The sequence below is a fragment of the Rhinolophus sinicus genome, linkage group LG01 (assembly GCF_036562045.2).
Source record: "Rhinolophus sinicus isolate RSC01 linkage group LG01, ASM3656204v1, whole genome shotgun sequence".
NCBI classification, from domain to species: domain Eukaryota; kingdom Metazoa; phylum Chordata; class Mammalia; order Chiroptera; family Rhinolophidae; genus Rhinolophus; species Rhinolophus sinicus.
Window position 1 is genome coordinate 61,843,902 of NC_133751.1, and position 105,453 is coordinate 61,949,354.

The window sequence follows — 105,453 nt, forward strand, 5'->3', positions numbered from 1 at the left end:
TCACACACACACACACACACACACACACACACAGTCACACACACACACAGCAATATTATTCAGGTTAAAAAAAAAGGAAATTTTTCTACAACATGGATGAACCTTGAAGAAGTTATGGGAAGTAAAATACACTAGTTTAAAAAGGACACGTATGATTCCTCCTGTATGAGGATCCTAGTATAGTCAAATTCATTGAGACATAAAGTAGAATGGTGGTTGCCAGGGGCTGGTGGAAGAGGGTAATAAGGATTTAGTGTTTAATGGGTATAGTTTTCAGAAAGGAAAGATGAAAAAGTTCTAGAGATACACGATGGTGATGGTTGCACAACAATGTGAATGTACTTAATAAAACAGAATTGTATACTTAAAATGGTTAAAAACATAAATTTTATATTATATATTTTGCTGCCTTGACAAAATGCCACAAACTGGGTGGCTTAAACAACAGAAATTTATTTTCTCATGGTCCTGGAGGCTGGAAGTCCAAGATCAAGGTGTTGGCAGGTTTGGTCTCCCCTGAGGCCTCTTGGGCTTTCAAATGACCACCATCTTTCTGTGTTCTCACAAAGCCCTTCCTCTGTGTATGTTTATCCCTGATGTCTCTTCCTCTTTTTAAAAAGACAATAGTCCTATTGGATTAGGGCCACACCCTTATGGCACAATTTAACCTTAATTACCTCTTGAAATGCCCTATCTCTAGTGACTTCACTGGAGATAGAGGAGCTGCCTCAAGATGGCTCACTCAGATAGCTGTTTGCTGAAGACCTCTGTTCTTTGCTGGCTGTTGTCAGGATTCCTCAGTTCCTCATCCTGTGTACTTCTACTCACAGCATGTACCTAGCTTCTCCCAGAAGAAATTATCCAAGAGAGACTCAAGTACTGTGCCTTTTGTGATCTAATCTCCAATCACACACTGACCATTCTACTTTTCATTAGAAGCAAGTCACAAAGTCCATACCATACTCCATGGATGGGGAATTAGATGCCATCTTTTTAAGGGAGGAGTATAAAAAAAAAAAAGTGTGAAAATATTTTGATACCACTGCAGGAGGAGATATATTTCCAGAACTAGAATTACAGGGAAATATAGACATGAATATATTAAGGTCCTTCACATATTTTGCAAAACTAATATTCAAAAAGATTGTATCAAGTTATGCTTTCATGAACAGAATGAGAATTAATCAATTTCATTCGTCAGGACGAATGATTTTCTCTTTTGTGAATTGTGTTTTTATGAATTTTTCATCTCCTGAAGTACTCTGTTCCTTCTGGATTCCAATTACATGTATATTATACCATTTGATGTTTTCCTTTAGCTTTTGGTTGCTCTGTTCTGTTTTTTACCCATTTTATTTTTTCTCTTCCGTATCAGTTTATGTAACTTCTATTGACTCATTTTCAAGTTCCATGACTTTTTTTTCTGCTGTGTAGAGTCTACTAATAAGCCTCTTTAAGGTATTTTTCATCTCTTACTGAATTTTTTATTTCTAGCATTTCCATTTGATTCTTTCTTATATCGTGTTTCCCCGAAAATAAGACCTAGTGGGACAATCAGCTCTAATGTGTTTTTTGGAGCAAAAATTAACATAAGACCCAGTCTTATATTATGTTAGATAAGACCCAGTCTTATATTATAGTAAAATAAAACCAGGTCTTATATTAATTTTTGCTCCAAAAGTTGCATTAGAGCTGACTGTTCGGCTAGGTCTTATTTTCGGGGAAACATAGTAGTTGACATTTCTCTGCTGAGATTATCTGATCATGAATGTTGCCTATTTTTTCCATTAGATCCTTTGACATCTTAATAATTGTTATTTTAAATTCCCTGTAAGATAGTTCCAACGTCTGTGTCATATTTTTGTCTGGTTTTGATTATTGCTTTGTGTTTTCAGATTTTGATTTTTCTTGCCATCTTGTATATGTTCCCCCCTGTTATATGTTGAGGCCTTAACCCCCAATGTGATGATATTTAGAGATGGGGCCTTTGGGAGGTAATTAGGCTTAGATGAATTCACGAGGGTGGGGCATTCATGATGGGATCAGTGCTCATCTAAGAAGAGACACCAGAGAGTTTTGTTTCTCTCTCTCTCTCTCTCTCTCTCTCTCTCTCTCTCTCTCTCTTTCTCTTCACCATATGAAGACTCTGGAAGAAGATAGCCATCTGAAAGCTAGGTAGACAGCTCTCATCAGAACCCAACTATTCTGGCATTCTGATCTTGGACTTCCCAGCCTTCAGAAATGTGAGAAATAAATGCCTGCTGTTTAAGCCTCACAGTTTATGGCATTTTGTTATGGCAGCCTGAGCAGACTAAAACAACCTCATAATCTTTCATTTAAAGTCAGATATGTAATATAATAGATACTGAGGAAATATATTTTATCTGTAAAGATAAGCATGACTTTCCTTCTGCTAGGCCCTTAGTAATATTGGGTATTTGTGTTAGTTTTGTCTGGAGTTGAGTTGGGTTTGAAGTTTATTGTTACTATGGTTAACTTTAGTGCACCACAGGCTTCAAATTTCTCTAGTGACACCTTGTGTGGACTATTTGCCAGAATGTTTCTCTCAGTGTCTGCTCTACACTTCGCTTCATGTTTCTCTGCTTTGTTTTTAGTCTTCCTTTTGAACTGCTCCCCAGAAAGAAACTGTCTTTTGCAGCTTTCCTCGCTGTATTCCATTCTTATTTTTACTTGATGCTTATTACAGTGGTTATGGGGGTGGGGGTAAGGAAGTCATAGTTCTCTGACGTTTTAATTGATTCAGTTTTACTCAGACATTGTCAACCTGCTTCTTGTGGGCCTTCACTAGTGTTTCCTGCCCCTCCTCTAGATCTAGTGCTGAGCCAGAACCTATTCCTGACTTTTTCTCAGGGTAAATACTTTTTTTCCTGTTTTCCTCCCCCAGTGGACATGGGCTCACACCAGTACCTTAAGGATATAGTTTTTGTTTCAATTATCCGTGTAGATTAAGCTTCTAGTTCCATAGGGAAGATAGATGGGTTTGGGCAGCATTTTGGCAGTAATTTTTATTCTCCTTCATCCAGCCATCCCTGTGAGGAAAATTTTCACAGGATTTTCTCTAATTTTTCTCATGAGCTTCTGGTGAGATTCTCATAGGAAAACCCTGCAAAAAGGTGCAAACTCCCTGGGACTTCACTGTATAACACCAACCCATACTCAGCCTTTAGCAATTTATTATAATTTTACTGTTGATTCTTATTACTGGCTTATATGGCACCTGGAAGCACCTGCCTCGGTTAACCAAATGCTCTGATTCTGTTTTTTCCATATAGAATCTTGTCTCTCCCTAAATTTTGGGTTACATTTTTGCCCTGGGAGCAGTTATTTTAAGGGTTCAAGAATCATTATGAGTTTGCAGTTTGTCCAGCATGATTTTATTGTAAGGGTGGGAATAGCTCTCCTCATAGCTCTCTACATCTCTGACATGAAACCAGAATTCACCTCTATAATTTTTCATATGCAATTTCTGGTACTCAACAAAAGTGACCAAATACACAAGTTTGCTGAATACAAGGTCAACATACAAAATCAACTGAATGTCTATATACCAGCCACAAACAATAAAAAATATTTAAATGATAAAATTTATCATCAAATTATATCAATACCTAAAAAGAAACCTCATGAAGGTGTGATATTTCTACCCAAAAATCTGATAAAAAATATTGAGAGACAGTGAAGAATATAAAAATACATGGAAGTATATACTAAGTTCATAAATTGGAAGGCTCAATAATATAAAAATGACAATTTCCCCCAAATTGATCTATCAATGTAAGGCAATCCCAGTTGAGGCCCTACCAGACTCTTGTGGAGATTAGCAAGCTCATTATAAAATGTGTATGGAAATGTAAAAGGCTAAGCATAGTCAAGTCATTCTTGAAGAAAATGATGTGGAAGGACTTGCTCTAGTAGATATCAAGACTTGTCATAAAGCTATAATAATTAAAAGAGTGTGGCATTGACCCAAGGGTTGGCAAACGAAAGACAAATGGAGGAGAATAGAGAACCAGAATCATATATACACATGTGTGCACACTTGGTTTTTGGAACACCTGACACTGCTGAGTAGGGAAAGGAATTAATTTTCAATAACTGGGTTTAGTCAATTGGATATTTATATGAGAAAAAGTGAAACTTAACTCCCTACTTCACACCTCAGTTTTATGTGGGTTGTAAATCTAAATGTAAAAAGCAAAATCTAATGCTCCTAGGAGATGATAGGGGATAATATATTCATGACCCTAGGGAAGGCAAGCATTTCTTAAATGAAACATTAAAACCTTAAGGATATTAAAGGAACATATTATTAAATTAACTTTTAAAAATTAAAGGAAAATTATTAAATATATAAAATATTGAAGAAAAATTAATAAATTATTTTAAAAATAAAAGTATCTGTTTCTCAAACATTATCATTAAGAGAGCAAAAAGACAAGTCACAAATTGGGAGAGGATATGTTTAACCTGCCTAACCATAAAAAAGGATCATGTCTAGGATACATAAGAAACTCCTACAAATAAATAAGAAAAGAATAGAAAACTGAATAGAAAAATAGGCAAACAATTCCATCAAAGCATAAAAGAATATCCAAAAGCCTAATTAACATATTAAAAAGTGCTCAACTTTATTAGTTATCAGAGAAATGCAAATTAAACCACAATGCAATACCATCACATGCTCATCAGTACAGTTATAATTGAAAAGACTGTAGATTTCAAATATTGCCAAGGATGCAGAACACTGCTGATGTGTAGGTAAATTTGGAAAAATCTTTGGCATTTTCTAGTAAGGCTGAACATATGCTTACTATACTAATAATCTGTTGCTGCATGATAGCAATATTGTTTTAGTGGCTTAAAGCAGTAAACATGTTCTCTCATTCTTTTTGTGGGTCAGGAATTTGACAGTAGCTTAACTATATGGTTTTGGGCTCAGGGTCTCTCATGCGTTTACAGTCACAATATTAGCTCCTCTGAAGACTTGACTACAGTTAGAAAATTTCCTCTCAAGATGGCTCACTCACATGACTAGAGTCATAGATTTAGGTTCCCCCCTTTTGAAGGGAAGAGAGTCGAAGAAATTATGGAAATACATTAAAATTACCACACATACCCTATGACTAAACAATCTGACTCTGAGTTATAAAAGCAAAAATGGGTGGGTGTGTGGTCCTCCAAACATTTAAAAGAATGTTTATAGCATCATTATTCATAATAGCCAAAGAATAGAAACAAATCAAATGTCTATCAATAATAAAATGGATAAATTGTGGTATATTCTAAGAATGGAATACTACAGAAATGAAAATTAATAAACTAAACATACATGCAAAACCATAGATGAATCTCACTAATATTGAGCAAAAGGACAAACTCCAAAAATGTGTACTGCATTGTTTCCTTTGTATAAATGTTAAATGAGACAAAACCAATCTACAATGTAAGAAGTCAAGATGATGGTTACCTTTGGAGAGGAGAAAGGAGGGAATGATTAAGAAGATTAAGAGGAGTTATGAGGGGGAACTTCTGAAATGGCGATACTGTTCTATAAATTGCCCAGAATGGTGGTTGCAAAGGTGTGTTTACATCATAATAATTCATTAAGCCATACACCTCTGATTTGTGCACATTTCTGAATTGTCTTATACTTCAAATTTGGAAAGTTTAAAAAAGACACGAAGGAAAGAAAAAGTACTCTTCATGCAAAAACAAAACAGTCTGTCTGTGTGTGAAATTTGGCTTGCAAGTAGCCAGTTTGTAATATCTGCAATAGAAGATGGTAAATATGATCTTTGGCAGGCCTCAAGGCATATGGGTTATTGTAGACTTTGGTGATAGCATAAATCTATTCCTGTAGCATTTAGAATTGTCTAATGTTGGTTCTGGAAAAGACCTTCTGAATTGTTTTACCCAGTGATTTTTCAAATTGACCTGTCTGGCAGAGGCAACACCTTAGGTACTTCAAAGAATGTCAGAGCTTCTCAAAGCACAGTATGAAAACCACTGAATACCACTAGTCTAATTTATTTGCACTACAAATAAAGAAACTGAGGCTTAGGGAGACTATGTTACTTGTTTAGAGTTAAACAGTCATGCAGTGGCAATGTCCTGAGATTCACTCCCATCTGATGGTACCATGAGTATGCTATGATGTCCTGCTCTGGAAGCCAGAAAAGGGAAATTACACATCTCAGGACCATGGTCTTTGGAGTACAAACTCTCCTACTCTGTCACTTGAGGTGGTGGCAAACCAAAGTTACCAAAGAGAAGCTGAGATAGGAAATGTGTTGGAGAATGTCCCACTTAGGGACTACCCTGGAGAATGCCCTACTTGGTAACAAAGATGTGGGGCACTCTCTCACGCAGCTCACCCTTCAACTATTTTCTCAACTTTGGCTGCACATTAGAACCAACTGGGAACTTAAAAAAAAAAAAAAAAAATACTGCTTCTGGAGAGAGATCCAAGATTGCAGAGTAGATAAACACTGTGCTTGCATCCTCCCATGACCACATTAAAATTACAACTAAGTTATAGAACAATCAACCTGGAGAACCATCTGAAGTCTAGCTGAACAGAAATTTTATAACTAAGGATATAAAGAAGAAGCCACAATGAGACTGATAGGAGGGGTGGAGATGCAGAATGGACCAGCCCTACACCTATGTGTGATGGTTGAGAATCAGTAGGGCTATCTTGGCCACAGAGGTGTCCCCCAGAGGAGAGAACAACCCCAGTTCCACACTGGGCTCCCCAGCCTGGAGTACCTGTCTTGGAAAGAGGAGGACCAACGATATCTGGCTGTGAAAAACAGTGATGATTCTAACCGTCCTGGTGGGACAGAAGGCTGCAGGAAACCCAGATGTTTCCTTAAAGGGCCTGTGCACAAACTCACTTGCTTGCAGGCACTTAATTTGGCTCCAGCAGAAGGACAGTGACTTGGAAGGCATCACAGACATATAAGGAGAGACTGAATTGTGTGGGTTCAGGGCGAGGACCAGAAGGACAGTAGCCATTATTCCTGTGTAGAATCATCCTCCAGTGCAGCTGGCAGGCAGGCACCATCTTTCCTGTGTTGAGCCCTCCCCTACATGGCCAAATCTGAATCTGCATTGGTCTCATGAATTCCACTTGCTCCACCCTGGTGACTTCCTGAGACCCCCAACTCACCTAACTCATCTACCACAGGAAGCTCTATCAGCTGCTGAGCCTTACAGGACCTAGAAGGCAGCAGCAGGTCTCGGGGTGCCATGGGCTTTTTTCAGAGATACCCCAGGTCCAGTACTGGTGAAAGCCATCCTCAGTTTACAGCATGGCCTCTCCCTTGCACCTCCAGGTCCAGCCCAGGCAGCAACCAACAATGGATCACTTTGTAGCTCCTACCAGGTAGTCTCTGGCTGGTCATAGGCAGTGGCTGACCTGGATCTGAACTGGAGCCCCTCCCATGAGGCCCCAGAACCAACATACCTGGAGGTCAGCTTCAGATTACAGCAGAGCATTATCCAATTAGTCCCACAAGTGGCACAGTCAAAGGTTAGGCTCAACAGGCACCAGAGCCAGCTGGGGCAAATCCCACTCTGTGGGGCAAGCCCCCCGCAAAGCAGTTCATAAGCTGAGGATGTGGCCAAACCCCACAGCCAGTCAGCCCGAGGGTCAATCCCACTCACTGATGTGCCAATAGCAACCAAAGATCAACTATAACAGGAGGGAGGGCACACACAACTCACACAAGGGATACTCCTGGAGCACCTGGTGCAGGTTACAAGGGAGACTGTGCCACTGGGCCCCACAGGACACCTACTACATAAGGCCACCCAGCCAAGACTGGGAGACATAGCAGATTTACCTAATATATAGAAACAATCACAGAGAGGCAGCAAAAATGATTAAACAAAGAAATATGTCCCAAATGAAAGAATAGGAGCGAACTCCAGAAAAGGAACTAAACAAAATGGAGGCAAGCAACCTACCACATAGAGTTCAAAACAATGGCTATAAAGACACTCAAGAAACTTAGTGAAAACTTCAACAAAGAGATAGCAAGCATAAAAAAAGGACAGAAACCATAAAAAGAACCAGTGAGAAGTGAAGAATAATTGAAATTAAGAATGAACCAGAAGGAATCAACAGCAGTCTAGATGAAACAGAGGATCAAATCAGTGATTTAGAAGACAAGGTAGCAGAAAACACCCAATTGGAACAGCAAAAAGAAAAAGAGAATTTAAAAAAATGAGGATAATGTTAAGAGACCTCTGAGACAACATCAAGTGTGTAATGACATTCACATCATAGGGTACCAGAAGGAGAAGAAAGAAAACAAGGGATTGAGAACATATTTGAAGAAATAATGACTGAAAACTTCCCTAACTTGGCAAAGGAAATAGGCATTACAAGCCCAGGAAGCTTAGAGAGCCCCAAACAAGATGAACACAAACAGGCCCACACCAACACACATTACAATTAAAATGGCAAAGGTTAAAGATAAAGACAGAATCCTAAAAGCAGTAAGAGAAAAGCAACTAGTTATTTACTAGGGCACTCCCATAAGTTGTCAGCTTATTTTGCAACAGAAACTTTGGCATGAAATATTCAAAGTGATGAAAAGCAAGGACCTACAAGCAAGACTACTCTACACAGCGAGGCCATCATTTAAAATTGAAGGAGAAATAAAGAGCTTCCCAGACAAGAAAAAGCTAAAAGGACTTCATCACCACCAAACCAGTATTATAAGAAATGTTAAAGGACTTCTTTAAGAAGTGTGTGTGTGTGTGTGTGGGGGGGGGGGTGGAGTAGAAGAAAAAACACAATGATGAATAATAAAATGGCAATAACTATGTATCTACCAATAATCACTTTAAATATAAATGGATTAAATGCTCCAATCAAAAGACACAGGGTAGCTGAATGGATAAAACAGGACCCATACATATGCGGTCTACAAGAGATCCACTTGAGATCGAAAGACACACAGTGACTGAACGTAAAGAGATGGAAAAAGATATTTCATGTGAATAAAAATAAAAAACAAGCTGGGTAGTAATACTTATATCAGACAAAATAGACTTTAAAACAAAGGCTATTATAAGAGACAAAGAGGGACGTTACATAACGATGAAGGGATAAATCTAACAAGAGGATACAATCCTTGTAAACATTTATGCACTTAAATATATAAAGCAAATATTGACCAACTTAAAGGGAGAGACTGACAGTAATACAATCATACTAGTGGACTTTAACACCCCATTGACAACCATGGAGATATCTTCCAGACAGAAAATCAACAATGAAACAGTGGCCTTAAATGACACACTAGACCAGATGGATTTAATCGATATTTTTAGAGCATTTCACTGCAAAGCAGTAGAATATACATTATTTTCAAGTGCACATGGAACATTTTGCAAGATAGACCACATGTTAGGCCACAAAACAAGTCTCAACAAATTTAAGAAGACTGAAATCATATCAAGTATCTTCTCTGACCACCATGATGTGAATCTAGAAATCAATTACAAGAAAAAAACTGAAAAACACACAAACACATGGAGGTAAAATAACATTCTACTAAACAATGAATGGGTTAACAATGAGATCAAGAAAAAAATCAGAAGATACTTTGAGACAAAAGAAAATAAAAACACACCAACCCAAAATATATGGACACAGCAAAAGCAGTTCTAAGAGGGAAGTTCATAGCAATACAGGCCTACCTCAAGAAACAAGAACAATCTCAAATAAACAATCTGACCCTACACCTAAGGAAACTGGAAAAAGAATAGCAAACAAAGCTCAAAGTGAGTAGAAGGAAGGAAATAATAAAGATCAGAGTGGAAATAAATGAAATAGAGTCTAAAATAACACCAATGAAACCAACAGCTGGTTTCTGGAAAAGATGAACAAAACTGATAAACCTTAACCAGACTCATCAAGACAAAAAGAGAAAGGACCCAAATAGATAAAATCATAAATGAAAGAGAAGTGACAACTGACACTACAGAAAAGCAAAGGATCGTGAGGAAACATTATGAACAGTAACATGCAACAAATTGGACAACCTGGAAGAAACAGATAAATTCCTATAAACATACAATCTTCCAAGGCTGAATCAAAAAGAAACAGAAAATCTGAACTGACCAATTACAACTACTAACGAAATTGAATCAGCAATCAAAAAACTCCCAATAAACAAAAATCCTGGACTGGAAAGCTTCACAAGTGAATTTTACCAAACATTCAAAGAAGAATTAACACCTATTCTTCTCAAACTATTCCAAAAAATTCAAGAAGAGGAATAACTTCTAAGTCACTTTACGAGGTCACCATTACCTTGACTCCAAAACTCAATGAAGATGTTACAAAGAAAATTAGAGGCTGATATGCCTCGTAAACATACACGCAAAAATCCTCAACAAAATATTCGCAAACCAAATTCAGCAATACAGTATAAGGATCGTATACTACGATGAAGTGGGATTTATTCCTGGTATAAACTGTTGGTTCAATATCTGCACATCAATTAACTTCATACACCACATAATCAAAATAAAAAAATAAAAATTATATGGTCATATCAATAGATGCAGAAAAAGCATTTGACAAAATCCAGCATCAATGTATGATAAAAACTCTTAGTATAGTGGGAATAGAGGGAACATATTTGAACATAATAAAGGTCATATATGACAAATCCACAGCTAATATCATACTCAATGGGGAAAAGCTAAAAGCCTTCTCTTTAAATTTAAGAAAAAGAGAAAAATGCCAACTCCCACCACTTTTATTCAACATAATATTGGAAGTCCTAGCCACAGCAATCAGACAGAAAAAAGAAATAAAAAGCATCCAATTGGAAAGGAAGAAGTAAAATGTAATTATTTGTAGATGACACGATAATATATAGACAGAACCCCAGAGAGTCCACAAAAAACCTAGTAGAACTGATAAATGAATTCAGTGAAGTAGCAGGATAAAAAAATGAATATTCAGAAATCAGTTGCATTTTTATATACCAATAATGAACTGCCAGAAAGAAAAAATTTGAAAACAATCTCATTTACAATTACATACATAAAAAAAATTCCTAGGAATAAATTTAACCAAGGAGGTAAGAGACCTGTACTGAAAACTATAAGACACTGAAGGAAGATATTGAAGAAGATACAAATAAATGGAAGCATACACCATGCGCATGGATAGGAAGAATTAACAAGGTTAAAATGTTCATACTATCCAAAGCAATCTGTAGATTCAATGCAATCCCTATCAAAATACCAACGACATTTTTCACAGAACTAGAATAAACAATCTTAAAATTTATATGGAACTACAAAAGACCCTGAATAGCCACAGCAATCTTGAGAAAGAACAAAACTGGAGGTATTATGCTACCTGATGTCAAACTGTACTACAAGGCTATAGTAATCAAAACAGCATGGTACTGGCATAAAAACAGAAACATAGATTGAGGAACAGAATACAGAGCCCAGAAGTAAATCATTGCCTATATGGTCATTTAATCTATGACAAAAGAAGCAAGAATATACATTGGAGTAAAGACAGTCTATTCAATAAATGGTGCTGGGAAAACTGGACAGATACATGCAAAAAAAAAAAAAAAAGAAAGAAAGAAAGAAAGAAAGAAACTGGACCACCTTCTTATACCATATACAAGAATAAACTCTAAATGGATTAAAGACTTAAATGTAAGATCCGAAACCATAAAAACTCCTAGAAGAAAACACTGGCAGTAAAATCTCTGACATTGCTCTTAGTGATATTTGTTCTGATCTATCTTCTTGGGCAAGGGAAACAAAACAAATGGGACAACATCAAACTAAAAAGTTTTCATACAGCAAGGGAACCATCAGCAAAATGAAAGATAGCCTACTGAATGGGGGAAGATATTTGCCATTGATACATCTGATAAAGGGTTAATATCCAAAATTTATAAAGAACTCATAGAAAAAGCAGAGAAGCATGTGATTTCACTGATATGTGGTATATAAACCAAAAATAACAAAAGAACAAGACAAACAAATGAGAAACAGAAACTCATAGACACAGACAATGGTTTGGTGGTTGCCAGAGGGTAAGGGGGGTGGGGGATGGGGGGTGGGAGATGAGGGTAAGGGGGATCGAATATATGGTGATGGAAGGAGAACTGACTCTGGGTGATGAACACACAATGGGATTTATAGATGATGTAATACAGAATTGTTCACCTGAAATCTATGTAATTTTACTAACAATTGTCACCCCAATAAATTTAATAAAATAAAATTAAAAAAAAAAAAAAGAACTCATAGAACTCATAGAATTCAACACCTCCCCAAAAAAATCCAATTAAAAAATGGGCAGGAGACCTGAATAGACATTTTTCCAAAGAGAGCATACACATGGCCAATACACATATGAAAAGATGCTCAATGTCACTTATCAGATAAAATTCAGATAAAGCCACAATGAGATATCACCTCACACATGTCAAAATGGCTATCATCAATAAATCAACAAACAAGTGTTGGCGAGGATGTGGAGAAAAGGGAACCCTTGTGCACTGTTGGTGGGATTGCAATTGATGTAGCTGTATGGAAAACAGTATGGAGCTTCCTCAAAAAAATAAAAAATAGAACTACTATATGACCCAGCAATCCCACTTCTGGGTATTTACCCGAAGAAGTCCAAAACACTAATTTGAAAAGATATATGCATCCCTATGTTCACTGCAGCACTATTTACAATAGCCCAGATATGGAAACAACCGAAATGCCCACCAACAGACAACTGGATAAAGAAATTGTGGTACATATATACAATAGAATATTACTCAGCCATAGAAACAATGAAATCTTACCATTTGCAACAACATGGGTGAACCTAGAGGGCATTATGTTAAGTGAATTAAGTCAGACTGAGAAAGACAAATACCATACAATCTCATTTAAATGTGGAATCTAGAGAACAAAATAAACAAACAAAACAGAAACAGACTCATAGATACAGAGAACAAACAGATGGTTGCCAGAAGGGACGGAGATTGGGGAGCTGGGTGAAAAAGGTGAAGGGATTAAGAAATACAAATAGGTAGTTACAAAATAGTCACAGGGGTGTAAAGTACAGCATAGAGAATATAGTCAATAATGTTGCAACAACTATGTATAGTGCCAGGTGGGTACTAGCCTAATCGGGGGGATCACTGAATAAATTATATAAATGCCTAACCATTATGCTGTATAACTGAAACTAATATAAAATAATACTGAATGTCAACTATAACTGAAAATAAACAAATAAATACATTTTTAAAAAGGAAGAAAATTACAATGAGATGCCTGTTGGAATGGCTAAAATTAAAAAGACTGACATCATGTATTGATAAGGATATAGAAGAACTAGGGAGCTGATACTGCTTGTGGACATGTAAAATGGTACAACCACTTTGGAAAATAGTTTGTTGGTTTCTTCTAAAGATAAAAATACACTTACGTATGAATAGAATAGTCATTCTCTTCCTAGATTTTCACCAGAGAGAAATGAAACCATATGTTCACACAATGTCTGGTACAGGAACATTCACACAGTTTTATTCATAATAGCCCCAAACTTGAACAACTCAAATGTCTACCAACAGATGAATGGATAAGAAAATTGTGGTATCCAGGCCTTGAAATCCTACTCAGAAAAAAAATAATGAACTATTGATACACTCAATTGTATGGATGAACATCAAAATAATTATGGAAAGAAGCCATACAGAAAAGAAAACAATCTATATGATTCCATTTATATAAGACGCTAGAAAATGCAAACTAAGCAAATCAGTGATTGCCTAGGGAGACGGGCAGCGAGGATTTATAACAGGGTTCCAGGAAACTTTGTGGGACAAATGGGTGTTTCAGATCTTGATGTTGGTATCAGTTTCATGGGCGTAGACATATGACAAGGCTTATTAAATTGTACATTTTAAATATATGCAATTTATTTTATATCAATTGTACCTTAATAAAGTACTTTAAAATATAAAAAAATATATATATACTACTTCCTGGGCTTCCCCATAGACTAATTGAATCAGGCTCTCTGGAGTGGCCTGGGAAGAACTGGATATTCTGACCCTTACTGAGCTTTACTGAGATGTGCATGGATTGAGCTCATCATCTCAGGGGAATCTGAACAGTAAATTGGGCCTTGCCATAAGAGGAAGAAACACCAGAGAGAAAAGTAAATATCTCTGATGGTAGCCAAATTTCAGGGTCTCTACCTTTATTTCTATGACCTCATCTCTATGGTTCCAGCCTCAAGATTGAAGCCCCCCATTTGTCCCTGGTTTCTCTCTTTATAATAAAATACTGAGAAAAACAGATTCTTAGGCGTTGGGTGACAAGTGCAATTAAAATACCTTGGTCTCATGTCTGATTTTGGCAGAATATGGAGTCCACACCTCTGCTTAGAATGAGTAGATCCCAGCAAGACGCTTCTCTGAGTGAGGTCACCTTAGAGATGCATTAGTTCTGTATTTCTCTGTCCAGTTAGGAGAACTTCACTTCTTCCTAATGTGGGTCCTTTTCACCTTTGAACTGTAGAATGCCAGAGGTGGGAAGTACCAAAGAGGTTAGCTCATCCAGTTTCCCTTTTGGTAGATAAAACATTCTCGGCCAAAAGTGACTTACATAACATCACACCAGCCGTCAGCAGAAATGTCTTGGCATAAACACACTAGCTTGTTTCTACACCCAATTCTCACTCTTTTGTCTCAAAAGTATATACTGAAGATACAGAAAAGCACATAAAATAGTATAATCAGCACCACTTATCTTATATCACCTAAATTTAACTGATTTCACATTTTTAGTGTATTTGTTTCATACATAAAATGAAATAAAATATCACTGAGTCAGCTAAAATCTCTCCCAATCCATTCCTCTCCTCCCTTCCTCAGGAGTAATGACACTCTAAGATTGGTGAATCCCGTTCCCCTGAATGTTTTCTGTTCTCTCTCTCTCTCTCTCTCTCTCTCTCTCTCTCTCTCTCTCTATATATATATATATATATATATATACAGATAGATAGATATATCTTTCATATATATATATATATCTTCCATAATATGACAAAATTCTATAAACGGTATCTTTTAATTTCTTTATTCATATAACATTATATTTTTCATATTCATCCACGGTATAGATCTAGTTAATTCATTTTAACAGTGGCATATTATCTTTTTTTTTATTAGTTCCAGGTGCACAAAACAATGTAATAGTTAGACATTTATCATTTGTATCCCTCACACTGTGTCAACCTCACTCCCCCCACTGATAAACCCCATCTTACTTATTTATTTCCCTCAGTGGAAAGCTGTTTCTAAGTTTTGCACAAATTGCTTTGCAATAAATATCCTTACACATGTGTGCACAAGAGTGAGAATTTCTATAGTGTGGGAGACCTAGAAGGGAAATCACAAGGTCCTAGGATATGTGTACCTTCAATTTTATGAGGTTTTGCCAAATTGTTCTCCAAAGTAGTTGAACTAATTTATACTTCTCACATTTTTATCAACACTTGGTTGACTTAGATTTTTACATTTTAACCAATTTGCCAGACATGAAATAGCATTGTTTTAAATTTATGATTTCTGGTGACTAGTCAAGTTGAGTGTCTTTTAATATGCTTAATAGTGAAACAGATTTGCTCTTATGTGAATTCCCTGTTCATCTCCCTTACTATTTGGGTTGTCTCCTACTTACTTTTTAGGAGATTTTTTAATGTATGCTGGTTATAATTTTTTACCTTTTAAATGCATGGTAAATATCTTTTTCCAGTCTGTGGCCTGTTTTTTCATTTTGTATATGTTGTCGTTTGTTTACAGAACTTTTCAATTTAATATAGTCTTATGTGTCAGTCTTTCTTAATGAATTATTCTTTTTTTGTTTAAGAATTCATTCAAGTTTATATAGGTATTCCACCATATATTCCTTTAAAAGCTTGAAATTTTTAGTTTAGCATTTAGATTTTACTTAGTTTGGAATTTTGTGTGTGGTATGAAGAAAAGATACAGGCACCTCTTTTATTGTGTTTCACAGATGTTGTGATTTTTTACAAATTAAGGGCAAGACCCACCACAAGCAAAAAGACTGACCCCCTGTATTACAATACTTGCTTTATTGTGGTGGCCTGGAACCGAACCTGCAATATCTCTGAGGTATGTCTGTACATCTTATCTTTTTAACATAACAAACACTAATTGTCCCAGCATCACTTATTGAATAGTTTATGGTTGTCCCATTGAATTATAATCCTGTTATATATCAAGTTCCCATTTATATGGGTGTCTACTTCCATAATTTCTTTTATGTTCTGCTTGTCAGTTTGACTATCTATATGCAAATGCCACATTGTTTTAATGGCTTTAGCTCTTTATCACTTGAAGAAGCAAATTCCCCCTTACTCCGTATTTTCTTCAATATTATCTTGACTATTTACCACTCTGTAATTTCCATTTAACTTTAGGAAAGGCTTGCTAAATTCTGAGGAGGGTTTTCAGATTTTTGTTAAAAATATATGGAATTTATTCATTAATTTGAGGAAAATTATCCATAGTGATACTGTGTTCTTATCCATAAACATCATAATCTTTGCATTTATTCAAATATGTAAAAAATGTTTTCACTAACTTTTAACAATTTTTTCCATAAAGCTGTTCCACATATATTGTTAGGTTTATTTGTAGTTACTTTATAGATTTATAGCTATTGAAATGTATATTTTAGAGTCATATTTTCCAAATGGATGTTGCTGGTATATATAAATGCCAGTGACATGAATATACTGACCTTGTTTCCAGCAACCTCTTGTTAGTCCTTATGTATAATTACTGGATTCTCGTCAGTATTCTGTGTAATCATGATACTTTAATAACAACACCTTTATTTTTTATTTTCAGTCTTTTTATTTTCTTATTGTGCTGGTTAGAATATCCAGTCTAATGTTGAACAGGAGTGGTAATAATGAACATATTTGCTCCCAAACTCCTATCACTAGATTCCACCACCTCTTGCTTTTAGCCCTACTCCGAGATGAATTCTCTTGTTATATCCTACTAACCAAGAAGTAGGTCTCCCAGTTCCTACTGACCCAGACTTCTCTATATAGGTATGCAGCTCTTACCACCCTCATTCAGTCAATTGCACTTAACAAAGTTGTCCAACAATCCGTAGGCATTTCATTTAGATGGTCCACTATTCTTGCAGGTACAATGTGTCTGAAGTGATTCAAAACCTTTCTATATATGTTCTTTAAAGGCATCACCATCCACCCAGGCTCAATAGTCAGAAATTTATATTCTTCTCAATTCCCACACCTAATGTATCACTGATCTTGTCGGTTCTAGATTTTAAATATCTGCCAAAGTATTCTCTCCTCTCCATTCCCAACACCAATGACTGGCTTGAGGCCTCAGTACCTCCCACCTATAGTTAACAGTTTCCTGTCTTCCCTGCCTTTCATCTCAATTCTCGCCTACCTTTCTCACTGCTGCTAAGTTTATCTTTCTAAAATGCATGTCTGATCGTGTTTGCCTGGCTTAAAACCCTTTGCTAGCTCCCCATTGTCTACTGTTCTCTAAAGTCTGTTGTCTACAGTGTTAGTTCTCCAGGTGGTCATTCAAGCCCTTTATTTACCCTGGCTAGCTCTATAACACACTGTCCTACCATTCCCCACCTTGTGCTACAGTCTAGCAAATCTGAAGTGCTTATGTTCAGCTATGCTATTTCCTGGTGCTATGATTTTTTGTACTATCTGGTCTCTCTGCTTAGATTGCTCTGGCAGTAGTATTCATTATCAAAGCCAGCTCATATGTCACTTCCTCCAGGAATTATGGATACAGAACTCAAGAAATATTTATTGAGCACTACCTATATGCCAGGTACTATGCGAGGTGCTAGGCATACAAAAATGAATAACATATACAATCATACCTCAGTATCCCAAAGGGGATTGGTTCCAGACACCCCACAGTTACCAAAATCCATGGATGCTCAAGTTCCTTAGCGGCCCTCCATATCTGCAGGATTTGGTCGGTTGTATTCACGGATGTGGGACCTGTAGATATAGACGGTGGTCTGTATTCCAAATGTTGCATCATCAATTAGCTACTTTCATTTCTTGCCTCCCTTTAGCTTTACTGCCTGGAGCATGATTTTTACTTACACATTTTTCTTTTCTCCATTTTCGATAAATACACATGTGGGTAAACAAACATCACATTTTTCTCAAATAATAATGTTTCTAAAAAATATTTACAAACATTCATGGACACAGTTTCAACTAGGAAGTGTGATTATAAATGATGAGATCCTAAGCTCAGTACTTTGTGGTTAGTCCCTGAACCAGTCTACATAAAGAAGCACAATATGGCTAGGATTGTGATTAAGGATGTATGCTCTTAAGGCCTGAGTTTGCATCTCAGCTCTGCTACTTACAAGCTGGATGACTCAGAGTAATTGAACCTTTGTGCCTCAAGTTCTTGAGCTGTAAAATGAGGACAATGACAGTCTCTGCCTTATAATGCTGTTGAGAGAATTATTGAAGTTAATACAAAAAGTGCTTGGAATAGTACCTAGCACAATGTGTTTAATAAACGGTAGACATTACTATTACTTTGTACATGAGTACACTTTTATCTCAGTCACTATTAGCAGGTCAAGTGACTTTTATGTCGATATCTAGCAATGAAAGAACTGTTTGTTGCTCTGAGCCAAATGTGTACTCTTATCTAATTTTTAATGAACCACTGGCACATGTTGGCAGAATGACTGGCCCAGGAGAGCTCATGGCAGTGTAATGGAATTTCCTTTATGTAAAACTAAATGACACATGTGGAAAGAAACTGCATTGGCACACACTGATAGAGTCAGCTAGCTATAAATACATATCGAGACACAGCTAGGCGAGAGTGTATAGCGTAATAGCTAACAGCACAAGGTCTGGAAACAGACTGCCTCACTTAGACTCATAACTCCACTACTTACTAGCTTTGTTACCTCAGGCAAGTTACTTCTTTGTATCTCAGCTTTCACATCTGTAAAATGGGATTGTGTGAATTTTACACAGATATTGTGTGAATTTAATGAGATAATGCATCTAAAGCCCTTGAACATTGCATGGTACATACTGTATATAATAAGTGGTAAAGAAAGAAGATACATGTAGTAAACAGAGAAACATATAAATAAAGTTAATCTTAAGCAGTCACTCCATGAAAAGCAATGGAGGTATATGTTCAATTGAATAAGTGATTCTTAAGAGAAAAATAGGAAAATTCTAGTTCTTCTGCACTTAGGATAATCTTTGTTAAAGGCATTTTTTTTTGTTCCTATAGAAGTCTCCAACATATTCCCCAATTATGTTTAGTTTCGACCACCAGGGTTCACCAAAATATGTTCCATGGAACATTTGCCCTGAGATATGTGTGAGAAAAAGGGGCTTTATGGTAGAATAATGCTGAGAAATGCTTATGATGTAGTCCTTGGAAATTCAAATGTACACTAGCACCCTAAGGGTTCTATAAGTCCTGAAAAAATGTTTTGTTTAATTTAATCCAGCATTTCTTGAATTTATTTGATCACAGATCATTCCCACACCCCCATATACGACTTATTAACATTCCATGGAACCACTGTCCCATGGAATAAACATGGGGAAATGCTGGCTTCAATGAATATTAAAACGACCTTTATACCAAAACAAGGGCTGAGGGGCATGGGATGCAGGTGTGGGAAGGAGAGGGCTCATACTTTTTTAGACTGGAATTGAAAATTTGCCTAGAACAATTCACAAAGCCAGGAACCACACAAATTCCTTAGGGTCACAAACAGTCAAACAGGACAATGTTCCTGGCAGCATGGGCAGGGTCTCTGGAGTGGGGAAGGGGAGCACCCCTCACTCACACTGTATCCTGCTGCTGTGCTGGGATCCCACTGTGGAAGATCTAGGCTCCTAAAAGTATTGTAGCACCTGACTTTGGTCATGACTTCCTGCATTTACTTCTTACTTTCTGGAAAAGAAGCTACAAGAAAAACATTTAAAGCGAAGAGGTCCAATTGGGGAACCAGAAGACAGACCCAGGAACAGAAGGGGAAGAGGGAAGATAGGCAGAAGGAAGTGGGTTGAGACCTCCAATCAGATTCAGGACAAGGATGATTCTCTGGGCGGAGGCAGGATGAGGTATCTAATGACTTCAGTGAAGAGAACCCTTCACAGCAGAGCAGAGCAGGGATACATTTAAGAGAAATAATACTAACTTATAATGTCAGTGACCAGAATGGAAACTTCCTGAGGGGCCGAAACCATGTTTAATGCATCTTCATAATTCTTTTCTTGGGAAAAACAGATGGTGGCTGGGAGGGAGGAGAATTGTGCTGTTACAGAAGGGGATGCACAGTGAAGACTCCTCGATAAGGGATAGGTGTGTAAAATGGCTTGCTATCTATTTACATAGATTTTCCAAGTTAATGTTGTTGGTTGGTTGGTTCCTGAAGGCAAGTGTGCCTTCCTCCTCTATTTTTCTTTACCTTTCTCTGTGGGTTCCTGCAAACAAGGGAGACTGAATTATGTCCCAGGTGGCCTGGTGTAAAGAGACCTAGAATCTTTGACTTTGGGAGGGCTGAGGTCTGTGAGAGGCTGCTGAGCTGCATGCAGGCTGGGAAATCATAAAAAGGAATATGCTGACAGTAACAATGCCTACTACGGGTAGTGGGAACAGGATTTTTTCTTATTTCCATTAATTTGTATTTTTTCTAACTTTTCTATAATAAGCACCTGTTACTTTTGTAATTGTGGAAAATTAAGTTTATTTCTCTAGTTCATACCCTACATCTTTAGTTTCTGGAAAACATGACACTATGTGCAAACTTCATTATTACTGTGTTTTTAGTGGGGGAAAAAGAAACAAAAAAAAAACCCGAATGTTTTTCCAAGCACGTATGAGTGAATGAAAATAAAACGCAGGAAATACTCCCTAGAGAGTTTATTTACAAAATTCTACTACAAAGAGAGGGAGTGACATCAGGGGTAAGCTTTTCCGAGAACTTCTGGAGGAAAATAGTTAACGTTTTCCAGGAGATGGCGTTTCGGTGGGGAGAAATACCTGGCAGCCTGCAGAGGGGCGGGGGCAGGTAGCGGGGGCAGGTAGGAAAGGTGGCCGCGGCTCGGAGGCCGAGGGCGGAGCAGGAAACGGCGGCGCCGGTGCGGGAGGCGGAGCCGCGGGAGCGCCTCAGGTGGGGATGAGCCCGCCGGTACCCGCCCTCGGACCAGGGCCGGCCTTCCCTCCTTGCTGCGCACAGTGAGGGGGAAGCGGAGGGATTGCTGGAGAAGTGCGGTGTCCACGGGCGGCAGCTGATTAGAGAGACACAGTGCGCCAGAGCCCCTGAGCTTAAGGGGCCAGAGAGGGGCCATCATGGGCCCCGAGCTACCTGCGCCTTGGCTGCTGCTCTTCACCTGGCTCCCAACAGGTGAGCCGTGGGGAAATGGGTCCCACCCTGGCGCCCAAGGAGATGGGAAGCCATTGTTGCCTGGCCTTGCTGAACTGGCCACAGGCTGGGCAGTGGAGGCCTGGGCTGTGGTCTGGCTGCGCCAGGAGGTGCAGGGACTGGATCGAGTTTCTGCCTGTGGGAATCTGTTGTTTTTCTCTTTTATTAATTAGCCCAGGCCCTTCAGAAACAGGTGCAACTCAGAAATCCGGAGCCTCTAGGCTTCCCCTGCTGCAGTCATTAGGCCTGTAAAGCTGAATTGATAGGTGCGGTAACACCACTTTTACAATTCCTAATTACTTTTTCCTTTCATCCGATACTTGCTTTTAGGTTTTAGGTATGGCACAACCTAAATGTTAGCCAGAAATACATTTATTTCACAACTGCGACATTATAATGTGCCCTCAAGTATATATAATGGGTGTTCGATATGATTCAGAATCTATTTTACGGTACCACAACACGTAGCTCTTTGCTAGCTAGCTTCAGGGTCACTTTCCTACTTTCTTGATATCCACCCACTTCCCTAACTTCTCCCTCGCTCAATGTCTCCCCATCAGGTGTCCACCCACCCACCCACTCCTTCATTTGCAGTCTCCAAGCCCATCCCCTGTCTGCTTTGGAAAGCATAGTTTTGTGTGTCTCAGTTTTTATCTCTTGGGAATATGACAGGAGTGTGTATCTGCATGAGTGAAACCAAGTAGGAAAGGAGAGCTGAATAATAGAATGTGCAGGCTCTTCCAGCCGTTTTCAGTTAGGATGTAGGTATGATCTTTTGCAGGATCATTTCTCTTCAAATTTCTGTCCTGTTTCATTTTCCCTGTCCCTCCTCCCCACAACTTACCTCTTTGTCAGTGGGAGGTCAGCTCAATTGGCCCACAGACCAATCTGAGTCTTGTATTTCTTTGAGAGAAAAGATACAATTCCATTTTTACAAGCTTCATAGGACATGGAAATCACTCAAATGTAACGAAATCTCATTCTACAGTAACTTAAGCTAAATGTTGAGGGAGCGTGGGAGGGAGGATCGCAAAAGGGTGGAAAAACTAGAAAACTGGTATCCCTAAGGTCTTCTAGCTTACCGCATTTTCTGCAGGATATAAGGCCTACAAATTATCTGAAGCTGACAAGACTAGATGTTGGATACCCGTGATACACAAGGCAATGGACTAAATAAACCTCACCTAAACTGAAGTGCCTGAAATTCCACTAGAGCAGTCATCAGTTTGGACTATGAAAGCAAAATCATAAAAATCCCCCAGTTTTGCAGTTTTCTCTCCTGTGCTTTGTATGTTCAGCTCCAAGTCCACAGCAGGTAGGGATTTCTGAAGCTACTTGAGCTGCCTTTTTAGGAAAATAGAGGTCTACTCACAACTCTGCCGCTGGGTACAATATCCCCAGAGTGCTCCTGAGCTGAAGGGCCCAGAGAGGAGCCAGCATAAACTTTGTAAACAGCAGTCATCCAGGTCAATAGGGTAAGAAAAGAAGCCTTACATACAAAAATCCCATTGGGGTATAAACCCCAATCCTTAAATCACCAGCATAATGTTTTAAAAGCTATTCAATTTTTATGAAGAATATTGAACACTGAACATTTTTCAAATACAGTGATGATAACCAAAGGGTATATTCTTCTAGTAAGCAAGTTGCTCAACGGACAGGGACTTCAGAAAGCTGAGCTCTAGGTGTTCTTGCGCCAGCCGTGCAGTGGGCGCAGCCAGGATACTGAAATAATACAGACTGCTGTGTTTGCCTGGCATTCTTTAAATGGAAGCCTGCCTGCATGACACATTTTAGAACCAGAGAATGCTAGATGTGGATAAAGTCCTAAGTGAGCATCTCTCATTTTTATTTCAGAGGTGAGAAATTGAGATTTCAACTCAATTTCTGTTTTGACTCGAACACTTTGAGGGGGAAATAGCTCTTTGAGCAGAAATTTTCCCTGAGTATGTATAGGAAATGTAAATAAATTGCATTCAGCTGTTTAATGTGCATTTGGATTTTGCATCTGTGATGTTCGTTTGTCAACTTACTGAAGTGCTGAAAGCCTCTGGTAAAGTGGGATGATTATAGTATATATCTCATAAGCTTTTTGTGAAGATTAAATGAAATGAAGGGTTTAAAACACTTCATACATTGCCTGGAACAAAGTGAAGGCTTAATAAATGTACGCCACGGTGGTAACGGTAATCGTGATTTAGACCCGAGTAGGATTATTGAAAGCTATCTTTAAAGAAGCAGTTTAGGTTCCCTATTCTCCCTTCCCCTACAGCTAAGAAACTGTAATTAGTAGTCAGAAGACTATCAGGTTGGATTTCAGAATCTGCCTCTTACTAGTTGTAATTTTGGAGGAATCACTTAATCTCCCTTAATCTAGAAAACGGGCAGAATCCCTGACAAGCCTCTTCCCTCCCCACTCCGCTCTCCCCGCCCAACAAGACCAACTCTCATTGGGGTGGGGATTAAGGTCGAGCACTGTGTCTGCAACGTGGTCATCACTCAGGAAATATTGGGTCCCTCCCCACTGGACTCACTTCTTTATTTTTAAACCAATCTTACTAAAATGTCTCTAAGATCAGACTGGTGAAGATCCGCTTCCTCTCTCACTCCCACCCAGTATGTACCAAAGCAATGTTTTTCAAACTTTTTTTCACAGCTCCCAGTAAGAAATACCATTTATATGTGACATGTGCACACATATATATAAGATTTATAAAGTAGAAACAGGGTATACACACACACACACACACACACACACACACACACACCCTTCCTATGTTGGATAAAAGAATAACAAATTGACATTAAATATTTTAATAACATTTAAATTGATAGAAAATATTCCCCAAATTAACAATATTAAAGAGAAAAATCCAGTCAGGTTAGTTTCCCAAAATCCACCGCAAACTGCGCTAAGAATCTCGGAAAACCCTAATACTAGAGCATGTTCTTTCTGGTCTTTCACTCTTCTGTTTCTAAAGAAGAATCAACCCAATCTGATTAGCATCCAAGTTTCTGCAATTGAAAGTACGGGCCACTCGTGAATTATGTCAGATGTGGGTACTTGCTCTTTCGTGTGGCGTGGGGCGCCTGATGAAGCCTCTGAGGTCAGGGAGTCCTGGAAAGTCACCACAGTCCCTGTGCTCTGAGCTGTGAAGAAATCAGTTGTCAGAGATTTTTGTTTTTGTTCTTTTTTTCTCTAAAAAGAAGTCAATTTTTATCACACCAGTGATACTTGCTCCTTAAAACAAACATTAAGGTAAGGCTAAAGTAAGTACCTGCAGCCCTTTTTGTGTTATTGGCTAACAGCTCTGGTTACCTTCATCCAATCTCAAAGTTTATTCCTGAAAGTTCAGTTTCTACCCCATTCCCACGCCCACCTCCCACCCCCAAATTTTAAAAGGTTATGTGTCATTTGTGCTTTTGTGAAAAAATTTTAAGATCGTAAGAGTGGTGTTAACTTATAGATCCACACAGCTGTCAACGTGTAATATCATTCTTTGGGAAATCAGCTGACTCCTAAGGGACAAGATTCTTAGAAAGCATCTAAAGCTAGTAATTTTCACTCAGTGGTAAGGATGAAGGTTGGGATCATACTGAAGACTTAATGGCATCTTGATCCCTGACATAGTAGATAGTAAAGTGGAGTTTCTCAGGCTGAGGTGGGTATAGGTAGTGGATGGGAGGCTGCACTCAGCTCCTCCCTTGTTCCCACGGGGGCCCCCTGAAGTACCTCCCTAGAATCCCAGTGCTCTGCTGAACACAAGCAGAAATCACTCTCAGTCCCTGTTTTCCCCTCCCGGCCAGTTTTACAGATAAGGAAATCTGTGTCCAGGGAAGTCACACATCTCAGTTGGACACAATGAAATTAGTTTGAGAGCTGGGACCAGAACGCTGGCACCCTCACTCTTAGTCCATTGCTCTTTCACCTGTTTCATGCTGTGGAGCTGGTTCGTTTTGTGCAACTGGATCCTGGTATGCAGAAATAGAAATAGTTTGCCTCTTGGATGTCTAACTAAATGCTACTTATTAAACATCTTGCCCCAACAACAATGCAGTAGAATAACACGGTGGGTAATTAATGTATTGTCTGCCTAGGTTTCTTTCAACCTAAGACTTTATTTCTTTGTTTGAAGGCCTTGAGGGAGAAATAAAATTGAGTGTTTTTAAGAATCAGGAAGACTGGGATCATGTCATCTTTCTCCAGTCCTTATTTCTGTATCTTCTGATGTATAAATTTTAGGGTAAGATGGGGTCAGAGGAAAGCAGTTTGGACACTTTCTTCATTTCACAAACCTGGTTAATCAAGTTTTGATTCTAGGATCTGCCCACTCTTTTCTATTCCCAGCAACAAATGTCACACTGGCCCACTTTAAGCATTTTAACAATCTCCTTGCCTCTACACCTGCTAACTCTCTGTCTAGTTCCAGCCATCTTCTAGCCAGATGATAGGCTAATTTACCTGCATTAATCTTTCCTGCCTTTACGTTAATCCTCCAAGAACCTTCACTAGATCCCCATAGTTTCTAAGAGTGTGTTAAAGTTCTCTGTTTGGAATTTGAGGCTCACTCATTCTGACCTCACTAACTTGGGCAGCCTTGTCCACAATGGGATTGCATGCTGTCATGCCCCCTACCCCCAGCATGTACCCTTCTTTCTTGCTTTTTGTCTGTCCATACTACAAGTGGTTAACTTTATTTATTTTTCTGTACTTTTAGAGCACTTAGAATTTGTTCCAAGCAGTTTAGCCTGTCTCCTAGGAATTTATTCATTCTTTTATTCAGCAAATGTTTAGTGCAAATACAGTGGAATGAAATGCTGGATAATGAACCAGCAGGTGTGCGAACAAAAGCAAACCTGGACTGGCCCCATGATGCTTAAAGGAAAATACAAGCAAGGATGATGCTTAAAGGAAATACAAGCAAATGTAGAAATACAGCTCTGACAAGAACCGTGAGAAAGATCTATAAGGTACCACAGGAGCATATACTAGATGGATGTTGCTCATCTGGGAGACCCTCCCTAGAAAGTTGAGGACTCGTCCTTTCAAACTAAAGGTGGAGCCTGTGCAAGACGGCTGGAGAGGAGCTCAGTGAGTATGAGGGGAGTGAAGAATGTCAGCCTGACTGAGTGGAGGAAGTCACAGCGCCTGTGGTGGAGATGAGGCCAGAGGGGTGGGTAGGACCAGATGTGCATGGCTTCATATGGGTCATGGTTGGAGGCTTTGGGTTCAGCCTAAGAACAGTGAACAGCGTTTGGAGATTTTTAAAGAGAAGGAGTTGGGAGACTGACCTCAGTGTGGAGGAGAACCAGAGTGTGTGCAGGTGCCAGTTAGGCTGAGGCTTATCTAGGCTGGAAGTGCGGTAGCTTGTACGAGGGTGGGAGTGAAGTTGGACAGAGAGCTAGAGATTCCAGAAATGCTTAGGAACTAAATAAACCCAATTTGATAATACATAGTATATGGAGAGTGAGGGAGAAAGAGATGTCAAGGAAGATTCCTGCTTTTTAGTCTTGTCCATTAACTGAGATGCAAAATGTGGGAGAGGCCCAATTTTGTATGGAAGGGTGGTGATTTAGATTGGGGGCTTGATTTAGAATTTGCAACAACCAAGAAGAGCTATCAGGAGCACTTGGATCCATGTGTCTGTTTTGTCCCTTATTGTACAGTAGTAGAATTTGGTATTCAAAGCCCTAGCAGTTTCTAAGCAATCCTATAAAGCTGAGCCATGAAGTACCTTGTCTGTGTGTTTACTTGTTTATTGTTGACTCTCCCACCAAGAGTATACGTTTCAATAATGTAGGGACATTGTCTCTCGTATTTGCTATTGTACCCTCATTATCTGGAATAGTGCCTGGCTCATAGTAGGTACTCAATGAATGGGTGAAAGACTGACATCTGAAGGCCCAAGGCACATAGAAATTTGTCTCTGGTGAGACCCAAATTTGCATATGCTCTGATATTAGCATGTGGGGACACGGATGAGTCACTGACCTGAGTGACTGATGTTGGGAAACTCCGAGCATCTGCCTCTCAACCAGGTCTTGTCCTCTACCCCTAATAACCAAGGGAATATCAATTTCAAACCACCTGAGTGGCTATTTTTTCACCTGGTAAGTTTATCAAAAATTTTTTTTGAAGATTGATGTTTTCCCCTGTTGGAAAGATTGTGGTGAAACCAAAGGACTATCACACTGTTGATGGGAATATAAAGTTTTTTCCTGAACTTTCTATTCAGATATAAAAGCCTTATTCTTTTTGACCCAGCAATCTCACTTTGAGAAACATGTCTTACTGGAAGGCATGCATGTGAAGAAATGCTTTATGTAAAGATATTTATTTCAACAGCTCGGGTCAGCATTGCTTGTGAAAAATCAGAAACAATCCAAATGTCTATCATTAGGAAAATGGATAAATAAATTATGGTTCATCCATGTAGTGAATTTTCAGGTAGCCACTAAAATAATAAGGTCTATATGTACTGATATAGAATATAATGGTATATCTTTAGTTTGGAGAAAAAAAATCAAAGTTGCCAATCAATGTACATGATTAATTTTTTTTTTTTTAAAGAACCACATAGGAAAAGATGTGGAGAGATATACACTAAATTATCAACAGTGGTACCTCTGGAGAGTGGAATTCATGGCAAGCAAGGAGGAACTTTTTACTTTATTGTTTGAAGTTTCTTACTTATTTTATATTTATAAACAAAAAAGCAGAAAGGAATTTTTGTACAAAATGGCTAAAATAATAAATCCGTGAATATGCCTTAAATTTGTGAATATCCCTTAAAGGGTTAAACTTGCACATTAGAAAACTTATCCAGAAGGCAGTTAGGTGGTGCACTGGAAACAGTGAAGGCTTTGGAATTTTAGAGGTGTAAATTTAAATCTAGTTTTGCTACTTACTAGCTGTGTGACCTTAAACCAGTTACTTCAGCTCCCTGAGGATTTTCCTCACCTATGAAATTGAGATAAAAATACAGCTTATCTCATGGGTCTTTTTGCAGAAGTTGAACCAGATACCATATAATAAAGCACCTACTGCCGTGTCTAACACCATGTAAGTGCTCAGCATATGTCAGTTTGCTCCCCAGGGTAGCCACATGGTTAGCAACTCCCCCCGCCCCCCCCCCCAGCACTGTTGAGTAGCACATGCCAGACCTTTGTTAAACATGTCATGCATAGACATAATTTCTCCCCCACCATGTCCTGCTTCTCTTTGTCCCCTTTTCTCTTCTAACGCTCTGGAGCTCGTGCTTATTGTCTGGACTCATTGCCAGTTCCTCTTCCCTTCATTTCTCTCGTATTTGCACTGTTATCTAAGGAAATGTAACAAGTACTGATAGCAAATATACTTGGGGAGATAGCTTGCTCAGAGATAAACTCTGATAGGATTAAACCTGTGTACTTTTCATTAATCTGCTTAGTGGAGCAGAGGTGCCTGGGTACCTGAAAAATACTTAGGAATTGAGACCTTCCATCAGAGTCAGCACTACCGTGTTTCCCCGAAAATAAGACCTAGCCGGACAGTCAGCTGTAACGTGTCTTTTGGAGCAAAAATTAATATAAAACCTGGTCTTATTTTACTGTAACATAAGACCGGGTCTTATATACTATAATATGATATGATATGTTATATACCGGGTCTTATATTAATTTTTGCTCCAAAATGACGCTTAAGAGCTGATTGTCCGGCTGCGTCTTATTTTTGGGGAAACGTGGTAGGCCCCTGTCTCTTTCCAGAAAACACCTTGCTCTCCCTCCCTGCCTACCACCCACTTCTAAACAGGACCCTTTACATGGAAAGGAGGGGAAATGCCATCTGGTCCTCTGAAAATAGTTCTTAGTTAAAAAAAAAGTTTTGCACCTATATCCCTGTACTGTGTGGATCATATGTTCTAGAAACTGTAAAACATCTTGCCCAATCTGATTCTAGACAGAGACGACTGAATAAATAAATGTACAAAGGTATCATGTATTCGGGAACACATGGCTTTTAGTTGTAAAGACAGTCTTTTTTGGTATGTTTTCCTTCCACTTTAATGTCAGATGGTAGTCCCCAGTCTGCACATCAGCAGTCTTGGAAAGTACCTCATGGCGGGAAACAGAGAATCCCCTTCCCCTTCTCTCCTTCCCATGAGCTCTGGTATCTCATCTGAAGTTATCTTTCTACCCTTAAATGACAGGTCTCCCTCCCTTCCTCTTTCACAGAGGAGGCAAATTGCGGATGGGTTTGGGAGGGTACAAAACAACACAATTTTAAAAGCTTTTAATGCACTAACTCATTTTGCAAAGAAAAGACAGTAGTGAAAGTGTTCATTTGTATCATTTTAGTTCTTTCAAAGTACTTTTACATACTGTTCTCAGTCTATCTCAAGCTTTTAAGGTAGGCAAGATATGCACAAATGATACAAATGACAGCTACTGTTTATTGAGTGTCTAGTATGTGCCTGGCTCTTTGCTAAATGCTGGACATTTGTTATCTCATTTAATCCTCACCACAACCTTATCAGGCAAGTATTAGCATTATCCCAATTTCGTGTAAAGAAACAACTGGAGTTTGGAAATAACTTGCTGGGTCTTTTAGATGATGGGGGAATGGGCAGAATCTGAACTCAGGAAGTCAGTCTTCAGAATTGATAGAGACAGCTAGGAAATTAGAGGGAAATGAACTGAGGAGAAGAATATGCCATAGGAGGAAGGAAATTTAATAATAGAAAGAAAATTTATGACTTTGGAAACTCATAGTACTAAGTTTAAAAGAGCAAACATGTAGTCTATAAAGCAGAACATTTATCTTTTTGAATCTGTTCCTACTTTCAGCCCAGATTTTGCGGCCTTTGGCCTCTTCTTGAAAACGTTCTCTGCTAGTAGTGTGCCTGCCCAGTGTGGTTCGTTTTACAGAGAAGTTACAGGCTAAAGGAAAGAAAGATGGGAGGTATTGGCCTTTGAGATGAACGTGCTACTTCCTTTCTCTTCCTCCCAATCTGAAAAATCCTCCTGCTTTTAGAGTCCAGTGCCTGACTTCCACTTGGAAGGTCAAACTTGCCTGCTTGGGAAAGATTGGGTTTTGGTGTCAGCAAGACCCAAGTTCAAATCCTGAGGCTGAGAAAGCTTGACTTATTGTCTGAATTTTTGCCCACGTAGATGATCCCACCAGTAGGGGGATTGTGAGGGTTAGAAACAATGTATGTACACCGCCCAGAGCACAGTAGATACTGAGATCCAGAGCAACAACTGAGAAAAAGAGAAGGGTTTGCTGTTTGCTCAGTACCTTTTGTCCTGGGACTCTTCCCCACTTTCCTTGTGAAGGTGGGAATGGCAGGGGATGAAGGTCTGAGAGCTGTGCAGGATACTGTGGGGCTGGCAAACCCCTGGAGGGAGGGTGAGTGAGCTCAATATGGTCAGAACATCTAGGAGAGTGGCATATTTTAAGGCTTGAAATTCACATAAGGGATGAAATTGAAGAGAGCATAAAAGAGTAGTGCCCAGGTACCAAAGCCAGTGCTGACATTGGTAAAGGTGAGTTGTGTGACCCTAGGTGTGGTTTGCCCATAATAAGGGCATTCATGGAAAGGGAGCTGAACAAGGATTCGGTAATGAGGGTGATCACCCCAGTCCCATTGTCCTCCCACAGTGTCAGGTTCAGCAATCTTCAAAGCTACCCTAGAGCAACTTCTGGCTCCAACCAAATTCCCTCCTCTGACTCCCAGCAAACCTACCCTACCCCCCTCCACATGTTCAACCTCTATGAAAATGTTGACTAGCGCCCTTTGGATAAACTACTGTTTATGTTGAATTACCATTCAGGAAAATAAAGAACATGTAGGTTATTAATCACGGTATCAATTGTATACTAATTATTGCTGGTGTAGCCTGGCTCCATACTCCAATTATTTGCAAGCTAATGAATACAAACACATCTTCCTTTATTTAATGAATAGCCAAGTAGAGTGACAAGAGCACTGCTCAGGGGAAGAATCTTTACTCATATCCTCTCAGAAACTGAATGACCGCAGACAAGTTACTTACCTTTTCCAGTCTCAGATCTGCTGTGTATGAAATGACAGCTTCTCTCCTCCCAGGGATCATATTTAGTGTGTAAGAGAACATATTGGAAAGTGCTATGTGAACCTAGGATTTTGTTTAGACCATAAATCAGTATTATTTTCTCTATTCTAATCCATCTGTGTTACTATACAAAATAAGCTACTGTTGACAAATTCATTTTCAAAACTCTTACCTGTAGCTCCTTCTACTGTTCATTTAAAGCTGTGTTGGGCAAAAATCTCCAAAGTCTATTTCAGGTCAGTTCTGGAAAAAAACAAATGGGGTGGTGAGGACAGAGAAGCAAAAATGAAAAAGCAGACTATGATATAATCCATGATAGGCTTGAGATACTGGTCACTGGCTCTTCCGTTCAGATTGGATTGATTTCCAGGAATCCTACAGCTGGTAGAGACAGCAGCTATTTTTACCCCAAACTACTGATGGCTTGTTTTCAAAATGATGTTCTTTTCCATTCACAGCTGACTAAGGAGATCATCTATCTTCCTAAAAACACCACTCTTATCCTATTCTTCTTCTTCAGAAAAGCCTTCAGTGATTATCCATTAACTAGAAATAGACATTAGAGTGTGATATAGACTCCACTCCATCTCTCCACCTCCCAGTCACCACCACCAGCACCACCTTATTTACCCCCTGTGTCTTCCATAAAGCCAGAGATGGCAGCTTGGTTTCTTCCCCCCAGGTTCCCCAAGTAACTGCCCCTTCCTGCTAAGGGCCTTTGCTCACTTATTTCTTCTGTCCTGTAATGAAGAGTTTCTCTGCCCAATCCCTATTTTTCATATATAATCTTAATCCTACCTGAGTCTTAGGGTCTAGCATAAATCTCTTCCTTCGTAAAGTCTTCCCCACCCACAGGTCTCCCCCGCATTTCTGCAGACCCTCTCCAGCGTGGTTGTCACAGGCACCTCCTCATCACAGCCCAGCCCTGGAGATGGCTCAGGTCACTTCTGGGGGCCAGAGACTGTCCTGAGCAGCATCCTGCTCTCTCTCTACGGATGAGAGAGAAGCGGGTACAGATGCCCATTATAGCCTCCATGGGCTATATGAGTGCTGTGTCCAGAAGGTGAGGCAGGACTCCGAACCATGTGGCCCTGGCCATTGAGACAGGCCCACTCAGCTGCTGTGTAAAAGGGGTGACAATATTTGTTTTGTTTGTGGAGTAACTCAGTCCAAATGAAGGCAGCTCCTCCTGAGAACCCCAACTTGAACCCTTTTCTCCTTGGCCCTCATTAAGGGGAAAGAGGTTTATAATTTTTAAATCTACTCTATACCAGTGTTTCTCAAAATATGGTACCCAGAGCAGCAGCAGCAGCATCTCATGGAAATTTGTTAGAAATGTAAGTTTTGGGGCCCCATCCAAGTCCTACTGAATCAGAAACTCGTGCTGACCTCGATCTGGTCTGTTACAAGTCTTTTCTGGTGGTGCATGCTCAAGTTTAAGTACTACTCTTCCCTAACCCTGCCATGAGAACATTCCCTATAATCTGGCCTATAAACATATTGACATAGGAACATTACAGGATGCCGATTATGTATGAACTTCTGACTGTGCCAAAGTCCCACCTGACATTTCTGTGCCACCAGGTTCCTATTCCAGGCCGACCTGGAGTATGTCTGTAGATTTGGAGGGCAAGGAAGAGACTTTTTAAAAAGAAAAACTCTTAATTCCTTCAAGTCTTTCCTGATAAATTTTGTCACAATCTGATCATTTTTGTTTTATTTGCTTTATGCTTATGTCGACCTGTGCTGCCAACATCCACTGGTTAATGTATTCTTGGTCATTCATTCCATCATTTATTCAACAAACTCTTGTTGAGAACCAAGGAGGTGACAGACACAGTATGAGCAGCTTGTGTTCATGAGGTGCTTATGTTTGAACAGTGCGTTAGGGACAAACCCGATCGGCATTCTCAGAGCCTGCAGTAAATAGGCCTTCACCAAGAAGTATGAAAAGTGCTTCCTTAGGGTAAGATGGTCATTTGGGGAAAACAGAGGGAGGCCCCTCTCCCAGACTTTCAGTCAGGGAAGGCTTCTTGAGGAGCTGAAGGGGTAGCTGAAGACCTACAGAATAAACAGTAATTAGCTTAGTGAAGGGCGTGGAATGGTGGCCAGTGATATAGGGCAGAGTGCTCCAGCCAAGAGATCTGCATGTAGGAAGACCCAGTGAAGACGGCGCTCCTAGCATGGAAAGGACTGAAACAAGTTCAGAGTGGCTGAAGCTCTGAGTGCAAGGTGAGGCATGAAGGGGAATGAAGTAGCAGAGAAAGGCTGATCGCAGACTGGACCAGCCTCATGGAGCTGGTTGTGGAGGTTGATCTTTATTCTTAGGGAAATGGGAAAACATTTTAAAAAGAAAGTGATGTGAAAAAATGTATATATTATCAAGGTCCCTCTAGTACTGATATGGCCTTATGTTAGCATACTTTCTTTATGTTCTTTCATGCATTATCACTATTGATGGACTGTGATCTTCCTGAGAGTCATGGGTCTTTCTCTTCATTGCTTTCCCCACTGTCTGTGCAGTCTCCATACCGCACCCTGCACAGGCCACGTAAGAACTCAGGCTCTGCCTGTGAGCTCCCAACCAGTCAGGCAGTGTGTTTGCTCATTTGCATCGCTTTTATTACCCCATGAGGAGAAGTGGGTCACCTCTCAGAGACCTGGTCTGCCTTCAACATTGTTTCCTGCTCTTGGCTGCAGGGTGCCTGTCCTTGCTGGTGACGGTCCAGCACACAGAGCGCTATGTCACCCTGTTTGCCTCTGTCATCCTCAAATGTGACTACACCACCTCTGCCCAGCTTCAGGACGTGGTAGTGACATGGCGCTTCAAGTCCTTCTGCAAGGACCCCATCTTTGACTACTACTCTGCGTGTGAGTGCCCTCCCCATACTGGCTCCGCTCGGGTCCCTTTTTGAAGTATTGCCATTAGGGTATAGGCATGAGTTAGGATCCCAAATCCTTTTAAATAAGGAGACACAAAGATCACTTAATTCAGTCCTTTCATTTTGTAGATAAATAAACTGAGCCCGTGAAGAGGAAGCAACTTGTTGAAGGCCACGTACTGTTGTATTTATTTTAAAACTTATGTCCCACCTTGTTCTGGAAAGGTTTAAGGTGGCTCAGACATTAAGTAACAGGCAGAGTAAGTCCTGCCCCCCAAGTCCGTTTCTGGTTGCGCGCCAGCGCAGTGAGATGAGGACGCAGATCTGCCTCCCATCACCCCCACCCCTTAGAATGTACACAAGAAGACTACACCCCACAGAATACACGAAGAATGGCCATTTCTTGCCTGCCACCCACTGCCATGTTCCCTTCTATGGCCAGCCTTCCTGGTGGACTAAACACTCAGTGATGGACAGTCACTGCCCCCAGGAAACACAATTGTTGGACATCCCTTACAACATCTGTACAACTGCCCCCTACATTTAGCCACGTCCCACCTCTCAGTAACGAGTGCCTCATTCATGTCAGTTCTGCTGTCTGGAACCAAAGCTCTTCCGAACAGCCCACCTCTGCCTCTCTCAAGGAACCAAGGAACCCCAATCCCCACCATCAACCCAGACAATTGACCTTGTGGAAATTTTGGAAATAGAATTAGACACTCTGTTTGTAGGAAGGAAGTGAGATTCCTAAGACGAGGAAAAGGAGGGGAAGGCATCAGCTTTACCTCTTTTGGTCCTGACTAATGTCTGACAGTATGAACCCCCAAACTTCACTGAGCCACCCACAGAGCCTGATGTTGTTCCTAGAAGATGCCTCTGTAAATCAAGGCATTGTTACCTGGGGGTTACTCTTCAAATGCCTGGGTTTCGTGGGAAGGTAGGAGAACCTAGGGTGGTAGGCATTTGCCCCAGCAGATTTAACAGCTCTCAAACTTCCTATTATAAGGGCAGGTGGATGAACCCCTATGGGAACAGAATCTAGGGTGACTGAAAATGAGACAAGGGAATTTGGGATGGGAGATGGGATGCAGCCAGGATTTGGAAATGATGGCCTGTTGGGGGATGTATGGGGGGTGTCTAGAGCCTTGCTGCTCGTAGTGTGGTTCATTGGTGTCACCTGGGAGCTCGTTAGAAATACAGAATCTACTCACTCCACGCCTACAGAATCAGATTCCCAGGGGACACATAGGCTCAGAAGAAAGTGAGAAGCTTCACTGCTCCAGGGAACAAACAGTAAGGGCACCTTTCTTCGTGGGACTTCCCCCGTTGCTGTGTGAACTGGGTGTGTCCTCTTTCCTCAGCATACCAGGCAGCTTTGTCCCTGGGCCAGGACCCATCCAATGACTGCAATGACAGCCAGCGGGAGGTTCGCATCGTGGCCCAGAGGCGGGGGCAGAATGAGCCCGTTCTGGGGGCAGATTACCGGCAGCGCAAGATCACCATCCAGAACCGTGAGTATTGGGGAGGCAGCAGGGAACTGAGGGTGGCAAGAGGTGCCGACCTCAGGCGTGGCGGGCTGAGTCAGTGTGGGGATTTCCCTTTTTTTCTGCTGCCTGATGGTCTGCTTGGTGCCTGCAGTTGTTTGAGGAAAGTGCCTGATCCGTGGAATGTGCTGCATCATCTGCAGTCACTTCGCTGGAAGTTCGTTTCTGGATGAGAGGATATCCTACAGCTTTGGCTAAAGATCTGGGAGTGGGTGGTTTCCTTTGCGTCCCTACAATTCAGGTGTGGATCAGGCTCCTTTGATCCCTTCCCTGAATTGCTCTTAGGGCCTGCTATAACCCCAGGCTCCTGAGTTTCCCTCTGGCCATGGCTGTTGTACATAGCTAAGGAAATAGAGGCTTCCAAATAATGGCCACCTTGAGACCATCACCCTTCATTGGAACAGAAAAGAGCACTGGGCTTAGAATGAAAAGACCTGGCTGAGTGTGCCATTGTTTCCACCTGCTGGCTCGGTGACCAGTGGCAGATTGTTTTCTCTGGCCTCTGTTGCCTCATCTGAAAGATGGGCATCATGGTCTGTGTCTCCCCACACTGAAGTGAATATCAAATGTGACTTCTGAGAGCTCTGTCTAAAGCATATCTCTTCTTTGTGCTCAGTACAGGGGGTGGTGGTTAGAGCCCTCACTCAGCAGTCAGACTCAGGTGTGGGTCCCAGTTCTGCACTTACAGAGTGGGTGAATTTGGGCAAGTCCCTTTGATATTTTAGCCTCAATTTCTGTAAAATGGAACTTGCCATAGTACCTGTCTCTTGGAGAATTGTCAGAATTGATGACATGTATAAAGTGTGTAGTGAACTTTAGTTATGATCTCTCAGCATACTTTTGGATGGATGGACAAGCACCCTACATTCCTGTCTTGTAATCCAGGATTAGTGTGATGGGTTATTGGCACAGAACTCAGAGCCTATTTCAATGAGCTTTGTGTGCTGTCTTAAATAAACATTTGCTGTTTAAAAAGAAAAAAAGGGTGCGGGGTGGAGAATATTACCTAGCAGGCCACTCAGGGGACGCATAACAACAATGTGAAGAAATTAGTGACTATTCTATGACCATTGAAAGGTAGATCATTTAAAGGGAGCCAGTTTAACTGCTGCTTCCAACTTTGTGTCTAATACTTTGGCTGTAATACTTAAATCACATCGTTTTACGTTCAACCTCTGATTTCCCCGACGCAGCCCTTAATTAAACTCCTGGACTTAGGAAACATCTGTTTTTCTTTTCCAGTCTCCAAGGGCATCCTCAGAGATTCAAGGTGGCTCTACTTTTTCCAAAGCCTACAGAATAAGCTCTGATCTGACCCCGAACTTTAACATGTCTTTAATTAGCAAGTCTCCATTACAGTTTTTGAAGGATGAAAGTACCCATGGGTGATAGTCTTGGCTTTTCTGTCTTTTCTCCTAATTCTGAGCAGTGCTATATGCCAGCTCTACTCCTAACCACTTTGGGTCAGACGCTGCCTCTTTCTTACTCCCATGGGAAAGTGGTATTTCCCCTTGGTTTTTATTTCTCCCTCTAGATTTGTGACTTCCTGGAGCCCTGGTTTTCTGACACTTTTATGCCCATTTTGCATCATTTGAGATGACCCTGTCAAATCAGTTATTGGATCACTTAAAATGTTAACATATTTAAATGTCCATATTACTCTGAATCCTTAAAACAATCTTTATGTCTCCAATAAAAATTGGGGCAGATTTATAATAAGCATTAACCTTTGAGGGGGAATTTCTCCCAAACCATGCTCCCAAGTCTGTGGTAAGCCTGTTTCTGGGAAAGGTAGTGGGCTTAGAAAATCATGAGTAGGAAAAAATTGTAGAGATTGACGTAGAAAGAGAAGGAAACAGAAGTTAAAGTTAGCTCCAGTGTTGTGTGAACTCACATTTTTGTTTCATTTCCTCAATAAATATTTCTTGACAAACAATAAAGAATTGCAGATATACAGATGGGTACTTAGACTTATTATGGTGATACTCTGTAAGGTATATCAATGTTGAATCACTATATTCTGCCGCTGAAACTAATACATATTGTATACCATCTACACTTTAATTTTTTTTTTTTAATTTTTAAAGAATTGTAGATCTGATTGTCAACAAGCAGGAGGAAGTCTATAACGCTAAGGTCTTTAAGAATTTGAATATGTTCCCTGGCACTTACTGGGGCTAAAATAGCGGGGACGTGGAGGCTGCCCTGATGCCTCTGACTGGACTTCATGCTCCTTCAGGACAGAGGCGGGTCTGCTCCTCTTCAGACCTCCAGTATTTCCTTTTCAGATCTCCCACAGTGTCTGATCTAGTGCTGTACCCACAAAAGGTCTTCAGGCAGCATTTGTTGCATTTACTAAACTTGAACATACCATTTCTCTATCTTGATGGTGTAGTGCAGCCCTAGGTCCTCACAAGAACTGAAATTATTTTCTTGAGTAACATTTACTCTTTAAATATTGGCATTTCCTTCCTACTCATTCAAGTTCATCGCATAACCAATCCCTTCAAGGTCCAGAGTTGTCTGTTGACAGCTGGTGAGGGATCCTGGCTTTAGCCTTTCCCAGCCAGTTTGGAGCTTAGCGTTGAGGCAGAAAGATATGTGTTGGAACCTACTTTTGCTAAGCATTCTCTCTCTGTTGTTAGGCCAGTTTCTTAGCATCCTGGAAAAGGCCTGCTTAGTTTCTTGGTTTCTTTAACTGAAATGCAGCTAATAATGGTACCCACTGTATCGGGATTAAGATTGATTGCAAGTAAGCAAAAGCCCAAAAGATTAGTGACTTAAACAATAAAGAAGTTTATTTCTTCTGAGGAATAAATTTGAAGGTAGACAGTCCAGAACTAGTGTGGTGGCTCTGTTCCATTAGTCCTCGGGACCCAAGCTCCTTCCAATCACTACCAATCACTAAGAATGTCATCTTCTTCCTCATGGTCCAAGATGGCAGTCATCACATTTTCTTTCCAGATAAAAAAGTAGAAGAAGAGATGAAGAACAAAAGGGCAAAGATATTACTAAACCATTTTTAAAAAGTTCCTGAGGGACCGGCCCGGTGGCTCAGGTGGTTAGAGCTCCATGCTCCTAACTCCGAAGGCTGCCGGTTCGATTCCCACATGGGCCAGTGGGCTCTCAACCACAAGGTTGCCAGTTCAATTCCTCGAGTCCCGCAAGGGATTGTGGGCAGTGACCCCTGCAACTAAAATTGAACACGGCACCTTGAGCTGAGCGGCCGCTGAGCTCCTGGATGGCTCAGTTGGTTGGAGCGCGTCCTCTCAACCACAAGGTTGCCGGTTTGACTCCCGCAAGGGATGGTGGGCTGCGCCCCCTGCAACTAGAAAACGGCAACTGGACCTGGAGCTGACCTGTGCCCTCCACAACTAAGACTGAAAGGACAACAACTTGAAGCTGAACGGCACCCTCCACAACTAAGATTGAAAGGACAGCAACTTGACTTGGAAAAAAGGCCTGGAAGTACACACTGTTCCCCAATAAAAAAATTTAAAAAAAGTTCCTGAGAGTCATCATGTGACCCTTTTGCTTACATTCTATCTGCCAGAACTGAGTCAGGTGTCTATGTCCATCTGTAAGAGAGAATGGGAAATACTGACTTTATTCTGGATGGCCACGTACATGACCAAAAATTCTATGACTATCAAAGGGAGACTAGATACTGGAAGATAACTAGTAGTCTCTACCTCATCCACTGAGAGAATTGTGGTGGAAATTAAATGAGGTGATATATCCAAAATCCTTTAAAGATCCTAAAAGGGCTCAGTGAATGATCAGTTCTACCCCCATTGTGCTGTCTGGAGAAAGAGGAGGTTCTCAAAAGAAGGGATTAAGCCTTTCTCTGAATTATGAGCGGCTCTCTCAGAAGGTGGAAGTGAAACCAGAGCCTTTAATCAGTGGCACTTTCTCCCGCCTTTCTTACAGGTGCAGATCTCGTGATTAATGAAGTGATGTGGTGGGACCATGGAGTGTATTACTGCGCCATTGAGGCTCCAGGGGACACATCAGGAGACCCGGATAAGGAGGTGAAGCTCATTGTCCTGCGTAAGTGCGCCTTGAGCTTTCTATTTGTCCACTCCACCATGACACTTTTTTCATACAGAAAAAAAGCAAAAACAGAAACAAGCAAGCCAACCTCTGAAGTTCCCTTACCAAAGCTAAACTTGTTTTTTGTTTTTTTTTGCCAGTATTATTGCTCAACCTTAACCCGTAGGTCAAGAGCAGTGTTTCAACCTCTAGAATGTTATACCTGGAAGCATGTCCCTGCACATTTATTTCAGCCCCTGCTCGGCTTCTCCCCCGCAGACTGGCTGACGGTGATCTTCATCATTCTGGGAGCCCTGCTCCTGATCCTGCTGATTGGCGTGTGCTGGTGCCAGTGCTGTCCTCAGTATTGCTGCTGCTACGTCCGCTGCCCCTGCTGTCCTGACCGCTGCTGCTGCCCCGAGGAAGGTGAGGAGATGCATACACAGTGGGATGGGGTGGTGCTGGAGCCTGGTGCCCCAAACGGGTCAGCTTCCAATGTCCAGGTCAAAACCTTGGGTTCTTCCAGATTCTCCTCCATTACCTTCTCCCATCACAGGATTGGACATCTTTGGCTTCAGCACAGACGGTGATGCTTGGGCAAGCTATATAGGCAAGTGGGAGGACTTTAGCCAGTCCTCATTCCAGCCTGACTAAGGCTGCCTTCAGGTGGCTCTGTGCACGGCTGGCAGTTCCTCAGTGGCCCTGATACGAAGCTGTGCTCCAGTGTTGGCTCCTAGCACCAGCCTTGCTTGAACATGAGATGGCTGGAGACAACGGCTTAACTGTAGCAGCGGAGGCCACTCCTTAGAGATGACTTGAAAAAAGCAGATCAGAGGAGAGAGGTGTTAGAGCAGTGGTTCTCACTCTTAAGAGTCCCCTAAAGGGCTTGTGAAAGCTTTATTGCTGGCCCCACCTCCAGAGACTCTGATTTCATTGGTCTTGGGTGGGCCGAGAATTGGTATTTCTCAAAAGTTCCCAGTGATGTGAGATGCTGCTATTGGGGGGGGGGGGGTCACACTTGGAGAATCTCCGTTAGAGGAAGGGAAGAGGGAGCAGAAGATCTTGCTCTGCATGTCATCTTTTCTTTAGGCTGAAATTTGACCTTTTACAACAGAATTATGGCATGCCCTAAATAATTTGGCTGTAGAATGCATGGTGAAGGTCAAAGAATAATACATTATTCTACGAAGATCTTTTCGTAGTAAATAGATGGAGTGGAATAAACTTCTTTCAATGGAAGGAGTTTTTGTGTGTTTAAAATAACGTTTCCTTTTCCAGATACGAATACGGTATTACATTGTAGAACATTTGAGAAATTCTGGAAAATGTAAAGACTAATCTTAGCACCCAGAGATAAACCACTCTTATCATTTTGATCCATTTGAAAAGAAAATTTTTACAGGAAAAATAAGGAATTGCCTCATAAGATAGAAACAAGATCTAGTCTGGGATGTCCAGAAGGTCTGAGTCTGGTTTGAGGCCTGTTCCGAGGTTTCTGTCTTACAGCAAAGGAGAACTAACTTTTGTTGGATGTCTGCTGTGTGTAGGCCCTTTGCATATATTTCCCTACTGAATCTTCACAACCCTAGAAGTTAGGTATCGTAACTATTTAACAGATGAGACTGAAGGTCAGAGAAGTCACACAGCTAGTCAGTAGCAGTGGGACTACAGTGTTGAATCCATGTTCATCTGACTTATGAGAGCCTGAATTTCCCACAGAATGGGATCAGCTGAAATACCAATGAACTCCTTAAAGAGGAAAACTAGCAGAGAACTCAATACTGGGCTATAGAGCTCCCTACCTTTAAGGGGCCTCTGGGAGAAACGCCGTGGAGAAGTCACAAGCACTGGAGTAGTAATATGCAGGAAGAGGTGAGAAAAACCCTCCCAAGGTGCCTTCTGAGACTCCCTAGGTCAGTGGGATACTTTGTGACTATTTGTTTTCCTAGACTACGATAACCTTAAGTATATTCGTTGGCAAAGGACTAAAGCCAATGGGAAATGAGGAAAGTGAAGCATTATGAAGTGAGTTAATCACTGAGGAGAGACAAAGCCAGTGGGAGTGACACCAGGCTTACAGTGAAAAGACTACCTTTAGAAAGGAAAGGAAAGACAGCCTGACCTCTGAAGAGAGAGGAAATCATAATGTGGAAGATGATTCAAGGATCAAGGAGGAAGCTGAGGGAGCTCACATCAGCCTGTCTTGTTTTCAGCAAATCAAAATTCTAGATGCAGAAGGGAGCTTCAAGAATGATGTCAGTGGTTCTTGAACTTTTCTGACCACAGCCCACCTCCCTAACCTGCTCCCACTTACTAGTAAGATTTAATAGAGGACCAGGAGAAAAATGAAAGTGACACCAAATTTTAGTAGTTCTTGATAATTCACTTAGTACTAGTAAACAACCCACTGTAGAACTTAAACATGAAAGTGGTTGAAACTAAACCTTATTTATTCTGAGAACTGGAGAAACAGCTTTCATCCCTAGATCGGTTACTGGCCCTCCTCCCCGCAGAACCTCAAGGCATACCCTGTAGTAAGCCGCAGGCTACATTGAGAATCTCTGATCGAGGCCACCGTCCTCACCCTCCTCCCACATGAGGAATGTGAGGCCTAGTGAGACTCTCCAAAAGTACACGTAGCTTGTTTGTGGCAGGGCCTGGCCTCGACCTACGTCTCTTGATTCCATGCCCAGAGCTGGTTCTTCCTCAACAAAGATGACATCATCATCGGCTGAAAATTCATGAGGGGAAGACATGAGAAGTGGGGAATGTTTGAACTGCTGCTCTAGAGGAGGGAAGCAGGGTTGTGAGATCAGTCAGGGAAAGTCAGGCTGGGAGGAGGGCTATCTGAGGTCAGTTACCCGACAGTATAGTCAGCTCTGACAATGTGGGGCCCTGAAGCATTGGCTGGTGGTTCCCTGAAGCTGAGATGGTAAGAGTTCAAAGGGTGTGGGATTCTAGAAAGCTCCTGAGAATGTTGCTGAAATGACTGGCCAGTTAAGTCATAGGGGACTGGTAGTTTGGGAAAAAGTAAAAGCACTCCGTGACCATGGGTCAAAAGAGGCAAAGAATGAGTTCTTTAAGAGTGGAGGCAGGTGGTAAGGAGTGGTGAGCAGTTACAGGCAAGTGCAAATGGAAATCTCCAGGGGCACCAGGGGTCTTGCTCAGAGACGATGCTGGCTGCAGGGCACAAGAGGCACAGGTCTCTGGAGGAAGAGAGGTATTAAGTGTCATTTGTGTCACAAAGGGGGCATCTTAAAAAATATGCCCCAGGTTTTCCTTAGAAATGAAGGTAAATATACCTTTGGTGGTTTAGTCTCCAAATGTGTGCTTTGGTCTCCTGTGGGCTCTAAGGCAAAAGAAGCGACTTACAACAATTTGTTATAACAATGAACCACTATCTACCGACTATCATATATTAGGCATTTCATGTGTATTACTTCATTTAATCTCAACAACCTTGCAAAATAGTTGTTATTATCCCCAGCTCACACATGAGGAGATTCGGCCCACACCATCTGGAAACTCACTCAAAATCACACAGCAAGTACATGCTGGTATTCAAGTTGAAGTCCATCTTTTTAAGGGACCCTTAAAGCTCCTTTTTAACGAAACCTATCCCTGAGGACCATATTATCCCAAAGGTTGTTGAGAATCCTTAATAGTCAGCTCCAGTTTGACTCCCCAGTAGAGTCAGGGACCTTGTTGAAAACAAGGATTTTCTTGCCTTGCATTAGACTGAAGGAAAGTCTCTGGGGAGTGGGGCCCAGGAGTTTGTATTTTTAACCAGCTCATTAACAGTGACCAAGGCAGGCTTTACTCATTTGAGGTTCAGAAATAACTTATTAGGAGTCTTTTGAAGCTTTGTTACTTTCCCTGTGTTTCTTGTTTTATTATCTGTTTGATTCCCCATTGGGTGAACAGCAGAAAACCCTGATAGTCTAGACGTCCCCGTGGGGATATTTCCAGGGACAGGAAGGCAAGGGAGAAGCTCAGAGGCTGTGTTTTCCACTCACATTTCATCAGTTCCAGGAGGGGAGAGACCCTGGGGAAAAGGTTGTGTCAGCTAAGAAGGGAGCAGGTGACTGAATCTCTGCAGTATGTGAAAAATTGACAGGAAACTCATGGAGGATTTGAAAGGGTCTGTTGGGAGTTATCTGTGCAGGGGTTCCCATTAATTTACAAAGTCATATGGGGAGCAAAGAGTAAGCCCAACTCACCCTTTCCCTCCTATTAAATTGAGGGAGTAGGAGAAGGAAGTGGCCAAACGAAGGAATGGTACCATCTGGAAGAAGCCAGGATTCAATTAGTTGGGTGGGGGATGGGTAGAGTTGTTCCCAGTGGAATCAAATGGGCCAAGGAATCCTGGGCCTTGGAAGCAGAGACTGGTCCAGAGTGGGAGTGGGTTTTGAAAGGTGTTGAGCTGAGTTGAAGAGAAATAAAGTGAGGAGGTACCTCGAGGTAAGGACTTTTTTTTTTTGCTTCACAGAAATAAAGGCATCTGAGGACTTGGTGGTTGAACAGAAAGAGCACAGGCTTGGGTGTCAGACAGACACAGGGTCACACCCTGCCTCTGCCAGTCACCTGCTGTGGAACCTTGGTCTGGGAAGGCCACCTCTCGGAGTCCAACGTCCTCATCTGATTCCCACATTGAGAGATTTCTCTGAGGACTAGCAAGCTTGTGTAAAGTGACTGGCACATACTAAGGAGGGCATTATGTTTGCTAATGGTGGCGTGTATAGGGAGCTGGGGAAGGCATCTGTTAACAAGAGGAAGAGGAAAGTGCTGAGCAGTGGACTTATTTTTGGAGGGTCTGGAGTACTGTTTTTGGCATGAAGGTGTGGCAGCTGGGGGAGCTGCTGTAAGTTTGCATCTGATTTCCTCCAGGCTGGGCTGTGACTCACCATTAGGGCTGGATCTCGCCGACATTTCTAGGGGGAGGCTCTGCTGTAACCACTTCCTGTTGTGCTGGAAGTTTGTTTCACATTGCAGCCATTGGGTAGCTGTCCAGATGGCTCGTTCACTGCTAGCCTCACCAAATGCTCCACCTTGTACAGCTAGGGCCAGAATGCCTGCCTTCTATCCCCCTACTGGTGGCAGAAGGGAGCCTCAGGTGGAGCCTGCTACATTAGGGGTGGCCACAGGGCTTGGGGAACCCAGGCTAGGGGCCTGAGGCAGGCACTTCCTGCACTTAAACACACAGGTACATTTCTTCCGTGCACGAGTAGACAGGGACTTTGGGAGACCCGGGGTACTCAATCATAATGACCTCAAAATAGAAATTTATGAACAAAAACAACTAAATGCTTTTGCCTTTAACTTGCATTTACTCTGGGTTATGAGCTTCAGACCAGTCGCACCTAGGGGACTGGAGTGACGTGTCCTTGAATCCGTGGTGTTGCCTTTTAAATATTATTTTCTTTGCCCTGAAAGGAAATGGTATTTCCCATCTCCCTTCTCTGCCTCCACCTTACTCCTGAGAGATTCCCCCTTCTTAGGGAAAACCCCAACATTTAATGTGGTGAAGGGAAGAGTGCAACGGGTCCATTGGATCCACTTCAGCTCTTCGTATTCTCTTGTTTTCCTCCCCCTGGTGTTCTCCCACTTGCTGGTGTACCAGCTAGAAACGTTCATTGCCAGTAATTCTGCCCATTGACCTCAACGTCGACGTCCTTCTCTTTTTCTTTTTCCATTCTGAGCAGGCAGCCCTGAGCTTACCTGGCAGCCCCTGACTCACAGCCTCCTCTATGCTCTTTTCATCTGTTCCTTCTATATTTGGTCTGTGGCTAAAGGCCATGTTGGTTTGTGGCCTGAGATTTCATTGCTGGCTAATTACCCACGTATCTACTGATTTGTTTTAGGTGACCTTGGGAATGGGCAGGGTGATGAAATGTTTTTGAGATTAGGAAGTCACATTTTAAGAGTATCCTTTCCTGGGGTGCAGGAGTTGCAGTCTTGCCTACGGAATTTATTCCCAGTCCTTTCCCAGAGGAACCATTGATTCACTACTCCCTTAATTCTTACTCCCATGCAAGGCAAGAAAGGTCATAATGAACTTTGAGGAGAGGAACTGGCCTCTTGGCCAGGCCCCTGGGTGAGGACAAGTGAAGTGGGAGTTGTGGGCCTTGCCCTGGCTGAGGGTCTGCATTTCTCCTTTTCCCCCCTGCAGCCCTGGCCCGCCACCGCTACATGAAGCAGGCTCGGGCCCTAGGCCCTCAGACGATGGAAAAACCCCTGTACTGGGGGGCGGACAGGAGCTCCCAGTTTTCATCTTATCCAATGAACCAACTGCTGCAGCAAGGTAATCCTTGCCACCAGAGATTTAGGGTGGGAGAGGGCAGAGGGCCAGGGTAGGAGCATGGGCTGCCTTGGGGCCTTCAGGACCAGTGTAGTGGGTATCTTTATGATTGATGGTGGGAGGGGATGGATGCAAGCTAAATAGTGTGGCATTTTGGTGCCTCGATTCTGAGGAGCATGTTTTGGGCCAGCAGTTCTGCATGTTCTTACCCTTGTTTCCATTCAGATTTGTCCCTGCGATCCAGCCTCCCACAGATGCCAATGACGCAGACCACTGCTCACCCTCCCATCAGCAACGGGGTCCTAGAGTATTTGGAGAAAGAGCTACGGAACTTCAACCCTGCCCAGCCTCTGCCTCCTGACCTCAAAGCCATGTCTGGCCAACCCTGCAGCATGCTGTCCTCTCTCGGCTCTGAGGTGGTGGAACGCAGAATTATCCACCTGCCCCCGCTGATCAGAGACCTGCCATCTTCGAGGAGGGCCAGCAACTCCTCCCGCCAGCAATGGCTCAACCCAACTCCCCCTGGACCCTGGGATCTGAGGGAGGAAAGAAGGCAGCACCACCATTCTGATTTCCACCAGGAGATCCAGGACCGGGAGCTTAAGCGCTGGGCATTGGAGCAAAGGGAGCTGGACCAGCTGCGGAATGGAAGGCACCACAACTCCAGGCTGAACAGGTCACCCATGCCCTGGTCAGACAGGGACAGCCTCAGCGATGGCCTTTCATCCAGCGAGGAGCGCTGGCGGCCCAACCGCCCCCCTTTCCGGAACCACTACCCAGACAGACCCCACAGGCCCAGTCCCCGAGAGAGTGCCCAGAGGCACCAGAGGCGCAGGCACCGAAGTTACTCCCCGCCCCTCCCCTCAGGTCTCAGTTCTTGGAGCTCCGAGGAGGAGAAGGAGAGGCAACCCCGGAGCTGGGGGACTCGCCACCGCCGCCGGCGCTCCCACTCCCCAAACTGGCCTGAGGAGAAGCCACCCAGCTACCGCTCACTGGATGTCATCCCAGGCAAGAATGGCAGGAAAAAAGGGAGTGTGGAGAGGCGCTCGGTGAGCCTGGGGCATCCTGCTGAGGGTAGGGCATGGGCAGAAAGGACCCTTCCGCCAGGCTTGGTCACAGCTGACAGAGGCCACCTCACCTGCCACCGCTGAGGGTACCTCTTCCCTTGTTTGCACAGTTGCCCCCTGTGCCCCGTGGGCTTGGTGAGACGCCTCTTGTAGAGCTAGAAGGGACCTAGTGAGTGCAGAGGGCAGTGAGGTGCTGGATGCTTACAGAGGGCCTTCTCGTCCTCGGGTCCCCCATTTTACAGATGAAGAAGTGAGACTCAGAATAATTAAGCACCATGTGTGAGTAGTGGAGCTAGGACTGGAACGCGGGTCTTGACGGCTAGGGCTTTACTTCCTCTGATTGCTGCCTTGCTTTACTTAGCAACCATATTTCCATACCCCAAATTAGAAGACATGGCCAGATGTATGTGCCACTTCTGGGTGCTACAAATCAGTGTGCAAAGCCCTGTTACTTTCAAGGATGACGTCCTCTGAGGCACCCCCTGGGAAGGATCATTGAACTGATAAAAAAAAAAAAAAATAGACCACCATGAGTCAAAACTTTAGGATTCTGTGAACAAGCAAGGTGCCAATGGGTGCAGGTCAGCTTACCGGCCTAAAAGGGATGCAAAGAGGGATGCAGGCCTTTTGGGCCTTTGAATATAGGCCATTTTAAAAAATGATGTGACTTAAAAAAAACATTTTATAATTAATATATCCAAATGATGGCATTCTTTTAATGTCCCTTTGCAAAGTTATGACATCGTTGCTCAAAAAATACTTATGAACTTCTTCCAGAGCCAACTTAAAAGCTATCCACAAAAATCTATTTCTCTCTTTGACCTATATCCTTTCTATTTCAATTCTGTTGCGATAAAGGGATATGTGGTCAGCTCTGAGAGATGTTCCCAAAGTAGAGGGATATTATAGAAACAAGACTTTTAGTCTCTCACACACTTCGAAAGCTACAACTCCCATTTGGAAATGCGGGTTCTGCTGTAATGTGTTTAAAAAGCAATCACATGCATGGTGTGTGCAAAGCCACGAGCACCTCATGAGAGCCTCAGCGCTGGTCTTCTAGGGAAGAACCTTTGTGAGAGGGCGCAGTGAAGAAGGTAGCAAAGGCCTGCAGGCATTTCTGAAATAATCAATGGCAATTACATTGTATTCTCACAGATGTCCCAGGAGAGAGGCAAAGACTAGTAGTAATGAAAATTAGTAGTATCCTAACTAAGTGTTATTGAGCTCTGGATATTTATGCTACACCTCATTTAATCCTTACAACATTCTGTGAGGTTTGTACTGTTCGTTTTACAGGGGATATAACTCTTTCTTCCCTGTTAACCGCTAAGAAAATTATATCCTGAAAGAAAAAACAAACAGAATCAATTAGAGGTGGGCCAACTGCTGTTACTTGAATTATGTAGTGAATAAACTGTCTCTTTATTTTAACAAAAAAACATAATCTAAAAGCCAGTTTTTGGCCCCCAAATCCAAACCGTATTTTCTTCTAAGTTTCTTCTTTATTTTCCTTTAGTTAAATTATGTAGTTTCTTGTGAGAGAGGGGTAAGAGGAACACCAAGGCACTGGGATAAGCCTTTTCTAAGTCTTATTTCATCTAATCCTTGTAAGAGCTCTGTGAGGCTCAGTGAGAGTAAGCAACGTGCCCAAAGGGAGTGAAGGCAGAATTTGAACACAACCTCGTGATTTTCAAACCTGTGCCCTTTTCAGTATGAGTGATTGCCTTTTAGAAAGAGAGAAGAGAATCATGTGCGGCAATGATGTTTTCTGTGACTTTATTCTTCATTTTCTGAAAGTATCAGCTTCCTGTACCATCAAGATGTATACACCAATACTTCTATCACAAGCAAACCATAGTTTTGATAGTAAACTTGTTAGCGTGAGCAAAGATTTCATTCAAGATCATTTTAAAAGCCTTCATTGTTTTGGATCTCTTTGAGCTTATCTTCCAAAGAGCTATCAGTTTACGTTATCACATTCAACTGTCCACTCATATTCTGAGTGACCAGAGGCCCAGGACCAAAACTTGATTTGGAAGATTAAGTGGTTTGAAGGGCACAGTGTTTTGTGTGGTACTTGAATTTTGAATGCCGTTAGTGGGGCCCCAGTCTCCAGGGCCAGCCTCATTCTTTGCTTCTCTCCTTGGTGGGGGCTCGATGCTTCCCTGTCCTCTGAAGTCTTTGGAGCTTGTAGGTAACTTCAGAAGTTGTAATATAATTGGGCCACTAGATGGTGATCTTTGATCGTATGTAACTTGAAATTTCCATTTACTCTTTGAGTTGGCAAAAGGTGTTACTATTTTCTTAAATCAGGTTTTTAGCAGTTATAGCTTTACCATAGTTTTTTACAAAACACTTATTAAAAATACTTTATTAAGTATTCAAAGCAATATGACTTAATCAAAAAAAAGCTTTTGGCTCACACAGAACCTCCTCCCTCAAAAAGAATGTTTAAGTAAATACCAACAGACAAGGGCTTCCAGGTAAATGATCTTGTGGAAATGCAAAATAGGTAAGAACTACTCTCTCAACAGTGGCCCTGAGAAAATGGGAGTTATGTTGAGGAATCTCCCATTTGACTTCAGAACCAGGACTCCAGCCGAGATCTCATTTCAGGTCTGCTGGTCATTTCATTCTATTAAAGGCTGCAACCTCAGAAATATAAGAAGCAGTAACAGCAAGCTTTAAACCTCAGTGGTTTTAGACTGAGTGGCCCATGTGTTCCTGGCCTCCTTCAAATCAATTATCTTTCTTTCTAATCATGCCCTATCAGAAAGGGCTCCGCACGGAATTTCTGGTTTGTTCTGAACTTGGCCTGTACACACCTGTTCTAGTAATAGAAAACTACTGCAGTCTTTCCTCTCCAAGCTAAACTTAAACTCTCTGTAGAGAATCCAAGATTTTTTTTTTCTTAACTCTTTGACTTAATAAAAAAAATTTTTTAGGTCAGGATACTTCATCTTCTACTTTCAGTAAAATATCTATTCCTTGATAATGTCTAGGTTTTACTTCAGAAAGCTCTGGACAAGTCCCTTTTGCTTCATTTTGTTGCTTTTGTGTCAGAAAGCATTGATCTCACAGCATTTTAATTAGAAACCATGTGCACTAAAACTCACTTTCCTGATAAAATAGAAACACAATTTTTTTAAAAAAAGTAGCAACATGAATATACATACTTCTACGATGCATTTTGATCAGTATGTTTTGGGACAGATACCTTATCTTGCCATTTCAAATAAGGTAACATTCATGGACTACAGCTGTAGGTCAAAACTTAAATAAAATAATCCCCTACAATACAAAGTTAGAGAAATATGAGAAATGTAAAGCATAGTCCTTGCCCTCATAGAGCAAGTTGAAAAAGCCAAAAGATCAAGTGGAACAATGTCTGAAGAAGAGCCACTAAGTTTGGTCAGGGAGAGATAATTAGGGTCTTCGAAAAAGAACTTCAGAGAAATACTGAAGTGTGAAGCTAAACTTTTTAGATGAGGGCTGAGAAGGAATAGCTTGGGAGAGTATAAATAGGAAAAGGAGAACTTATTCGGAGCAATATGAATACATGAATGAATGATAGAGAGCTAGAGTGATGAATGGAACAGGGTATCTTTTTTTTCCCAGTCTAAGGGAGGCTTGAAGATGATAAAAATCAGTAAAAGGCAGAGTAAGACTAATAAATTTTCAGAAATTAAAGGTGTCTGAGGGAGGCTCCAGAGAGGTAGGAATGAAAAGAAACTTAACCCTGGGGAAGAGACTGGCTTCATTAAGAATTAGAAATATTTTTTAGATTCACATCTGCTGTCCCAGTAGCTACCACTCACCTAGGATTTGCACCAGAATCAAGCACACCTTTGTGTATTGTATGCACAGACAATAGAGCCCAGCTGACTGGATTTTTTTTGTGTTCTTCTATTCCTCAGGAGAGAGAGAGCTCCCATAGTGGAAGGAGTGTGGTCATTTAGTCACCGGGCACAGCGCTACTTCTGTGTCTACTCCTCAGCTCCTGCATGTCATCAGCATCACCTAGATTTCCAAGTGACTTGGGAAGGACATCGCAAGTCTGTATCTAACAGTTTTGGCCTTAGATTCTGAGAATCAAATGGAAGAATTTTAAAAACAAGAGTTTGAGGAATTAATGACTTAGTTTTGGCCTTGGTTCACACTCTGCATATTTAGTCTCTGACTTGTAATGGACCCACATGGGATGTGATCCCTCAAGAACTTAGTAGCCTGAGTCTTCAACTAGGCTACACTGCTCAGAACCACGACCATTCTCAAAGTGAGAACTCAGGAATCTTTAAGAAAAAGAAAAAGTCAAACATGTTTCAAGAGCACGAAATCTATAGAGTATTTACTACAGGGCAACTTTCATGGGAACTTGTCTCCCTCTATAGCATGTCTGGAGGGTCCCTCCATGTTAGGAGTCCACCTTGCTGCCCCCATGTGCCATCCTGAGTGCTACTGAAGGTCCAGTCAGCGATGGCACAGGAGACACTCCAGCAATGTGTCCTCTCACAGGCTATTGCAAGTGTAGAAAATGACAGAGAAGCAGTGTTACATCAGCCTTACTCCTGTCCCTTGTTTTCCTCTTGCTCTTCTTCTTTTTTTCCCCTATATCTAGTTTATATTTTCTTATATAGTATGTATCCATTAAAATCACTTTAAATGCTTCTAGGGAACAACAGAGTATATAAAGAGGAAAGAAATAACATGTACTGGCCTAAGGATTCTGTCCCAAATAAATATCTACTTTGGTGCACTTGACTGGATTAAGCCTTCTACCAGGCTAAAGCTCAGAAGACCTAGGCCAACCTGGGTAGTTCTGGAGCTGCCTTGCTCCTGGCACTGCTCAGCCTTCTCAAGCAGAAGCTTCCAGGCAGGTTTTGCCTCTCAGAGCCCCAGTAGGAGGGAACTGTGCCTTTCCTATATTAAGCTCTACTACTCTCATTTTTCCCAGCTCCCCTGATGGCTTCATGAATCCATTTGTGCTTGATGTAGAGACCCTCCTTGAGAAGATTGGAAGGAGATGGCCTGAAAGGAGGGGTGTGTGTGTGTTTCTCAACAGTATTTTTGTGTGTATGGCCTCAAGCTCAATTTAGATCCTGTTGACATACTCATTTTCCCCCCAGTCTCATTAATTACATGTTGGAAAAAAATAGGTTAAATGCCTGTATTGGGCAAAGATTTCTTTGGGGTTTTTTAATACCCATAATGTAACTGAGTCTAAATTAGCAAAACAGAAAAAAAATTGAAATTTTAATGGATAATGAATATGTGTAATTCAGTAGGTGAGGGACTTCTAGTCTGGATAAGATGGCATAAATATTTTTCCCTGCTCCTTCCTGCTAAGCACAACTTTATGAACCCTGGAAATGGCACAGGAAAAGGAAAACTAAAGGATACTAAGAAGAAAGCAAGCTGGTTTGGGAACCCAGGACCAGAGGAACAACGCAGGTAGATCATCTTGCATCCCCCAGTCAACATAAGGTGGCCATCCAGACCTGGCATTTTCTGACTTCCCGCCTAGCAACAGAAGGTAGCCCAGTAGCTCATTCTTCCCCTTGGATCTAGAGGGAGTCCCTCTGACAACCTCATGCAAGGGGGACCAACTAGCAGCCCTGCCAAAAATAGGGAAACCATTCTTCTCTGCTGGGCCAGAGAATCCTCTTTTCCATGGAAAGATACTAAGGTGGGTAGGAGGAACCAGGACGAGAAACCCAGGGAAAGCAGGTGGCCCAGCTGGTGAAGTCTCTTTGTTCCTCAGGCCTGGAGACTTTTCTTCCCCTGCCGAGACACTACAGCTGACTGGTGGAATCAGGAAAAGGCCTGTCACAGTTAATAGCCCTGTACCTAGCAGCCTGGTCCCAGAAGCCACTTTGTCCCCATGGAACTGAGACTCTCCTCCCTGGCTCAAAGAAACCTGAGTAGCTGGGGGATACCAATAGAAGGGTTTCTGTATACCCCTCCTTCACCAAGAGATATCTGGCAACCCAGCCAGAGAAAATTCCACCCACTCAGGCAGCATCAACAGACCAATGCAAGCCCCAGCAGCACTGGATATATCAAACAGACCAAAATAACACCACAAACGCTCTGAAATTCAAACTTCCATTGGAATCATAGCCCACAAAAGTAGGCTAGTAATCGTATGTTAAACATAAGTAACTCCCTTTAAAATAAAATATTTAAGTAAGACTTAGAGTGTCCTAACATGATAGACAAAATGTCCAGGATACAAACCAAGAAAATCACAACTTGAATGAAAAATGAAATCAACTGTTGCCAACCGAGATAAATCAAATGTTGGAGTTATAAGAATTCTAAGGTAGACATTGTAAAAATGCTACAATAATCAATTAGAAATTCTCCTAAATGAAAAAAATAGAAAATCTCAGAAAAGAAACTGAAGTTATGAAAAAAGAAACAAATAGAAATTATGGAACGAAAAAATACAATAGAAATTAAAAACTCACTGTATGGGCTAATGTGGAGATAATGGAGGCTAGAATTAGTGAACTTGAGAACAGTACAATTACAATAGACTTTACCCAATCTAAACAACAGAGAGAAAATAGACTGGAAAAAAAATGAACAGAGGCTCGAGGACCTGTGGGACAGTAATAAAATATCAATATTCTTATCATTGGAGTCCCAGAAAGTAGAAGAGAAAGATTGGGGAAGAATGAGAATTTGAAGAAATAATGGCTGAAAACTTCCCAAATTTGATGAATGGCATTAACCTAGAGATCCCCGAAAATGAAATGAGTCCTAAGCAGGATAAACCTGAAGAATCCATGCCAAGACACATTGTAATTAAACTTTTGAAAAGTAAAGACAAAAAATCCTGAAGGTAGCCGAAGAGAAAAAAATGCATTCTCTGTAGGGAAACACCAATTTGAATGGATTTCTCATGTGCGACCATGAAGAAGGAAATGACAAAATGTTTTTAAGTGCTAAGTGAAAAGAATTGTTGACCCGTAATTCTATATCTGACAAAACTAACTTTCAGGAAAGAAAGGAAAATAAAAACATTCACAAATGAATGCAAACAAAAAGATTTTGTGACTAGGAACTACCTTTGAAAGACTGGCTAAAGGAAGTTCTTTAAACAGAAAGGAAATGGTAAAAGAAGGAAACTTGGAGAATCAGGAAGAAGAAGGAACAACAGAGCAGAAATATGAGTCCAAACAATTAACAATTATTTTCCTTACAAGTTATATAAATCATATTTGATTATTGAAATAAAATTATAATAACATCGAATATTCTAAACAATGATATTTAAAGGTAGGGAATATAAAGGGACCTAATTGGAAGTGAGGTTTCTATACTTCATTTGAAGTGGTAAATGTAGATACCAGTACATAGTTGTAAGTAGCACCCAGAGCAATTACTATGAAAACTATACAAAGACAAACTCAAAAGTGCTATAAATAAATCAAGATGGAATCCTAAAAACCTTCAAGTAACCTGCAGCAAGGCAAGAAAGAGAAAACAGAGCAACAAGAACCAGAAGAAACAAATAGAAAACATAATAAAATAGCATCCTAAAGTGCAAACATATCAATAATTAAATGTAAATGATCTAAATACACCAATCAAAAGATAGAAATTGGCAGAGTGGATTAAAATATAAAAAGCTCCAAACCCAACTATATGCTGCATATAAGAAATTCTCTTCAAATTCAAACAAAGGTAGGTTAAAAGTAAAGGGGTGGGGAAAGATATACCATGTACACATTAATAATTTAATAAAAAGCAGTAATGGCAACATTAATATTTTATAAAGTGGACTCCAAAGAAAATTACCAGAGTCCAAAAGGGATACTATATCATGAATCAAAAACGATCAATTTGCCAGGAAGACACAATATACTAATTGTACAAATTAAACCACAGAGCCTCAAATACATGAAGCAAAAACTGATAACGCTAAAATGAGAAAGAGGAATCTATGATTATAGTTGGGAATTTCAATATCCCTCCTATCCAGCAGCTGATGGAACTATTAGGCAAAAAATCACAAGGATATAGACAAGCTGAACAACACAATCCACAGGATCTAATTAACATATATGAAACAGGTTATCCTACAATAGCAAAATACATTTTTCTCAATTGCCTGTGGAACATTTACCACACAGAAAAAATGAAAAAGACAAACATGACAAATGTAAGAGAATTGAAATCATGCATAATGTGAGCTCTGACTATAATGGAATCAAAGTGGCAATCTGTAACAAAGACAACAGGAAACTCTCAAAACACTTGGAAACTAAGCAACACACTTATAAATAATTATGGGTCAAAGAAGAAGTCACAAAGGAAATAAAAAAAGTGCATAGATCTAAATACAAATGAAAACACAACATACCAGTTTGTAGGATGCAGCAAAAGCAGTACTGAGAAAAATTTATAGCACTAAATGCTTTAATAATGAGGAGAGGTGTCTTATCAATAATTTCAATTCTTACCTTGAGAAATTAGAAAAAGGAGTAAAATAATCCAAAGCAAGCAGGATTGATGTAATAAGAGCAGAAAATAAAATTGGAAATAGAAAAACTATAAAACACCAAGGAAACAAGAAACTAGTTCTTTAAAAATATCAATAAAATTGATAAACCTAGCAAGACTGACAAAAATAGAACACAAATCATCAATATCAGGAATGAAACAGGAGATACCATTCCAGATACTGCAGCCATTAAAACAAAATAAGGGAGGGAGTACTTCATAAAACTTTATGCTCATAAATGTGACAATTTAGAAGAAGGGGAACAATTCCTTAAGAACCACAAACTGCCAAAATTTAACTAAGTTGAAACAGACAATCTAAATCAGGGGTGTCCAAACTGCGGCCCATGATCCATTGTTAATTGGCCCGCAGCAAATTCCAAAAATATATTTAGTTTACTTAAATAAACCAGGTGAGGCAATACGTACTTCACCTCGAGTGAGTGGCCCGGCTGTTTGTGTATTTTATCGCATATGCCCTTGGTGAAAAACGTTGAAAAAAGTTTGAACACCCCTGATCTAAATAGTCCTCTAATGATTAAGGAAATTGAATTTTTATTTAAAAGCTCTCCAAAATGAAATCTCAAGGCCCAGATAGTCTCACTAGAGAATTCTAGGTGATTAACACTAACTTTACACAATCTCTTCTGGAAAATAGAATAGGAAACATTTCCCAACTCATTCAGGAGGCTAGTGCAAGGCCAGACAAAGACATTACAAAAAAAAGAAAACTACAAACATCCCTCCTGAACTTAGACGCAAAAACCCTTTTAGAATACCAATGTTTAAATACATAAAAATAATTACACACTATGAATAAGTGGGATCTATTCCAGGTATGCAAAGCTGGTTCTCAGAATAGTCAAAACAATCTTGAAAAATAAAATTGGAGGACTTATACCTTCAATTTAAAAATTTACAATAAAGCTACTGTAATTAAGACAGTGTGGTAATGACATAAGGATAGACCTATTGATCAATGGAATAGAATCGAGAGTCCAGAAATACATCTCTATATTTATGGTAAACTGATTTTTGACAAAGCTGTTTAGGCAGTTCCGTGGGGGAAAGATAATCTTTTCAACGAATGGTGCTGGGTCAATGGATAGCCACATACAAAAAGATGGATTTAAACACTTCATACCACTCACAAACAATTAAAATGGATAATAGACCTAAATGTCACAGCTAAAACTAAAACATTTACAGAAAAGGGTAGAAGAAAATCTTTGTGTCCTTGGATTAGGTAGAGTTCTTAGATATGACACCAATATCATAATCCTTGAACTAATTTACACTTGGACTTCATCAAAATTGAACACTTTTGCACTTCAGAAGACACCATTAAGGAAATGAAAACACAAGCCACACACTTAGAGAATATATTCACAATCATATTTCTGATAAAATACTTCTAATCAGAATATGTAAAGAAATCTTACAACTCAATTAGAAGACAATTCAATTTTTAAAAACAGGCAAAATTTAAATAGGGATCTCACCAAAGAAAACATAAGATGGTTAATCAGCATATGAAAAGATGCTTTTTAAAATTTTTGTCATTTTTTAAATTAATTTTTATTAAATTTATTGGGGTAACATTGGTTAGTAAAATTATATAGGTTTCAAGTGTACAATTCTATAATACATCAACTATATATTGCATTGTGTGTTCACCACCCAGAGTCAGTTCTCCTTCCATCACCATGTATTTGACCCCCTTTTCCTCTTCTACCATCCCCTTTCCCCTCTTACCATCTGGTAACCACTAAACTGTTGTCTGTGTCTAAGAGTTTTTGTTTGTTGCTTTCAGTTTTATATCCCACATATATGTGAAATCATATGGTTCTTAACTTTTTCTGTCTAACTTATTTTGCTTAGCATGATAATCTCAACATCCATCCATGTTGTTGCAAATGGCAGTATTTCATCTTTTCTTATGGCTGAATAATATTCCATTGTATATATGTACCACATCTTTAGCCAATCATCTATCAAGGGACACTTCAGTTGTGTCCATGTCTTGGCAACCGTAAATAATGCTGCAGTGAACATCAGAGTGTATATATCTTTACGGATGTTTTCAGATTTTCTGGGTAGACACCTAGAAGAGGGATTTCTGGGTCATGAAATTCTATCAAGTTTTTGAGAAACCTCCACATTGTATCCATAGTGGCTGTACCAATTTACATTCCCACCAGCAATGTAGAAGGGTTCCATTTTCTCCACAGCCTCTACAACATTTACTTTGTCTTGTTGGTAATAGCCATGTTAACAAGTGTGAGGTTATATCTCATTGTGGTTTTGATTTGCATTTCCTTAATAGCTAGTGAAGTTGGACATTTTTTCATATGTCTGCTGGCTGTTTGTCTTCTTGGGAGAAGTGTCTGTTCACGTCGTCTGCTCATTTTTAAATTAGATTGTTTATTGTTTTGTTATTGAGTTGTATGAGTTCTTCATATATTTTGGATATTAGCCCCTTATCAGAGGTGTTGTTTGCAAATACCTTCTCCTGTTCAGTTGGTTGCCTCTTTGTTTTCTTGATGGTTTCTTTTGCTGTGCAGAAGCTTTTCAGTTTTATGTAGTCCCAATTTATTTTTGCTTTTACTTTATATATCAGTCATTTGGAAAATACTAATTAAAATCACAATAAGATATCACTTTACACCCACTATAAATTATAATAAAAGATAGAATAATAAGTTGTGGCATAGATGTGGAGAAATGGGAATCCTCACAATAGCTGATGAAAATGTAAAATGATGAAGCCACTTTGAAAAGCCTCTTGTCAATTAAAAAAATAATTAAACATAAATTTACTATATGACCCAGCAATTTCACTCTCTTGTATCTACCCAAGAGGAATTATATATCCACAGAATTGTACAAGAATGTTCGTAGGAGGCTTATACTTAATACCTGAAAAAAGTAGGAAAAAATCCAAATTTCCATCAACTGGTGAATGGATGAATGTGGTATATCCATACACTGAAATTCTGTTCAGTAATAAAAAGGAACAAATAACTGCTACATGCTACAACATGGGTGAACTTCAAAAACATTATGCTAAGTGAAAGAAGACAGATACAGAAGACCACATATCGTATAATCCCATTTGTATGAAATGTCCAGAAAAATGTGTAGAGACAGAAAGTAGATTAGTGGTTGCCTGGGACTGGGGTGGAAACAGGAATACTGCAAATGGGTAACAGGTTTGAGGTGATGGAAATGTCCTAAAATTGGATTATGGTGACGCACAACTTTGAAAATTTGAAAATCATTATATTGTACACTTTTAATGAGTGAATTCTATGATGCATGTACTGTACTGTAATAAAAAAAAGTATACTAGATGAACATCATTTCCAAATGTTTTCTCGGCATACATATACAATGAGTGATAGAAATCCTTTTAAAATGTGTTCATATGAATTGTAGTATAAATTAAATTATTTTTCTACTTTAACAGAAGAAAAGGAAAGTGAAGTGAAACTAAAGGTTTTATTACATTTCAAATCTTTCATTTCAAAAGATTTTGTTTTTGAAAAGAGCCCCCCCCTCCCGCACTCCGATTATGAAAAAAGACAAAGGAAAATATTGAGCAGTTGGAGTTATTGTGCTTTAAAACAAAAACAAAAACCCAGGTTTCAAATAGACTTCTTGGTATAAAAATGAGAAGGCTAGAAACTCTCGTATTTCCTCTAATCTCTCTGCTTCTCACCTTCCGACCTAGTCTTGTTGTCAAAGTAAACAAAGTTCACAGTATACTTATTTTAGAAAACCTGAAAAAGATTTAAGTTTTATTCAAGATTATTTCCCAACGTCTACAGAAGGGATACAAAGAATTCTGATGGCCATCTTAAAAATCAAAAGCTTTTCTGGTCTTTCACAATTCTGTAGAGTAAAATGCTGCACTTTTCTTAGGGTAGAGTTCTTGTAAGATAGAGTTTCAAGGAGGATAGGCTTCATAGAGTTCATTTTAAGTTCAGATACATCAAGACACGAACTAGCCAGGCCTTGGCCTTTCACTATTTCAAACATATTTCACAATTTTTGACAAACATAAAGATTTACATTTCAGATGAGTCATTTGACAGTTTGACAGCACAAGAGCCTCAATGTCTTTACCTTGAAGAGCAGGAAACTCCAGCAGAGAAATTGTGGGTAAGATAGAGCATAGTCAAGTTTTATATTACTGGAGACCTCATCTGAACCTGAATTAGTCAGGAAATACAATCTTTCTTTAGATACTCATACTGAACCCTCTAGATTTTCTTATCAGAAAAAAAGTGATTTACAATGTAGTGTGTAAATTTTTTAAAAAGTACTTTCAGGACCTGTTATTAATTTTGTTCAGTTTCTTTTTAAGTTAAAGTTGATGTCCTTCTTCTTTTCTCTTTTTCTTTTTTTACTCTATGAGGAATTTAATTTTGTTTTATTTGATATTATCTTGGCAATTTTGACAACATAGTTATTTATTAATTTTATATTGTTAATAAACCAAAATCACCTTTGACAACCATTTTACCCATTAATAAAATATTTAAATATTTGTGTAAAAGTAAAGGACATTTTTGTTTTCTACATTCTTAACAGCCCCTAATCTGGTAAAGTTCCAGTTTTAGGGCATCAAATATTTTAAACTATACTTCTCCTGGGGGGGAAAATTCTGATTAATTTTTAAAAACTAAATGTTTAAAACAAGATTTTATGCTTGCCTGTGTTTTTTTTAAAGTATGTCTTGTTTAATGTTTTAAATTTTGATCTTTACTGAAAGCCTAAAACAGCAATAAAAATTGTTCCCAAAGGTACAATTAGCAGTACAAACTTATAAAACCTATTCATAAAGATAATATTTTAACACTAAAGAGCTCATTGACATGAAGTCACCAAAACAGCACCAAAAGTTTATGGTATCACTGTGAATTTAAGAAAGAGGAGCACAGAGAATGAGTTTTGGTTTATTTTTTTTTTAAGTCTTTCTCCCAGGAAAAGATTAAAAATGACCATGACTTAACTTTTTAAATATCATAAAACACCTACATTAGTTAAGGAATCATTTATCAGGTTATAACACACAAATTAGCCCTTGAAATACATCAGAATTGATGAGGAAAAACCCAATTTTAATTGATGTTAAGGACAAAATTTGATGTAGATGAACGAATAAATACACAAACTAATAATGGCACTTTATCAGAACCTTAAACCAAATCCTTGGGTTAAGACTTTTATTCTCATACCAATATGCAAAAATTCTTACCTTGGATGTGAAAATACTTTTTTAAAAATACTTTTTATTAAAAATATAGCTAACATACAATATGATATTAGTTTCAGGTGTACATCATAGTTATTCAACATTTTTACACCTAAAGAAGTGATCACCATAAGTCCAGCAGCCATCTGACACTGTACCACATTATCACAATAATACTGACTATATTCCCTATGCTGCACATTACATCCCCATGACTTATTTATTTTATACTCAGAAATTTGGACCTTTTATTTTCCTTCACCTTCCCTCCCCCTTTTTAATTTTTCAATTCCAGTTGACATTCAGTATTTTTTATATTAATTTCAGGTGTACAGCATAGTGGTTAGACATTTATATAATTTTTTAAGTGATCCCTGACTAGTCTAGCACCCACCTAACACCATACAGTTATTACCATATCATTGACTATATTCCTTGTGCTTTACTTTACATCCTCATGACTATTTTGTAACTACAGATTTGTGCTTCTCATTGCCCCCATCCCCTTCATCCTGCTCCCTAACCCCCTTCCCATCTATCACCCTGATAAATCTAGTACCCATCTGATACCATACACAGTTATTACAATATTATTACTACATTCCTTATGCTAAACCCTACATTCCCATGACTACTTTGGAACAACCAATTTGCACTTCTTAATCCTCCCCCCCCCCTTCGTCCACCTTCTCCACCTCTGCATCCCCCCATCTGGCAACCAAGGTTAAAGGCCTTCTTAAAGAAAGGCTCAAATTTTGGTTTACATATTTTATTCCTTATAGATGAGCTATATTCTTCCATTTCCATATACATAAGTATTATTTTATCAAAGTTTATAATCTCTACAATCATCATTTCATAATTAGTCAGTATTGGTTTTATATTTAACGCAGCTTCTCCATTTCTGAGTTCTTAATTTTTATTCATTTCTTATCTGGATTTCATCATCCCATAGCTTTCTGCAAGAGATTCTCATAAAGGCAGTTTTCCTTGAGTTTGTTCATGTTTATGAAGGCTGTCAGTGGCCCTAAAATTTCAACCACATTTTGGTATAATTTTTTCTTGAGAATATTGTATCAATTGTTCCATTATCCTTTGGTATTAAACGTTGCTATGGAAAAGACTGAGGACCATCCGTGGGGATGTTTTTTCTCTCCTCTGTAGATTGGTGGTTCTTCAAGTACGGTCCCTGCATCAGCAGCCTCAACGTCACCTGGGAATTTGTTAATATGCAAATTTTCAGGCCGCATTTTATCGCTACTGAACTAGGAACTTTGGGTACAGAATCCAGTATGTTTTAACAAATCTTCCAGGTGCTTGTCATGCACACTGAAGTCTGAGAATTGGTGAAATATTTACTTTTTCTGCCTGAATAGTCAAAGAATTCTTACTTTGAAATTCAGTGACCTAATCCAGAATGTCTTAGAATTGAAAGCTCTGTATCAAAATTTGCTGTATTCATCTTTCAATATGCACTCTGGCTAGTGTAAAATGGCAAGCAAACAAATGAATCACTTGGCTATCATGGTACATCTCAGGATAGTTTTAATGTACATCTGTAGTCCCAGCGTATCTATTACCAATGCCTCCTTTCACTCTTAAGGCTGTCCTAGTTTGGATGATAGATTATATAGTCACCCTATTTATGCTCAGCGAGTCCAAATGTTTTGCAAAATATCTCTGACTGATCAAGATACGGTGTGGACTCTGTGAAAGCCCTGACAGGAGATTCAGAGTAGAGGCCAATTGGCTTTGGGAACAGAATCATGCCCGTTTTGAAAAGTATCCTCATTTTGAGAGATAGCTCTTGGCTTGCTATTCGGCTATGGTAGAGAATGAACACTCACTTGACCGTGGAATACCAGCTGTCCCACGTGAATTGGCTGTCTGCTCTACCAAGCCACAGAGTCATGCATGTCCAGCAACACTCCTCCATCGTGTAGTATGTTTGGGACTGGGCTTGAGCAAGTGTAAATTGGATGGGCAGGTGGATCTCACTCCTGATGTGTCTACTTCTATTGCACTGCCAACCTGTCCTCATTCTATGCTTGAAACATATGGAGTGTTTTCTATGGCCAGTGGTGTGAAAAAGATCTGAGCCTAGCTTATGGATGGCTGTGAAGGACAGCTGGAGACGACTTCTGCAATGCAGCAGCTCCCTGAAGGAGTGGCCCTGCAGTAAAAGAATAGGGAATTCCCTCCAGGGGGCAGAATTTTAAACAGGACATCTCATTGCCCATTTTGCCCATAGGAAAGCTGGGCTATGGAGCAGCTCTATAGTAATGTACAGATAAGGGCGAATGATTTGGCAGGACAGTCAGGGACAGGAAAGGAATAAAATATGAGGATTGGTAATAAGTTGGTCTGGAAAAAGAGCTATGTGACGGGATCTCTCAGAATGAACTCAGAGTGTCAGAATATTTGTGTCCTATGTAAACGCTCACCAAAGGGCCTTAATGTCACAGAAAGTTTTCTTTACCCAGGTAAAGAGGATGACTCTCCTGTGTCAGCACTAGGGACCCAATGATCAATGATTCAATGCCAAATATTCCTAGGTGTCACACCACTATGATTACCCCACCAGCCCTCTGCCTATTAAAATTAACAGCCCAGTTGTGTCTGGTAATTTGGTACTACTTATTAGTAGTCTCTGCCACCTTGAGATGTCATCATTTTATTGAAATCATAGAACCTCATTCAATATCAATATTCTCCACCTTCATCTCTGACCTACAGAAGACAGCTACTCTGGTCCTTTTTGAAATTTTGCTTAGATTTATTAGGGCGACATTGGTTAGTAAAATTATATAGGTTTCAAGTGTACATTTCTATAATACACTATCTATATATTGCATGTGTGTTCACCACCCAGAGTCAGTTCTTCCATCACCATATAGTTGACTCCCTTTACCTTCTTCTACTACCCTTATCCCTCATCCTCTGGTAACCACTAAACTGTTGTCTGTGTCTACGAGTTTTTGTTCGTTTTCCTTGTGTGTTTGCTGCTTTCAGTTTTATATCCCACACAAGTGAAGTCTTATGGGTCTCGACTTTTTCTGTCTGATTTATTTCACTTAGTATAATAATCTTATAAATATGTTGGTATGACCTTCATTAATGTATTTCTCAATGTTCTTATGACAGGCATGTTCTCAGGGCTAGGATGGCTGGGTGGGGAACATTCTCATCTCCCGAAATCTTTCTGTTCTTTCCTCTACAAGGGATTTTTGGCATCTCAACTCAGCATAGGCCAGAAGTGAATCCAATTTTCAGTGTACAAACAACAAAAAAAGAAATAATTAGAACTGCCAACTACGAGTAATGATAGCACACTGAACTCCGAATCTCTGGTACGTGCACCTAAATAATAATTACAGCCTAATAGAAGTTTATTTTCCTCCACCTCTCGTTAGTACCCTCATAACTGAGTCCCATGTATATCCCCCAGGTTCTTCCTGACAGGCATTAGTGCAGTTTTGAACTCTTGCCACACAGGTCTCTTGCTCCCCAATTAGACTTGGTAATTGGCCCCATGGGCATTTTATGGTCCGCCTATAGTTGTGCATGTGCAGGCAATGAAGGAGAGTTGAGTAGGGATGAGGAGAATTGACACTCACTTACCAGGTAATCCCCTCACGGGGGCTCATGACAGAGTTTTTAAGCAAGGCGGGGTCATCAGTCAGGGAGGGGTACAGGGCTGCTTCTGCTGGCGACAGAGGCTCTCTGGTGTTTGCAGTTAACAGACTTGAAGTCATCTGAATATTTTTAGAGTGACCATTCCAATTCTTGAGTCCCAGTCTTTCCCATTTGATATCCTGTCCCCTTATCTTTCTCACTTTTCCCGGAATGTTTGTCCTCTTCTCTGTTCTTGTCTCTTTCTGTTGCTCTTTCTATCTCTCTTTCAAACTGTGTGTCCTCACACTTTGGCGTTTCTCTTTGTATTTGCTCATCTGTCCTCTTTGCTAACCACCTTCTTTTACAGGATTCTAATTTCACCCCTGTGTAACTTTTGTTTACACAAAATTACCATGGTGCCAACACCCCTGACCCCCAACAACCTACACACCCTTTAGCTTAAATGTCTTACAGCATCTGACTGACTCCCTAAAGCTTTGTCTCAATTCTAAATTCTTGAGAATTGTGGGTCTGATGGACCCACTTAGGTCAATGTCTACACTTGGTCCAATCTACAAGTTTGGCAGAGTCACTTAGGATGTAGGGTGTCCCCTTTTCTGGATTGTGGCTAGAGATGTTATCCAAGAGAGGGGTTTGGGTAGGGAGGATCCTATGGAGAATGTGAAAGAAATATGGTCCTTGTCTATAGGGAATTTAATTCCACTGGCTTAGGGCCTGCTGTGTTTCATTATTAGAATTCTGGCTCCTTTTGAGTTTCTATAATTGAATATTTCAGAGTTTGTAGATGGAGTTAGACCAAATTAGGTTTACAACAATAAAGTTCAAACTTACTGAAGATCTGAACTTTCTTCCCCACTTATTACACTTAACATAGTAGACTGGAGTATTTATGGAGTGTCTAGTGTACCTCAATGTGTTTTGCACATATTATTTTACTCTCTCAGAAGCCATATTAATAGTTATCATCCTTTATTTAAGGTTTAGAGAAATTAATAACATTTGCAAAAGGACTCACAGTAGTAAACAGAGATTCAAACTAGAGTTTGCTACTCAAGAGTCCATGTTCTTTCTAGTAACAATACAAAGCTATCTTCCTAACTAGGGAAATAGAGAAATTTCCTTTAGTTAGGACTAAATCCACCTCTTCTAGCGAAAGAGTTCCAAAATTGCTTTGAAGGATGGACTACGTGCTGGCGTTGTTGCATAACTTCCCAAGGGGAGTACTTTGAAGGTGATCATAGTGATATTCAGCAATGAGGTATGTAGCACTTTTTCTAGGACGAGTTTGTGTACTTAATTGTCCGACCTCATAGATTACTACTGAATTTGAGAGATTGGAGCAATCGTGTGTATCCCAGTGATGGGTCAGAAAAGGTCTCATAAAAGTGGTAATATTTGGGAGGAGATCCAAGATGGCAGAGAAGATAAACACTGTGCCTGCTTCCTTCCATGAACAAATTAAAATTATAACTAAATTATAGAATAATCAACATGGAAAACTATCTGAACTCTGGCTGAACAGAAATTTTATAATTAAGGATATAAAGAAGAAGCCATATCCAGACTGGTAGAAGGGGTGGAGATGTGGAACTAGCTAACCCCAAACCTCCGTGTGTCGGTTGAGAACTGGGAGGGATATCTCAGCCATGGACATTCCCCCCAGAGGAGCAAGAACCCCAGCCCCATACCAGCCTCCCCAGCCCAGAGTACAAGTGCTGGGAAGAGGAGCCCCCACAACATCTGGCTGTGAAAAACAGTGGGGATTCTGCGGTGGGAAACCCAGGCAGTTTCTTAAAGGGTGTGTGCACAGACTCTCACTCCCAGGTACTCACCTTGGGCTCCAGCGGAGAGACAGTAACTTGGAGGGTGTCAGAGACATATAGGGCGTAGACTGAGTTGTGCTGCTTTGGGTTGAGGGCTGGAGGACAATTACCATTTTCCTGTGAGGAGGACTTCCTTCTGGGCAGCCAGCAGGCAGGCACCATCTTTCCTGTGTTGAGCCTGCCCCACATGGATAAATCTGAATCTAACTGGTCAGGTGAGCTCCGCAGCTCCACCCTGCTGACTCACTGGGACCCAGCCCCATCTAACTCCCCCAACACCTGAGGCACTTTCTCCAAGAGTAGCCAGCCTTGCTTGCCTTGCACTCTTTCTTAAATAATTATCAGAGTTTGACAGACCCCAGGTGTGTGGCACCTAGCCTCTGTATGCTGTGAGACTTGCTGAGTAACTTCAGCACTGGCACCAAACCACAATTTACATTAAACTTGTGATCACAATTCTTCCCACTCTAGAAACTCCCTGGGAACCTACGTTACCCAACTTGTGTACCACATGAGACTTTATCAAGGCTGAACTTTAAGGGAGCCAGCAGGCTTTAGGGTGTCTTGGCATTTTGCAGAGCTACTCAGGCCTGGTACTTGTGGTAGACGTCCTTGGTTCGCAGCATGGCTTCTTCCATGCAACTCCAGGGTTAGCATGGGGAGCGAAAAACCACAGATCGCTTTGTAGCTCTTACCAGGTAGTCCCCGGCAGGCCACAGGCAGTGGGCCATAGCTCCTGACATAATGCCTTGCAGGCTTAAAATTAAACAAAACAAAACAAAAAAGTACATTAAGTTGAATTAAATTGTGGAGGCAAAAGGATTCAGGGAAACTTACATAGAAATTACCAGTACCCAGGTTTCCTAACAGGAACATGTACTTCCTTTAGGTCAAAGATTATTTTTTTTCATTTTAGTTTTATCTAATTGTAATAAAGCATGTATCACCTATATTAAATCACATTCTTCTGGTTTTCCGTGTACTTCATAGGTCACTCATCCTCACCACCTTTGCTGGATCCTCTTCCTCTTCTAGACCATTAATGTTGGAAAACCACAGGACAGTCCTTGAACCTCTTCTCTACATACATTCACTTCCTAGGATATCTCAGCCAGTGTCATGGCTTTAAGTACCCTCTATATGCCGATGACTCTCCAGTTTATATCTCTAGCCCCAGCCTCTTAACTGAACTTCAGATTCATGAAATTGTCAACTGAACATCTCCAATTTGATAACTAATTCGCATTGGAAGTTCAACATGCACAAAACAAAACTGTCAGTTACTTTATAGTCCAAACCTACTCTTACCCTAGTCTTTCCTACTCTCAGAAACTGGCAACATCATTCATCCTCATTACAAAAGACCCAAATCTTAGAGTCAGCATCAATTTCTTTCTTTCAAATCATATATATAAACCATACTTAAATCATGACAGTCCTATCTTAGAGTTAAATTCGAAGTCAAACGATTTCTCCCCACCTCCACTGCTGCCACCTTGTCCAAGTAACAATCACCTTTTGCCTGGACTATTACAAAAATCAACTAATTGGCTAATTGGACACCCTTCCTTCCTGCCTACAGACAATTCTCCACTCAGCAGCCAGAGTAATCTTAAATAGAGAATCAAATTATGTCACTCTCATGTTCTAAGCCTCCAGCCTATGCACATCTCATTTAGAATAACATCAAAAGGTCTTACTGTGGTCACAAGGCCCCACACAATATGGTCCCTATCTTCCTCTGACCATTCTCTACCTCTTTATACCTTGACTCTGGTCCTGTCACATGGTCCTTCTTGCTGTTCCTCAATATACCATGACTTTCTCAAGGCCTTTGTACTCTCTAGGATCTTGACAGCCTGTCAAGATAAGTGAGGTAATGTTGCACACAGGTATAGTAGATTATTCACCTTTGCTTTTCCAACACTTAGTGAATGGCATATAAGGGAACTCAAGGATGTATTTGGATAAACAATAGCTCTCTTTAAAAAATGGAAATTTTAGCCAACCATATGGTTAGAATATGAGCCTACGTTGTGATGTAGTTGCCCAAAACATCTAATGTTACCTAAGGCTGTATAATAACAGATATGTATTGTTTAGAGAAAGGCAGATCCTAATTCTTCTAGACCAAACACTTCTGGTATGTTGTATTTGGCTCTAGGTATCACATATTAAGAGGGATTCTGGGGGCCGGCCCTGTGGCTCAGGTGGTAAGAGCTCCATGCTCCTAACTCTGAAGGCTGCCGGTTCGATTCCCACATGGGCCAGTGGGTTCTCAACCACAAGGTTGCCGGTTCAACTCCTCGAGTCCTGCAAGGGATGGTGGGCTCCGCCCCTGCAAGTAAGATTGAACACGGCACCTTGAGCTGAGCTGTTGCTGAGCTCCCGGATGGCTCAGTTGGTTGGAGCGCGTCCTCTCAACCACAAAGTTGCCGGTTTCGACTCCCACAAGGGATAGTGGGCTGTGCCCCCTGCAACTAGAAAATGGCAACTGGACTAAGACTGAAAGGACAACAATTTGAAGCTGAACAGCACCCTCCACAACTAAGATTGAAAGGACATCAACTTGACTTGGAAAAAAGTCCTGGAAGTACACACTGTTCCCCAATAAAGTCCTGTTCCCCTTCCCCAATAAAATCTGAAAAAAAAAAAAAGGGATTCTGATTCACTGCTGCATTTCAGACAAAGGATATTTTTCAGAAGAGGAAACACAGAGTGGTAAAAGGACTACATTATGCCTTGTGAGGAACCACTGAAGGAACTGAGAATCTGACTTGATGAATATTTACTTGGTGATTGGGAAGAAGATGTAAAAGCTCTCTACAAATAGCAAAGCGTCTGCCACATGAAAGAGAGAATTATGCTTATTATTGTTAGCTAGAAAGGAAAGAACCAATGGTAGGAGGTTTCAGAGAAGAAACTTTAGTTCAGCATAAGGAAGAACTGCCTACCAGTTTTTCCCAAAATAGTTTTCTACAGAATACTATGCCATGCTAGGCTATACAAATTGTCTTGTGTTTTTACTGCAGGATTTCTCAGAATCTTTAATATGTAAAAGGTAAGAAGAAGATATAACATGCCTCATTCCAAAAATTTGTTTATCTGTGGAAACTTTTATTCATAGAGCACTGTTAACATTTCTTGAAACAATGTATATAGAAAAGATTGAGTTAAAGCTGCTCAAACAATGAACAGAATGTCTTCTGAAGGTGTAGGGTCAGGTTCACATCAAGATATCTGGGGAAACTGGATGGTGCTGCTATCACTTCAGTAGTTCTGAGACCTTGGTCACTAAAACTAAAGTATATAATGTTTGGGAAACTGGAGCAACTTCTCTTACTTGTTATGTTTACAATGTGAGACTCAACACAGTTCTAGATGAAAATAATAGAGCAAAACCAATGAAAATGAGGCTCTCTAGTATAGTGGTTCTGAACTTATTTCCCTAGCAAACACCATAGGGTAATGATGTTCCCATGTCTGTTCACAAATTCATTTATTGTGTGTGATGTAATGATTCTAACCTTATCATTAACAAACAAACAAATGAAAAAAACCTCATATTCTACAACCCTCTCCTCACCAACGGATTTTGATAGGATCCGCATATGGAACCATGCCCCTCCATTGAGCATCGCCATTTTAGAAGCTAGAGTATTAATATAACGTTTCTAATATACAAGAAATTCCAGGGTCTAAATGAAGAAATGACATTTAAAAAATTGGGGGAAAGTAAGACAAGAATAATAATAAAAATGGAGCCACTTCCTTGAGGCTGAAGGGAGTAATAATAAAAAAAGTAGATGGATTCATTAAAATATTGCTGTTATTAAATATTTTTTGCAATAATCAAGACATGATGCAATGATGAGAAAAAGCTGACCAAACAACATTGAAAAGACAGGATTTCAAAATTATGATTAGTGTCTATACAACTGTCCACAGGAGGGCATAAGCCAGGGCTGAAATATTGCAGTCGCTAAGAAGAATGTGCACTGTAGAAGAATGGCTCATCAGGATTTCTACAATTTATACCTCTTCCTGTTTTCCAGAACCATGTTTACCAATGTTGACTATCTTTAATTTGATTTCCAGAGATCTATCAGTACCGATAAAGGGGTGTTTGGGTTAGTAAATAAAATACTGTAATTATCAGAAAGTTATATCCTCTCCTGTGTGTTAATAAAATATAATTCTGGCTCCTACCATCTGTACTGACAATTTTACTAAGGTTTTATCAAACTTGGATAGCTGATAAGCCAGCCGCTGGACCAGATCACACCAGACGTACTGATTCTTGAGGGCCTTGTGAATAATACAATCACATTGCTTTTGAAGAAAGTTAAAATACCATTTCTCCGTTATTATGCAATTTTGCCTCTAAATCAGCATCTCAAAAAGCGGGGCCATCAGTTCTAAATAGCAGGTAAAGGAATGCCCATATAATTTTGCATACCCACAGAAACTAACCTCAGTTAAACACTTGTGTTTTTTTCATGGCCATTTGGAGATACCAGGCCAGTTTCTGCAACACTACACAAGGTTTACTGAGTTCACTGATAGATGGGAAGACATAGAGTCTTAAAGGACCTTGCTCTTCAATATACTGGAAAGCCCAGAACTACCTCTATCATGGGAGAAAAATGGAGGATATCAGCTCAGATATGATGCTACCTCTCCCCTAACCAAATAGGACAAAAAATGCTTGAAGTTCAGTGATGGCCAAACCCAGAGACAGGAATTTGGGTCTGGGGGGAGTCCTGGTAGCCATTAGAGCTTTGTGTTCTTGGTCTTCAGGTTGATCATATTCTTTTGCATATAGGGAATCTGCTTATCTGCCAGCTCCTGAATATTCTCTGGCTTTACAGGAACATAGTAGTAGGCCATGATGGAGAAGACCAGGCAGACCACCAGCAGGAGGCAGGAAAACAAAATGAATTCGGCCCACTGCAGGAGGAAACAAAGAAAAGAAAAGAATACGGAGAAACCTGAAACTAAAAGGATCTTCACAGGATGAGGACTGGGGAGCAGATTGATCCAGGCTGACCATTCAGGCCGAGGTTTGCTAGCAGACTGGGTTCACTGACCTCTCCTCACGGTGGGCCTGTGGTGGCCATTACCAACACTTACATATGTCTATTTTCCTGGCAAAGTCTTTTGTATCTAACCATCTCATGGGGAATGTGGGAGGAGGAGCGATGGGAGAGGAGTGAGAAGAGGAATTTGGAGGGGAAAGCTTAAATAGACACAAGCTCCTGTTTTTCTCAGATCCATACCTGTACAAGGCCACTGAACTGTGCCACAGCAAGCACAATAAAATTCCCAACTCCAATTGTCAACAACCAGGCTGCCTGGAGTACCGATTTCATGCTAGAGGGAGCCTAGAGAGGACACAAGTTTGTGAGTAAACAAACTCCCCACACCACCCTTACGCCCCATGCATCTCTCCAGAAAACTTCTTCCGCAAAAGCTTCCAGATTAGAACTTCCCCCACTAAGTTCAGCTATCACGTTGATGCAGGGGGTGGTAATAATGTTAACAGTAATAAGACAATGGAGCTCTTAATCGAATACTTTGATTCATTATATCATATAATCTTTATCACAAGCCTAAGAAATAGGTTCTATTAGTGTCTTATTTTATACATAATGAAAAATGGCACTGGAGGAATGATAACTCACTTGCTCAAGGTTATACAATATGTTGTGCAGCCCAAATTTGAACATAGGCAGTTTGACTCCACAACCCTTACTCTTAATTTTTAAGTATCCTTTCCTAGATCCCAAATCGCGTAGGCTACTATACTGCACTTCCATGACTCTGGAATTTGAGGTGACTCTGTTCAGGGTCATATATAAAGAATCTAAGGCCAAAAAATATGAAACTCTTGGCCAGGGTCACATGCCTATCTTAGTCAGTGCCAGGATTAAAATTCACCATCCTCTAAGCAATATCTCCACCTCCACTGTCCAGTTGCAAAAACCTACCTGAGAATAAGAAAACTCAAGTCCTGTGACAGAGAACATGACCTCCGCAGCTGTAACCAGGACATATTGTGGTAGCTGCCATGCGATGGATATTTTGGTGGCTGGAATGTCTTCTGTCTTCCAGGCCTGAGGACCTTGATTGGTGCTCTTGATGAGAGAAAGAAGAAATGGGATTTTCATTAATCTCAAGTAAATATTCTTGACCTTCTGCATTCCATGATCTTATATCCATCCTCTCTTTATATTTTCATCCTTTTGCTACCTTCAAGAGCTTGAGCAATTTCTACACAATTTCAGTTTTTTTGAAATTCTTTTTCGTTAATACTGCTCTCACTTGTCTGGCTTCAGATACCATTATTGAGAGTCCTTAAAGTGGCAGAATATTTTTATATTGTAGTTTATATTCCCACCATTTTGACCTATTGGGTATTTTGATCCTAGTCAATATTTTAAATATACAGGACATCTAAATAAATTATACAAATATAATGAATTTTCAGAAAGCACATTCTTGAGAAAAGTTTAATTCCTTGTCTAATTTTATATGTAAGTATAATTAAATAAATTGTTTTAACATTTTTCATTAAATGTTTTCTTATACTAAAATTACTTTATCAGAATGAATTATTTTCTTGGTAACCCTTACATTGAAAATTTTGTGGATCAGTTATTAAAAATCCATATCTTGAATTCTATCTGCTATTTTGAATTCTATGTACTGGCCATTATTTTTTAACTTAAATCTCACACACATAATTTTTTCAAAAAGTTGCAAATTTTTTTCAAAAAGTTGCAAAAGGAATTTTTTAGGGTTACTTTTTTGTTATTAGTGTCACCAATATACATCATTATAATCTTTTTCTTTTTTTTGTCTAAAACTACTTTTACTATATGCAAATTTTTAGTTATGGTTGGTTTTATAAAGATTATGTCTACTAATGCATGTTATCATAAATGGAATGAAATTTCAAAAATTATATATGTATTTCTTGGAGTAAAACTATTCTTAGGTAGTAGGTGCAGTATCTGGATATACAATGAGATAAAAACGGCAGAGTTAAAACATCAAGGTCAAAAGTCCTTGGAATAAAAAGTCTTTGATGTCCAAATTCAGTTGATTCTCTGAGTCAAGGGCCATTGGGTTCAAATTAGTAAGGTGAATTTTGCTTTAGTTAATATTGTGAACAATACCTGAGCATAGATTTGGATTTTCTCAGCCTGAGAGAAATGACCTGAGTTTGTAAATCCAGGTCACATAATCAAATACCAACAGGCACATAATTAAGTAAATGAAGCCAGCTGAATGGGAATGAGGTAACTTTGGCAAACTGGACACCACAAGCCCCATCTAAAGGGTATAACCATTAGCACCAGCAAACTAACATGGTAATTCCTATTACAAAATCTTGTTATTGTTTTTAAGAAATGTTATGAATCCAGCTTCTTAAGTGAAATCTCTTGAATTTTAAGTATTGTCAATTAATAATTATTATATTGTTATTAATACTGTGAAGATCAAAAAACAAAACAAACATAGGACTATGGAAGGAACAGGGCCCCCAGGTCTCCAATGTATGATCTCCATTTTTTGGTATTTTTTTAAAATTAAATTTACGGTAGTGACATTTGTTAATAAAATTATATAGGTTTCAAGTGTACAATTCTATAATACATCATCTATATACTGCATTGAGTATTCATCACCCAGAATCAGGTCTCCTTCCATCCCCATATATTTGACCCCCTTTACCCTCTTCTATCTTCCCCTCACCCCCTTACCCTCTGGTAACCACTAAACTGTTGTCTGTGTCTATGAGTTTTTGCTTGTTTGTTTATTGCTCTCAGTTTTATATCCCACATATGTGTGAAATCATGTGGTTCTCAACTTTTTCTCTCTGACTTATTTTGTTTAGTGTAATAGTCTCAAGATCCATCCATGTTGATGCAAATGGCATCTATTTCATTTTTTTCTTATGTATGAGTAATATTCCATTGTATATGTGTACCACATCTTCTTTATCCAAACATGTATTGAAGGACACTTTGATTGTTTCTATGTCTTGGGCACAGTGAATAATGAATTACCATATGACCCACCAATCCCTCTTCTGGGTATCTACCCCAAAAGTCTGAAAACATTTATTCATAGAGATATATGTACCCCTATGATCTCTACTTTAGATGCTTATTAGAACCTGCATTCACAAACAACATATACAGCGTGTATCTTGAGCAGAATATGAGAGAACAAACCAAAAATGGAGTAATATCAGGTATGTGAGTGTGAAAGGTTGAATTGTGTCCTCCTAAAACTCATATGTTGAAGTCCTAATCCCCAGTGTTTGAGAATGTGAACTTATTTGGAAATATGGTTACTGGAGAATAATTAGTCAAGTCAAAATTAGGTCGTTAGGGTGTGCCTTAATCCAATATGATTGGTGTCCTCATAAAAATAGAGAAATGCAGACAGGGGTTTCTCCATGTGTAGACAAGCATATGGGGAGAACTTCATGTGACCATGAAGACAGAGATTGGGGTGATTTTTCTACATACCTAAAAGAATATTGCCAGAAAAACCACTAGAAGCTAGAGGAAAGGCATATTCACTTACAAAAGAATGAAGTTAACCCCTTAGCTCATGCCATATACAAAAATTAACTCAAAAGGTATTAAAGACATAAATGTAAGAGCTAAAATTATAAACCACTTAGAAGAAATCATAGGCATAAATCCTCATGATGTTAGATTAGGCAATGGCTTCTTAGATAGGAGACCTAAAACACATTCAACCAAGGAAAAAAAATAGATAAATTGAACATCATAAAAATTATAAATGTTTGTACTTCAATGGATATGATTAAGGGAGTTAAAAGGATAACCTATTGAATGGGAGAAAATACTTGCAAATTATATACCTGATAATGAATTTATATCTAAAACATATAAAGAATGTCTACAACTCAATAATAAAAAGACAACCCCAATTAGAATGGGCAAAGGATCTAAATAGAAATTTCTCCAAAACAGATATGTAAATGGCTAATAAATACATGAAAAGATGTTCAACATCATTTGCCATCAGGAAAATAGAAATCAAAACCACAGTGAGATATCATTTCACACCTTCTAGGGTGGGTATAATTAAAAAGACAGAAAAACAAGTATTGGTGAGGATGTGGAGAAATTGCAACCTTCATACACTATTGGTGGGAATATAAAATGGTGAATTCACTTTAGAAAAGTCTAGAAGTTCCTCAAATAGTTAAATAGAGTTACCATATAGAGTTACCATATAATTCCACTCCTAGATATATACCCAAGAAAAGTAAAAACATATATCCATATAAAACCTGTACATGAATGTTCATAACCACATTACTTATAATAGTTGAAAGGAAGGAAAAACCCAAATGTCCATCAATTGATGAATAGATAAATATACAATAGAACATTATTTGCCAATAAAAAGAAATGAAGTCTAATATACGCTACAACATGGGTGAACCTTGAAAAGTATGTTAATTGAAAGAATTCAGACACAATAGGCCACATATTGTATCATTCCATTTACATGAAACGTACAGAATAGGCAAATTTATAGACAGGGAGAAGACAAGTGGTTGACCAACAGTAGGGGTTTAATAGGAAACAGGAAGTGATTGCTAATGGGTATGGGGTTTCCTTATGGAATGATGAAAATGTTCTAAATTTGAACAACTCTGTGAATATATTAAAAAAACATTGAATATATTCAGAAGGTGCCAAAAATATATACAAATTTTAAGAAAGGAAAACTGTATTAAAATTGTAATACTGAGTCAGTTCTGAACACACAGCGATATGTAAATGATGTATTACAGAATTGTACACCTGACACCTATGTAACTTTACTAACCATAGTCACACCAATAAACTTTAATTAAAAACAAAGAAGAAGGGAATGGGTGGACAATATGTGGAGGTAGTAGGTTTAGAATACTAAATTCTAGGAGATTATGAGCTTCTAAAATATCAAATAGTTGATCTGGGGAGTATGACTGCTAAGTGACAAAGAGAAGAGTTAAATCAGTTGGAACTGAATTGTGACAAAGTAAAGCTGTTGGACACAAAGCAGCTGGGGTGTGGTGATCCTGGCAAGTAGCAGATGTGAAATTACGATAGAATTGGTGCCCTTTTTTCTCTTTAATTTGGAAGCCCCTTATAATAAATAAAAATGTCCCCAAATAAAAAAAATTGTAATATTCAATATACAAGTTCTGACAATTAAGTTAGCGAACTTGTTGCCATGATGTTGCTAACTTTTTTTGATATCAGAGGGATTATTCATTATGAATTTGTACCAACTGGACAGTTAACCAAGTTTACTACATGGAAGTGCTGAAAAGGCTGCATGAAAAAATTAGACAACCTGAAATTTTCGTCAGTAATTCATGTCTCTTGTATCATGACAATGCACCAGCTCACACGGCACTGTCTGTGAGGGAGTTTTTAGACAGTAAACCAATAACTATATTGGAATACCCTCCCTACTCACCTGATCTGGCCCCCAATAACTTCTTTCTTTACCCAAAGATAAAGGAAATATTGAAAGGAAGACATTTTGATGACATTCAGGACATCAAGGGTAGTACAATGACAGCTCTGATGGCCATTCCAGAAAAAGAGTTCCAAAATTACTTTGAAGGGTGGACTAGGCACTGGCGTTGGTGCATAGCTTCCCAAGGAGGGAGTACTTTAAGGTGACTATAGTGAAATTCAGCAATGAGGCATGTAGCACTTTTTCTAGGATGAGTTCACGAACTTAATTGTCTGACCTCATATACTGATAACAAAAGATAAATTGAAGTCACATTTGACTTCTGCAATTACAAGAGGTGCTCAAAGCAGTTACCATCCGTGTTCAGACACTTCTGATTATGGTGAACTACTGCTTGAGCAACGTTGACCAAAGTCTCCACTTGTATACGTATTTTTGGTGCCATCGGTATTACTGAAAAAATATTTCCTATATAGTGAATATGTATCAATATATATTGAATATGTTAATATAATTAAAACTATTATATACTTTAAATGGGTGAATTGTATGTCATATGAATTATATTTCAATTAAGCTGTAATAAAAATAGTATACCAATTATATCAGGTTATTAAATTAATTAAAATAAGTAAAACTTCACAGATTATTTTCACCACACCTTTAGAAATATTCCATCTTTTTCTTATTCACTATCTTTTTTTATATTTAACACAATGTCAAAAATAACAAAATAAAATTAGGGTCAAGATTGATATCAAAATTAAAATTCAGAGATACCCTGCCCCAATGGCTGAGACAATTGCTTTTGTGGACCACAGTTAATTGATGCCCTAACATTTTTGTGAAGATTGACATTTGCTACCTGTCTTGGTATTTCAGCTTGTGATATGCTAGCGGATGAATTTTCAGGGAGCTAGGAGACTTGCATGTGGCGGCAGTCAAGAAGACGTAAGTAATTTTTGTTTTCTTGGGACCATAATGATGCTGAAGCAGACCATGACTCAAAATAAATTATGTCTCCCATTCCCCCCGACTCTGCGCCTGCAGCCAATGGTCATCTCTTTTAATGTTCCTCTATGGAGACCTCAGTAGGCTTTCTAAAGTCACTATAGAATCTATCATCTTACACTAGAAATAAGTATGTGATTGTAATACTCAATATATACCAATAACAAAAGATGAATACATGTCACGTGTATACATTTTTTTTGGCACCGCCGGTATATATGAAAGGAGAGAGCAGGGGTGGCCATGAGCTACTTACATTAGTAATGACAAACAGATAAGCTGCACCGAAGTCTAGTAGACCCAAATTCAGTGAAAAGTCATCATCTTCTGTTTTACACTGCACTGCAGGGTATCTGGAACAGGAGGTGTTTAGGTTAGAATAAACATCCCAGCTTAGAAAATCACTCCCATCACCAGAGGAAAGAGTGGTCTCATCTCTCTATTGATGGTGAGTCAAGCAGCAAAGCCACCATTTCTCTTACAGAGAGGAGTCTCTGGGAGTAAATTATTTTCATGCCAGGTTTTTCTGACCCTAATCTAAACCCTTCATTGCCGGTTGGGTATTTTCTTTTTAACCTTAAACTTGAATAAAGAAGCCACAAATCATCTACTTTTGTGGACTTCAGTACCTAAGTCTTCTCATCCAAGTCTGCGGAACTTTTCTCATCTGAGCCTTATGAATTCATGGAACAGCATAAAACAGTGAACCTGAGAGGATAAGCCTGAAGTAATAATGTGCCAATAGGAAGTACCGAAGGGTAGGAATGGGAGCTAATAATACACTTTGCAAACCTCCCAGAGGTGGGCCTTGTTTACTACACAGTATGGCCTTCACAGCTATCGTATCTCAATATATCTCTGCGGGGAGGGAAGGAGGCAAGGGTGGGAAAAGAATCTGTGTATACAGAAAAATCACCCAAGGTATACCTCTATCTTGACACACCTATCTGCGAAGAAAGCACGTGAAGAACAATTGTTGATAAAAGTAAAATGTCCAAAAGGTAATGCTCTTACTCTCCTGTTTGCACAGTTCTGTAAGCAGACACACCATAGTCTTCACCAACACTGAGGGGGAGATTTGTACCCAGGGAGATATTGACCTCTTTACTCAAAGTGTTAACAAACCTAGGGATAGAGACATTGTTACACATAAGACAAAACTTCCCAGTAGGGATACAGATAAAAGGTACACATGATATGGGCCCTTTCTGCCCTTTTTCCCATTTTTTTTACTACTATATCCTCAGAGTCTAGAACAGTGGCTGGCATGTAAAAGGTACACGATGTATATTGTTAACTGGATGAATGAATGAACTCAAATGTAAAAAGTAATCAGTAATCTTAGCTGTCCCTAACTTTCTCCTTCCTGAGGTATTAGCTTTCTACCTGCTACACCCTCATCTAATCTCTACCTGGGATGGACATTACCATGATCATCCACGGCAGTCTCAGTTGCCTCATTAATCCAGTTTTGGTGAACCCAGTTTCTTTCCCTCTTGTAATAGTGGGATTCACCAATTGAGACTCTACTAAGAAAAATGGATATATATATATATCGATGCATCTATAAGTTTATAATAAAAACTATATTACAAAAACACAGTAACAATAAAAGATACTCAACTACCAACAGTGAAGGATTATTTTCTCACTTCTAAATTTCTCTCTGGTGATCACAGAGAGAAAAGTACTGAGTTATTTTCCTGAGAACAAGATAAGTGGATAAATTCAGTAGACGAGATGTATGCATCAGATACAGGATCATCTTTGAATACCACGTGGGAAAGGAAGCCTATCTGCTCTGTGTCCTGGAAAATGCCTTCTGACACCCATGCCCCTGACATTCTAGGAGAGAGAATCCCTGTGCTGGACAAGTACAGAATGAGGCCTCTTCATTTGAAGCCCCCACAGATCAGAAGAGACTCAAGATTCAAGAGAACAGAGTGGCCAGGGAGCTCCTTGACATCCAAACCTCACAGCTGTCATCCCATTGGTTGTTACGTTTTCTGTATCCTTCACCTTAAAGAGAGGAAAGTGAAAATCAGTTACAGCTGACAATAGGGAACCAATAATCAGAAAATTTTATCATTATGCATATCCTTGGTAATATATTGATGAGCTTACACTCTAAGATAACAATCTGGAACCTAGGCCATTCCTCAACTTACCATCATGCTGGAAATACTTTTCCCATCGTCTCGAATGAGCAGACTGTACCAGTTCTTCTCTTCCACAGAATGCTCAGTGTAGACAGACAAATTGCGATATTTCAGGTGGAAGTGGAAATCCTTGCTTTCTGTCTTTAGGTGGAGTTTAGAATAATATGGCATTTTCTGTAGAATGAAAAACCTGTCATATTCACCTTCTAGCCCATCTTGGACATTACAATCTCATAGCATCCCAGGGCAGGTGACCTCATCAGATACTTTGAACATTATTCTTTAAGCTGGTAATCCCATTTTTAGGAATATACCGTAGGAGTAATTAGAGGCATGCATAAATATTTATGAGTAAGGATATTCATTATAGGATGATATAAAATAATAAAAAACTTAAATACCTATAAGGAAATCTTAAAATAAACTATGATATTATCTAGAATGGAATTTTATGTGTCTATTAAAATCATGTTATCAAAGATTATCTAAGGACATGGGAAATGTTTATGATGCAATTAATGTTAAGAAAAAAAGCAAGGTCAAAACATATAAAGTCTGAGCACTTTTAAAAAATTAATTTGCTTATTCATTTATACAAAAATGATCACTGTAATTATCTGTGGGTGATGGAATTAAAGGTGGCTTTTATGTCTTCCTACATACTTTCCAATTTTTAACAATAAATGTATATTACTTTTATTATTAACAATATTTAAAAATAAGCACAATAATAGCGGTGAAAACATGCAAGCCAAACTCTTCCAGAGGATGTGTGATTAGTAGGCAGTTTAAAACATAATACAAGTTACAACTTACTAAGAGCTTATAATGTCTATGCTAAGCACTTTACATATAATACTTATCTTTACAATAGCTTTTGACATAAAAATTGCCATTTTGCAGATGCTGAAATTAAAGTTTAGAGATAAATTAACTTGTTTAGGGTCTTATTGCGAGGCAGTGGCAGAACCAGGAAATGGACTGGGGCAGTTTGACTCCCCAAACACATGCTCTTAACCACTGTATTATGCTGCTTCTTTGGTGCGTAATTGGAATGTTTCTAATTCATTTACGTACATATCTCACCTGAAAGGATTTGATGGACTCTGCCAACAGAGAATTGTTTTCATCTCCCTGCATTGTCACCTTCACCTCATCATCTGCCAGATTTAAGACTTGGAGGAAAATCTCTTGGGAACGTGGTTGGGGTGGGGCCATTTCCTTACGACAGAAAATACATGTCAGAAATCACCAACAAGTAACCCTCTGGATAAAATGAGAACACATATCTCAGTCAAATCTCTGACAGCCTAGTCCATCTAGTCAGGAAGACACAGTTTTCTCCCTCTGAAGAGTAATTGGATTAAAAACTCTGAAGGCAGTTGGAGGGGAAACCCCAGCGCAATGTAGCAAGCACAGATGTCAGGTAACAAACTTCATGATTTTTGACTCCGCTGTGGCCTCATACGTCATTCCCCAATAGTGGCTATTCAGTCTGCCAAAAAGGTATTTGTTTGAACATCTGGTAAGGCATCATATAAGCCTGTTTCCAAAAACATGGCTAGATACCTTGGCTATTAGTGTTCGTAAATTTCTTGACAATGTATTCTGAATCACTCAGGTGAGAGATGGGCCTCATTTTGCACTGCTGCTCTTGCCCTCTATCTACTCATTTATCACAAATACTTATTATGCACCTTCTTTAAAATAGGTGCTATGCTAGGTCCCAGGGAATCAGAACAGCAAACAAGATAGATAAGGTCCTACATTTATGGAGCTTAAGATTTATTGAACTCACATTAATTTTTATCTCTACAACTGCCACAACTGCAAATGCCAAGCATGCGAGGATCATACCAACAGCCATTTTCCTAAGCGATCTGCAGAGAAAAGGGAGATTATATCTAAACTTTAGAGTCTAAACAATAAAATGTAACCCCCCTAGGCCTACCATTAAAGACCTTTCCCGATTTGGTCCCAAGTCCTTTTCAAAGTATTTCCTAGAACACATCCTTCTTTCTCCCTTTACTTGAGTCACTTTGAACTGTTGTTTGTGATGAACCACATTTTGCCACAGCTACCTTTGTTTATGATGCTTTTTCTATCCATTATGTCATAATAACAAGTATAATAGTAATACAGCCAGATTTATTGAACGTTTAGCACATGTCAGGCACTATACAATATTACCTCATTTTCCTCTTCTTCAGAAGTCTTTCCCCTGGCAGCAGGAAGTACTTTCTTCCTTCTCTACATTTCCCTGGCACTTTGCTTCCCTTCTTAGAACATCTAATGTATTTCACCTTGTGTAATAATTATTCTCACACTCATTCTAGCTCCTTTACTAAACAATAAACTCCTTGAAGGCAAGATTTGTGCTTTTCCATTTGCATGGTACTTGGTGCGAAACTCACCAATATTTGCTCAATGAATGAGTAAATGACAAAAGGCCACTTGAATATGGTAAAGTGGTCATTAAAAAGAAATTGCTATTAAGTCAGGAATTAGAAGAGGCTTGAAACCCTCTTCTGTCAAACTTCATAAAGAATAACATGGGCCACTGTGAGTGGTGCCCTCCTTAAAAAAATAAAAATATAAATAAATTAATTAATTAAAAAAGAAAAAGAATAACACTTCTATTTTGAATGGGGAAAAGCAATAAATAGGGACAATTCTATCCCACTCTTACCAGGTCTCCCCACTTGTTTCATAGGGACAATAAGAGATTTAAAAGGATTCGTTGTCATCAAAGTCTTTGGACTTCTTTGAAGAGGCAACTTTCAAGAATAAAGTAAGGACTTGGTTTAGGAGCCTATTCTCACATACTCTTGACTTTCTGTGAAGTTAGGCTCTCCCTTCAACATCATACAGTGAAATCTGCTGCAATGGCTTGGACTCTCTATAATAAGAATTAAGCAGTTCAAATTCCCATCCTACAATAGTACTAGGCATTTAGTCTAACATGGGTAAATAGAAGCAGGAAAAATGATAAATCAAAACAAATCATCACTAAGTAGAAAAAAATACTGACATTGAATCTTTATCAAAGTGGGCAAATATTGAGTCAGTTTGGAACAACACAAGTATGATGAGCACTTACGAGAAGTTAATTCCACACTTGGAGACCAGACGATAAATGACAAGGTCAAACAATGGGATGAAGATAAGAACCAGAAGGGGATTTAATACCTGTAAAACCACGGTAGAAAGGATTGGTTACAAATATTCTATTATAAGTGTGACCATGTGCTCTCACTTGCTTGTGCACATTCTCCCTCATATTCAAACACACTTACATTATACTAAGCACAGAATGATTCCACATCTCAGCCCCTTTACACTCAAGACTCTATTTCCTTTGCACCTCAGTTTCCAAATATCCCAAGGAATCAGTTTCACCCTGAAACTTTTTCTGCCAATCATTTGGGAGCTCTTCCCTCCCATTCTCACTTATCATCTGCATTTCCACAGTCCACAGGAAGATGTCATGGCCAGAAGAAAGGAAGCATTGGGGATTGTTGAACAAGGGTTTAAGAAAAGAACTGGGAGTCACTAATAAACCGAGATTCTGACTTGGTTGCTCACACAACAAAGCCTTCCACTTTCTTTGACAATATTTCCGTGATACTACCTTGACATGAAAAAAAAAATCCAACTCATATACTTTTCCTGTGAGCTCAAAACTCACTCTCCCTGGAGTTGGGCAGGAGATACTGACTGAACAGAGGAGGTGAAAGAGAAGTGTGGGGCTTAAGGAGAATATTTTCATCCCAATATTTAGCACTTCTCAGCATACAAAGAAAAATATCAAATTGTGGTCGGAAATCCTAGTATTACAGGTAGAGGTATAGATGAGGAAAGGAATAAATCCCCATGACTATACAGAAGTCTCCTACCTGCATCTGTTCAGGCTGAAGCACAATAAAACCCTGAAACATAATAAATTAAATTTAGATGATGGCTAAAGACAAGAAAAGCCTAAGTCAACAATCTTGGTAATTAGCAGTTAGAAGTGTAAGTTAAAATCCATCAAGTCTTTGGTTCAGGACCTCAATCATGCTTATAAGGGTACATGGGGGAACAGACTGGGAATGGCTTCAGGCTGTCTTTGCTGAAGGAAGATAGGCCTACGGCAGAATATTCTTTTCTGTGTACTATGCTTTTCTTGACTTCGGAGAGAATAGAGTCAGTGTGTTTTCATTAATCTCTAACTGCAGTTGTGTGTGGTAATAATGTGAAGTAGAAGCCATTATGGTTAGGATAAATATTCCCACTGACACATAGTGTTTCCAAAATTGTTCTCCAGGGGAATCAACAAGAAGACAATCATGGTAAATCCTCGGCAAACAGAGGAAGGGAAAAGGTAAAATTATATTTGGCAGGCTCCAAATAGACAGCTAATAAGACTCTGGCGTCATCCCACTCTACCATCTTCACAACTGAGATGGCAGAAAAACAATACAATAATCTAGGAAGTGGAACAGCTGAGAGCAGAGATGGAGCTTTATGTGACTTTGCCAAAGAATGGAGATTGGAAAAAGAGACAATAATGCTTACAACTTTCCCCTCTTTCCATATCCATATACAAAATATCCCATGTGCAGGTCCTCTGCTGTGATGCTTGCCTGAGAGATGGGGCCAGTTGTGTACATTAACCTGTCCTGTTGTGCCGAGGGCAGGCTTAGATCGAAGAAAACAATCACCGTCCCAGGTCTATATCACTTCATTTGCTATCCTCTCGATACTTCCTTGTATGAATTTAAACCCTTCCCATCCTTATATTCCTGATTTCTAAAGATTCTGTTTTTTATTTTTCAGATGAGCTTTCTTTACTTTGCCTCCTCAGTAGTTTCCTGTTAAAGGCACCTCTCTTATGATCGTAAATCAATTTTCAGAGGAAAACACAAATAAATTAATTTTCCCCTAATATGAATTCTAAAGAAAATAATACACTTCTCTGGAAAATCTCTTCAGCTCACCAAATTCCCATTCATCCTGGTGGCTTGCAAGGTCCATCGTGAGCCCTAGGGACAGACAGATTCTCTTATGAGAAATCCCTTTTCTGTAAGAGGGAAGTGGCTGGAAGAAGGGGTAGCTTTCAAAACAACTCTTCTTACCTGCTGTTCCAAAAGAGCCCAGAACATGGGCAATGGGATATAAAGGAATAGTATTCTGGTCAGTGCTTTCACATCCATAATGAGCCGCTTCTACAAAAAAGGGAAAGAAGGAACAGGCTAAATTGCCAGACATCGTTTTCCTGCTTGGAGTAGAAGCACCCCAGAGCAGTAAGAGAAGAGGCTAAATGCAGTAGGCGAGAATCAGTTTGAACATGAGGAAAGATGCTACAGAGGCATAGATGTGTTTGGCATTCCAACTCACCGGGTATTTCTCAGCTGCCCAGTCTAGCCAGTGTTCTCGCTTTGTAACGTCCCCAGAACGGTTCTTGAAACGATTAGAAACAGCAAACTAGGGCAGAGCACAGATATCAGAGGAGAGACAAAAAGAAACCACCTCTTGCCTTTTCTAATTCATCATCCCTTCCCTCACTTAAATGACTTATTCCAACCCTTGGATTTAATCAGACATTGAATTTCAGAATATTTTAGATAAAATTTTATCTATCCTTACATCCTGTTGGCAACATATATAACTACATTTCAGAAGATTTTGCCAATTAAAAAATGATTACATTACTTTTGTTTACTTAGTGGTTAAGTAGGGGCACAGAGGAAGACTGATTTATCACAATTGTGCGGGTGACTAAAAGGCTCAGACGTAGAACAGAGGTCATTGAAAAAATAAACGTATACCTATGTGTGAAGGCCTACATGCTCACCACAGCATCTCTTTCCCTTTGATTGAAAAACGCAGGTAAACAATTCAAGGACTTACCCAGATACATTTGACAACTTGAGTCACTATGTTTCCTTCCGGAGGTGTTTTTTTGTACATTTTGCTTCCCATTGCAAACACAACTGCAGTTGATAAACAAACAAGGTTCTGAGCTTCTCATTTAGCACACTCAGTATGTCAATGCTAAGGACAGACTGCTGAAGTGTAGAAGTGACTGGCAGTTTTCATAAAGGGAGGAAACTCACTGAGCACTTCCTGACTTTGGAGTTATAAAAATTAGGAGAGCCAAGAGAAGAATGCAATGGTCATTTGTTAAGAGATATATGTTGAGACTTCCCTGTAATTACAGAAATGGAAGTCACCTTTGAATTCTCACTCTTCTTTCTCCATCTCCACATTAGAGATATTACCAGCTTTCATTGGTCCCCTTTCTTCAGTCTGTCCCCTCTTTTCCATCACAACTGCTATGACTCTGATTTAGGACCTCACAACTTCTACCCTAAATTATCAGAAAGGCCAACAACTAGTTTCTCAATCCCTGGTCTCTTCTTTCTCTTATCTGATGCTAAATTAAAACCTTCTTTCCAGGACCTACCAAATAAGCCCAAGCTCCTGCCATGAAAGACCTTCCCAAATTCATTATTGTCCTGATGGTTATTCTTATTACCATTGAAGATTTATTGTTATATGTAAAGTAGTAAGCATTTTACGTACATCAACTGATTTAACCTGACAAACTATGTAATACTCTCTCCATTTTACACATAAAGAAATTGAAGATTAAAGAAATTAAGCAATTTGTATAACGTTACAAAGCTAGAAATGGCCAGTAACTGCACTTTTGATTTGAGGCCTATCTGATTCAAAAATCTATGCTCTTAACCACCACATTATGCTAGACACTACTGGGAATAAAGATAAAAAAGACCTGGCCCCTGGCTGCCAGGGAGCTCATCTCAACCTACCGTTTCCCACTTTATGTTTCATTACTCTCTATTAGGTATCCTGTGCTCTAACCGCAATTCATCATTCCTACAAACAATTCTATTCTGTATTATTTCTGTTCTTGAGCTTATTCTCTTTCCCTTGACCCGCACCTTTATTCTTTAACCACATCTCCACAGCTAATTATAGGTGAATTTTATTTTCTTATTTTTTTCTTTTACTTTCCAAATAACAGCAATGAGCTGATATTATTTTTATAATTATAAAGTACTATTTTTTCAAGTTTATTAAATTGAACTAAAACTATTGGAAAGACTCCATATTGGTACCCTCCTAGATATGCTTTTCTCCTTAATGGATTTTCCAGCTTTAGCAAGATATGCCTCTAGGAGCTCATTTACCAAAGATGCCTTTCTCAGTGACCAGTAGCACTTGCCAATATCCATATACATGAGGATGCCTGAGTCACCTTATTCTTCTTTTCTTTAAATTTCTAATTTATCTATTCCTCTCAGTCAGATTCACTCTACTACATTTTCTTTATTCATCCTCTCAGTTTCCCCAAAGCTGCTCCAAATAGCATTCTTTACCTACAATAGCCATCTTACTGGTGACAGAAAAAATAGTTCAGGGAAAGAATGTTAATCATGGGAGACAAGTGAGCAAATAAAGAGGTATCTAGACAAAAGAAAGATTTTGGCTAGGAAATAAACTTCTCCCGAACCTAAGAATGACCCTAGAAAGAGGCTGGCAATCTCAGGAATTCTGGTCTCAATCATGACATTGGAGTGATAAAAGGAAGGCCAGGTAACAAACTCCACAAGGTCACACTTAAATTTCAAGGCCACGTAACTAAAGAAGATATGTAGGGCTTTTGAGTTTCTCTACTATCTTCTCCCAGTCAACATAAGAAATATCCAAACATGTAGAGAATTTTATGAGTTTATTTGAGCCAAACTGACAACCATGCTGGGAAGAAGATCTCAGATGATCTGGAGAATCACAGTTTTGCAGTTTCTTTTATTCATTTGGAACTAAGGAAGATTACATGAAGGTGGAAGAAAGCAAGGTGGGGATTGGATTACAGGACAATTAACAAGATTATGTGCTCCCTTGAGGATGGTTACAACTTTGAGGGGTCTGGAAAAGAGGCATTTCAAAGATGTCTTAACCCAGATGCACAAAAACAATGGACAGGGCTTGCTTAAGCCAAAGATAAACCTTTTACTAAAGCAGGGGCTACCCAGCATGACCTTCCCACTTAGGAATTTATGGTCAGATCACCCCGTGAGGTTACTTTCGGTCACTAGATTAGTCTGATTTATTATAGAGTCGCTTTTTCATCCTTATCCCTCTAGTAGATGATGTTGCCTTCTACTTCATGAAAATAGATGCCTTCAAATGGAAACTCTCTCCACTTCCTGCCATCAGATCTATTAATTCCTGTATCCACACCCATCTTCTCCTCCCTCCAGTTGGGTGAAGGTGATATTCCTCCTTTTGTACCAAGGTAATTCTGCCATGTGTTCCTTCTTACTCATTACACTGTCTTCATCTCAAATCTTCAATTTCTTTCTCTATTGGAGTCACCCAATAATGTTCAAGCATGCTTGATATCCTCTCTTGACTTCATGTCATCTTTCAGCTATAAATACTTACTATTTCTCCTTTCTTCTTATTCACTTTCTAATTTATTCCAATCAATCTTGAATCTCCACCAATATACCATAATTGATATCACCAAATCAATGAAATTCTTGTTACTATATTTCATGGAAATTTTTTACCCTTACCTCCATTTCCCACTCAGTAACACTCGTCACTAATTGATTCTTTTCTTCTTGAAGTCCTCTTTTATCCAAAATAGCACTACTACCACTTTGGTCATTCCTTCTTAGTCTCATTGTGGGATTTTCCTTTTTGTTTGTCTTTTAAATACTGGTGCTTCTCGGGGCTCTATCCTAGCCCTCTTTTTCACCTTGTTCTTATTATCTCCTGGTTATTTTAACTATTTTCATAGCTTAATTTCTATCCAAATACTAATAGCTCCAAATCTTTATCTATAGCCCAAACATTTCTTCCAAGTTCCAAACCTGTATTTCTAAATAACTGCTTGATAACTTTAAGTATATTTTCCAAGGATATCTAAAATGTAAAATGTCCAAAACTAAAATAATTGGTATTGCCCCAAATCTGTTCTCTTTGATTATCTCAGGTAATGATCCCACTATCTACCAGTTGGTCAAGTCAGAACCTGCATCTAACTTTGACTTATCTTCTCCTCACTTCACATATCTAATCATATCAAGTTTTGTCAATTCTACCAGGGCCCGGACCAGGTGAACTGAGTGATGCACTCACCTTCAGCACAAAATTTAACGGAGTGCCAAAAATTCAAATAAATAGTGTCCTTGACTCACTCTTAATCCACTCTTTCTCCATATTTTTGTCAGACATCACTGAAAAATAAAAGTCTAACAATCATTCCTCAGTTCAAAATCCTTTTCTAGCTCTCTCTGCAGTGTCTTCCTGATAAAGTTCTAATTTCTTAATTACTTAAAAGACCTTTCGTTATCTGGTTTCTGTCCATTTCTATTCTTTATTTTTCTTATTTATGCTCCAGGCAATCTGAATTATTTTAAGGCCTTCAAAGATGTCATCCTATCTCTCACCTTCTTGTCTTACAGATACCATGTCCTATTTCTGTTTCACTTCCAATCTCTTCTTTGATTAATTGCTGTTAATCCTTTAGTTCTCTGCTCAGATATCATTTCTTTAGGCAAAACTTTCCGACTCTCAAAGTTTTAGACATTCATCCCTCCTATGTGTTCCTATAGATTTCTCTGTACTTATTCACTTGTGATACTAATCATACTATTTTGTAAATTCCTGTTTACTTGTCTGTTTTCCTCTTCCTCTTGGACTATATAAGATTTTTTGAAAGCATAAACTCTGTAGCCATCTCATGCACCAGTGTGACCCCAATACCTAGGACAGAATCTGATATATAATAGGTGTATTAAATAAATGTTTGTTGAATGAATGAATAAAAAAGAAAGAAAGAAATTAAATTATAGTGAAAGGCCAGAGGGTTGAGTTATTTATTAATACCCAGAAAACTGAAGCAACTGACTAATAATGACAAGCTAGCACTTGTTATTTCATAATTTATAACACATTTCATTTGCAGCATTTCTTTGCATTTTCATAATTACTCTAATGTGCAAATATTATTATTGTCCAATGATCCAGAGAAGGAGACATAGTACTAATCACAGGAAAACATTTGGGAAAATGTTTGGCTTTGAAGGAACAAGGACACAGGGAATATAGTATCACAGCTCTCCTGGAATAACACATAAATTTCCTTGGAATTTGAATTGGAATCTGAGGGTTACTACTAGGCAACCTCTGGTACAAAATGATCAGATTAAACATTGAGGCTTTGGGCTTTTTTCTTCTACTGAACTCTTTATGTTTGGGCTGGACATCTTCCAAGTGGGTGTCACCCAAAGACTCAGAGTGACAACAGGTTTCCAGGTCAATGATTAGAGACAATCATTTCCAAGTTTCCCCTGCATAAACTAAGCAACACACACATCTCCTTTCCTCTCCCATTACTGGGTTCTCAGTGGTAAAGAGAATGCTGCTTGATCTAATTTGCATCACTTTTCATCTACTTATGCAACTCCTTTTATTCTCTTTGCTCAAGAGCAAACTCCTTGGGAGCATTGCAGAGCAGGGCAGAAACAGCTAAATCTAGAAGCTACTTTAAAACGCCCAAAGAACTAAAAATGTCTTCCAATTACCAGATAAATAACTATCACATGAAATAAGCTAGATTAAGAGAAAGGATTAATTATCTTCCTTGCTTCTTCACATGTTGTAGTGTAGACCAGTCGATCTCAATGGTGACTACACATTAGAATCACCTAGATATTTAAAGAATTATAGATGTCAGGCCCTATCCCACAGATAAACTGATTTAATTGGTCCTACATCAGGCCTAGGGATCAGTCTTTTTTAAAGCTCTCCAGAAATCTTATTAGTTGTGTAATCTCAAGCCATTTTTTTTTTAAATTTTCTGACTTTATTCAGTTAATTTATTTCTAATGTTTAGGGAAAACCCCTACAATAACACATACCTAAATGGGTTAGTGTGAGGATTGAATAAAATAATTTGTGTAAAGTGCATACATGCTGCTTTACATGTGACAGCCCTTAGTGGTTATTAGTTTCCTCTGCTCCGCTGCACTTACCAAGAGCTATCACCATAAGCAATCCTGGAACTCCAAAAGCCAATGCATAGCAGTCTCCCCCAAAACACTGCACATCTCCTAAAGAAAAAGAAAAAGTAATCCTGAATCTTGAGTCTTTGATGCTCTATTCCACAAGCTCGGGTTTTTGAGATTGTAGACATAGATGTCTTCTTTCTTCCCATTACCTAGTTCATAATCTGTCTTTTGGGCCAGACAAACCAAAATTGAAAGAAATTCTCTCAGGTTTTCAAGCCCTTGAAAAAAAAAAAGAGGATGGACAGCAGGAAACCTTGAACAGATTTTTGACTGGCCAGAGTAAAGCCTTACACAGGGCCCCTTAGAAAAGATTCTAACCTCTCAGCATGGGTGTGATAAATGTAGAAATCAAGCTCCCTGCATTGATGGAGAGGTAGAAGACTGAGAAGTATCTAGCTCGTTCCTCTTCCTGAAACAAACAAGACAAATCATCAGTTCAAGGTGCCTCTTAACTCTACCACCACCCTATGTTGAGATTTACCTGGAACATACACAGACAGATTCAGATGTTGCCTCCATGGTGTCTGAATATGACAGTAGACATTTTTTAAAACATACCTGGCTGACCCCAGACAAACACTTGCACATCTTTCAAACCCAAGTACAAGTATCTTTAACATTATTTTAAGCCCTTTACCTGGGCAACAATGATCATCTTGTACACTATGCCACTACTGTGTCTTACACATATCTATCCTAATATTAATTTCTTTGCATTAAATGTCTGTTTCTTTCAGGTTTTAGTTCCTTTAGGGCAGAAATCACATCTTACTCATTTCTGTAATCCCCACTATTTAGCATAGCACCTGCAAATATTACAGACTCAATAGACATTTGTTGACCGAATTAAGTGAATGATTGATTAAGTAATTTGTGGAATGTGCAGTAGGAATAGGATTAGAACATAGGGCAGTGGAGTAAACTGTTGATCAATAGGGTAATTTACCTAGTGCTTATGGAAAGTCTGCCAGAGAGTATAAAAGGAAGTCCATGGGCTTAGAAGTGGCTGGTGGAAACTTGGAGGTGGGTTTGTCCCATTATTGAATATCTTCATGGAGCAGTTACCAGATGAAGCAACATTCAAAAAAGTTGCTAATGTTTTGTTCATTGTGTACTGCTGTGCCTCATTTTGTACCCCAGATCTTTTCCTAACACATTAGCACAATCTGTCTTTCCCCATTTTCTATTTATGGTGTGATTTATTTCTTCATCTGGTCACCACTTAAATTTCATTCCACTCATCTATTTGTATAGTTAATTGTGCTGCATAGAATCCCACTTGCCAAAGTTTTGTTTTTTTCTCCAAATTCAGCAAACAATTATCATCTATGGACCCCCAGACAGATACAGAATTTAAAATGATAACTCAAATGGTCTGAAGGGTAAGAGACGATTTGAGTTATAACCACAGGAAGACATGACACACAGAGAGAACACAGAGAAAAAAACCAGAAGCATGATAAATGGCTATAGATGAGGAAATAGATACATGAAGACAGACAAAAAATAAAACTGAGAGCAAAAGAGGAAGTCAAAAATGTTGGCTAATCTAAGAATAGACTATTGCCTATTTGTCACTGCTTCCTCATATGGGTTCATTTTTACCTTATTCATACTGTTTTTTTCCTCATTGACAATGGAAAGTATTTAGGAAAAGAGGGAAGAATCATCTAGACAAGTTCATCTATAGAAACTCACTCTGTTTTATTTCGGAAATGGTCAAGTTAGAGATGCTTAAATCATCTCTACACTATTCATTCCGTCCCATTCCCAAAGCACTTACCACGTTTCTTCTTAAATACCTCAAGTGAGAGTAAACTCACTACTTCAAACTCTGACTGTTTGAAGTTTTTCCTTTCATTAAGCAAAAAGCGAGTTTCTCATAAGCTTTCATTCATTGGTCTCAGGTTTAATTGCTGACATCTGTACAATATCTATAGAGAGCGATAATATTCTCTTTAATTATTATCTTATCCAGGCTAAATATCTCCAATTCCTCAATTTTTCTTCATAAGATATGTCTTTTAGTCCCATCTACCACCCTCGTCATTTTCCTTTGAACATTTTTCAGTTTTTCTTTCTATTAATGATCAGTACCTAGAATGGAACATAACTCCCCGGATATCATCTTACCAGTGAATTACTTTGATCTTGGCAAATGGCTACTTTCCAGGTAACTCTGTTAATGTTTGCTCTACATTCTTGAAAATACAGGAAGAACAGAACTCACATGCTTTTGTTCAAACTGGTCCCCACCAAAAGCTGCCACGCAGGGTTTGATACCTCCTGTTCCCAAAGCTATTAGACTCAGGCCAACCAATGATAAGACTCTGAAATGGAGAGATGAGGATACTACACATATTGATATTAAATACAACAGTAGAAATTGAATATAGAGTTACAGGAAGAAAAAAAAGGTACACAAGGGCAAATATTCCCTTTACATTTCTAACCTGTGGGCACTTTCCATCTGCCTTCACTCCTAGGAAAGACTTGGAGGCACTTATGCTCTTTATGACTCTGAGCCTCTGCCAGAAAGAATTTATTGCATGGGAAAATTTGTCCCTGATATTCCCATTTACCCCTTGTGTACAACAGATAGGAGCATATCCTGAAGGAACTTTAAAACCTGTGGTTCTCAATTTTGTCTTAGTCAAAGGGACACTTCAATAGAAAGAGCTTATAAACCATTATCCCACATACCCTTACTAACCACAAAACAAAATGTTAAAATTCATCATAATTTGTAGCAGTGTCACTGACTTTTCGATGGGACACCAATAAGAAGGTATCTGATAGTTACTAAATTTCAAACAAAATTCTTAACTTATTGCACAAATACATGCACATTATAAACATGTTTACATATGACCTGCTTCTTGAACAACTGTAATCCTCTATACTGACTGAATAGACATAAGAATATATCAAATGCTTCTTGCTCCACAAACATCAATAACTTTAGGAAAAATGGATAGAGCAACTAGAATATGTGAAACTACACAGAAATGGAAATACCCAAGCTTTGAATATGATTTCTACAAAGTATTATAAGGAAATATTACAGACATTTTTTAAAACCCTGTTAAAGTACAGATGCATGGATAGGTGAATAGGTAAGGGAATATGGAGGGCATGAGGGTTTTAATGATTGTCTTCAAGCGTATGATGAGTTTTTATGCAGAATACTAACTAGGCATTCTGCAAGTCCCTAAATATGTAATAAAAACAAATGAGCTCAGATAAAGTAGGAAAGAATTCAACTGGTCATAAAACAATTTTTTTCTTAACCAATCTGGTAATAAAACAATAGGTTAGGAAATAAAGGGACATCTCTGATAAAAAAAAAGAAAGAAAGAAAATAATCTATAATGACTATGTGAGACATTTACCTGTCTAATGGAAGAAAAGTGATTCAGTTTATGCCATGATTTTACTCACGTGTGTACCATGTGTCCCCCCAGTACTGGTAAAGCACCCAATGACTTGATCACATGGCCAAGCACATACACCAAGGAGAGATAGATAATCGTCCTGTTGAGAGAGTTAAATCAGTCAGTCTATGGACAGAATTCAGAGACTTGAGCAATATAGACTCAGAGTTCATACTGTTCTCAGTGCCAGGATAAATAAAGCAGGAGGAGGAAGAGGTGGAGGAGGAAAAATTTACCTGAGAAATGTAAATAGAAATAATAATGGTGAATGAAATAAACAGACTAGAAAAGGAGAGAAGTCTTTACCCTTTAATGTTAGAGGTAATAGACAATCCCTTCAAGCTCCTTTCTCATGCCTGATCTCCCCCCCCCCCCCACTCTACACATACACAGAGGATCTCTGCCCTGGTACAGAAATATTAAGACCAGGATAAATTCGTAGTGAGTAATGATGTTTTAAAGTAGGAGAATCAGAAGAACAGAATACTTTGAGATGTTTTGCTCAAGGAATGTCTTTGGCTCTAGAAATTGGTAGGAGTCAAGGAAGAACTCCAATCAAACAGGAAAAAGGAATGGCTAATACAAAGAATTTTATCTAAACCCAACCACTAAGATATATAGAGAGGTAAAGGACTCTCAGGCCCAGTTTGGTCACTTACATCCTTGGGTTAATTGTAATCTCTGCTACAGTTTCCTCATGGACAAGTCACCAAGGATAAGAAAGGAGCCAGGGACTTTGAATAGACTGTCCATGATAAAGATCATGAAATATGGCAGACTACCACAAATACAATATACTCCTTATGTATATTACCACACTTGCATTCTCTTTATTATAAGTAGAATATTAGTACTAGAGAAAATCTTGGAAATTATATAGTTTACATCTATGATTTTCAAGTGTAATACACTAATGTGAAATATAAAGAATGGAACGAAGGTATCAGAGATAGAGATGCTGGGGATACCACAAATTTTAGGATGTGGATTTCTTATTCTAAATGCCTAATCTTCCTAGGCTGGCTCTCTAGAGAAGGGATCTTAGAAGGTTTATAATGGCAGGTAGAGAATAAGAAATTGAGTAACTGATCTAGGACTAACTAATATCAGAAGGAGGTGACAGTCTTTCACAAAAGGTTTTATAGAGTCTTCTAGAGGAAAGTTCTCTTTGCTGGAATAAAAAGAATAAATAGAAAGAAAGGGAATGCAAGTGGACTGAAAAAAGGCCATCACTAATGAACCTAAAAGAGATGATCTATGTTAGATCACCAGAGAGAAAAATCAAAAGGTGTCTCAGCTGGATTACTAGAGTCTGAGTAGGGAGATCTGAGCAATATCTGATTATTGGACTAAATGAATAAGAGAAGTGTAAGTGGCTTAGAAGGAAAACAGGCAAGCTTCTAGGTGAAAGCCTCATGGAATTAGTCTAGGGTATGAAGAATAAAAGAGAGGAAGCTAATGGCAGAAAACTTTAATACAAGGAAAAAGAAGTCAAGAAAGACTTGGAAATTGCACCTTTGAAATGAGATCATTGGGGTCATTGTAATTCCCACCATATGACACAGAACCAGTTTAGATAGACTTGACCAATCTTCCATTTGCAAATGAGGAAAGTGAAATCCAGAGATATCAAAGGACATTCCTAAAGTGACATTCCAATTCATATTGATTGGGATTAAGTCTAAAATTTCTACTTTCTAACTCATGGTCCAGCGTTCCTTCAGTTTTATCATGAACAAGTTAATGTGGAAAAAGGAAAGAGAAGAGGAAGAATTTTTAAATATTATGCCATTACCAGAGTTATTTTTAATTAGAGCTTAGTAACTGAGAAGGAGTGTGCAGTGATGACAGAGGATGAGACTTAGCATGAAGAGAGTCAGCTCTGATCAGACAAAAAGGATGGGAGGGGGAAAAGGCATGCTATACACCCATTCAGAGAAAGAGAAAGAAGTGCAGAGAGGACATCAAAAAAACATATTTGGCAATAAACTCATTTAAGAGAGTGTTTGAAAGTGATTTCCAAGGTTGAGTACAGACTGATAGGCATGGGTCACAGGGAATAAAACCCAACACTAGGGAAAAAAGTCATCTTCACACCTGCCCACACCATCTGCAGTCTTGTGCCTACATCTGAGTATCTGAAGGTGAATAAATTTATTAACTGAAATACTTAACAGACACTCTTCCAAGTGCTGTGGATAAAAATATAAATGAGATTTTGTTCTCTATGTGTTTGGAAGAAAATAGATTTATACACAAATAATTATAAGACAGAGTTTGGTAAATGACATAGGAGGGTAAAAAAATAAGGAGTTCAGAGAAGATTAGACTACTTCTGGCTGGTAATGAAAGGTGAGGAGCGAGAATACTCCATAGCAAAGGTGGCATTTGAACTGAGCCTTAAAGGGTCGGGTCAAGGAAGGAAGAAGGATGGGGAGGAAGAGATTCCATGAAGTAGAGACAGTGCAAACAGACACTGACTGGAGAAGAGATGCCCTGACCAGTGTTAGGGAAATATTAGTACTACTCAGTTTTTTCTAGTAAACATTCTTGAAAGGGAATACGTATGACAGTAAGAGCAGGACGGTCAAATGGAATGAGATTAGTAGACAGTGGGTTAGTCAGCAGAAAATTTTGAGCAGGGTAGTAATGTGAACAGAGATTTCTGTTAGGAAGATTAATTTGGCAGTAGTGTGTAGGTCAAGTGTAAGAAAAGGATATATGAAGCAGTGATAACTTTTTAGGTGTCCATTTCAACAGCCCAATTTAGGGGTAACGAAGACCAAAACTAGAGTAGTGGCAATTAATGGCAGTGAGATTCACTGTTGAAGAGGAATACATATAAGAGATATTACAAAACTAGAATTAGTATAATTTGATAACTAATTGAATGTGGGGGTATAGAGAAACCAGAAGAAAGAACAGATTTGGGAAGTGAGGATAAGGTGGAACATCCAGGAGACGAATGCCAATATGCAGTTATAACGCATACTGGAAATTGAGTGACAGGTTAGGATTACAGAGTTTGAGGAGCTATCTGCCTATAGCTAATATTGACACCATAGGGATTGCTAAAAGGGAATCTGGAGAAAGAGAAAAGAGTAAAAGACATACCCTCGGGAAATGCCTACATGGAGGAAAGAGTAAAGTACACAAAAGGCAAAAGAGAAGCCAAATAAGGAAGAGTCCAAAAAAAGCATGAGGAAGAGAACCAGAAAATACAGTGCTAAAGAAGCCCAGGAAGTTTCAAGAATTTGGACTGATAAACAGACTGAAGTGTTAAAACAAGTTCAAAGTGAATAAAAATTTAGAAAAGACCACTGGAATTTGTTAACAAAGAGATCATTACCAATGATCTTAAAGACAGAAATTTCAATAGGATAAAGAGATGATATATGCTATATTTTATTCTACTTAGCAAACTGCTCTGTATTAAAGCTAGTTGAACATGAAAAATGTAAAGCAGGTATTTTATGTCTTATTTATCTCTTTATCCCCCATGTTTCTTTGAACAAATAGATGTCTGATTAACATTTATTGAATTAAACCCTATCAGATTAAACTGAATTTAATTGAATTCTATTGCACTGCATTATATTACTCTGCCCTAAGGAATAATAATGAAAAGGGAGAAAGGAAGACAACAAATACAGATGATTCTTTTTAAAATTTGGAGATGATGGTAAGAAGACAAAAAAAGGAGGGTTAATAATTGTTTGTTTAAAGCTATCAGAGCTTTGGACTTGCTTCTAGGTAGAGGAAAGGACTGTCGCTGAGGGAGAGTTTGAAGGCAAGAGAAGGGAATATTCCGGGTACAAAAACCTGAAGGAGAGTGACCTAGGTCATGGTGATACATACGTAAAAATTCATCAAACTGTATCCTTAAGACTTTTGGATTTGTGTACTTTATGTAACTTATACCTCAACAAAAATCAATTTAAAAAAATTAAGAATATCTCAAAATGGATTGAGATTGAGGGCACAAGTTGAGGTTGTTAAATTTCCTCTGAAATAGGCAGAAAACTAATGTTAAGATCATTGGTAGTGATGTTGAAATCCTGGAACTGTAGATCCTCAATTTTAAAGGAAGTCATTTAAAAACTAAAGTCCTAGTCATGTATGTGAGTCTTTTATTGTGTAACTGAATAGAGACCATGGCTTATACTTTTTATCTACACACAGTGCCACCCCCCTATCTATATGGACTTGGTAACTAACACTAGATAAATAGCAAACGTAGATCTCAGTTACCTACCCACTATCCCTCTCTCAAGTCAAAAATCTGTGTTTATACTGTGTTATAGTTATAGCTATGTAGAAGGTACTGATTAAACACTTTAGAAAAATGAATATAGAGCGGCCAAAGTGAAACATAAAAAAGTATTTACCTTGCAACACTAGGTCCACAAGATATCCGGAAGAAAATATTCCATGGTGAAACAAGTTTGGGAAACACTATGTGTAATAACCTTCTTTTTGAGATTTTACGGTGTGTATTAGCATGTTAATGGCTACAAGAAATCATGCAGTAAAGAAACATTTTCAGATTTGTTCAGCCTAGTATTTTCCAAACTTATTTGACCATGAGATCTTTATCTTCTTACCTTCCACTTATTATATCCTATGCAACTGATTTTCAGCAGAATGTACTTTGAGAAATTTAGACAAATCCATAGATGATAAATCCATAGAAAATAAGTGGGTGATGGATATCTAAGATCCATCTTTAGCCTATGAAAATAACGTTATGGGGGCAACTATAACATTATTCTATAAATATCTCTTGGTACTATTTTCAGGGAATTAAAAGATAATGAACTGAATAGACCATTAGTCTAACTCATGAAAATATTTACTCATATATTTTTAAGAAGGAAACTACAGAAAGAAGTTAAAGAAAAGAAAAAGAGATGGTAAAAGAGCTGAAAAGAGGGACTTGTGAGAAGATACTAAAGGAGTTGGGATGATACAACATGAAAAAGAGATGGAGAGTATATCAACTAACTATACTGAGGTCTCTAAAATTATAAATTTTCTGGTGTGCGGGAATCTTCATTTCCTCTGAGATCAGAATAAGAATTGGTCTTAAACTACAGAATAGGAAATTAAAATTAGGTTTAACAAAAACGAAACAACTCCTGACCGAAAAGGATGTAAAAATATTGGAAAAACTGATAATGAAGAAAAATAGTTTTTCTGTGTTGCCAGTCTTAGAGAGACTCTTATTTATCATGGATGATATAAGTATGTTCATGCTTGGAAGAAAAGGCTAGAAGTGGTAATCTCTGCACAATTAATCTGTGAAGCTTCTGGGGATATGATCTTCTATCTTCCTTACTTGAATTTTCCCAGCCATGAGTCAGCAATGGCTGCTCCCAAGATGGGAGTGAAATAACAGAGGCTGTTGAAGGCATGGTATACAGATGTGGAGGTGTCTTCGGTCCAGTGCAGGAAATACAGGAAATACAGGGTCAGGACAGCTGGGGCAAAAAAAAAGAAAAAAAAAAAGAGGCAAAATAAGATGGATGCATTCAAGTGACTTAAAGAGTAGAAGTACATTTAATCTCTGGTTTTTGAAGGGGATCTTGACCTTCAACATTCCAATCAGTAAGCCTGAGGGGTGACTGCTAGGCAGTAGGAGCAGGACCCACGGGAGTTATGAATGGGGAAGGGGGGCAATGCTAAGTGTACAAGTACAATACTCCTCCCTTCAGTCCATATGCACACATAGCATCATTTAGGCCAATCACAAAGCTAAATTGGTGCTTTTTCCAATATCCCCTTCTTCTCCTTCCCAGCAACAATCCAGTTCATACAACTGAGGAACAGACATGAAGACTGGAACTCAGATGATGAGTGTTTTCCCTCTTATATTCTCACAGATTGTGTTCTGGTTTCCAGTAGGCCTTTCTGTACTTGGCCTGTATGAGTTACTAGGTGAAATTCCATGAGGTGTTTGTTGAAAGTCCTGAGGAAAGGAAAGGACCAATTTGGATGAAGGCAGAAAGAGTGCGTAAGGGAAATAAGTGCATATAAGGAGACCAGATGTTACACACATGGGGTGAGGGTGAGTAGGGAAGAGTGAGACTTTGAGACACAAAATTACCTTTCATGCCATAGTAGGAAAAGCGCTCACAGAATTCATTTACCACAATGAAGGCAATGCTCAGTGGATAGTTGGAGCCACAGATTTTCTATGAAACAGAAGGACAGTGGTTCAAGTAAGAGCTTTTTCTCCTTATTTTAAACCACTAGATTGTTCCACAACAGAAAATTCGTTTATTTTAAATCACCATGATAGATAATGTGAAGCAATGGTGCCTACTCTTCATGAAACAGCTATTATCAGCTAAAAGTTCTTGCATTGCTGAAACTATTCTGAATATTACTTTATTCCTCATTCATTAAACAAGGAACTTCTCAGACATTCCTTGATCTAGGACCTGCTTATCTTCTCATAACTACTAACTGAAAAGTCCTGGGCTCTGGGCAGAATAATCATACTTATTTCTTGGGACAGAATAACAAAATGGTCTATGGAGCACTTAATGTCTGAGCAGTTACATGTACATGCCAGTCACCTGCTTCGCTCCAGTGTGGGCACTGATCTCTCTCGCCCCCACCTGCCTTGTGCACCCTGCTGGGCGGACTGCTGGCAATATGATGGTTTTTCATTCGGAGACTGTTGGAGCCAGGCTCAGAGCCCAACATAGATTCCTAAAGGTAAGCTGATTGATCACCTGGAATTTGGGCAGAGAGTTTTTAAACCTTGTAAAATTAAATGTCCATTCTTCCTACGAAAGAGATTCAATAATGTTTGCTTGTTAATCCTATTGGGCATAAAAAGGACTATGCTATTTCATGCATCGTATCAGTCAGAAGACAAGGGATGTCATGTTTTATTTCAAATCCCTACCCATGATAACAGCCCAACTAACATGAGAGGGGGGATGAAGATATCTGTCCTTGCGAGAGACAAATTTTATCATGAGATTTATTTTGCCTCTTATTTCATAAGAAATGTATGCAAGTTTGTAAGCAGCCCTAAATAGTTTGGGGCCAGAAGAGATATAACTAACTAAATAAATAGTAAAGTAATAAATTCACACTTTCATTCTTTTACCCATATGGATAAACAACCCTCTTAAATTTAATATATGCTAATATATGGTAATAACATGCTTGAAAGACACAATGAACTGGCTTCTTACCTTCCAAGCTCACAGCTTGAGAATTATACAAGTTGAAGCTTTAACATACTTTCACCAGCTACTAACACTGTCACTGACTGTGTTAACATACTGACCTTGGCCATGTTGTTACACCTGTCTTTATGCTTCAGTTCTGTTATTCCAAAGAAATGGGATTACTACCACCTCTTGGCCCATATTGAGAACTCAGTAAGTATTGGCTATTATTCTCTCCACTATAGGATTTGGATGTGAGGATTGAGTATGATAACGAATTTGGAAGTGTTTTAACAAGTATATAATGCAAAACATTATTACTTCTTTGTTTCTCTGTCCTGCCTCCCACTCTAAATTTGAACACATAGTAACTGAGGCTGGATCTATTCTAAAACTGCATTTGGTGTCCAACATAAGACTCTGCACACAGGGGGAACTAAGGGCTGAGTTTTCATATTGGTAAAGAAAGAACAATCACACACAGTTCTCCAGAGAGGAGTGCTTGCCAAGTTTCCCTGGACATTCAAATTGCTTTTTTTGTTTTTAATTTACCCCAGACAAACTCAGAATATACAATGAAATACAGCAAAGTCCTAGATTCCAAATTAACTTTGACTACCTCTTGCTGCTGCTTCCTCTCCTCCTAAGTAAAGAAAACCTGTTTGTATTTGGTTTTCAGGTAACCAAAAAAGAATAGCTTTTAATAACCTAATACAGCTCAGCCTGAAACTCCGAGAGGCCAAGGAAGAGAAGCAAAAGAGCAAGTCTTTCCTGTCAGAGGCAGAACTGAATCTGGGGACTCACCGGAGGTGGCTTCTTTGGAAGGCTGGGGGGTCGAGGTGGTACCTCTTCAGTGGAGACAGGTAAAAAAAAAGTTTCCTTGGACTCGTTTTTCCTGAAAGGATTCATAGCTGGCTCCTGACTCTCTCTCTCCCCAAGCATTTGGCTACCGTAGACACTTGGGACAGCTGCCAGATTACTGTGAAAAGGGGGACTGGGCGGGGAAGGGGGGTGGCTTCAGTAACTAGGTTTAACCCTGTGGGTGTTGGCTTCAGCAGTTGCCTGGCCCAGAGCAAAGCACAAGGCCATAGGAAAAGAGAAGGTTGGGTCTCAGAGACTAGTTCAGAAAAATAATTATACAAAAAGGAAATAAAGCACAGGGAAGAACAACACATCACAAGACGGGATGAGACAATGCCAGAGAATTGCAAAAGAATGCAAACTAGTTAAGGGCACAACCCGTCAGCACAGATTTAAACATTGATTTCAGGATAACAATAGCTGCCATTTACTGAAAATCTATTATGGGCAAGGTTAATATATATATGAATTACATATATATTATCTACCTATTCTAATTGTTCTTACTATCCCCATTTTATAGGAACGAATGTCCCAAGAGGTTAAGTAATTTGTCCAAAGTCATGTGGCCAGTAGGTGGCAGAACTGGAATTTCACCATAACACAGAAGAAAGATTGGTAAATTGAAATGCATTGAAAAGGGAAAGTCAACATAAAATTGAATTTGAAAAAAGAGAAAAGATGTTGATCTTGGTTTTCAACATAATAAAGTTAAACTAGAAATACCCTATAAGCAATTAAAGAGGTGGGGCTAAGGAAAACAGCAAAAGGATTGTGATGTACATTTGGGATCATTCTCCTTTGCGAAAACCATTCCCTGTGTTTTCATCACTTCAAGATTAATCCATCATTTCATTAACAAATAAAATTTAATTTTAGCAAAAATTATGAACCAGTTTCTTTCCAGATACTAGTGCAAATATAATTTTCCTTATTTTTTAGTTGATGGACTCCCAAATGGCTTCAGAATATATTTAGTCCTTATCAGAGGAAGAACAAGAAGAGGTATGATGATGACTGATGCATTTTGTACAGTATTATTTTTGTTAAGTCAAAGAGATAAAAGAAGAACAAAAGAGTAGGACGCTCGCCTGCCAGTCAAAAGAAAAAGGAAAAGAATGGTCAGAGAGCTATAAGAAAAAAGGAGGAAACCAACAAGGAGCTTGGGAAATGGAATGAACTATTTTGAGTATATGAGAACCTATGACTCTATCCCTCAAAAAATTCTTACATTACCTGTTTGAGTAATTTATTGACAAAAAGTCTACCCAGGAAAAGTCTACCCTTTCCTCCCTAAAGTCTACTTCAGACTTTAACCATGTTTTCCCAATTTCTGTTATGCTCATCCCTTTTCACTGACTTTACCCAAAGAGTCCAGCTTCATTTCTGACTGTGTCATTAATGATTAAGCTGTAGTTATTCTTTCAGGAAATATTGCCCTGTCTGGCTTGGTTAATGACTCTGGATGCAAAACAAATGAACAGCCAGAAGTTACCAGTCAAGTTAATCACTAGAGGCACAGATGCCTTGAAGATCCAATGCCAGTGGCTCCCCTTGCTCTCAACTTGTACCACTACAATAGCATTTGATCTGGCAGAGCAGATGAAATAGCACCTATATGCGATGTACCAATTCATTTGTGCTCATAGGTACCCAAAATACCAAACTTTAGAGTATTGATCTTGGCTCTCTGATATGCTTTTATTTAGATGAAATTCTTTGGATTATGGCAATATAATGTTAGTATTCATAGAATCAAATAATATCAGAGATGGAAGAAATTTTAATTTTATGTAAACTAAATTTCTCCACTGATGAGTCATTTATGTTAATTCATACACACGAGCACACACACACACACACACACACACACATACAAATTAACAGTTCTTTCCCTTGAAAATTCTTATACACTACTAGATTGAGGTAGGGATCTAAGAACCTGTTTTTTAAATTAAATTTATTGGGGTAACATTGGTTAATGACAGTATATAAATTTCAGGTGTAACTTTGTAATACAATATCTGTATACTCTAGTGTGTGTTCATCATCTGAAGGTTTGTCTCCTTCTGTCACCTTGTATTTGACCCCCTTTACCCAATTCATCATCTCCCTGCCCCCTTCCCCTCTGGAAACCACCATTGCTAGCTTGTTTGCTGCTTTTTGTTTTATATCCCACAAATGAGTGAAATCATACAGTTTTTGTCCTTTTACATCTTATTTAACTTAGCATAATAATCTCAAGAGCCATCCATGTTGTCGCTAATGGCAATATTTCATCTTTTTATGGCTAAGTAGTGTTCCATTGTATATACATACCACATCTTCTTTACCCAATCATCCATCGAAGGACATTTAGGTTGTTTCCATGTCTTGGCTATTGTAAACAATGCTGCAATGAACATTAAGAGTACATGTATCTTTACGAATAAGTGTTTTCAATTTTTTTTTGGTAGATATCCAGAAGAGGGATTTCTGGTTTGTATGGGAGCTCTATACTTA

At 39.2% G+C, this 105,453-nt stretch overlaps 2 protein-coding genes across 6 annotated transcripts; one reads left to right on the forward strand and one right to left on the reverse strand.

The window, feature by feature from the left end:
* Positions 1-21,282: 21,282 nt before the first annotated feature.
* On the forward strand, positions 21,283-60,404 carry ILDR1 (immunoglobulin like domain containing receptor 1). 5 transcript variants are annotated; one of them, XM_019714051.2, is made up of 8 exons: positions 21,283-21,534; positions 34,327-34,497; positions 35,870-36,019; positions 39,983-40,102; positions 40,364-40,510; positions 46,254-46,385; positions 46,608-47,431; positions 51,367-60,404. In XM_019714051.2, the coding sequence occupies exons 1-8, from the start codon at positions 21,480-21,482 to the stop codon at positions 51,406-51,408; spliced, it is 1,641 nt and encodes a 546-aa protein (XP_019569610.2). In that variant the 5' UTR covers positions 21,283-21,479; the 3' UTR covers positions 51,409-60,404. The 5 variants fall into 5 exon arrangements, with proteins under 5 accessions (XP_019569610.2, XP_019569611.2, XP_019569613.2 ...); XM_019714052.2 differs by having other exon boundaries at positions 46,608-47,390; XM_019714054.2 differs by lacking the exon at positions 46,254-46,385.
* Positions 60,405-69,775: 9,371 nt separating this feature from the next.
* Positions 69,776-103,100, reverse strand: SLC15A2 (solute carrier family 15 member 2). The gene is made up of 22 exons (XM_019729612.2): positions 102,895-103,100; positions 101,010-101,097; positions 100,242-100,383; positions 94,911-95,003; positions 93,700-93,799; positions 91,788-91,878; positions 91,434-91,511; positions 86,269-86,351; positions 85,756-85,842; positions 85,494-85,583; positions 85,356-85,400; positions 84,273-84,305; positions 83,477-83,565; positions 82,175-82,256; positions 81,463-81,597; positions 80,386-80,550; positions 80,190-80,236; positions 79,232-79,342; positions 78,474-78,570; positions 72,670-72,816; positions 71,959-72,063; positions 69,776-71,629 (listed from the first exon to the last, which is right to left on the reverse strand). Exons 1-22 carry the CDS (start codon positions 103,030-103,032, stop codon positions 71,453-71,455), a joined length of 2,223 nt encoding a protein of 740 aa, XP_019585171.2. The 5' UTR covers positions 103,033-103,100; the 3' UTR covers positions 69,776-71,452.
* Between the last annotated feature and the right edge of the window lie 2,353 nt (positions 103,101-105,453).

Bases quoted from the DNA above. Each gene is read 5' to 3' on its own strand.
- ILDR1 (XM_019714050.2), top strand. From the start codon at position 21,480: ATGGGCCCCGAGCTACCTGCGCCTTGGCTGCTGCTCTTCACCTGGCTC. The intron at 40,103-40,363 runs GTAAGTGCGCCT...TCTCCCCCGCAG, and splicing joins GGTGAAGCTCATTGTCCTGC to ACTGGCTGACGGTGATCTTC. The intron at 46,386-46,607 runs GTAATCCTTGCC...GTTTCCATTCAG, and splicing joins GAACCAACTGCTGCAGCAAG to ATTTGTCCCTGCGATCCAGC.
- SLC15A2 (XM_019729612.2), bottom strand. From the start codon at position 103,032: ATGCTTGGGGAGAGAGAGAGTCAGGAGCCAGCTATGAATCCTTTCAGG. The intron at 85,843-86,268 runs GTAAGTCCTTGA...GCTCTGCCCTAG, and splicing joins AAGTTGTCAAATGTATCTGG to TTTGCTGTTTCTAATCGTTT. The intron at 82,257-83,476 runs GTAAGTGCTCAT...TTTTCTCTGCAG, and splicing joins AAGTGTGGAATTAACTTCTC to ATCGCTTAGGAAAATGGCTG.